This window comes from Erithacus rubecula (assembly GCF_903797595.1).
Source record: "Erithacus rubecula genome assembly, chromosome: 12".
Classification (NCBI taxonomy): Eukaryota; Metazoa; Chordata; class Aves; order Passeriformes; family Muscicapidae; genus Erithacus; species Erithacus rubecula.
The window spans coordinates 18,846,724-18,990,219 of NC_136664.1; the positions used below are offsets into that span (position 1 = coordinate 18,846,724).

The 143,496-nt window shown below is 43.6% G+C and overlaps 5 protein-coding genes across 12 annotated transcripts in view; 3 read left to right on the forward strand and 2 right to left on the reverse strand.

Moving 5' to 3' along the window:
• Positions 1-16,482: 16,482 nt before the first annotated feature.
• BEAN1 (brain expressed associated with NEDD4 1) lies at positions 16,483-66,567 on the forward strand. Of its 3 annotated transcripts, none has more exons than XM_079315920.1 (5): positions 16,483-16,610; positions 18,482-18,556; positions 53,158-53,367; positions 55,519-55,660; positions 65,831-66,567. In XM_079315920.1, the coding sequence occupies exons 1-5, from the start codon at positions 16,580-16,582 to the stop codon at positions 66,090-66,092; spliced, it is 720 nt and encodes a 239-aa protein (XP_079172046.1). In that variant the 5' UTR covers positions 16,483-16,579; the 3' UTR covers positions 66,093-66,567. The 3 variants fall into 3 exon arrangements, with proteins under 3 accessions (XP_079172046.1, XP_079172048.1, XP_079172047.1); XM_079315922.1 differs by having other exon boundaries at positions 53,158-53,358; XM_079315921.1 differs by having other exon boundaries at positions 53,161-53,367.
• A 3,905-nt stretch (positions 66,568-70,472) lies between these two features.
• Positions 70,473-74,357, forward strand: LOC306807134 (uncharacterized protein). Its single transcript, XM_079316436.1, has 2 exons — positions 70,473-70,797; positions 72,871-74,357. Exons 1-2 carry the CDS (start codon positions 70,513-70,515, stop codon positions 74,353-74,355), a joined length of 1,770 nt encoding a protein of 589 aa, XP_079172562.1. The 5' UTR covers positions 70,473-70,512; the 3' UTR covers positions 74,356-74,357.
• Positions 74,358-79,392: 5,035 nt separating this feature from the next.
• On the reverse strand, positions 79,393-90,507 carry TK2 (thymidine kinase 2). 5 transcript variants are annotated; one of them, XM_079316411.1, is made up of 10 exons: positions 90,120-90,304; positions 89,267-89,304; positions 88,460-88,534; positions 87,160-87,213; positions 85,881-85,970; positions 84,465-84,538; positions 81,890-81,978; positions 81,513-81,592; positions 80,192-80,272; positions 79,393-79,838 (listed from the first exon to the last, which is right to left on the reverse strand). In XM_079316411.1, exons 1-10 carry the CDS (start codon positions 90,220-90,222, stop codon positions 79,740-79,742), a joined length of 783 nt encoding a protein of 260 aa, XP_079172537.1. In that variant the 5' UTR covers positions 90,223-90,304; the 3' UTR covers positions 79,393-79,739. The 5 variants fall into 5 exon arrangements, 4 of the variants coding, with proteins under 4 accessions (XP_079172537.1, XP_079172535.1, XP_079172534.1 ...); XM_079316409.1 differs by lacking the exon at positions 90,120-90,304 and adding an exon at positions 89,924-90,084; XM_079316408.1 differs by lacking the exon at positions 89,267-89,304 and having other exon boundaries at positions 90,120-90,507.
• Positions 90,508-93,841: 3,334 nt separating this feature from the next.
• On the forward strand, positions 93,842-108,845 carry CMTM3 (CKLF like MARVEL transmembrane domain containing 3). The gene is made up of 5 exons (XM_079316574.1): positions 93,842-94,120; positions 102,477-102,632; positions 104,281-104,376; positions 105,548-105,665; positions 107,063-108,845. The coding sequence occupies exons 1-5, from the start codon at positions 94,010-94,012 to the stop codon at positions 107,089-107,091; spliced, it is 510 nt and encodes a 169-aa protein (XP_079172700.1). The 5' UTR covers positions 93,842-94,009; the 3' UTR covers positions 107,092-108,845.
• Positions 108,846-120,049: 11,204 nt separating this feature from the next.
• Positions 120,050-143,496, reverse strand: part of CMTM4 (CKLF like MARVEL transmembrane domain containing 4) — a 28,080-nt gene continuing 4,633 nt past the window's right edge. Inside the window, exons 2-5 of one of the 2 annotated variants that reach the window (XR_013775587.1) lie at positions 130,893-131,069; positions 121,662-121,760; positions 120,485-120,809; positions 120,050-120,446 (exon numbers count right to left, since the gene is read on the reverse strand). Coding sequence is in view for 1 of the 2 variants with exons in the window: in XM_079315923.1 (XP_079172049.1) it covers positions 120,636-120,809; positions 121,662-121,760; positions 130,893-131,069 (450 nt within the window). In the remaining variant the exon portion in view is untranslated. Of the gene's footprint in view, positions 120,810-121,661; positions 121,761-130,892; positions 131,070-143,496 lie in introns of both variants that reach the window. The other variant, XM_079315923.1, reaches the window with a different exon arrangement.

The window sequence follows — 143,496 nt, forward strand, 5'->3', positions numbered from 1 at the left end:
AACACAATAGATGTGCTAATTATGTTATAATGAAATGCATTTTTCCATAAAAAGAATTTGATTAAACAGCTACTTGCAACTTGTGGGAGAGAATCTCACAAAGGTTTTCATTATTCATTTAATTAATATGCACTTTAATCTCTTATCCCTAAAAATATATTATAAATTATTATTTTATTACATTCAGATCCAGAAGTTCATGCCATTTAATAAAGCTCTTTTTTACTCCCACTCCATTAGAACTTTTTGTGAAGCAGTGGCTTGTGATGAGAATCCTTGATATGTATCAAAGCAGCAATGAAAAGCTGTTTGAATGTGAACACCTGGCACACAGTGGCACATCCCAGGTGGGGCAGGTGAGCTAAGGTCCCCTGATCAAGGCAGATTTACACAGTCAGTGAAATAAAGAACAATTCTGATTTATTATCCTATTGCAGTCCAGTGCTACTGCAACAGCAAACCCAGTGAAAACAGAAGGTTTGGTTAATAAAGGAAAATCAAATAATAAGTTCTGAGCTCTGTTGCATCCTTCCCTTTCCTTGTTTCAGCTGCTAGGGTTTGGAACAGCCCCAGGAGGGCCCAGCCAGCCTGGCAGTGACACCTGCCCTGCCCTGGAATTGTCACCCTGCCAGGACTGACTTGCAGGGGAAGCCTGCAAAGCCTCACTGGTTTTTGGAGCTCAGAGTTCAGGCTATAGATGCACCTCTATACATTTATTTTACATCTTTTCACTCCCAAGCATATGTCACATGCAGGGGAAATGCTCTGGTGGCAGTGAATATGGTGATATACTTTCTTATTGGGCTAGAAATAATAGTTACACTTATTTTCATTACATTTCAGTTGGTGTTGGGACAAAAATAAATAACTACCATCTTTTCTGACCTATTCTCCCTTTTTTTTCCTTAATAAATGTTTCAAGTTTGAGAGAGTAAGAAATAAAACTCTGTTCTCTTTACTTCACAATCTTTCTGGAATTAAATACATCACCAAAGTGATATTTTCCCATTGAAATCTTCCTAATCTCAGTGCTCCACAAGTCATCAAGTCCTACCAGGAAATTAATGTCTGATCAGATCCCAGTGAAAGATTTAGGCTGAATCTTGTCCATAGAAAACACATGACAGAAAACAAAACAGCAAAGACACTTTCAGGCTGCATCAGAAAAAAGGAAAAGAAAACAATACCAGAAAAGTGCTTTTATGAGCAATGAACGTGCACGGATCTTTGCTGACCTCTCTCATCTTCCTGACTTTGTTGCTGCCTGACCTAAAGGAAAAGGGAAAAACAGCATTTCCTTCCACTTCCCCTCAGTGAGGAGCTGTCCCACCTGTTTCCCCTCAAGATTCTCTTAATTCATCCAGTTAACCCCTTCAGCAATGCCACAAGCACTCAGAAATCCCTGCAAGTCTTAAATTCCTCATTTTAAAGAAGCCAGTGCTCTGGGTGAAGTGACCAGAACAATGCAGGACAGAGCTCCCCAGGCAAACACATCCAGCAAACACAACCCCAGCAAGCTTTGCCAAAAAGTCAGAGCCTCAGGAGCCCAAAGCCTGGCCTGCAATGCTGCTCCAAACCACAGCATTCCCAAATGGGGAGGGTCAAAGACAGCCCAGGCACCCCCTCTGCTCTGACCCTGCACACCCCAGGGCAGATGGAGCCCAGGGACAGCACCACAAACTGAGCTGGGCCAGTGCAAAGAGCCTGGAATGCAGTCCCAGCTCCAGCACTGAAAAATGGCTTTTCTGAACAGCTGTCAGGCTTCCCTCTTCCCCCTGAAAAACCTGGAAATGCCAAAGGCCTGAGTTGCACTTGGCACTGATGTGTGGAATGCAGCTGGTGCCCTGGCACTGCAGGGAACTTGAGCTTTGTCCCTGCTCTCAGCAGGACACTGCCCTGCATCCCTGACCCTGGAACAGTGCTCTTTATCCTGAGATCCTCACCTCAACCCCAGGACACTGCCCTGTGTCCCTGACCCTGGAACACTGCTCTTAATCCTGAGATACTCACCTTGGCCCCAGGACACTGCCCTGCATCCCTGCTCCTGGAACACTGCTCTTTATCTTGAGATCCTCACCTTGGCCCCAGGACACTGCCCTGCATCCCAGCTCCTGGAACACTGCTCTTTATCCTGAGATACTCACCGCGGCCCCAGGACACTGCCCGTACCCCATGTCTCAGCTCTCACCATCAGGACACTGCCTTCTATCCCGTGTCCTTACCCTTGGACCCGGGACGCTACTCTTTATCCCATACCTCTGCTCCCCGGACACTGCCCTCTATTCTTTATCCCTGCTCCCCGGACGCTTCCCTTATCCCGTATCTCCGTTCCCAGGACACTGCCCTCTGTTCTTTATTCCTTTATCCCTTTATCCCGACTCAATTGGCGGAGGCGCAGCCGCGCGGGCTGCAATGACCGCTGGTGGCCGCCAGGTGGTGCCCGATGGCAGCGCTGGGCACGGCCGCGCCCGGCGCTTCGCGATGGATCCGCGATGGATCCCACTGCATTCCCTATGGATCCCCACTGTATCACTGATGGATCCCCGATTGACCCCGATTGATTCCAAATGGATCTCCGCTGCATTTCCTCTGGATCCCCACTACATCCGTGATGGATCCCCGATTGATCCCTGATTGATTCCAAATGGATCCCCAGTGGATCCCTGCTGGATTTCCTCTGGATCCCCGGTGGATCCCCACTATATCCCTGATGGATCCCCAATTGACTCCTAACTGATTCCGAATGGATCCCCGATGGATCCCTGCTGCATTCCTGCTCTATCCCCGCTGGATCTCTGATTGATCCTCAGTTGATCCTCAGCATTCTCGCTGGATCCCCACTGCCTTCCCGATGGATCCTCACTATCTCTCTGATGGATCCCCAATGGCTCCCTGATGGATCCACCCTGCATTCCCACTGGATGTCCAATGGATCCCCGATGGATCCTCGCTATATCCCTAATGGATCCCCAATGGATCCCCACTGCGTTCCCGCTGGATCTCCACTGCATTCCTGCTGGATGCCCAATGGATACCCACTGGATGCCCAATGGATCCCTGTTCAATCCCTCATGGGTCCCCGCTGAAACCCCACTGCACTCTCACTGTATCCCTGCTGGATACCTGATGGATCTCCAATGAATACCTGATAGATCCCCACTGGTACATTCCCACTGCTGCCTGCTGGATGCCCACTCTGCCACCCTGTGTGTCACCTCACACAACCATGGTCAGTGACATTAACAACGCTCCAAGGGTCATTCCATCCGCTTCATTCTTTAGCGCTGATTCCACAAAAATTCTCAGGCATTTGTGGAAGTCAGGGAGGCTGCAAGGCTTGGATTTCTGAAGGAAAGGCAGTGATTCGTTCAGGCAGCAGCTCTGAAAGGCATGGGAAGGGCTCTGGGGAAGGATGCAAGCTCCAGATGTTTCCTCTAATCAAACCTCCGTGCAGACCTTCCTCCCTGGGGCACGTTTGCCTGTTTGCCAGGAGGAGTCAGCACCAAATCTGCAACTTTGCCATATGACACTGCAACCTGGTTTTGGTGATGAAGATGTCCAACCCTACCTCTTTAGAGTACTCTCTTTCCAAACCAAACTACAATTACTAAATGGGATTTTCTGAAGCAACACCAAATATTTTTAATTTTTTAAATCTTTGGTGACTCTTGGTTTTGCTTTGGTTTTTGCCTTGAATAAGAACATTTGTTTGCAAGCACACATCTTATCCACTAGTTATAATTTGTTAATTATTTCTATGTTATAATCACGCAGCAAAACTTCCCCAAGTAGCCACAGAAACAAACTAGTAACAAAAAAAAATGTACCAGAAACCTTCCAGTGATCACCTAAAAGTTGGGAGTATTCACAGAAATCCTGTCACACATTTACAGATTAATAACTACCTGCAAGTCAAAGACTCCTTGCAAGTGGATCCAGTTCAGCAATTTCATCAGCCTCCATCCTCTCTCTTTCCCCTCCTCTTGACAGATTACTGCAACCCTGCTGATCCAGCAGTTCTGCCAAGCTCTGTGGAGAGAGCACAGTGGGAGAGGCAGGCTCTGCCTGTGGGATTCAGACCCACCTGCAGACCATCAGGACAAACTCCAGCTGGTCAGCCACAAAGAATAGCAGCAAACACCCAGGTCAGCTTAGGATCTGTTCATGACATTTCACTGGGCTAAGGTAATGACAAAGGTTACAAATTAAGTGATTGTGCACACTGACAATCTGTCCCAATCAGCCCTGGACAGCAAGCAAGATGAGAAAGGAAGAAAGAGAAACAGCAGCAGCTGAATTTGTAGTTCAAAAACAGGAGAGCAATTCCTGCTGGAACAGGAGGGAGGAGGGATAATGATGGATGATGTGAGTGTGGAACACAGGTGGGGAGGACAAGAAGCTCTCCTCTGTATCACTCAGCTGGGTAAGAGCCATCCACATGGGCACTGAAGCTTCCCAAATGTCACTGCTGGCTGCTCCAGCTCTGGTGGTCAGGTGAGTTTTACCACAGACACAGGGCAGGCACAAGCAGGGCCCTGCTCTCCATGGATTTCCAAGCCTGGGAATGATGTGAGCTCTGTAATTGGAGCCAGGTGAGGATCCAGAGCAGCAAAACCCAGAGCCTTTGTGATCAGTGCAGCCAGGACAAGGCTCAGATGTCTATGGCCAGTCCTGCTGCCTCCTAGAACTCACCAGCAGCTGCCAGCACAAGCAGAAGGCCAGTCCAGCAGGGATCCACCACAAAACTTAGCTGTGTGAAAGAGCTGGCACCAAGGAATACAGCCAAGGGATAGACACTGGGCTGTCAGAAATGCCAGGCAGCATGCTGGCAAAAAAAATCATTTTGTCACTCTTTACTTAGCAGTGCCCATTTGTCACCAGCCTGAGAAATCACATCTTGAACAGCCTCAGATCTGCCTCTCAGGGCCTGCCTGGATCTGGCAAAACTGCTGCTCAAGCCTTGGAGGAAGTACAAGCATTAAACTTTTCCTGAAAGGCCATTAAAGAACAGCCACCCCCTCTTCTTCCCATACTAGAAGAGCTTTGAGTGAGCTGGAAAAACCAGCAATTCTCTTCAATCCTGGTAAAACAAATCTCCACAATTAATTCTTTCCTATAAATAGGTGGTTTCATCACCACTTGTGGATTTTTATGCTCACTGATACAAGAACTTGGCCAAAAGACAAGGCAGCCTGTGGCAGCCCCTCTCAGGAGAGGCAGAACATTAAATGGTGACCAAACTGACTTTGCCAAGCTGGCTGGAGGAAATTAGGACCTATAAACACCATGCACTAAATTAAGCCTGTTTGCAGGAGCAGAACTCATGGCTCGTACCCTTGCTGGGACACAGGCTTCCTTTCCATCTCAGGTACATCATTTTGCTTTTTCACATCAAGTGTTCAAAGTGGGATTCCCTTCTGGAAGGCCCTTCCCCCTGCTGTGCCACAGGAGCCACACAGACACACTAGAAGGGTTAATTAACATGCACAAAAGCACCCTGAATAAGGAATATTCTCTTATGTTTACTCACTTTACAGATGAAAGTTTTAGTACCACTCATTTTAAAACAATTTCCAGGCACAAGAGAATTTTGCCAAAGAGAATCTACAAAAACTTTTAAGTAGGACACTCTACCATGGCCATATTTACAGCTCTGCATGGCATATACAGAGTGATTCCATTGCAATTAGCAGAGAACCTGTAGCACAACAAAGGAGGTGAACCTGCACCTCACAGGTCACTGAGGCCAAGGGTGAGGGGTAACAGTTCACATCAGGGAGTGTTAAAACAAGTCAGTCACACACCCATCTGGAAGTTAAAATTACTGCCTTAGGCATTTATAAACCATGGCATAGCCACAAAGAGTAGGAAAAAAAAAAAAAAGTGCAGAAAACACTGGTGAGAAATGAAGCTTGAGTGTTATTTTTATGAGATGCTAAACACGTGAACAACACACCTCATGTACTCTGTATGGGATGGAAAAAAATTTAATCCAGGGATTCAAGTTTTAGTGCCTTTTCACTGCTTGGATTCTGCCTCTAAGAATCATGTTTATCTTAGCCATTTGTACTACTCACATCTGACCCCTGGTGCAGCTGCCCAAATCACCCTTTTCAAACCACAGCAAATAATCAGCACTCACCTGTTTTTCTTGTATAATTTTCTTTCTTCTTTTTTTTTTTTTTTTCATTTCTGCACACTTCTTCAACCACCATGTTAAGATTCTATGATTTTCCTGCCTCCTCTGAGCACCACACAACTACATCATCCTGCAGGAAGAAGTCTCCTAGTGAACGCAAAAATATGAGTTTGCTATACTGCTTTCAGCTGCCCATTTGCCCACACAGGACAGTCAGCAAAGAGTCCATATGGCCATAGGCCTCTGGAGTAAATATAAATACATAAATATATAAACTCTAAAATACATAAATATGTATACTCAATACAAAAATATATAAATTCTACACAGCTCTGATCTGAGCAGGGCTCCACCACTAGGAGAGAAGTGTCACACATCATGATGTTTGGACAAATGTTAAATCCCAGCACATTGCAAGCACCAAATGAAGATTTGAAAGCTGAGTTACAGGGCCCTGAAGATGGGCTAGACCCAGAAATGCTGGTGGAAGCTGAATTACAGAGATCCTGCTGTATGCAGCTCTGCTGGGCAAGCTATACCAGCCTGAGCTGCAGTAGCAGGTTTGCATCATAGAGAACATTACAGCAGCTGATCTTATTGCTTCAAACAAATTCATTTTAAAAGATTTTTTTCCTGCTGATCCTCCTATCCCTTGCCCTTATCTCTAGAAATCACAATTGTCTTTTTTTTCTGCCATTTTCAGTTGGTTGTGATTTTCAGATTCAGCTTGGAAGAGCTTCATTCAATACCAAATAAGTGCATTTTTTTCACATATTTCACTTATTTGAGGAAACTGAAGGTTTCCTACTGAATGCTGTGCATGTGATTGCACTGCACCTAGGAAACTCTTGCTAAATAACAAAAAGCTGCAGCACTTATCCTACCAAGGAGTCTGAGAAAACAAAGCTCTCATCAGGTATTTCCACAGAAGCAGCCAAAGCAAAAAGTAACACAGAATGAATGGGGGGCATCAAGAGAAACACATTTCCCAGCCATGACACCAGGCAGTGAGAACCCAAAAAAGAATGAGAGTCCTCTCTTCTGGGAACAGTCAGGCTTGCTCAGATTTGTTATCCTTTCATTCCACCTTCCCAAACTGGGAGCTGCTCTCTCCACACAGGCCCCAGACCTTCCTCCTCCCTTTTCCAAACAAGAGCCCAAACCCCTCTTCTTGCTGCACTCCATCCATCCCAATGAACATCATGAAGTTCCTATCTGAATTAATTAAATCTGTTTGGTTTTTTTTACATTCTTTAGAAAGAGACATTCCCTACAGCTGAAAAGCTGCAGCAGAGATCCCTAAAGCCAGTGAGAGCAGCACCTGATCAGAGCCACCAGCACAGATTTGACCTGCAGAGAGCAGATTCTTTCAGTATCCATCAGCTTTAATGTTCCAATTGACTCACCTTCAAAGGCAAGACATGATCTAAGCCAATTTGTATACAAACCTGCATTTATCCTCAGCCTCTAAAGCCATGTTTCAGTATTAAGACATTTTATTTAATCCCATCTCTAGCTACAGTGTAGGATTCTGATTTTTCTCAAGTAATCCTGTTTTTCACTTAACAGCCTAGTGCTGTCAAAAAAAAAAGAAAAGAAAAGAAAAAAAAGATAGATTATCTGCTCAAATAATTGCTTATTTTTTTATAAAGCATTCCAAAACATAAGTGATGATTGTGGGGCTATATACACACATATATACCTAAGGAGTAAGTGAGGTCATATCACTTGAATATTTATTAACTTAGCAAAATACAGCAAAAATACATTATTCATATATTATGCAGCCTAGTGTCTTGATACACCTTTTTTTTTCATTAGCAATTAATTTCACTCAATGGCAGGAAGATAATTTTCATAAACTGATCACTTCAATGAGGATTTCTCAGTGAATTAATGGGGCTTAGCTGTCTTTATGTAATAAAACTTGAAAAATTGAATGTCAAACAGAAAGGTGTGTTTTTACTGTGCCTTGTATAAGCTTCTAAAACCATGTGCAATCCCACATAACTATACCTGGTTTCTCTCTCTCTCATGATCATTTCAAGCCCTCCCAAGAAATCACCATGCAATTTCCAAACCCCAATTCCCAAATTCATGTGCAGAGCCCCTTGAGGGGGTGGACTCTGTAAGCTGATCTCTTCACAGCAGCATTAATCCCTTTCCAGCAATATATTCCCCTTTTTTACTCCCAGCCTCCACAGGGCTGTGAGTCCACCATTTCAGTGCACACAAATTTTGGTCTCCAGCAAGGGTAAGATCTACACCCAGCCCCTCATGTGGGGCAACTAAAGGGAAGGGAAAGGGGAAAGGAAAGGGGAGGGAAAGGGAAAGGGAAAGAGAAAGGGAAAGAAAATGTACAGAAAGCCTTAAGTGGGTGGGACACGTTTTCATTTTGCTGTCAGTTCACATAGTCAGATACAAAGTGATTTTGAAAGCAATAGAAAAGCAGTGTAATAACAGCATCCTCAGTGTGGCTCCCAAATCCATTCCTGGCAGCCCCACGGGTTCTGCACATTGATCATTGCAGCCAAAGCTGCACTTAACTCCAGACTAAACACCATCAGGAGGCAGGGTGGTAAATAATGCATTTCCCTGGGGCTGTTGACTGAACATGTGATCATTTCATGCATTTCAGAAACAGCCACCCACACAGCAGACTGTCAGCTGCACTCTCCCTGCATCACCTGGGGCTTAGCTCAGCCCCAAAGAACCAGCATCAGTCAGGGAGCCAGGGCCTTGGTGCCCCAGCAGCAGCACAGTTTGAGCTTTCCCTGCTGGGCTCTGGCACTGCTGGTTCCCAGTCCTTGTGTTTATTTACCAGGAGATCCACAGCAGGGACCACGGTCACTCTGCTGTGGCACTGCAAGCAACATCAGCTCAACGTGTTCAACATAAATGAAGCCTTCTCACCTTTTAAAAGCATGCACCAACTCTCTTCATGCACCTCTTTTATCTCAGGGACAGTCTCCCTACATATTCACAGAGAGTTTTTAAATTTTGACTCGAATATCAAGGCCCAAGACTGAATTTTTGATGAGAATTTGCCAAGCCAGGTGCACGTGTGTGCCAGCTGGCTCATGCTGCCCAAAGAGCCACAGGCAGCAGTTACAGGGTGACATAAACTATTCCTGGACAGCTCTCGTGGGAATATGCCCCATTCAGTCTCACACTTCAGAGGGGACACATATACATTTTAAGGTGTGATCATTGGAAAATGGCTGGGAAAACTGACATTGCACTCCCTGCACTTATGTTATTAGTATTTGTTGTATTTATGAGAGAAAAAAAAGTATTTTCCTTACCAGGACAGCAAATACATCTGGAATTTACAAATCCACATGTTCTCTTTCCTTCTTAAAACTTGGGCATTTAAACGAAATATTTTTGGTGGTAAAATATGCTACAATTGCTCAATAGATATTTACATTATATTTCAAAATCTGTCAACAGAGATCATATCTATATGTCATGTAGACATAGTTATAGTTATAGTTGTGAATAAATAAAAAAATGTTTTCAATTCTAAGATTTAACATCTACATGGTTTTGATCTTGACCCTTACTGAGTACTAAAAGAAATGGCCACAGTTAGTTTGAAGATAGACCTGCAATGAATTTATTACATAGAAAATACCAAAGTCTAGCATTGTTTAAATAACTTCTTCATATCCAAACTGTTGCTGGTGGTATCAGCCATCAAAGTGTCCCAGAATAAGTAAGACTTGAGCCTCTTATTATATTCCAGTACCTGAACAATTGCATTGGATTTTTTCTTTGTTATTTTTTTAAGGCTCACAAGCTCATTCTCAGTGTCTCACACAGTATCTGGAAGCAGAAGGCAGCACAGGTTGAGCCCTTTTCCTCTGCAGTGAAGAGTGAGTAAAGAGGACTTTCACTAAAATAGTAAAATAAACTCTGAGTGTTTTATTGGCAGAAGCAGGGACTGCTGTGAGATAGTTTTAGATGAGCATGGAAATCTGCTGCTTATACTATATTAACAAGTCATAACATCAAGGTTCAATTCTGAAGCTTCTTAGAGTAAACTGAATACTTTAGTATTTAACAGGTGCTCATTTTAGGACTCTTTGGAGACCTTGGGAGAGGTTTATTTGTTAGAGATCTGAAGCAAAGTAGCATCAGAGCTCATGGATGAGAATCTGCATATTGTGTTCATGCTATACATTAATGACAGAAAGTTGATGAAAAGAACTTTTAACAACAAGAATAAAGGAGCCTCTAAAATATTAACCTATTCCAAATAAAGTACAAAGCATACACTGAAATTAAAATGAAATTTTAAAAAAATTAACTAAAGAAAACAAAAACAACTTCAAAACCAAACTTGGTCACTTTTCAAGCTAATAACCAACCAAATATATATATAAAAAAAAAATCTAGTTTCTCTTTAGTTTCCCTGTCCCCTGTTTGACACTCAGCACATTTTCAGTCAAACTTGGAGCAAATCTGGGTTAGTAAGAAGGACATGCTCCTCTGTTCACCTTGTGCTGTAAAGTAATGAAAGCAGGAGTGGCAGAGACACATTTCCAGTGTTTGTGTTTGTACCATTCAATTGTTTCTATTGGGTTTCTGATAAAAGTCAATTGTCCTTTTAAGTACTTGGGAACAAAAAAGTGGCTGTCCTAACTAAAAATCACTAACTCAGGAAGCCTGTGGCTTCCTTCTCCTTCAATTCCTTTCTCTTTTACAGCTATTCCATCATCATTTCCCCCTGCAGACAGTTCTGGCTCTGGCTCACTTCTGCTTTAGAGTGCTCAGTTCACAACTGTTCCTTTATCATTTTACCAGCAATTTTGGGAACATTGTGTCCTGTCCCAAGCACACACAAAGGCTGACCAGAAATTGTTGCAGTCTGAGGGCTGCAGCACCCCAGCCCCTCTGAGTTGCTTTTGGTTTTCCTTAATCAGTCTGTGTCACCCTGTTTGCTCTTCCCACTGCATTGAACACCCGCCCAGGCTGTCCAAGTTTTACCCCAAATCCCAGTACAATCTTTTTGTATTGCAAACCCTCAGGGTCTGCTCCTTCTCCTTTGTTTTGCTCTGTTTCTTTTGTCCCCAAGCCTGCCCCTCAAACCTCTGCAAAGGAATTGCACAAGGCACCTGACTGCCCTGGTTTCCCACCTCTCCACATCATTTATCACAGTGCTCCTCTCTCCCAGCACATGAACTTCTCTGCTCTTCAGGTTTTAAACTAATTGACTGCTTATCCTACTGCACATTTATTCCCACAGGGCAAAACTGTTAAACGAGAGGAGAGGTTACACCCTTACTTGAACCATTAATAGTTTATAAAAATACATGTCTCATTTTAGATGTGGTGTCAGTCCATCAGGAAACCTGGAGGATGCTGATTTTTTTTTTATTTTTTTCCATGTCTCATACAAAATCTGTCTGTATTTGAATAATTCCCTGTGCAAGTTCTTTTCTGTCACTGGTGTCTGCATCTCATGGCAATTCCATGCCAGGAGCCTTCCCGGGGCTTTATTCCACCCTCACTTTTGCCAGCCCAATGGCATTTAAACCAAGCTGGGGCTGCACAAGGGTTTAATGAGCTGTAAGGTGTCTCCTCAAGCATTTTGATCTCCAGTCTGCATCTCTTCCTTACTATCATGAAAAAGTTCACAGTTCCAGGGAGGAACTTTGCACCTCTGCTTATTTATAAATTTTTTACCACCTTCAGAGGCTCTGCAGATTCACAAACACTTCTTAAATAAACTGGTAATAAAATGAGAGATATGGATCTGTGCATTCATTGGTAAATCACAAACAATGAATTATGGGGTTTGTACTTCAAGGTGAATGAAGTATTTCTTGTTAATACACGAGTGTCAGAGAGATAAAATCAGTGCTGGGTCACAATTACATTTTGGGCTGTTGCCATGCTGCCTTTTCCTCATTTGTACTTTTGGTTTCAGTGAACAAAGGCATGGCTGGATTCTCATTCCTGCCTGCACTAACAGCACTGCAGGGCTGCCTTCCCTGCCCTCTGTCAAAAGCCTCTTTTAAAAACCTTCCTGAGAGTAAATGATGAACACTTCAGTGTGAAAAATAAGGACTAAATCATAAAACTTCTAACCTCTACAAGGGTTACACCAACCAGCAATCTTTTAAATAGTCAATAAACCACTCTGCAGTGTGGAGCTTCCTCTCATTTCCTTTTTCTTTGCTCCTTCCTGTGACATCTGATGCACACAGCAAGCTCTGTCAATACAGGAAGTGGATTCTGCACCATAAAACACATTTGGTACCCTACAGGGCCATGGGTACTCCTCACCTCAGATATATCCATGTTTCATGGGATGCAGGAGGATGTGATCATTCAAACTCAGAATTCCCAGCACCAAGTGCAACACCCATGTCAAAGAGCTGACCTACAACATATAAAACATTTTTAACTATTCTGACATGCAGATTTACTGTTATTGCTGGTGGTAGTGGTGTTACCTAATTTTAAATGCTGTGTATGACATAATTCAGTATTTATTTCTATATATTTTGGTATATTTATAGTTTTGTATCTCCAGGGATACATATGTTACTATTTGTCAGTAATCCATTGGCCATCCTTATTTCCAAAAGTGCCATTAACCTTTATAACAAATTCATTCAAGGATCCATGGAAATAAACACTGACACTCTACATACACTGTCAGATGCTCTAAGGACTTTGAAAGGTCAACACAAAATAAATTACATAATTAGCTATAAATTTAATCAAGGAGTCAGAGAATGAGTGGGAAAAGAACACTGAGATTAAATTTTCCATTCTACATCCTTTAAAATTGGCATCAGGAAGACTGAATGCATTCAGGGGAAATAATGGATTTTCAATAACAATCTTGGACCAAATTATTTCTTAGCATATATACAGATACTAAAAAAAATATACAGCAGGCACTGACAGAATAACTCACCATCTTCTTCAAAAGTCTGTAAGCAGGTGAATAAATAAGAAATTATTTATCTAAATCTGGCCCCAGAGCCCAAGAGCACCTTTTATTCCAGAGAATATGACAGTTGGCAAGCTAAAAATCAGAAAAATAGCCTCTGAGAATGTGGGCATACATAAAATTCCTACAGAATCCTTTCCTACCATGGCAGTTATAGAAAGATAACCTCTTTATTTCAGGTCTCATTCCTTTACATGGCAGATAAAACAACAGGACTTCTGCCTTTGGGTCTTCAGGCTGCTGTGAAATATTTGTTACTGGTATGCTTCATCTGTATCAATAATTTAAAATTATTTTTCCTCTTGACAGATTTTATGTCTAAAGAACAAAAACACTTGATTTAAAACTCTAGAAAATAATATTCAAAATAAACGTACCTGTCCTATAAATACCAGCTGAAACATGTTCTACAGTAAATGCATATATTTAAAATTCCATATTTTTCATTAAAATAGCTTTCAGCATGGAGGAAATTCCTTTGTTAGCAATTCTACAATAAGTCTAAACTCAGAAAATACTTTAAACCTAGAAAGCATCTGTTTGTCTGGGGGTTTTTTCAGAAAATTTGAAAACTTTTCCTTCAAAGGACTCTTTTTTATCACATTTCAGAACCCAGGCAGCTGTGAAAGCACAAGATGCTCCCCATCAAACTCCAGGGCCTCTTTTCCTGACCTCTTTTGCTCTCAGCAGCAGGCACAGTTTTACTCAGCTGGCTCCACCACACCATGGAGATTCCAGCAAGGAATTCCCTGAGCCCAGGGCCTGGTGTAATCAGCTTTTCCAGCAGTGCCAGAGCTCTGGGAATGCCCAGCACGGGGCAGGACGAGCTGCCCGAGGTGATGAGAGGGCAGGAAGCTCTGCAGACTCTACAGCAGTGATGACATCTCACTGCTCCCACATTTTCCATGCAGAAAAGACTCTCCTGTTCCCATCATCAATTTTGCTCATCCTGAGGGATTTTATCAATGACTCATTGTACAATCCAACTGACACTTATTCCATTACCACCTTTTCCATGAAGCAAAAGAAAGACGTGGTGAACAGTATCCCCCCAAACATCTCGCTGTGAGTATGTAAAAATTCTCAGTCAAAAGTAAACTTATTACAAGCAAGAAAATATATTTTGCCTTACAAAAATTGGCTACCAGACTGCAGCTTCCACTCACCTCCAAGAATCCCAAAGTAAACCCCAGGAGATGGGAATCTGAGCTGAGGTCTGTCACTGCACTGATGGCAGCTTTACAATGAAGTCCCACAACTGGAGAAAATGTAAAATCATCCAAGAATAGAATTATGTCTTCAGCAAGGCTTCCTGACTGTTTGTTTTTTGTTTTTTTTTTCTTATCAATAAATTGGGCAACAGCCACTGTGGACAGGAACTCTGTGCAGCTCCATCCATAAGCAATACCATTCCAAACCTTACCTAAATGTGCTTGGGCTCAGTCAGTCACACTCCCCACTTCTAGAGACTGGGAAAATATTCAGACTGGAACCACTTAGGTTCACACAGGCGATCCTTGGTCTCCCCTGCTCATTTGTGGTGAATTTTCTTTAATATAAATCTGTTTTACCAAAACAGAAAAGCAGATGCTACCAGAAGAGACAACTGAAGATGTAAACTACCCACAGTGTCATGACACAAGAAAACTCTGCTGTACTGGGTGTGCAAATACAAGTCTGCACTCGTCCCACTCCACAGTTAGGTTCCACTGAGCTGCACAAGGAGAAAAACAGGAAAGTCTAAAAGCTGAAAAACACATAGGAAAAAGGTAAAAAACCTAGACCATCTCCACATGCATATGATGCAGATTTGGAAAGCAGTGAGGTGAGCAAAGCCCACACCATTCCAGCCCGTTGCAGCTGGGCACAGTGAGTACTGCTGGTACCTAGAGGTTCCTGAAAACTGTGAGAATGTTCCAGTTCCTCAGGACTAAACTTCATACTGATACTGTATTTGTGAGGTGCCATTGAACAAAGATGTCATCACTAAAATTTGCAGAAGTACTAAACATTAGGAATTCCTGAACTTTAAAGAGGATAAAATATTTTGAAATCCTTAAGTGCGGTGTTACACACATATATGATTTTAGACAGGCAGAATGAGGCCAAGGGGCACATATCCAAAACCCAGCACAAATTTTCTGATGCATGTACAGATTTACACCTTCACACCATAACCAAATAACAAAGACCCCTAATAAAAGGAAGCCATGCAGTTTCCATTTATTGAAATTATAAATGAGGAGTCTTTCAAGGAGTCAAGCTAGGGGTTGGAGAAATTTATTACAAGGTAACTTCTGTAGCAGCATTCTAAGGGACTTCAGGGTACCAAGATACAGTTTTGGAAAAAGGTACAGGAAACAAACCTGTAAATTCCCATAAACCTTCATTTCAATTGCCTTAGACTCCCTTAATGCTTGCCTGGATTTAAAAAGAAAAGAAAATGAAGAAAAAGTGACAGCACATAACTTTTTACCAGGGAGTTCACATGTTTTACACTGACCCCAAACTTTATTATAGCCAGGCATCCATCACTGCTAAACCACGGAGAAGCTGAACAGCCTAAATACTGACAGCAAAGCTGTTGTGATTGAGAGGACTTGTTCTCCAGGCTACAAAACCACCCAGGGGCAGGGAAGTAAAGAAGGCTGCCTGCACACCGTGGAGCTCCAACTCCATGTCCCTACGAACAGGACCAGTGGGATCATTCTGCAGTGTCCTGCAGAACTAAGGAGTGCAGGGGTGACAGAATCTGCCAGTGGAACTTGGATGATAAAAAACCCCAAACTGCTGACAGGACATTCAGAAAAGGGGCCTCACTTCATACATTCTTTACCTAACAAGCTAATGATGTTTTTCTTAGAGGTGAACAACCAGTTATGAAAGCTCGTAGTCTTCAGTACCTGCTGCAGCCTGTTCCCACTGCATCCAGCGCTAGGGCATTTACCAAGCACAGTGAGAAACGTCCTCAGGATCCCTGGTAACAAGTAGATCTTACTACTGTGAGGTGGGTTTAGCTCTCGCTTGGACTACATGACTACATCCTCCGCCTAGCCCGCATACAGCCCGACGGAATTGTAGAATTACATCCTCCGCACTGCCGGATAATCCCGTCCGTCCCGGTGGGTTTACTCCAGGCAGTCCCTCCCTTTCAGCCGAAGCGCTGGGCTGGACCCGGCTTTCCGGAGCCGCTGTCCGCCTACAGCTCTCATGCAGGCAGCGAGCCCCCGCAGCAGCGCCGCTCACGCCGCTCGCCGCCGCAGGAGCGATGAGCGGCGGGCGCAGCCCCGGCATGTGCGGCCCCGGGCCCCCCCGCGCTGCCCCCGGCATGTGCGGCCCTGCCCGCGGGGCGGGGGTCACCCGCCCCCTGCCCCCAGCCCGGGGCCGCCGGCTGCGGCTCCGGCCCGGCCCCGCGCACGGCAGGAGGCGGCCCGGCCCCGCCGGCCCCCGGGGAGCCGCGGCGGGGGCGGATGGAGACAGCGGGCACGGCGGCGGGCTGGGGTAAGGCAGGGCAGGGCGGCATGGGGGAACGTACGGGCTGAGCCGGGGTGGGGAACGGCAGCAGCGGGGGAAGGTACGGGCTGAGCCGGGATGGGGAACGGCAGCGGCTGGGAGAAGGCAGGGGCTGAGCCCGGGTGGGAAAAGGCGGCAGCGGGGGAAGGTACGGGCTGAGCCGGGATGGGGGAAGGCAGCAGCTGAGCGGGATGGGAAAAGGCGGCAGCAGGGGAAAGGCAGGGTGTGAGATGGGACGGGGAAGGGCAGCGGCTGGGAGATGCAGGGGGAGGCAGGGACTGAGATGGGGTAGGGCAGAGGCTACAGAAAAGCAGAGCCTGAAGCGAGCCGGGATAAAACGGGCTGAACCCAGAGCTGAGCGGAATCGGGGTAAGGAAGAAACCAAGCTGGGGAAAGGCGTGAGCCGTGCTGGGGTAAAAGGCAGGGGCCGAACCGTGCCGGGTGCAGGTTGTCATGCGGGGTGGGGCAGGCTGTGAGGGGCCGTGCCGCGTAGGGCAGGCAGGTAGGTTGTGAGGGGCCGATCCCGGCCGGGTGAGGCTGTGAGGGACCGACCCCTGGTGGGGCACACTCTGAGGGGGTGATTGCAGCCGGCTGGGGCTGTCAGGGGCCGTGCCCGGTGGGACAGGTTCTGAGGGGCTGCGGGAGCCTGAGTGTTGCCGCCCTGCCGTGGGTGCGGGCATCGCCCAGCCCAAAGCACCCTGCCCGAAACTTTGTGTGGGCCGGGCCCCTTCTCGAACAGGGAGTGGCCTCTGCCCCACCGTGCCCGCGGTGGGAGCGCAGGGCAGAGCCGGGCAGGGCAATGCTGGGCAGGGCAGGGCGGTGCTGGGCAGAGACGGCAATGCTGGGCAGGGCAGAGCCAGGGCAGGCAATGCCGGGCAGGGCAGGGCAATGCTGGGCAGAGAGAGCAATGCTGGGCAGAGAGGGCAATGCTGGGCAGAGAGGGCAATGCTGTGCAGGGCAGGGCAATGCTGTGCAGGGCAGGGCAATGCTGGGCAGAGAGGGCAATGCTGTGCAGGGCAGGGCAATGCTGTGCAGGGCAGGGCAATGCTGGGCAGAGAGGGCAATGCTGGGCAGAGAGAGCAATGCTGTGCAGGGCAGGGCAATGCTGGGCAGGGCAGGGCAATGTGGGCAGAGAGGGCAATGCTGGGCAGGGCAGTGCTGGGCAGAGAGAGCAATGCTGAGCTGGGCAGGGCAGGGCAGTGCCCAGACCCCGAGCCGGAGTCTGTGACACAGCCAGCAACTCTCGGGAGTCAGGTTTAAATCCGTCTACAGTCGCAAACGGGCTCATCTTTTAAGAAATCTAAAGATTTGGTTATTTAGGACACGTTTTACTCGTGTGCATTTTGTTGCCTGTAAATATAAATCTTTGAAAAGCAAGTTATAAATATTAAAGCCTAAGTGCATAGGGGGAGTGTGTGTATCAAATTTTAGACTAAATTTATTCCAACCCAGTTTGGCACACACACACACACACGATGCATTCAAGCTGCACTCACACAAATCAGGGAAGTTACTTGGTTTTACAGTGGTAGGTGCCTGTTTCAGAGATTGGTGAATGACTTAACAACAATAATTAGCATATTTATATAACAGTTGTTGTTTATATGTGGGGCTTGGAATCTGAGAGGCATTAATATAATTTCCTGAACAGGAGGGATTCCTGGAAGCATGAAGCAATGGCTTGTTTGGCGTTCTCCCCCATCCAAGCTATATCTGTGAGTGCTCTCAGGGTCTGAGATGTGCAACCCTGCCCAGAGAGAGCAGGTGAACCTTAACTCAATGTGCCTTCAACTCACATCTGGTACCAAACAAAACCAAATTTCTGTTAAGGACCTTTCTCTTCATTTTTCCCTTTTTAGTTATTTTCTTCCATCTTCCTTTCATCTCTGGAAGCTCCATTAGTATTGGGATTGGCAGCAATTATTCCAATCTCCGTAAGTAATCTATTTTTTTTTTTATTGGCATGCTATGCAGTCATGTACAGCTGCAGGAATATAATATTTAAAGTTCTCTGGCAGATAAACATCAATCCAGTAAAAAGCAAATAGCTTCCTGACTGAGAAAAAACTGAGTTATCAGAAATGTCCTTTACCTTGTCATCTTTAGGCAGACCAAACTCACAGAAATGACAGAATTGTCTGAAATAAAGGACCATAAAATTCAATGTCAGGTACAAGTACTTAAATATTTTATTATTTCATTTAAATTTTAAAAAATCCTCCTTTCAGCATTTTCTCCCACAACAGCAAACTAGCAAATTGACAAATGGAGCACACTGACATCAGTCAAAATTTATATCAGTTTGGCACTCACTAGCAAAGCAAATGTGGCTAAAAATTACTTCCAGTCATTGAAACAAAACAATTCCTGACATTTGACTTCCTTCTGGTCTCCTTTTTATGACTGCCTTTTGTAGTCATTACATGAAGGTTTTTTGAAAAGGAAATACAGCATTATAGGAGCCAATTATTGTCGTGTCACTGGTCCTATTTTGGCAGAAAACCACGTGCATGCAGGGAAGCAGGGCAGCATGTCCAGTGTCTGGGAGAATGCATAATGAGAAAAATAAACACACACAACAATTAAACCCACACCTCAGAGCTCCCTTGGAGCAAGGGCTGCAGCTCAAGAAAATCTGTGCTGGAATGTTTTAATTAGATTGTGACTTTGTAACACTGTTCATTCCCATCATGGCTGAGAAATCATACAATTAAAGATGCAGTTCAAAGGAAGAGCAGACAAGAAGTTCCCTTAATTTACCTTGGAACCTACATGGAGGAGCACAAAGTCAGACAGCTACAGTCATAGACTAGAAATCATTCCCATTTTAATGTTTGCTGTCACAACCTATCATGACAGCAAACTGGAAGAAATTATTCATAGAGTCAGAACCAGCTTCTGGCTACAGTAGTGATTTTTAGGATCTATCCCTAAGATAACTGGCAATTGAGAGCAGTTTGGTTGATGAAGGTGAAGAGAGTACAAACCCAAGTAAATGCCAAGTGCTGTCTTTCAGATTTCCTGGTAATCCCTTAAACTCCTCCTAAAAACACATTAAAGCTGGGCTGAAAAGCAACTGCAAAATTAGTAGCTGCTGCCTAACAGATGCCCAACTGGCATCACCCAAGTCACAGGAAATATGTAATAGCAGTACAGAAATGTGGACATTGGTACAGCTGCATTGGCAGTCTCCTCATTTGTTAGTGAGCTGCCTGTGAGCTTGGCAAGAAAATCCCTGTGCTGGTGTTGTTACAGGTCAATATTGCAAAAACAATGCTGAGATTATTTCCCCCCAGAAATGTTGGGTTTACATAATGCACAAAGTGCTGCTTCCCAGCACTTCATTGCAGGACATTGGGTTTAGATAAGCAGAGTTTTGTAACTGAACAATTGCAGCAAACAGTGGAGTTCAGAGGAGTCTGAAGGTTGCTCTCATTTCCACACAGGTGCCTACAAAATTAAGTGGTTTAGACCATGGTTTTCTTTAGGCCTTAACTGAGTCCAGATCAGCCAAGCCTGAGACTCTGGCCCTCTCCACAAGGGCTCTCTGCTCTAATTCCTGTAATGCCCAGGCTCTGAAATGCTCCACTGACAGGAACAGATCATATTAACACAGTACTGGGTGGGCATAAATCAGAAACAAAACCGTGGCCCATGGGATGCTTTTACAGCAAATGTGGAGAGACCAGAGTTATCCCAGTCTGGGATAGGAGACTCCACAGTGGCCTCTACAGCTCTGTAGAGCTCGTGTAGGCCAGCTACTACACCTGTTTGCTCTCCAAACCCTGAATTTCCTAAGCAAGGGAAGAGGCCAGGAGCTGCACTGCAGCTCTGCCCATACAGAGTCAGCTGTGCCTGGAGAATCCTGCTCTAGTCCAGGACAAAGGGGAAAAGTCACCCAAACAAAGTCCAGACCAAAAAATACTCAGGGATGGAGCCCAGTAACTTCAGCCACACAAAGCCAAGTTAGGCTGACAGGGTCAGCATTTAACAGAACCTTCTAGTCAGAAATAGAATATGTTTTGACTTTCTTGTTTTAGATGTTTCTTTCTCAGAGAAACATTGGATTTTCTTAGCAAAGTGTTTCTAGGTTTTGGTCAGCTGTGTTTGGATGGTTGGCTGGTTTTCAGAATAAAAAGTCAGATTTATCTCTAGAAAATCATGAATATAAATTATTAATCAGCAGTCATGAACCTCAGTCAGTGTTTCAAATGCTTAAATAAAGGGGTCCAAAAACTGTCAGAGAAATAGAAAAGACAGAAAAATGTTTTTATGCAAACTGCTTCCCCTTTCTGCATGTGCCTGCCTCCTTCACCTCCTTCCCAGCACTTCTGAGATGTATCTCTGAGGAAATTGGTTGTAGACACAAGTAAAAGCAAACAAACCAACTGAATAATCAATTATGCAAACCACCAGTACATATTTGGTATTATAAAAAGATAGTTATTTCCAGCTGTTTAGTGACTCTATAGTTAGGTGTTCAAATATTAAGTATTTATGATAGACCTATTCAACTACATCCCTGCTTTTATATGTAAGGGCACAAGTAATGTCCAGAAATGAATGTAAAATGTTCATTTGCATGCATTCATGACAAAAAACAAAGTTTTAAAATATACAGACATCATTTTCAAATCCATCACTAAGATTCCTGTCTTAGAATCTTTACAGAGTCTACAAACTTATCCTAACTAAACAGAACTCTATCACCAAATCAAAAAGGAACAGAAGCATTCCTACTGTGGCTCTCTGCACATGAAAACCCACCTAAGACAGGTCCAGGGACACCTTTCACAAAGGAAAAGTGCAGGAAATTCTCATCTGGGAATCATTAGAGCCACCTTGGAGGCTGTCCCTCAGCATCTGGCTGGGGGACAGCAGAAAAGCACAGCTGGCTGCCAGCTGTGCTGCCACTGACTCCAGCACTGAGAGCTGCTGAGACCCCAGGATGACAGTGAACAGATGAATAAACTTCTACTCATAAACAAAGAAATCTTTCTGCACACACCAGAATAAAATGCTCTATCCACTGCTGAAGACTTGGGGCTCTGCAGCTCTTGATGGCAAATTCTGTCTTTTTCCCTCTCCAAACTCAGCCATTTTTGTGCAGTTGTCTGAGGCATGAACACAATTCCCAATGAAAGGGAGTACAACATCAGCAGGAACATAATTCCACATCCCCAGGCATGGGTGGAGCCCAGTGCCTCAGTCCAAACCAGGGAAGAGTGATCTGGGGTCTGTGCAAGCACCTTCAGGAGTTCTCCTGGCTGTCCCAGCTTTGAGACATGCAGAAAGACAGAAGATTGTTTCTAGCTTTGGTGGGAGCTGCTGGCCTGAGAGGTACAGGATGGCAGGAGTTTAAGAGAGAGCCTGACAGACCTGCAGCCAGACTTGTGCACAGCACAGGAAGACATCCCCTTGCACTGCTGGGATGCCCTGAGAAGTGACCAAAGCACCAACATGCACCACCATTATGAGTCTCTCTATCAAAAATGCCAGATACCCCACAGGTCTGTGGTGCCACACAGTGAGAGACATGCACTGCAGTTGCACCCTCTTCTCTTTAAGTGCACAGCAAGATTTAATGCCCAGAATAATCTGCTCTTTTCTTCCTTCACTCTATTTCCAAGTGTGGATATATTTCTGAAGATGCTGAAGAGGTTCCCCTCTCCTTTTCTTTAAGGGCATACCCCATATCTCCCTACAGTTTTCCACCTTGCACTTCATGTGTTAATGACTCCAGGAGGAAAGGATGCTCAAATACCTCCAGAACCACACCTTGGAATCCTTTGTTTCTCTCCCCTACTAAGTGATAGCCAGCACCTTTCTGCTATCAATTTATTTCATGATGGCTTGAAATCCTCTGTTACATGAAGAATAATTTCTTCACCTTTTAGTTTATTAGGCTGGAATCTGCACTGGGAAGGGATCCATTTCTCTCCAAGCCTGACAGTTGCTCATCCTCCTGTATGAGGATGTAGGCTGACAACTCCAAGTCATTAATTTCCATTGTACCTACTGACTTTATGCTTTCACTTCTCCCAGCTCACACTTCTCCACTTGAAATGATAGATGAGGAAATAATAGATGCATAGTGCCCATGCACCTGCATTGCAAACACACAGAATCTAGTCCAAACCTGCTCCCTAGCAAATAAATAAAAGGATGCTTGAGTTTTTGGAGGGGATCTCATCAAGCTGCTACAAGCAGTCCTATCAAGAAACCTCTCAGAGGGGAATAGGGGGAGGTTTGGTTTAGATCCTGTTTGAGCTGTGTGTTCAGGCACATGCCCAGCTACCTTTTTGCAGGGCATCTCTCCAGGAGAGGTGCACTCCTCTGGAAAGCTTCCTTAGTCTCTGTCCTCAGCTGCTTTGAAGACTTTGCCTCCAGCTCACAGCTAGCAGAAGCAATTCAGCTGGACTTGACGGCAATTATGCAAACAGGGATTTATTTTTTTTAGCTCCAAGACTTAATACATTTCTTGCTGGAACTTCCTGAAATACCTCTGATTTTTTTAAAATGACATTATATGACCTAGGGAAGCCTACAGTCTTCAAGAATCTGTGTGAAGATAATTCACTAAAGGACATTCCAGCCAAAGCCCCATGATCTCTGTCTGCTCTTAATGCAATTTATGACACTTTGTGAGCTCTTTAATTCTAAGTTTCTTATCTTTTAATTGCTCTTTTTAGTTGCAAACATGTTAATCCCTCTGTTTCCATCTTCAAAATGAGGATTTGTCTTTCAGCAATTGTTTTTTTTTCCTTCATTGACAAGTAATCTTTATTAGTTTGATGATTTAAGAAAAGCAGCTCTGTAAGTATCTATCTTCACATGTTTTCAGCATCCTAGCTTTATTTTGATTCAGCTGCAAAATTGCTACAAGATTACTTCTGCTTAAAAGCCCCAACTAAAACTGAAGCCTAATCACTCTAGGGTCTGCACAAAACAACTGGCCTTGTCCTTTCAGGTGACTGGTATCTAGAAAACACAAAAGGTGGGCAGAGGAAAAAAAGGCTGACAGAAAAGTTAATTGCTTTAAATTACACAGGAACTTAAGGAGAAAGCCTGGCTCTCCTGGCTGCTGGGTTGGTGTCTGTCCATTACCTGACACTGACTCTTGCTAGCAAGAGAGGAATTCTCTGAATTGACTTTGCACTTACTGAGGACCTGTAATGTTTTTTATGGTTAGATGACAAATGCAGGTGGGTCTCCATTCCACTGGGGAAGGGATTTCTACAGCAAGGCCTCAGGATTTAAAGAGATGAGCTTTACAAAATAGATCCTAGATCCTCTCAAGGACTGAGTAATTGTGAGTTGGAAGATCAGCTCTTACTAGGATCTCCTCATATTGAATTTTGCTTCTAATCCACACTTTAACATATCTTCTTATTAGCAGAAATCAGTATTTTGGTTATTTCCAAGCTAAACTGCTGAGGTACAAACTGTCTGTTTCCACTCTCCAAACACACCCAGCACACAAGTCCTTGGCCCAAACAATTGGCAAGAAGTACCAGGCTTTATTAAGAAGTTGGTCACAGTAAGCCCAGCACAGAAGACCAGTTTCTAGAAATTTGCAAATCAGGTTTCCTTGTTGTCACCTCAGTGTCTTTTCCTGAAATTTGCTTCAAGGGCAGCGGTTACACAGGGAACCACAGGATCCTCACTCCCTGAGTGAAAGGGTAAAGCCCTTCTGCCTTGACCAGACAATAAAAGCTCTGAGAGATGAATTAACTGGGGGTTATTTTATTTTATTGAAAGACAAATTACTGATTTATTGCAGCAGCCATATTGACAAGTAGCCCAGCAGTATCTAATCACTGGATATTGTAATTCCAACTCTGCCTCACAGACACATTCAGAGAGGAATGTGAATCCAAAGTGATACCTGGATTGGCCTGGACTTGGGGCTAAGGGACACACACTCTGCAATGAGGAACAAAAGGAGGGGTTATTTGGGGTGATTTTTGTGCATCATTTGAAGAGTACAGCAAACTGCACTAATGATCACTCTCCTCACAGTAAATACATTTGTGGAATCGGATGTTCCTTTCAAAAGAATGTGGGACATTCAATAGTAGACTGAAAGTTCCAATGCATCCTGCTGGGTGCTCTGGCTGTACAGCACATCTCTGAGCAGCAATCCCAACCAGAAATGCCCAGATGTTTTAGAGAAAGCACAAAATCAGAATATCAACAATACTTTTTGACTACATAGACAATTTTATAAAATACTTTCCTTTAAAACAGCACAATTCTAAATGGAAACATGAGTGGAAACTGCACTTGAATCAGAAAGGGCTTCTCTGAGAGAGGCTTCTTAGCTCCTTGTCAACTGTAGAAAAAATGGGTTTCAAATCAATTTTAGTTTTAAAACATGCTTTGAAGACAAAATATCTTGTGGCAGCATGTACTGGGAGAGAAGGATCACTTTGGGAAATAATGCATTTTTTCACCAGTGAAACAATCAGTCTCATAACAATTTTCATTACAAAGACCTGAAAGCTCATTATTGCTCAGTCAGTTTGTGCTGCCTCTGTCCCTGCTGTTGGCTGTGCCTCACTCTCTTCCTCAAAAGAACACTGACATATTTTCAGTCTTCATCGTTTTGGGGGTTATTTTACAGCTCTCTTTGAGAACAGATGGGAGATTTATATCATCTGGATTCACAAAACACATAATTTGCACTTGCTACAGCTGGGATAAGTTTGCACACACATTTTTTTAACCATCACTGCACCCCACTGCTTCTCAGTCCAAAGGAAATTGGATCTGCCCATGTAATGTTTTACAGTTTTCAATCTGAATGGTTCTCCCTGAGGCTAACAAAACATCACTGTGGGTTTCTGGTGTTCTCATAAAGGCCAGATCCCAAAGGACTTCTCCAGCTCCATGACAGCTGGCAGAACACACAGCACAGCATTACCTCATGGGACATGAGGTGTTTGGATTAATGACCTTCAAAGTGGAGCCAGTAAAGTGGTGAAAGTCAAAACAGAATTTTATGTCGCAGGAACTCTAGAGAATTTTCAGATGTCCAAAAAGTGCTGACATCACAGCCAGTGGTAGAAGAGAATTGTGTTCACCTGCTAAAAACAGGCACAGTGAACAAGATACAAAAGGATGTAAACTGGAGCAAGTTCATACAGGTTTAAAATAATTAGGGCAACTTTGAACTAGATTAGGAATTAAACACATCTATGGAAGATACGAGATATCACCAGGACCAATTACTCCAATAAATTTCCTAATTTTTTTTTTTCCCTTTGCATGTTTCACATTTGTCATGACTGTGCAACCAGTCCAACACCAATAAAAGTTGTTCCCATTTACACAAGGACTACTCTTGGCACCACAAAGTATTACTGCTTAGCTGCTGCTTCTATAATTTTTTAACTCTAAAAAAACCCCAAACCACAACAAAACACCTTCAAAAAACCCCACAAATAAACAAACAAAACAACCCTGTAATCCCATGCCATTTCACCTGAAATAGTCTGAGGTGCCTGCCAGAAAGGCAGAGGCTGTTTGGGGGGTGCACCATGATGTTCTGAAGGTGCACAGTGATCCTGGGAGGTGGCAGAGCTGCCAGGTGCAAGGGCCAGGCTGAGATTTGCTGTGGCAGCATGCTGTCAGTGCTGGTGATGTTTATGCATTGGGGACACTGCCATCTTCCCCTGGAGCAGCTGTGCAGGAGGGGAAATCAGGAGCAATCACCCAAACTGCAGGATTTTGCAGCTGTGAAGGGCGACAGAAGGTTCCAAATTAAAAATACTGAAGAGCTAACAAAGCCCATGCAGCAGCAGTGCCTGTGCTCTGCTGGTGCCAGCCTGCACCTCAGCCTGTGTGCTCCAGAGCTCGTGCCCACCAAGCTGGGGCCTGAACCCTGGTTTGCCTCTGGAATGTTTTAGATTGCTCACATGAAGTGGCCTGGATACAATCTGAATTCATGATACTCTGCTGATAATTAAAGCTGATTTCCAAAGAATCTTTCTGCACAAAGTTCTTCCATGCCAAACTTAAAAATATTTAATTTGGTCATTAATATACTATCTTCTGTCTGTTTTACTTCTCTTTCTCTTTATTCCATGGGGTATTTTGTATTGTGAAGTGTAAAACACACAAGAAGACCCCATATACTTCCTTTCACAGAGATGCCCCAATTCCTTTTTAAACTTTGTATCATGCAGCTGCTGTTTGAATGTTGATGGACATGAAAAGCCAAATTGCTGCTGCTGCAGGCAAACCCTCAGAGCATTGGGCCTGAGAAGGGGTGGTCCTGCTCAGATGTGACAAGTGACACCAGTCCCACCCATACTCCCATTTCTCGGGCAAATACATTTTGTACAGGTGAATATTAGCATGACCTGAAACTGCTTTAATGGTTGTTACCATCTCTCTTTTGAGAGGAGGAAATGTCTGTTTGTTGCTCTGTGTGCATAAGATAAAAGGAACACTAGTGCTCTATCAAAAGACAAGAGAAATTTACTTTTTTCCCCTTTCTAGGCAGAGAGAAGTGATTCAGTTTTCTACTCAGCCCCTCAAAATTAACAGTAGCCCTGGGACACATCTTCAGCCATTTAACTGAGGGGCCAGTAAAACATTTGGTTTCAGACAGAGCTTCAGACCCTACTGGATAGGATTTAATGTCTCTGCAAACCAAATCTGAGTTTATGTCTCCATAAATTCACCCAAGGCTTATGAAGAGTGTTGAAAAAATCCACCCCCATTCTATCAGACTCAGTTCCTACCCTTAACTGTCAAAGGGACCATGACAGAGTTATACTTACAGCTAAGGAAGTCTTAATCCAGTCCTTCAGGTTTATGCAAGATAACAGATTTTTTTTTTCCCATTTAACCATTTGTATGTCCAACTGGGGCAAAGATGCACAGTTTTGGTTTGGATGTTCAAGCATGTCAGGCAGCCAGAAGGCTCAGAGACACACACTTGTGATTTCTCTGGGGTGTGCTTCACCCAGACCTCACCTGGCTCAAGTACTTACTAAATGCCGGAACGACAGGACAGGAAGGATTTGTTTCAGTCCCACACCCTTGTCGGGTCTGACAAAGCAGAGTGCTTTCACCCAGCCGGCCTTTCAAAAGCAGCATGATTGACTTTCAGAAGGAATTGCCTGTTACACAATCATCTATTGTTTCTCCTCTTTTCAGATGAACTGAGCTTTCTGCTGAGTAAAAAAGAACCACACTGTGGTGGTGACAGACTGCCTCTTACCCTGGCTGTGCTGTCACTAGAAGGGGGACTGTGGCAGAGTCCACATGTCCTTGGAACTCTGCTGAAGTGAGTTATCCTTTCACTTTCCCGAATCATGGCTCCACATTCTGTGAATGTGAATCCATCTGCTCACCAGCTCTGCAGCAATAGGCTGCTCTGAACAATAGGTTTGATCTGGTTTTGCTGTTGCAAGGACATGGATATTTAGAGGCTTATTTATTCGTCTGTCTAAATCATTGTACTGAATGCTGAGTTCAAGGACAATGTGTGGTTCAGGCAGCAGTGGGAATGGAAGATGTGGTCAGGCTCAGAGTGCATTAAGCTAATGTATTATGAAAGCTATTGCTCTGAAATGCCAGTTGAGGAGGAAGAAGGGAGAAAAAAAAGCCTGAGAAAGGCAATTGCCATTGCCAGAAACAATTAGGCACTGGCAGCTCTGCAGAGCAGTGGCTGCTGGCTGGGCCTGTGCAGCTGGAAGTGGAATGAGTAACCAAACAACTTCACAAGTGATTCAGGTAGTGCTTGGCCAGGGGAGAGGGAAGAATTGCTGCCAGGTCAGAGATACCCAGTGTATTTAAGGGTGTCATGGGACACTTTTTATACAGGGTGCAGACAGTTTTAGCCATTTGTTTTGAAACCAGATTTGTTGCAAAGGAGTTGAAGGAGGTGTTGGAAGATCTCTGATGAACACGAGGTTGCTGCAGCTGCTGTTTACAAGCAAACTTGGAGATGTAACCGCCTCAGCTTCTTCAGTTTCTGCCTTGTTCTGTTTACACGATAATGTCAAGCTTCAGTTTTAACACTGAGCCCTTCCTTTTAGCATACCTACTTTGCAACTAGCAACATCTAAGAGACAAACTACTTTTAGACCACTGCTCTATACTCTACAAATAGCATTGATCACATGCTGTCACTAATTAGAAGTACTTGGAGACTTGTGGATTTCAGTTACCATGACATTTTACACAGGAGACCGTGGCCTCAGTTGTGCAGAAGGATCAGATATTACAGTGGCAGAGTGGACTGTAAAGACACTTCAGGTGAAAGTAACCCAATAAGTGAGTTTCAGGAGTGAGCCCAATACACCCCATCCCCAAATGGGTATGAGATACCTGGAGGAAAAATGGAAATTAAAACCCTCTGGACATGCAGAGTGGACAGCAGGGCCTCACCACCATCCCTGCTTAGCACCATCCACTCCCAGTTCCAGCCCCACACAACACTCTGACAATAGAGCAGCATCCACGGCAGAGCACAAAAGATTATGAATTTATATTGACAATTCCTAAGGGTTACAGTTAATGTGCATAGGAGGAACATAAGACCTGAATTTAGGCAAGATCTCTGGTTCTTACACTCTGAATTTATAAGCTAATCAGCAGAGATCACAGCTAGATATGGGGCTGTGGTTTTTCCTCTGAGAAAACATATTGGGTGTGGCTGTGGAAGGTTTAATGGGAGCACACCAGTTTGGATGATCTTGAATTTTGCCAGGGTCTTGTGATAACCTTTAATAAATTTACATTGCACATAAGAATGTGTTATTTTCTACCTTTCTATAAAGGTGTGCACAAGTAATGACTGATAACAATCTTCTTAAGATATGTCAATTTTTTTTTTTTTTTTTTGCAAAGCTGTCGCTTCAGTGCTAATAAAAAACTACACAAATGACAGCTGACAAAATGAGAGTCAAGTACTCAGAGGTTTTGCACATTACAGTCATTAAGAGCTCCAAACCAACAGAGCATTTGCAATAGTTCCAGGAGTGCACAGAACTCAGAAACTGCCTGGAGGAAAATTCATTATTTGTCAGTGCAAGGACTGATGATCTTCAGTTTTCACACTCAGACTCTTCCCAAGTGACCCTGGGAGCAGAGTGTCACCGCTGAGGCACCAGCTGCTGTCACCCCACAGGCACAGAAACACTGCAGACAGGCGGCCAGAGCAGCAGAGTTCCCAGGAGCCCTGAATTCCCCCTGGAGCAGCATTCCCTCAGTGCCAGCCTGCCCAGAGCAGCACTGCTGCCCTGCAGTGTGGGACAGAGCCACAGAATCCAGAGGCTGCCAGGCACATTTCCACAGGAGCTGTGTCCACATCAGGAAGTCATCAATGAACGTGAGGCTAAATCAGCACATGAAAAAATACTTGTGTATAAACACCCCCACTTTGTGACTGATGTATAGGTAACATTATGTAAGGTATATAATTATATAACTAATATGAGTACATATCAAAAATATAGCATATATATATCATATTTATTACTTTTTCTCCTGTGTGCAGGATAGATACACTCCACTTGAATCATTCACTGTTCTTATTTCTAACTTTCTGATTTTGTAATACTGACATCTAAACATTTAGCCCATAGGGTAGAAAACACCTTGGTTCCTTACGAATAGATTTGGTATTTGGTATATTTGATACACCTGTTTCATCCTAATACATTTTAGTACATTTATGACTTCTGGCAGGATCCAAACACCTTGTATGGCCCTCTGAAGGCAACAGTCATTTAAAGAACTACATCCTTGAGCCACAAAGCATGAGTGAAAATACCTGGCTTTTACATGTTAGTTATTATTATTCTTTCTCATCTTAGATTTGCTACATTTATTTTACAGCTAATGGTATCTCAATTCAGAAATGTAGGATTTATTTTTTTATTTAGGCCAACAAAAACTTCATCTACTTCATATGAAACTCATAAATATAAAAACCAGGCACCAAGAAGGAAGTGTATTTCCCTTATAGCATATTTTTCTGTTAAATCATTATTAATAGATACTTTAAAGCTTGTGTCAGTCATATCACTTACCCATTATTTGTGTGTCCTTGGACAATTTCTCATGCTGCTTAAGGATGCTGATTAAACATGCAAACAGATCTATCACCTAGGTTGATTATGTATTTTGAGGTTTTCAGAGACATTGGAATTGTCACCTCTTTTAATTGAAAATGATTTTATATAGATAAAAGCAGGGATGGATGGATGGATGGATGGATGGATGGATAGATAGATAGATAGATAGATAGATAGATAGATAGATAGATAGATAGATAGATAGATAGATAGATAGATAGATGAAATTTACTTTCATATTTTTACTTCAACAACCTAAAAATCTTTTGATAAATGGCTTTAAGTGACTTTAAACTTGTTTTTTAACAACAGGCAAGTGCAGCACTCTTAAAGTTACAGGTGTCAGACTGTCAGCACTAAAACCCTATGGCCATCATCTCCCCACACTTGTTTAGAGGCCACATTCTCCACACCCACATACAAATTCCCAGTGGAAACTGGAGCTTTGTGCTAAATAACCATTCCTTCAAAGACTAAAAGTGAGACAATATTTTCTGAATCCCAGTGCTGGCAGCTAGTGGTGCTCCCACTGCTCTGTGTGTTTCTGACTCACATTAGCAGGGTGCAGCAGGACCTCTTATTGACAGTAGTTATGATGAATTAACAGAAGGGAGGAGGAAAAAGACAGCTGTTGTTTAGGCTTTTTTAAACCCAAACAAAACCTGCAGTCCAAATCTTTGCCATGCAGGATGGTGTTCCTTGGCAGCAGGTGCCTCAATGGATGCTAAGCAGATGTTTTGAAATTAATTTCCGCTGGGCTGGAAGTTTGGAATTGTCATAATAAATCATAATGTAAAACTAGTGCACAGATAGGTTAACTTTTCCATTTTCAGAGTGTTACAAATAAATGATTTCTACACTATAAAAATCTATCAGAATAAAGCTGTGTTCCACCTTTGGAGCTATCTGTGAAAACAGCCATTGTCAAAGTTCTTCATTACTAGCCAGGAAGGACAGCTTTATATTTGAACAGGAGGCTGAATTAGCTCCTCAGATTTTCCCTTCAGCTTATCAGGAAGTTTTCTGTGAGCCTCAAGAATTCCAGGGACAGTCACCCCCAGCAAAAGGGGAATAAGTACCAGGTAGAAGATCTTCACTAGCATCTGTTCTTGCTGACAGCTTGACCCTGACTAAGTAGGTTTGAGATTACGTCCTCAGCCTAAAAATGTGTGAGCACAGGAAGCCCACAGAGAGGAATATGTACCTAAGTGCCATTGGGATCACAATCCCTGCTTCTCATGGAAGGACTGGACACACAAATACTGCACAACACTCACCAGGCCAGCACATGAACCCTCCCAGTACTACTACCAGACTGTGTTCCATCTAATTAGCAAAACGATTTTGTGATAGAATCAGTTAATTACAGTGCCAGGCAGATGGTGATAGAGCCATGTAGTGTGCAGAGCTCTGTCTCTTAAATTCATTATCTGGAGTATTTATCAAAGTCACCAAGCTTTTCAATGCTGATAACTTGCTTTACTGTGTTATTTTGGTCTGCTCTATTTCAATTTTGTTCCAATTCTTTCGTCTACCTCTGGCTTTCCAGAAACCAGAATATCTTCCAGCAAGGCTGAAACAGCACTTACCGAACTGTGTTATGAGCAGTAATGGCAACTGGTGGTTATGCAGCACCCTAAAGAACTCCTTTATCTTTTGGAATCCTGTTGCAAACTCTGTACAATCATTTGACTTTCAAACATACATGAAAGTGGAAAATTAGAACCATTTCAAGTGCTTCTAAAAAACAGTTCATCCCCCTCCAGAAAATGCCTACAAGTCAGACTTAGGTACCTTTTGTTCCTACTCACAAGCAAATCTGTCATTAGCTTTTGAAATCATGGAATTTTTGGTGGACTACAGCTGTACAGGGATTCCCAGAGAAGCTGACCATGTGCAACTTTATTTGGAAAAAAACCCAGCAATTCAATCTCAGCTATCAACTAACAGAACAGTCACCCAGGGAACTGGGATAAAATACAGCCACCAAAGTATCAGGAGGTATTTCCTATTGCCCCAAGAAAACTCCATCAGTCTGAAAATTGGTCAATCAATCATGTCAGTGCTGGAATTCTTAAAAATTAATCACAGAAGCATGGTGGGTTTTACTTTGGACTGGACTAGCTCCTCTCTAATGGTGCTTAGGTTTAAACTACAGCTGTGGTGTGATTATTCCGGTCCTTAAGCAAAAACCTAAATTCAGATTCTAGAATCCCAAAGCATGGAAGGTTGTGCTTTGTGAAGGTTTGAAAACAAAAGGCCTTCTTCCCACTGTATACCCATTAGAAGGTTATTAGTCCAGTTCCATTTTTGGTCTGAGAAAAGCTTTTTTCTTTAAAGAGAGAAATAAATGGCCAAACCTCAGTCTGTTACATGTGCCCATGGTGCAGTCACTGCAGGGGCTTCTGGACTGGCCTGTCACTGAGGAAATTCATGAGATCTGCTTCTGGCAGCTCATCAGCCATGGAAGCAGATTCATGACAGAGGGAAAGGGAAATGACTTTCAAAAGCCTCCTATGCCATTAGTGCCTAATCCAATATCCTGGATTCCTGTTCTTGGGTCTCGGAGGGAATCAAACCCTTTGTTCTAGCATTGATAAAATCAGATTCAGTGGTGTCTACAGCAGTGACCAGGAGGCCTCAGCACTCATTAGATAAGAGATTGCTTTGTATCTACCATGCAGGATCTCAGAAAGAGATGGGCAAAGCAAAAAGTGATGCTAAGGAAGGAGTTCAGAAATAAATACTGATGAAAGGGGAACCCCAAACTTGGCAGCTCTTTTTCAGCCATATCACACCAATTTTACTACCACAAAACTCATGGAAATCTAAGGCCACAGCTGTGAGAATTAAGCCATGGGGTGTGAGATCCAGCACTGCAGTGGGAGCCATGGGGTATGAGATCCAGCACTGCAGTGGGCAGGAATGAAGCCATGGGGTATGAGATCCAGCACTGCAGTGGGCAGGAATGAAGCCATGGGGTGTGAGATCCAGCACTGCAGTGGGCAGGAGTGAAGCCATGGGGTGTGTGAGATCCAGCACTGCAGTGGCAGGAATGAAGCCATGGGGTGTGTGAGATCCAGCACTGCAGTGTCAGGAATGAAGCCATGGGGTGTGTGAGATCCAGCACTGCAGTGGCAGGAATGAAGGCATGGGGTGTGTGAGATCCAGCACTGCAGTGTCAGGAATGAAGGCATGGGGTGTGTGAGATCCAGCACTGCAGTGTCAGGAATGAAGCCATGGGGTGTGTGAGATCCAGCACTGCAGTGGGCAGGAATGAAGCCATGGGGTGTGTGAGATCCAGCACTGCAGTGGCAGGAATGAAGGCATGGGGTGTGTGAGATCCAGCACTGCAGTGGGCAGGAATGAAGCCATGGGGTGTGTGAGATCCAGCACTGCAGTGTCAGGAATGAAGCCATGGGGTGTGAGATCAGCACTGCAGTGGGAGCCATGGGGTGTGAGATCCAGCAGTGCAGTGTCAGGAATGAAGCCATGGGGTGTGAAATCCAGCACTGCAGTGGGCAGTCTGGTCACACTGGGGCTCTTGGCAGTGCTGTTTGAACAATCATGAGCACATGGCACGGACATGGCATGTGTTCTTTTTGAGACAGGGAGAGGGATTCCCCAGGGCTTACAGGATTCACAGTATATTACACCTCCTTTCAGACTGAGGCATGTGCAGAGAAAGCTTTGTAGCCAGCCACTGTGAAGTGAATTTTCAGGGAAGGAACGGAGGAAAAACTCAAAAGCTACATTCATAAGATCTACTGAGAGTAAGAGTGCCCTTCCCAGGGAGGCTGTATTTCAGGATAGAGTTCCATCATATGTTCAGCATATTGCTGCAAGGTGGAAAACATCTGTTATTGCTACAAAGCAGGCTGGCAGGAAGAGCCTGAGCAAGTGGTGGATCAAACAAGAAGAATGTGGGAGAAGGGAATCTTTGTTCTTTTTGTAGCTTTCCTAGCCAGGGCTTCCTGGCATTATAGCTATGTAAGAATATCAGAGCCAGTGTGCTGAGCCATGGCTCCAAAATTCCAGAAAGGCTCTTTAGGGCATCACAGTAACCCACAACAGCCTGAGAAGCCACATGTGTGATTCATGGAGAGGATTCCAATGCTGCCCTCCCTGTGTGCTTCCCACAGCTGATGTGTGCACACTTCAGCACACACAGCTCTGCACAGGAGGGGCTTTGTGCAGAAAGGAAAAATCAAGTCTAACTTGATAGTTCCCATTTTATTAGTAATTAAACACTGCATAGAAAAACTTAAAATAATTCTGTAGTGAAGATTTTACTCAAAGCTGGCATTACCAGGAGGTTTCTGTTTGTTCCAAGAGCTGCATCTCCACAGCCAAGCCCCCAGATTGCCTCTGGGCAGCACCTCGGGCCTTTGGGATTCATAACCTCCATCCCTCTCCAGCAGCTCTAGAGAAAGTCATGTATATAAACCTGCCTATGGAAAATCGTCTAGGTGAAAAAGATAAAGGAAGGGGGAAAGGAAGAAAAAAAACCATCAGCATGTAATCTGGGGGCAACTTAGGAAATAAATCCTTACGATCATGCTGACTAATTAGAAAAGAAAAAGTAATGTCAAAATAATAAATAAAATTTTCATATAGCAGGATAAGTCCCCAGCATTTAGTTAAGTTTTGCCCACCATAGCTGTCCCAGCTTTCAGAAACAGAATCATTACTTAGCTTGCTCTGAGAGCTTAATTTTAGCTGTTGCATTTAATGTGCACCTACCATGAAATTCAGCCTAATGGGAAAGAACATGAACTGTTTCAAGTGTGTTGCAAGTATGAATACATTTGCCTATTCCTTTCTGGCTCAGTCAACCAGAATTCTCAGATGAAAAAATACACTCTTGTATTTTTCTTCCTCTCCCTTTCTGTTTCCTGTGCTCTCTTTTCTGATTGAGGGTGGGTTTTGCTGTTAAATCCTCTTGGATGGGAAGCAGAATCATTTCTAGGACTTAACAAGAGCATTATCCTGCATGCATTCAGGGGAAGCTGCCCTGAGAAGCAATGCATAGATTTGTTCCTGTTGAGAAAACAAGCTAAGATTTCCCTGTCTGGAAGAGGAAATCAGATGTATGACCTTTGTTCAAGGGTTACCCACACATTTCCCAGAAAATACTCTTGGAAAAGTGGTGCTGACCTGTAGCACTTAAGATGTTCTTGCCTTCATCTCCCCTTTGTCTCCTCCTCCACCACTCATTTAGCATGAAGCTAAAGCACACAAAGGTTTAAGCTGTCTTTCAGTTTGCCTATTTCTTTTTTTAGGTTGTATTTTCTATCTAGGGACTTTACTGAAACTGTGAGAAGGTAGATTGAAAGGTAAATTTCTGCTTCAGGTTTAAACATACATTTTCATGGGAGCCAAGGAATTCACCCCACTGAAGCCAAAGAGAGTCACAACCTGTGTAATCATTGCTCCCAGTCCCAAGGGTTACATGAGTGGAGGCCTTCATCTCAAAGAAATTTTATTTTAAGTAACTTGATACTTCTCATTTTATTAGCAGAGTAAATTAAACACTGCACAAAAGCTTAAAATTAATCTGTCATGAAGATTTTACTCAAAGTTCACATTTCTCAGGAGGTTTCTGTTTGTTCCAAGAGCTGCATCTCCACAGCCAAGCCCCCAGATTGCCTCTCAGGCCTTTGGGATTCATAATCTCCCTCCTCCATCCCTCTCCAGCAGCTCTAGAGAAAGTATGTATATAATCCTGCCCATGGAAAATCCTCTCTAGGTAATCCTGCCTGGACTCCACCAGGATGGTGAACAGAATCAGAAACAAAACAAGAGACTGTTGAGGAAAATATGTTTGAACACTGTCCAAACTTGGGTTTTGGACAGTTCTTGTCTGAAAAGCTGATTTCAAGAGAGGCACAGTGCTGTTATTTAAATATCTATTGCATAAACACAGCAGAACTTGAAATACTAAATACTGAAAACATTAAATGTTAACCTAATGACTGCATTCTTTGTTTCCATTCATTTCATTGCACACCCTTTTAGAGCTGGCCCAGATGAAGGAAAGGAATTTGCAATTTCATAGTTCTTTTGCAGATTTTTACCCAGGTTTCTACCAGTCCTTGCCAGCAGTTCCAGGGAAGGCACACAGACTTTGTCCAGACTGTCAGAGACAGGCAGGTACTCAGGAGGGGCATTTCAGAGAGGTTCAACCTCCCTCCAGGTACATCCAGGCTCTTCTTACAGTCCAGATGGGAGAGCAAGAAATTCCTGAAACAAACTCCAAAGTGAAGTTCCAAAAGTGGGGAAATATTTGCTCTTAATCTGTGGGATACTGTCACACACTACTGAAAGAGATGGGAAAACCTAGTTTTAAGGAACTAGAAGGATATACAAATGGGTTATCAGAGGCACTGACAGGAAAGAATCCCAGCTCAAGAGACCCAGACTGCCTCGTGCCTGCCAATTTCTTTCTGAGAAGTCATTTCAGCTTCCTCTAACTTCACTTCTCCACTCAGCAAATGAATGTAGCTTACTTGTCAGCTTGGCTAATTGCTGTATCATAGTAATTTAGCACTTCTGTGAAGCAAAATTATATTTCAGGAATACCTTTATTATACAATTTTTTCTGTTAGGAAAAATACTCAAACATCTCAAAGAAAAATAAAGGGATGGGGAAAGTAAAAAAATCCAATCAGCATTGTTTGGGGCAATTTAATAAATCAGTTCTTAGAAACACACTGACTAATTCAGGCTTCTTAAAGTATCAGATTGTTTGTTGTACTGATAGTTTAAGCACTCTATGTCAGGCAGTTAAGTTCTGAATTCACTGCTATTTGTAACTCTTAATTCTTCACTTGCATGGTTATAGGCTGTGACCTCCAGACAGTTTCAGTTCCTTGGAGCATTCACAACATTTACCAGTATTTAGTAGGAGAATTGAGATTGCTGGAAGTCACCATCTACTGTTTACATGCCACAACAAAATGCAGCCTGATGACTACAAAAATCCTGCTGCTGGGCTGGTTAGAAATTTCACAGATTACCTTAGTCTGGATTATCAACACTAATGACAACAATATCCTCTTCTTTTACAACTTTTATGTATCCTTTCTAAGGATTCATTTGGAAGACTGCTTCCTCCAGTAGTTATGTTTATTCAGCATATTCTTCCTCTTTTATTTGCTGGCACTAGGTTTTATTTATTGAGTATTTTACTGCCTGCTGAGGGTCAGTATTTGTTGATCTTGCCTGCCACAGAAAATCCCACCGACAAACTACCAACTTCTGTAAGCAGAAATGAGCAAGGGACATAATTGCAATGGCCCTTGAGTAACTGTTAATTAGAGCAGAACTTTTATCTGGTTTTGCATCTCTGATTTGATAGCTTATCTTTTCAGAGACTAAAAGGAACAGAGATCTTAGGAAATAACAACTGAGCAGAGAGTTCTGGCCCACAGGAAACAAGAGAGACAAATCTGCAGGGCTGTGGCCCCTTTGCCTTCCCCTGGAAGCTCTGACAATGGCTGAGGAAAACCAGGAGCCTTGACACAGGAGGAGGAGCAGGGACAAGCAAAGATTGCAGTGCCAGCTCCTCCTGAAATGGGACAGGCATGGTGATTATGATACCCCTTGTCCCGTGAATGTAGAAAATGCTCAGTTCTGCTAAATACAGCCATTTTCAAGATAGATATAAGAACAGTAAATTATCTGTTAGGATATAAAGAATAACCAGTTCTGCTTCATAGTGAGAAATGATCAGTAGTATTGTTGTATTTTGAAATATATTAGCATTCTCTGAAAGGCTGCCCCTTTTCAGGGGAAAAGCCAAGGTTTAAAAGTTTCTATCAAGGCAGCCTGTAAAGGCTGCTCCATAAACCCACAAACACAGTCACTTTTCTTGTTCTTGTTGAAGGAGTGTTATGCCTTTTCCTTCAGCTGTTATATTAATCTATGAATTTCAGCAAAAGTGCTTTCCAACATTCTGGTAATTTTGATTTTAACACTTCTATAATACAAACTCTGAAAACAAGGCAAGCCCATCAGCAAGGCAAAACCCTCTCCCACAATCTAAAGGGATGGAACAGTGACAGTTTCAGGACATGAATCGTGGTGCCTCCTCAAATGGAAAATTTTGTAGGAATAAAATCAAGGATGCATTTACAGAGCACAAACTATGCACATAAGTACCTTCCTGAACTGAGGCCCAGCTTCAGCATCTTGATAAAAAATAGCAGACTCCAGTTTTTGGGGCATTATCCTTAAGAAGTGTGAGTTAGTGGAAAATGCTGTATGTGGTAGAACTGAGAATAAGATGAAAAATACAGAGTGAACAGAGTGAATAGAAAACAGCCAGCAGGGCCAAGGGGCATGACACCTCCTTGAAATCCTAAATTCAAATCTGCCTTGAGTCATAACTGAAATAATGGGGCTAGTTTCATCTGAGTGGCTTCCAGAAGAGGCTTGCTCCTATCATTGCATTGCAAGAGAACTCTTTGTAGCTGCCAGGCTTTGTTTCCCAGAGGGGAGTGACAAATAAATGCATATTACATATAATAGTACACATTTATAATATGTGTATATTAATATATAAACAGGGCAGGAGAAAAGTGTATGGAGTGGTAGAACAAGAAAATATTCTGATGTCTCTTATTAAGCATCACTGGTGACTCCCATTAACAAGAGCAATTCACAGAACCTGTAAATTAGTTTATAAATGAAAGAACACTGAGGACACTCTCTCTGAGGAGGAAAGTGGAGTAACTGCCTCAATCCCTCTGCATGGGATAGCCAGGGAAATGCACAAAGCAGGGATATGGGAAAGGAAGACAAGGAGTTGAGGATCTAACTCAGATAATGCTCCTGGCACTGACTCCTTGCCCACCTTTTAGCACCCACTTGTTGTGAGTTAGAGTGGAAAGGGAAAGGGAAGGAAAGGCCTGTGCCCTGCCCGTGTCTGCTCCAGGAGGCAGATGCAGGCACTGATCGTGCCCCGGAGGAGAAGGGCTTTGGGAGAGGCTCCTGCTGGCAGCCGGCCGTGGCGGCTGCGGATGGGGCTCGGCGGCTGCAGGCGCAGCTGAGGCTGGCACTGCTCCCCGTGTGACTGCACGTCTGCCACCAGCAGCGCACAGAGCCGCGCTGGGGATTCTCCAGCACTGACAAATGTCACAGCTGACACAATGTTTGCGGTAATAAGCTGTGTTGGCAAAACTCTTGTAGATGTCACCCAAATGTAAATGAACCCCGGTGACTCAGGGAAGCAATCTTCCGAAGAAAGAGACACAGAACTTATTTGCATTTAGCACTGGATTTCAAATATCACCGTTCTCTCTGTTCCTCCCAGACTGAAACTGCTGGCTCAGTGAGGCATTTCTCCTTCTTGCTTTATAACTTGTTTAATAGCAAGAGGATAAAGTGTGGAGCCCTGAGCTTCTTTTGCACACACACTTTGCTGAAGGACTCCTGATTCTCAGTACTGGAAATATTTTATACAGCACAGCAGAAACACACAGAAGTGAAGAACTGCTGGAGAAACAGAGATCAGTCAAAATGTAAGACAGATAAATCACTTCAATAAGATACAGAGGTCAATCCACCAGCTTCTGTTGGGTTTTAAAAGGTTTCTTGCTCTAAATACCACACTGGAAACAGTAGGCAGCAGGGCTTTGCAAAGTTCTACAGAACCCCCACTCTGGAAATATTCTGTGGAACATGAGATAACAAGGACAGACAGTTCACCTGAAAAAAAATGCACAAATTAGATAGGCATAATGCAACATCTTAATTTTTGTTGCCCGGAGAAAGGAGACTTTCAGAATTTCAGAATAAGAACAAAATACCCAAAGATAGTACAGGAATGTCACTTACATTTCTCACTTTTTAAGGAATATAAAGAAAAGTATGAAAAATCTAACAGATATAACTGTCACATTTTCACCATAAAGAATAAATAGCACAGTAATCCCCAATGCAGAAGAGATGAAAGCATCAAAAAAGTGGAAAAAACCCCTGTTTCCATAGCAAGTCTCTATTCCTACTTTCTCTCTTCACATAACCCATGTAATATTCATTCCAAGTAATTGCCCAGCTTAAGGAAACAGTGTGCTGGTAATTCATTCTCTTCACAGGTCACAGCAAGGGCAGGAAAAATATGCAGAAATAGGATGTGACTGAACACAGAGCATTGCAGAGATCATACGCCACAGAAAGGGCCATTGGGGTTTATATTAAATCACAAGGAAATCCAGGGAAGGGCAGAGTTAAGTCACCAGCCAAAAGGACAGTCCCTCGGTGTAGTCCAGCAAGGGCCATCTCTGGCTGTGTGGGGAGCTGTTGGACAGGGGAGCTGACACAATGCAAAATAAACCCACAGATTTTCTCCTGGAACCCAGCAAAAGCCATTTGACTGGTTATACAGGAAACCACAGTGCTCTGCTCCCTGTTCCTCAGGAAAAGGGGCACTGCAGCCCCAGGGCTCTGTGGAGACACGTCTGCTCCCAGCACACTCCTCCAGGATGTTCTGTCCTGGCAGAGGGAAGGGCTGGGCCAGCAGCTCCCTCCCTCTCCCACAGGCAAACTGGCATCTGACAGATGGAAATTAAACAAGCCTTAAAGTCAGCATCTCTCTTACCATACTACTGAAACTTGATAATCCTGCTGCATTCTGCTAAGTCACAGTGGAAAACCCCTTAATTTTATCAGTAGAAATTGCCAACAAGAATTAGAAGAGCTCTTCATTGAAGGCAAAGTAAGGCTGACATTAGGTAAACTAATTTTGTTTTAATCTTTATTTGGGATCATAGCACAGCAACTGTTTGTGATAATATAGATCTATACACATTTGTAGGAGACAGAGATGGGTTTGATGTGCTCATATTGAATTATCTGGAGTGAACCCAAAGGAGAGTGTTTGTAGAGTAAATGAAACCTTTAAATTAGATTTCTCTGCTTAAAGTTGCTTTTAAATTTTATGGAAAAAATACTACTAGTACAAAAACAATATGGCAAAATTTCAAGAAAGATTAAAATTTCACTGAAAAAATGCAACCATAACCAAAAAAGTATGATTCAAATCTAATTAAATAATATGACAAATAATGATTAGAGATACGTTCCTAACTTACAGATGCATGCATGGATGAATAATTAATCTGGTCTCATACCATGATCACTCTGCACCTACACTGCCTGCCCCAGGACCAGCATTCCCCCCGCTCATCCTGGGGACATCCTGCTCCCTTGGAATCCTTCCTCAGTGTTGTGGCAGCTGCTTTGTAATTTAATTTCTGGCAGTAACTGAGACACGAGCAGATAACTGAGCCCATGCACCAGGTAATTTGATCAGACACTGTATTGATTCCTCCTGCAATGACTCAGGAGCTGCTGGTGAGGAGGACTTGCTTGGAGAGAGGAGTAATATTGCAAAAAATATTCCAGGGTACCTGTGCTTCATCAGGGATATCCACCTCGTGAGCAGGGAAAGAATAAAAGAAGGAATCTCATGCTAAATTAATCAAAGGAAGTAGAACCATAATTCAGTCAGTAATCACCTTGACAGATGTGAATTAATGCCTCAGTCGTTTTTCATTCCTTTTTTCTCAGTCACAGTGATTTTCTAGGGGTGACATGTACATGGTTCTCTTTGCAGAGTTTTTGGGTAATCAAACACTGATAAAGGGCAAAATGGGGAATAAACACACACCTAGCTGGGCTGGCTCCAGCCTCTCTCCAGGCAGGGTTTATCTCCAAGGGACACAGGAGGGTACCAGGAGCAATGAGTTTCTTTTCTGATCACAGAGTTCACTGAACACCCTCAGCACTCCCTGAATCACCAAGGCTGCCCACACCTTCCCAAGGCTGCAGGCTCAGGTACTGTTAGCTCATGTTGTGTCAACCAGGCATCTGTTTGTATCCTCAGCCCTGCCTTCCTTGGCCCAGCCTGAAAATCTGTGATTTCAGGAAACTGCAGCAGCTGCTACTTAGAAAAATCTGTGATCTCGTTCCCAGAAGGATTTAACAGGATTGTATTAACAAATGACACAATATGTATGAATCCATCAATTACTGCAGTAATCCCTACAGCAGGGTTTTCTTGTCTCAAGTGCTGTCAGCACAAGGGACATCACAGTGGAAGTCCCTGCTCTAGGTGCTATTCAGAATTGCAAATTGCAGCAGGTCAGCATGCACTGGCTGAACATTCTAAAGCAGTAATTGTAGCCCCATAAAACACAGTGATCACCCTTGTTAACATTTCTAGCACATTTCTCCAGTTAATACCAATGCAGGAGCCATCCAGAAGCTAGGAGTTCAAACAGGACTTTTTTGTTGGCAGAGTTCATACCTTTCTTGGCCAAGCATTGCAGTCTGTCCTTCATCTTCAGCAGCTAAAAGACATTTAAAACAAACCAACCCAAACAAACAGAAACCAAAAGCAGACACAAACAACCAAAAACTGACCCAGAGAAGCCATCCAACCATAAACACCTGACTCCAAATCACACTGCCTTCCCAGCTTGCAGCGGAAGGCAGGACCCTCCCTTGCCCAGGTCAGGAACCCACATCCCTGTAGCACAGTTTAAAGATACCCCACCCTCACTGGGACCCCTCAAAGAGCCTTATGCTGCACAAGTCAAGAATGAGGAGTTGAAGGGACTGCTTGATACATGCAGAGATTTGAAGCCTTTCCCATTCTCAGGGTTTTCCTCAAACTTCAGGACAATGGAAACTTAGGATTTTTAAAAAACATAAATAAATAACAATCAAAAAAGTATCCACTTCCCACTGCCATTCTAACAGGGCATTTTTCCAGTACAATTATATTAAGGATATACTGTGAAGTTCAGTTTCTTCACAAAAAAAAACCATTTTGTCTACTAATGCAAAGAGGAGAAAATTTCAGCTTGTTTTTTTAATCTGAATGTCTCTTAATCTGATTGTTCATGCACCAGAAACTGAAGAGGTTCATCCATTCTCACCAGAACTGAAGAGCAGCATATCCAGCAAATCCCCTAAGAGTTGGAGAATACAATTTACAAATCTAAGTTTATCAATCTCCTGATACAAAGTCTTTAGATTGCCTTCATATTGAAGGACATTCTTGTTCTCCTGTAATGCAAGGTTGCCTTCAGGTAGGGAAAGAAGAATGTTTAGGTAATTTGGATAGAATTCCTTCACTGGCTACACCATGTGGCTCCTCTTAGCCTCATTAAGCACCTGACAAGGTAACCCTGATCTGCAGCCTGGAGTTGAATAATTAACAGAGGTGAGAGGAAACTGAAGAAGGGGTTCCATTCTCTTGTGTCATTTTTTTCACATTTATAAATCCACAGTGTAAAAGCCCTTGCTGTTAGAAAGCATGTGGATTAAAATCCCTTTTCTATCATGTGTGTTCAGGACAACAGGGACAGAAATTTTTTCCTTTTCTATTGCAGAGTTGTTTCTTTCTGCATGTGTCTACCCATGTACTTGAAAAGGGATAGAAGATTACATCAGCCTAGATACCACTTTCTCTACCAGAAAGTCCATAGCTGTGTTCAAGAATTCTCTCTTGGTTTTTTTTTCCAGTGGGTAAATGGGAACAATTTAACAGACACATTTCCACTGTGAGTATTAACAGAAAGCAGCAGTAGTTAGTGACCTTTAGCAGAGACTGAACTTCAAGAAGGTGGGAGCTGGATGGTATCCCTGGGTATTTCCAGGCAGTATCCCTACAGGAGCTTTTCTTTAGATAGTTTTATTGGAACCAACCCTGCTGGGCACACATTTACTAGAACTGAAGCATTTTCTGGTCCCTTTTGTTCCAAAAGGTCACAAAACCCAGCCAGCCTTAAACCCAGCCAGTGTTCCAGGTGAAGGCATTGTTCAGGGTGCTCTGAGGGCTCACAGGGTTTCTCATCTATATGCAGCACCATCCATTACATAGGGATTTATAAATCCTTTGGATTCAAAATTTAATCAACTTTCCCATAACATATAATTATTTAAATTGAACATAATCTTCGGAACAGTGCTCACAGAAAAAGCCTAAGTTCTTGCTCCAGCCTGGCTCTGCATCCCTCAATTCTGACTCTCTCTCAGTCTCACTGGGTGGCAATGCAGAACAATGCACACTGCAATTCCTGTTCCTTTAGAAACATTCTCTTGTTTAAATCATCTTTGAAAGCAATAAACAGCTTCCCTTTAACTCCTTTGGAATACCCACAGCCTAGACTGTCACCTGGAGAGGAGATGGTGCAGCAAGCAAGCTGTGACTCTGTGTCTTTCTCTGCTTGCCTTCTGTGTGGGGACAGCTCAGAGCCCCTTGGAGCTCCCAGCACACAGGGAGCTGCTGGAGCTGCTGCAGATGTTCATGGTAGCTCTGCTGAAACAGGCCTGCAGTGGGAACTGCATCTTCTGTTGGCAATATTCACATATGCACACTGCAGTTTATATTGAAGGTGTCCTTTCCTAAAGGCTACACTTGGCTTAGGGGCAGTTTTGTGGTTGGTTTTAAGGTCTCTCCCCTGTCACCTCAAACAGAAAGCAGCCATCCTTACATTATTTAGAGGAAGGAACTGTGTGGAGCTGTTAGAGGAGCTGTGTGTGCAAGGCAGAAGAATGTTCTTCTGCCCCAGGAGAAACCCCAGAGCCTGCCAGCTTTCCCTGCCAGCTTTCCCAGCCCTTCAGGGTGAGTCTCCTGGGCTCTGCCAGCCTGGCTCAGCCCTGCTGACACACAGGGCACAGGGATTGGTGCATCAAACACCCCTGGTCACTGCAGAGATCCAGGGAATGGTCCCTGGCTGTGTGGCCAGCCCTGCACTCCCAGGGACCAATCCTTTCACCAAATGGGTGTTTCCAAAGGAGCAATAGGGATTTCCTCCCCAGGCTTTTGAATAACAATGTTTGAGTGTTTACTTTCCACAGATCTTTCAGTGTCCTTGTATTTCAGTGGGTCCTTTAGTGACAAAGAACCCAAGTGATTGAAATTGTTTCCAGAATCAATAGGTGGCTTGCCATTATTGACATCCCTGCATCTGTCTAAGCAGATTTTCCAGTCCTGTTCAGGCAAAATCTGAAGGAATTAAATAATTTCTTAATAGTATGAGAAAACTCCTTGATTTATGCAGGCAGATACTGCTGGAGCTTCCACAGATATAAATGATGATGTAAATCCCACTATAGGCTTTGTGTACTCTGGAACACCATCACTATAACTCATGTGGGAGTGCAAAACAGCACTGCAAACCATTTTAATTATTTTTAAAAATTCATTTCACCTTGAAAGAAAGGCTGAGATAGATCACATGTGATACCACTTCCTAAAGGAAGATCTGAGGATCTTAGCATTTGTTAACAGGTTTCTATCTCAGCACCCCATTCCTTACACAACTCCCTGGATCAGTACTTCAGTCATCATTATTTTCTAAGCAGTAAAAATCAGTCATTCCTCCATGTGCTTTTCTAGTAGATTAATCCTACTGAAGACTGGCAAGGAAGCTGGAAAAAGAAATTAGATTAATTTTGATAAGAAAAGCTCTAAATAAGAAGCAGCACAAGGGCACAAGCATTGCAGGAGGAGTGCTGGGGGGGAGGGGGGTAGAAGATGGATCTAGTTCCTGAAACTCAGTTCAGCTTCAAAATTTAGTTACAGGTGGATCTTCATTATAGAGCTTTGGATCCTGTGAGCAGGGTAAGGATTGCTAAAGATGATGACTGACAGAGCCAGTGGAACAATTCACTGAAATACAAGAAAAATACAAAATTCCATCATTTAAAAAGTCATAGATGTCAGCCAGTTTAATAGTGATCAGAAGTGCATAACTGATTTAGAGATTCATAAATGCATACAGTGCATAAGTCAGGTACTTACCAGTTGTGACTATTTGAGCTGGCAAGAATTTCATCATTCCTTCCAATTTTCTCTGTGGACGTTGAGAGAAAAGTTTGTAAGGAAAGGAACTTCTTTATGGAAGGGTTTGGATGTTTGGTTTGGGGTTGGTTTTTTGTTGCCTCAATACAGATTATGTTCCCTGCCTGGCCTCCATGTCCCATGAGCTGCTACCTGCCCTCTTTAGGCTGCATTTAATACAGTTCAGACAGAGCTCAATCTCCTAAAGACAAGATATGAGGCATCCAGATCACAGTTTAAGCAGACTGGTAAGGTAAAATATAAAATAATTTGCCTATTATATTTTTTCAAGCCTTAAGAAATATTACTATATTGCAACATTTTTCCAAAGTTTTATATGAGTAAATTGTGTGCCAAAAAACCCCAGAGCTTTCTCACAATAAAAATCCCCAAAATTATAGGGCTCTCCGTATTCAAGTCACTGCCAGGCTGGGTTGAATCTGAGCTTATGAAGGTAACTTTAATGGATAAAAGAGAATTCTCATCATACTTATTTCCAAGCCCTAATACAGTTTCTGAGAAAAGTAATAGCTTTGGGTCCTCCTTATAAAACTGTATTTGCTCCAAGTTGTTTGAATATGGGAAAATAGGGGGAAAATATTCCTTGTCCATCAGAAAGTGGGCTGTTATACTTGCAGGGTGATTTGTTTCCCTCCAGTGGTATTTATCATGTTAATAAAAGAGACCATAGATCTGAAAATTGGAAGATTTTTCCTGTTAATTTGAAACAGCACCTATACAAGCTGCTGTGACATCAACATAATACCCTAAAGCCACAGCAGCTGAAAAGATTTATTTCCTGAGCCCTTCTGCAGCAACATTCTCTTTGCTTCTGACATTCTCAATTTGCAGGCTGCTGGTGATCCAATCTTCCTCATTCTGGCTCTATAATAAGGATGTCAATGCAAGAAGAGAGAAAGTCATTATCTGATAGGCAGCAGACAGGATGAAAAGGCAGAGTTTGCTGTCTTGGGGGAAAGGCCACCCTTTCTGCCTTGGAGGAGCTCCTCAAGGTCAGGGCAGCTTTTGTACCTGGAAGGATGTTCCACTTTCAGCTGTGGGCATTAGATAAAACTGAGCCATGCCCTCCCTGCACACAGTCTTAGGTGTGTGAGTAAGGTTTTCATTTTTTACTATTAATCACTGAAAAAATTTAATTCTGATTAGAACATATATATGCAGTAAAAATGTTCAAAGAGTCTTTGAACTGCAGAGAGCTGCAGAGAAACTGAGTCTGAATTTACAGGTCCTGCTTGGTGAATGGCATTCATGTGGGTTTGGATTATGCTGAGTTATCTCCCACAGCAGCAATGAACAGGCAAGATTAGTTAACCATTTGTATAGGAAGATTTACCTCAAATTTAGAAATAATAATGAATATAATCTGGTTTGGAAACTGTTAAAATGTCACTGGTGCAACAACTGACAGGAAAAAATAATTTATTCATTGACTTTGTCAAATAAGTACTAAGTGCCAACTCTAGAAGGAAAGAAGATAAGAGGTAAAAGTTTGAAGCACACCCTGTAGAGTTATTATTGAACATCCATTGTAGCTTAAGAGGCAGTTTAATTTTCTTTTCTTCAAGCAGAAAAGCCTAAAGAATAGGAGAACTGTATTTGAGAGAAGAAACATGCTCCTGGGCCTCCTGAACTGCTATTTCCTTTTCCCATACTATTTTCCTGGGTGGTGTAAAAGTTCTTTATAGAGAGAGCATTTCCTAGACTGTTCTGGTCATCCACTCATTCATCAACTTTTCTACTAGAGAACAAGAGAAATACAAAAGGACAAATAGCCTGCCCTGTTCTGAGCATCCTCATTGCTTCCTTTTAGTCCTGTAAGCAGATGACACCCTGGTGTTTATCAAACCTAAGTGATAAGTCTTCCTCATTATCCAATGGAATAGCTTTGAATCCAACAGAGACATTTCTTTCTAGTTGATTTCAAGGTTCAGCTCCTGTGGCCCTTGTATTCAATGCCTGAGTAACATCCCTCTGCCCCTGGCTCCAGGGATGCTCCTGTGATCCAAACCAGGTTGTTTTTGTGCTACACCTCCCTTACTCCTGTGCTGTGCCACAGAAACAAGCAGTGCAATTTCTGCTGATTTCCAGAGATTGATTTCCCAGGGCAGCAGCAAGAGCAGGCTCCAAGTGGTCACTCTTGGCCAGGCTAAACCATCTTCAAACAGGAACTGTTCATAAAGGCAGAATCAACAAAATTTTGGATCATTCTACTGATTTAGTGTATCTGAGTGTATAAAGAGACTACATAATCCAAGGGACTACATAATCCAAGGAGAAGTAAGGATATCAGAAATGTGCTGTAAGATGATGAGGTGTTTGAGATGTTTTGTTGTAATTATTTGAAGACCAAAGTATTACAGAGGGTGCTGTGCATCATCCTAAACTGACCTCCCCACTGCTCCTTCCCAGTCCTGTGCCCTGTGTTAGTGCAGTGCATCTAAGGGTGCTGGGAGGTGCAGGATCTCCATCCCAAACAGTTTTACTGACCCAGGGGGTACAAGGAATGCTCTGTTCAGCCCATGTGCTTCAGCTCTAGTTCAGCAAGTCAGCACCAAGCCCACCCTGCCCTCAGAAAGGAGAATCCCAGGCTGGCAGGGATGAAGAGGTGGATAATTCTAGACACAAATTTTTTCCAGAACACCACATCAGCGTTCCTTCAGGAGCTAGTGATGCACTTTTCAGCCTGGGAAACAAAACCACTCCATGTCTCATCCTCTCCACCAGTCATAACATGAATTATCATCTTTATTAAGATGAGGGGAAGAGATTTGGTTATTTTAGCAGGATCCAGCTCTAAAATAATCTCAAAGCCCATCAGTTCCAGGGGCCATTGAAGCCTCACTAGAGCTGATGTGCCTTTAGGGCAAAAGGAAATAGAACAAGACCCCACCACCAAACTCAGTGTAGAAAGCAGAGACTCATTTATGTGTAGGTGTTCTCCTCTGAGGTACAAGCAGGTGAAAGGCACTGAGGAAGGGAGAAGCCACTCCTAATAAAGGGTGAGCCAAGTTCCCAGGACATGTCTGCACACCAGGACATTTCACCCTGCCAGGATCTGACCCAGCTGGAACTTCCCCATTACTTATGGTCAGGTTAGAAAGGGGTGACTGTCCCTTCAAAGACAGGTTAGCAGGAGTGAGAAAGAACAAGCACCCAAAAAGTCACTGTTCTATACCTCCTTCAGTTACTTTCCGACTGGTTTGTTGAGATGGGGGATCACTGAGTAAAATAATATATTGTAATATTTAAGAGACTTCAGAATGCTGATTTATTGTCTGACACTGAATGAACAATCTAGGCAATTTTGCACTGGTGCTCACTCTAAAGTCAGTGTTCTGCCAGCCCTGTGCCAGTTGTGCTGTTTCTTGTTACTTACACAGTTCCCATCATGGATAAAAGCTGTGCTGTGTACATCCAAAAAAATTCATATTTAGAGGATTAGCTATAAAATACTCATATTTATGTATGTGTTGTTTATAATTTGCAGTTTCATGGGAAAAGATACAATTTACCTCAAAACAAAAGCATTAACACTGTTAGTGGTGTTGGATTTATGGGCTTCACATACATTTGCAGATACTTCTATTCAGAAAGAAAAAAAAGTAGCATTTTTATATGGAGAAATGCACAGTTTATCAAAAGAAGATGGTTTTGGATAAGAGGAGAAAATTTACAATTTTTTTTTTTCCAAAAGTAATATAAACATCTCTGTTTTCCCCCACAAAATTCAAACCCAAAGAATTTATATCAACACAGCATCTCATTCTGCTGTTGTTTGTCACAGTAGTAAGTCAGTAGTAAAGTCTGGAGGATCAGATTCACAGTGTCAAACTGAAAATGCTGCCTCAGGAGAAGTTTATCAAGTAGACTTTGTGTTAGGAGCTGGGCTAAGGGGACTCATTCATTCCTTCTAATGAAAGCAATATTGCACTAGAACTTGTCCATATGAGGAACTGGGCTCAGATTAAAAGCATTAAAAAAGCAGAAAGATTCACACTGGTGAGAAATAATAGATAAAACAGACAAGTCTTGGGACAGCCAAGAAAACCCTGAGAATGTGATGGATAAATGGGGTGTCTTGAACTAAAGCACACCACCTCAATACCAGTTCAGGAGAGTATTTTCTGTGTGAAGTCACTTGAAGCTGTTAAACTTCTATAAAGCAAAACAGGTCCAGATATCAGTGCTCACACTGGGTGGCACCACAGGAACCTCCCAGACAGTCAGAGTGGGGATATTCCAGCTGGCTTCCACAACTGGAAAAAAAGAAAATATAAATATCCTTTGCCAGGCACTTTCTTGATTACGAATTTGTCCCAAGTTTTTAAGGATCTGAAAGCATTCCCTGCAGTCTCCTTCCTCCCCACTTGACAGCAGTTTGTCACCAATCCTAATTCAGTGCTATTTGGCATGAAATTGATGACCACAAACCTGACAGTGTGTGGGGCAGCCTCACACCCCAGGTTCTCATCATGCTGACAACAAAGTTGATTCTTCTTTTACCTTTGCAAGTCAGCCAAAATTACCAATAAATTACCTGCCCCTATTTCCAGCTCAGGTGTTAATCCCTGCAGCCAGGATTTAAACTGCCACTGCCATGATACTTGCATGTCTCAAAGGCAGAATTTGCAAAAATGTGAAAAAACAAGGCCATGGAAAGCCAGTGAGGGTGTGTTGGACACATTACCAACAGAGATAGCTAAAAAAAAAAATGTATAAATGAGAAACACAATTGAAATTTGGTAAAGTTTTGGGAATTTGAGTTCTTGCACAAGGGCCTTACCCCCCCCCCAACATATCCCATACCCAAAACTTCTTTGCACTAAGTAGGATACTTGCCCATAACCTTTGATTTAATGCTACAGCATCATTTTAATTCTCATAAAAGTCAGTCTTGGTTTTTGCACAAGATATTTGGTAAAAGCTCAGCACATTTCTTGGCTGGCTGTTCTAAATGCCTATAAAGATCCTCAGCCAACAGTCAGAAAATCAACAAAACTCCACTGCATGCTAATTCCCCATGTTTTGTGTGTATGTTTCTAGTTGGTTGTCTCAGTCTCAAGCACCAGGCAATGATAACATTCACTGGCTTGGAGCCACTGTCTTCTTTCTAAATTTATTGTGACTGCAAAACATCAACTGGGTGTCTCCCAAAGGAAAAGAGCAAACACTGCTGAGACCTCTCTGATAGCATCCATCCCTGTAACCAGCACTGCACTTCCTAAAACACATACTCCACAGAATACTCAAAAAGAAAAAAATTTGTTAGCCCTGATTTCAGCAGGAAGTAAATTCTGTTTGTTCAACTGGCACATAGCCAGATATAAAAAATATATCCAGGCCAGATCAGACAGCCAAACTTGGTATATGGCATCTCCAGCAATTTTTTTGCATCAATAAAATTTTGGTTTACTGATGCTGAGCAGCTAATGGGAAGTTTTGTTTTAATTTGGGGTGAGAGGGGGATTCTATCTGCTAGAGTCCTGAATCCTTTTTCCCATAATTTCTTCTATTTACCTTCCCTCCATTAGCAATGCAATCCCCCATAAATACATCTCTGGGAAATTAATTCCCATGTATAATCATGCTATCAGTTGATCCTCTAAGGGAATATTATTGTTTAACTTTTGATACTGTCTCTGTGGCTTGTCTCAAAAGGATATTCTACTTGGCAATTAATTACTGGAGTTATTCTCCTTTAAGAAGATTCACTATTTAACTCAAATAATGCATTTATAGATTTTTTTTTTTTTAACCAGAGTAAAGCAGTTGCAACCAAACAATCCCACTCTGGATGAGTCTCTTCCCATGCTACAAATCAGTTTCTTGGGATGCTGACTCTCCCCACAAACCAAAGCAAGCCCTGTGCCACAAAAGCAGGCTCCTGGGGTTCATTCTTGCCCAAAACTTTCTCTGCAAAACCTCGGAGCCTTCTTACATCCCTACCAACAGGCAATCCCTCTCTTCCTCTTCTTACACCCTAACAATTCCTCTGTTCCTTTTGGAATTTCCTCCTTGTGTGTTGGATGCTGCTGGGAACCAAGGAAAAGGCAGCCTTGAAGACTTGCCTTTCTCAGCCTTCACAAGGACAAGAATTCATAACAATGATTACACACCTGCAGGGTGTGTGACAGCTGTGTGAGTGTCTCATGATGTTTTGCACAAAGCATGTTTTCCAAGAGGTATTACCTTCTTGGACCAATGAGCCCTTTCTATTCTGTTTTTCACGTACTACCCTATAAAGTGTAGTGTTTCTTTAAATAACTCTCCCTTTTTCTTCTCCATACACGAGGAGCTGTGTTGCGTTGTCCTTTTCACCTCTCTCCTATAGCCTAAAATGCAGCACTTGTGCACTTCAGTTCTCTCAGCATCAGTCAGTTGATGGTACAAAGACTCAAAGAATTATGGATCATGCAGCCCTGGCTCCAGCAGGATATTGCCCATAACCAGGGAAGCTGCCAGTGTCCCCCCGGAGTGAGTCCCAAGGGCAGGAGGTGCAGTGGCTGTGTCTGAGGCTCTGTGACAAGTGACACATTTCTCTCTCTCTCTCTTGGCACAGCAGCTGCCTCGAACCAGAGCAGCGCATCCAGCGCCTTCCCCAGCCCCGGCGAGCACGGCGGCGACACCAACCTGCTGGTGTCCCCGCTGCTGGTGGCAGGGGTGGTCATCGGGCTGGTGCTCTTCCTGTCCTGTGCCACCATCGTGGTGGGCAGCCTGCGCAAGGACAGCAGGCTCGGCCGGCCCCGGCTGCCCAGGGACGGTAAGGACGGTAAGGGAGAGGGACCGGGGAATGCCCGGCCGGGAATACGGCAGCAAAAGCACTGCAAGGGGTGGAAACATGGAATTAAATAACGGGAGCAGCTTGGCAGTGTAGTGGCATCTTTGTGCTGGGACTGGGTTGTCACAGCACAGCCCACAATGGCTGACAGAACCCAGCCAGTGCTGACAGCAGCAACTGAACAGCCTGTTTCCCTTGGTATGGCATAACATTTATTCTCTGTTGCATTTTTCACCCGTTTCACCTATTCCCCTATAGCCTTGGTGCAGCATTTGCTGTAATTTCTATTTCTTGGAGAGGCAGAGCTGTTCTCATTTCAGCCAAGTGCATCAGTCTACAACAGTCACTGGGCAAATGCAATTTCTCTGAGTGCAGAAGTGAACATCTGCCTGGAAACAGAACAGCAGGGCATCCAAAAGTCATTAAACTGTCACCATCATTAACAATGTCATTGATGATATTGGTGTCATTACAACAGTCATCATCATTAGAGAGTCAAAAAGGTGCCAGTTCCTACTCCCTAACCAACATAAAACACAATCAACACATAAAAAAAGACCTTAAAGGTAATTTGGGAATATCAAGGAGATATTGGTAGTTGATATTTGGAAATATCAATTTTAGAGTAGTGTTTTCATTCCTTTTGGGCTTTGACAACAAGAAGTCACTTTGTCAAGGAGATGACAGAAGATTATTTCTATTTAAGGAAAAAAAAAAAAAGTTTTAAAAATTACTGTGTAATTCTTCAGACAGTAAAAAATCAAATTATAAATGGTGGAGCATCAATAACCACATTCTCCATGAGCAGGCTCCTCTACCTGCAGTTTGTTATGGGTGCAGTTCTGTGCATATAATTGGGGGGGGGGGTATATAGAAAAGCCCATAATAGTGAGCCACATAAAAATGCATTGGCTTAAATCTTGTTTTCGCTGAGGTAAATTTAGTATCCATTGAAGTCAATTGAACTTCATTTAGTTATTTGGACCAGGAAGTTTCCTGTCTAAATTAAACTAATCTCCTAGCATCAGTTTGTCTCCTTGGAGCAAGGAATAATTTCTTTTTGGCTTTTCCAAAAATATTTATCAAGATAAGTTAATAACATCTATATTTTGGGAACAAAATTTAGAGTCCAAAATAATTGATAAACAAACTCCCATGCCAACCTACAGAGGGAAAATAAAAACAAAATCCAGAAAACTAAAATCTGCTATTACAGTAATACAATTTTCCTAATTTTCAGAAGCTACATTGAAGATTAAATAGTTAAACAAACCCAAGTTTAACTTGGGTTTAACTTGAAGTTACTGTTTGACCCAATATTTTGGCATGATAAAATACTGACCATTAAGCTTTAATCACTGTGTTTAAATCTACTACTCTGGTAATTTAATCTCCTTGAAAAAGCCTAGAGACAGGCAAAAACAGGAAGGAAAATTTTCAAATTTCTTGTTAGAAATAACAATGTTAGAAAAATGGAAAAGAAAAGAATATTTTGGGATATATTCAAAAGAATAATTCTAAACTAAATTGTGCTGCACTGCATTACACAGACACAAACACTAATTATCCTCTAACACAGAAAACAGCTCTAACCTCTCAGTGCTTGTGGAGCTGGGAAGCTCTTGCATAGAAGCATTAAGAAATCCCTGGAGCAGGCAGCAGGATGATTTTTCGTTGCTGTTTTCCAGCTTTTCCCATTTTTGTCAGTGTTTATTGAGAACAGCATTTTCTCAGCAATCAAACACTTGCCCCTCCTTTTACACCTCTCCCAGAACAGACAGACTTTCTACAGATGCAGCTGCTGGGAATTCAGTTACCCCACAAACATCTGAAGCTGTGGTAGAATCCATTCTCCTTTTGAGCCTTTGAGGCACAAGAAAAGCTTTAGAGCTCCCATCTGCCTTGTAGGGCAGCACTAAAGCTGCAGTCCCTGTGCCACAGCCTGAAACACCACAGTTCATCTACACATGGTGTTACTCTTAAAGAAATAAGAATATCCTGGGAAACCTGATTGTTCCAGAATATCTGCAACTCCTCTGCCTCAGAAGGGGTTTGTTTTCTGGTTTATGGCAGTGTTATAAAGAGTGGCAGAGAATCCAGCACAGAGGGGAAGAGCAGCCAATATTAATTCTTGTTTTGCAGCTCCAGATGGTTTCTCTCACGGTGGCTCCTCTGCAGAGCTGAGATCTACCTGCACTGAGGAGTTTTCCCCAGCCTGTGATTTTGACTCCTATCTGGATATTCTTTCTCAGGGGAACATCATGTATCCTGATCCACCTCCATGGTAAGCACTTGCCTGAGATTCTCAGGCTTGCAGTCCTGCACTGGCAAAGCCCACTACAAAAATTCAGCTCACTCGAACTCTGGACACAGACAGACCTTGTTTAGCTTGAGTGTAAGTTCAAGTTTTCCTTAGCAGAACACATTTTTACTAAATAAAGATGTGGACAGGAATTCTCACTCAGTGATACTCACATTAAAATTCATCATAGTGATGACATACTAATGAAAGACACAAGTAGAATTACAATCAACTTTTTTCAAAAGAAATGCATTTACAAGTCAAAGTTTCAAAATCAAAAATACATACTTCTTTCAAAACTTCCAAGTTACATTTATTACCAACCTTGATAGTGTTCAGATCAGAGGAAACAGAGAAACAAAATTCCAGAAATTATGCAGCAGCTCCTAGATTGTGTGCCCACCTTCACAGGGTACAGGAACAACCTCATGAGCCACAGGAGCTGCCCTTTGGGCCATGGGCATCCCCTCCATGTGCCTCAGGCCCTTGAGGTCCAGAAATGCAGGAATTCAGTTACTCCCTGCAATGAACTGACAGAAATCACTTGAAGCAGAACATCACTTCAAGCTTGCTGTAGTGCTGTGTCTTGCAAACAGAAAACAGAGGTTAAACAGCCATGCTCCCCCTTTCTTTTTCCTTTTTTTCTTCTTCCTTTTAAGCAGACTTTGAGTTAAACCACTCTAAGACCAGCCCTTTTCTGACTGTGATATAGAGCAGCTCAGCACTATGAGCACACCAGACAGGGATCTTTGCTTTGTTCATTCTGTGCATGTTCTACAAGCAGCACATTATGATATATAACAAATGGGCTTTTAGGGATTGTGTAAATATTTTAGCAAAAGCTCACATGTGAAAAATTAGTCTGAGCCTGGCATCTAAATGTGTAGAACTTCATATAAATGCACTTAGGAATTTAGAGTGGATTTGGGCCCACACCCACGAGTCTTTACTAATAAAAGACAGCCAGCTGACACCCAAGCAAGACTCTGAGTGGGCAGCTCAGATTCCTGAGAACAAATTGACAATATATTTCTTTAGCAGACAGAACATCAAAGATTATACCAAAGGATGCTTCCATTTCCAGTCAGAAACAGGCACAGAGAAAATGTTTCCATCTCTATGGAGTTCTGTTTGAAGGAGATAGGAGTGACACAGGATTGCACAGATTATCCATGTTTTGCAGTAAATTCTACAGTGACCTCTGCAACAAGCCTGGCAAGAGTTAATTATCTTGTGTCCTACCTGTTCTCAGAATACTCTGGGATACACAGAGGTGTCCAGCCACTGCCTCCTCCAGGTTCCCTGCTGGGCTGAGTGGACTGTGTCCCTGAGGACTCTGCACACACTGGAAAACACTGCTCATCCCAGTAATTACAGCTCTGCATCACAGGTCCAAAGTAGAGATGATTGTCAATGGTTTGGTTGTTTTCTCACTGCTACTGCAGTTAAATATTTTAGGAAAGCAGCTTTGGCAAATCATCAAATTTATAAATTTTATATCTTAGCAAGACAGCTTGGGAACTTCAGGGAAAGCAGATAGCTGAAAGCAAAGCTAAATGGAGACTTTGAAACTTGCTATTAATGCATTCTCCACACCATTGTAACTATTCAGAAAAGCACTGGGTGAGAGGCACTGTCTGAATTACTGCATTATGTAAAGTCTGAAAAACTCCTGTACATCTCTCTTTATCTTCTCCTGCATGGCATAACACTGCAGTGTCTATTTTTAATTAGTAGAGAATGGAGATTATTTGAAAGCTGACTGTCAGACATGGCCTGGAAGCAGAAACAAGACATGCCCAACCTTAATATTTAAAATCTTAACTCACTGGGATCAATCTCATTGCATATGATAATATTTTGAAGAGTAGGTTTACTGACACATAGCACTGCCTAAATGAATTTAATTCCTCCTCCTAATTCCTGGAGGGCAAGATGTAATTTAAAACTAAACTAGCATGGCCAAAAGCTAATAATGGAGCTGTGGCATCAGCAGAACAGAAATGAAGAGCAGCAAGGAAAGCAGCTGCACTGGTAAATAACTCTTAAAAGTCTTAAGTGAGAGAGTTCAGTGAGTTAAAAGCAGTGGGTGCTGGCAGGATAATTTCCTTTATCCACTGGTGCTGGCAGAGCCTGCAAGGCCACCTGCATCCCAGCACCCAGACAGGAGTGTTCTGCCTCACACCATTCCTGTCAGACCACACCAGAAATGGTTTCAGTAGAAAGCACAATACCTTTATTTGGCCAAGGGGTGGTTAGTCTAGAATGTTTTAGTTAGATTTTATAGCTGAGCTTTAAACCACAAAACGAGTGGAAAAGAGATTTAAGGCAAAGGCTGATGAGACAGAGTCAGTCCCCATGTCTGTGCTGAAGGAGAGCTCCCTGTTCAGCCCTGCCCATTCCTAACTCTCCTGCTGGAAGTTCAATAACACTGTTTATATAAAACACTATTTATAGAAAAAAATGTTACTGGTAAATTAATCTATGAAAAATGCCTTGGGATATTAATATTTGCTCTGATCTCTAAATCAAGTTTTATTTGAGACTTAATCTGATTATCCCCACAGACACTTCCACTAACCTCTTTCCTGCATAAGGTTTAGAGGGATGCCAGGAATGGAATTTTGTCATTAGCCTGCCTTAGTTGCAGTGTGGTTACAGACAAGCCATTTGGTCAATTTGTTTTGACAGCCCAAAATATACAGTGCTGCTATCTATAGACATCCCTTTAGGACAATTAATGGCTTTTTAATGAATCTCAGATCTGTGCTAGCATCTGTCACATTGATTTTACATGAGGTGTAGATGGGAAATAGAAAAACAAAATACAGGAGGTATGAACCAAACTGTTTCAGAATATGAGGGGTTTGTATTTCAGAGCATATTTCTGATAAGTACAGACACTTGCAGCAGGGCTGGAAGTTAATGTTTCATAATCTGTGTCACCAGACATGGCAAAGCCTTTGTTTCTAAGAAGCTCAGTCTCAGAAAGATCATCCAAGTGATCTCCCAACAATTCTAAACCACAGAATTCTAATCCCTCCAAATGGGCAAACTGAACACATCCAACCAGGACAGATTAGAAGCACAATTTCCCTGCCACATCTTACCTATCATCATGGTCAATATGACTTGGAAAGAAACACTGGAGAGCCTGTAAATCCAATATTTGCCATTTTATTCAACATTCACTATGCTGGTGTGAGTAAAATCACACTGTTGACACTGTGGGGATGAAATTTTTATAAAATTTTATAAAATCATAAGCTCATGTTCACTGTGCTGAGTTCTTTGTAACACTTTTAGTGAGCATTGCTAATTATCTTCTTACTAATAGGTAGTAAGAAAGCTAGTTCAAAATAAGTTGAGCTCACATGTTTGTAATTGAATGGGATTGAAATTGATTGAATCAACCAAAGTCCAAGTAAATTAAAAAGTATTACATTTTCCTTAGGAGAGTGCATAAAGTCAAAACAATGAGGAGATTTCACAGCAGGAAAGGAATTTGGAAAGGGAAAATGCATCTCACCCCACTGCAGAAGTGCTTTTTCACCCCTTAGTGATTGGTATTAATGATTTGTACAGAGCTTTAGGAAACCAAGATGAGTTGAGTGTCTAACCAAGACTCATGAGTGTCTAACACAGAACACCTCTGAGGAATGACTGCTCAGCAGGAGGCAGGGATTTACCTTCAGGTATGGTTTTAATGGGAGCCACAGAAGTCTTCTCCATGCTTCACACTGAATGTTCCACAGGGCACACAAGATAAAAAACATTCAGCCCCCCTCTATCCCAGCATTCATTTAAATCACATTGTGTGAGGGTTTGTTTGTGGGCTCACCCTTCCTCAGCTGCTCACCCTGCCTAATCTACACAAGATCTGTTCCAGAGAAAATTGTCTTGTTTAGGCTTGATAAATCCCAGTATTCTCAATAACTATGTTCAGCCAGCATTGTTTAAATGGGCAAATCAATTTAAAAATTACTTTTAAATGGCAAAAGGAAATATTCTTGTCTTAAAGTCAGACACTAATTTCCCTTTAAATTATTTTTAAAAGCCTACTTAAGGGACTTTCTTTTTTAAAATGCTCTTTTCCATCCTCCACTTCTGAAGATGCAAGTTAGCCATGCCAGCCTTCTGGATTTCTTTGAAAAGCAGAATTAGGCTTGACATAAAATCTTGCTATCTTGTACTGTATTCCTTTGCCAAGGCTGTTTTCCTGAGAGCAAACCAGGTGAGGAGCTTTTGCCACATTACAGTGACAGCTGGAAAAGCATGAGATGGACATTTGGGGTTAAGTTCAGCTTTTACTTCAATACCCCCACTGAGATTTTCAGTTAGTAAGGTAAAAAATGCCACTGGAAAAACGATAGGTTTTAAGTCTATTAGATATGACATGAGCTAAAAGTCTGAATTCCTTTAACTCCAAATTCCAAACTCTCTAAAGCCCCTCCTTTCACATCCCAGTGCTATTCCTCATCAGTATTAGGGATAGAAACAAATAAATTCCTAATTGTTTCAAGCTTAATTTTATTTACAGCTGTTTTATGAGACTTTCTTTCTGTGGCACTTCCTCTTAATTATCCACACCTTTCTCTTTTTCTTGTCTTTGTAGTCAAAAAATGCTCTCACACATCACCCTGTGTGTTGGGAGGCTGAAGCACAAAATTCCCTTTGCTTTCTGTCATCCATAATACCTGTGGGAAGGCTGCACCTTCTAACCAGGCTCTCTTTACACCTGCCCCAGTTCCACTCTGGAGGTGCAAATTATTGCTGCATAAAATCCACCCTGCAGCAGTGAAAGCAGCAACACCTGATGGAAGGGAAGCACCAAGGATTTCTAAGCAGAAATCTACAGTGCCATGCAGAGCAACCACAACTTAAAGCTGCCAAATCTTTTGATGACTGTACTTCAAAAACAAAGAGTATTTTTCCAGCTGTCAGACTTGATGATGCATATTGCAGCCAGTATTTCCTTCACCTGCTCAGAATTCATTCCTGGAATAATTAAAGCAAAGCCTTTTCTAGAAATATGATCCTAAAACTTGTCAAATGGAAAGCTTCCTCAAACATCAGCAGGTTCTGGTGACATGCAGGAATAGGTGGTGTTGTTTAGAATCCTGTTTGTGGATTAACTCCATGGCTTGGGAAGCTACAAATTTTTATTTATCTTAACTGCTTCTTGTTACTTAATCAGTGCCCAGCATCCTTTACTGTATAATGGTTACAGAAATCCAGAGACCAAACTCTGCTGATGATCAAGTAGTTCTTACTATGTATAAAGTTAATGCCAGGCTGAATTGTATCATATGAAATCTTCATCCTAGGATGATTTGTTTTATTTAAAACATTTCTATCAATTGTTTAAATCTGCACAATTATGATGAAACTGCATTATATTGGTTCAAATGTTATCTGATACATGTTCTCATGGAAACAGTTTACACTGAATTGCATTTTTCCTCTGGAATATTTATCCATCAAAGTCATAACTTCCTCAATATTATCTTGGCACAGAGTGCAGAATGAAGATGCAGCCTTTTAGTGCTCACTAACACAAAAAATCCTATTGTAATTCTGAGGAACTGGAAATTCCAGAAATAACTATGAACAGAAAGAAAGAAAAAACCTAAATTCCCCCTTTCCTGTCTCTACAATGGTTAAGTTACTTAAGCCCTAGGTGTTTTCTTGAACAATACCTTGGGATACATTTTTTTTACTATTTAAAAACAGTGAAATAAGTATGTATACAAATATGTATATAATTAGGATCTCAAATGAAAGTGTCAGTATCAAAAATAAACCTACAAAAATATCCTGGCTCATGATATATGTCATTAGAGGAGCAGTACTGTCAAAACTGATACATTTCATCATGGTAATAATAATCACCAAAGAAAATACGTATTCTATTCACTTCAAAGGAAACACAGACAGATTTCCAGGCTGCTCTCCTACAAACCTGTGAGCAAATTGTGCCATCACAGAAGGCAGAGTTCAGCATCAGCTCAGCTGCCTTCATGGGCATCAAACACATCCCTTTTTTTTTTATCTGAACCTCCTTGTAGAGTTACAGCACAATTGTTCTAGTTTCAGCTTTTCTGTTAGGTAACAACATCATCTAAACATCCTTTGTGCTGTGTCATCCCAGCTCCAGCCTGTCAGCACATGTTCCAGATTCAGGGGTTCTGTTTGCCATTATCAAAACACAGCAGGTCACCAGCAAAATGGAAACAACAGGAGCAATATTGGCAGAGTCAGAACAAATGAACCATGAGACATCTATTGCACAAAGAATTCTTCATTCCCACCTGTGCCTTTTTTACTTCTTTTTTGCATCTTAGAAAGTTCTGTCAGCAGAACCCTCTTCGTGCTCCAGAGAGGGGTTCCTGATTGATGAATGATAGCCACTTAAAGAAGCTCTTTGGGTTTTTCCTGGCAACAAGCCCATCCTAATACTTACTGCAACAAATTCACAGTTTTTGTCCTTCCTGTCATGCTCTGAGTCAACAAGGACATCTTGGAGAGCTGCTACCATTTCTGAGCAGCATTCCCCTCTCTGCAGATCACATTTACCTGCAGTAGGATGCTCACAGACACCAGCCTTCCTTGCTTTTCCCAGGAAATTATTCCTTAAAAACTCTATCGTGTGCCTACAACAGCAGTGCAGGTATTATAATAAAAAACAAGGCCCAAACCCGTGCAGACAGCAGCACATTTCATGGTCAGTAACCCTTTCCTTCTCACCACTGCCTGCTGATACTGAACCTCCAGATAATAAAAGTTTTAGGAAGCAGTGGATTAAAGTGGATTCACAATTGCAGCCAAGGATTTTGTCAGGGCTGGTATCCACAAGATGCAGAGTGTAATGAGTTCCTGTGCTCCATTACTTATGTTATGGTAACACAACACTTTCCAAAAGCATTTTCTTTCCTGTCTAAAAGGATTTTCCTGTGACTGCTGTAGTGAACTTCAAGCCTGAGCTACTTTTTATATATCCAATATCTCCACAGAAGTGAATCTGATGGATAAAATACAACTCTTGTTGCAAAACATCTTTTTGCAAAAGATGTTCCTGCATTGTCAGATGCAAAACATATATATATGTACATATATATATACAAACATATGAATATACCTTTACACACATATATATGTACACACACACATTACCTCTCTGTGGGTATCAGTCCCCTAGCAGTTCCTGAGGTTGCAATTTGATTTGATTTGATTGTTGTGGCAGCTTCTGACTGAGGCAGCCAAACCTGGAGAAAACTAGCCCAGAAAAAAACTCATATATAAAATATTAAATAAAAAAAAACCAAAACAAACATCCCAACCTCCCCCCACCATCACCTTCAAATCTTTTTGCCTATTTAGCTCTTTTAAAATGACAGTGAGGTTTTAGTCCAGCATCATTCACATCAATACTTGCTAATCACCTGCAAGCAATAATTGCTATTGCATTTTTTTCTAAGTAATCCTTCAGATCTTTTTGAGGAATGGTTTTCCAACCACTACCATACATGGGCAATGGATGCCTGTCCAACTAGGTATTATTTCTTATAATACTTGCTTAGATTCTCTAATAAAAAAGTTCTTGTAAAGTCATATAATTTTACATATTAAAGGCTCCTTGAAGTAGACACTGCAAAATAAAATTCATGCTTGTAGAGTTGATAATGCATTATTTATCCTACAGGAATGCCTCCAGAATAGCAGTCAGAAAGCACAACCAAAGTGGGGTGGAATCACACTACAAAACAAAGAAAAACAAACCCCCCCCCCAAAAAACAAAACAAAACAAAAATTTAAAAGCCCACAAAACACTTGGAAATGAAGGAAAAAATACAAAGTCAAAGTCTCTTTTATGACCTTAATTCATGTTCATCTGCCCTCACCAGAGAATGCTAGGAGCCTTATCTGGAGAAACAGAGCAGGAGCTGTTTGCAATGTCAGCTCTACAAGCAAAGAACCCATGCATAGAAAAGAACACAGGAAATAAACATCAAAATCATAAACTGATAATTAAATACAAAAAGTTATTTAAAAAAATACAACTATTTGAATTATTTGTAATTCTCTCCAAGGCCACAACAATCTGTAGGCACAGCTGTGAAGCTGCAAAAAAGCTGTTTAATTGAAAATCTGGCATGTGTTTTTTACCACCTTACCCAATTTTTAAAAGGCGATCTTAATGGCCAAAAATGAGGGGGAAGAACATTACTTGCTTTTGGAGAAAAAGAGATATTTACTTTTATCTATCATATGTATGAAGGATAAAATGCCCTAACAGAAATATCTTGATATTTGGAACTAAATACTAAAATGCCATAATTCACACCTATTTATTCGACCCTTAAAAGTCTCCTTCCCAAGGGATCATTTCCCTGTTTATCCCAGCCAGCAGTTCAGTTCTTACAAAGCAGAGCTGTGATCCAGAAAAGGCATTAAATTAAAGCCAAGGCAGAGGAATCATCTGCAGATGATCAGGTAACAGCACAAGGAACAGTTCCCACTGTGCCCATTTCTGCTTTAGGTCAGTGGCAGATTTCCCAGAAGCAGCAGACAGAGAAGCTTCTTCCCTTTTGTGTCTTGGCAGAAGGATTCTGAATTTTCCACCTTGAAACTCCCATTACTGTGGCCTTTTCTGAATGGACACTTTTCCCCTGTGCTAACAGCCTCAGTAAGTGCTCCCTGTTAGCCTGATTAAGTCAGTCAAAACCTGAGGAGAGATTCTAAATAAATTCACTGGGCTTTGGGTCAGCAAAATGTAAATTAAGTAAAGATGCAGCTCATAGGAATCCTGCAAGAAGTGGCTGTTCCTTTACCCTCAAGGAGCTCAAGGAGAGCTGAGGACATCAGGTCCTCATTCTCTGACTGAGATCTAAGAACTTCTCAAAGACTACCATGGATGTTTGAAAGCTTCAGTGTGTTGAATAAAGGTTGGAGTGACATGTTTTCCACATGCTGGAAAAGAAAAATTCTCCTTGCTAACATGCTGGGACTTTTCTGAAATATCTAGCAGCCCTATTCAGGGTTTTCAGAACAGACTTGGGTTCTTAAGTATTATTTTCTGATGGGGAAATTGAACTTTCCTAGTCTGAATTTAAAGCCATTGTCCTGATGAATGGAAAAGTAAGATAAAATGAAGGTAGAAATAAACACACCTGTGGATATTTGAGTTTAGTTATGTAGCACTCTGATTTTGCTTTCTTACCTCTCCCTTCCCCAAGAATCATTTCCATCACCCACACTGGGGTTTGGGAGCTTGGTTCAGCCTGGCAGTAACACAGGTACAGGGGCACAGTGTGTGCCTGCAGTCTGCTGAGAAGACACATGCTATTATCCCAATTTTCAGGAAATATCCCAGATCTTAATGGCTCTGCAGTTAGTATGGCTGAGGAAAGAGGTTCTTAATTTGTCTGGCTCCAGCAGAAACGTTTTCAGGTTAACTCAGCAGAGAAAGGCTGGCTTGTTTTTTTATAAACAGGAAGCATTCCCTTCTTCAGCATTGGATTTGAAATGATCCTGGAATGGTTAAACAGCAGCCACAATGAAGGTGTAACATTTAATGATGTTGTGAATCTCTTGAATGTAGCCATGGAGCAGCACAAGGAGGGAGCAGTTTCCCTGGCACAGAGTCACAAAGCCTGGGTGCCCCTGGGCTGGCTCCAGGGGATCCACCAATGCCCCTGCCCTGCCTTCCTGCTCACAGTGACAGCCCTGTGCCCAGTCCCAGTGACCAGCACGAGTCTGCCCGGGTCAGCCAGCACAGCCCAGCTGGAATCCTGCTGCCCCTGGAGCACGCTCCTCACCCAGACTGGCCCTGAGCTCATTTCACAGTGAGACACCAACACCACTTCCCTCCCCCCAGCTTTCTCTAACCTGGCTCCTGGAGGCAGGTGAGAGCAGGAATGAGCCCTGGCTGCACTGCACTTATGGTGACTGTGCACCTCTGGGATTATCTCTGGGTGGTTTTAAGGGCTAAATTCTTGAGCACCTGACATGGCAGGGTCAGCAAGGATGTGGGCTGAGGAACGAAACACCAGACACTCATTTTCTTCTCACTTCACTTGCCTCTGTTATGCTGAAATGTACTGTAGCATTTTTCCCAGGAATCTAATGAATATTTCTGGTTTTTTCTTTCAGCTACGACGAATGTGTGGGGCCAGGAGCAACACAAATCTATATTCCCACAGATGATCCCCCCCCATATTCCCTTACGGACCCTTGCCAAAGAAACGAAATCCCTTTAAATACGTGTGTGAGGCAGGAAGAGGAAGCAGCAGGGACTGCAGGAGGGGCTGCACACCGGGCAGGGAGGCTGCGGGACTGGCAGCAGCCCAGCTCAGGCATCTCGGTGATCTCCCAGTGCGGAGGCGGCTCCCCCGTGCGGGACAGCGGCGTGTGAGCACAGCCTGCTCCAGCAGGAACTGGAACATTCGCCCACTGCCCAGCAGACCCCAGGGCTGCCCGTGAAGGGGCTCTTGCCTTCAATTCTTCTCAAGAACTCAGACCAATGGAGGAATAAAACCTCTGGAAGTTTTACCAATTTTATATCTTCAAACAGGGATACAATGGGATTTTTTTACAGTGAATTTTGCAAGTTTACTTAAATTTCCCTGTTTGTGCTTCAAAGTGTTCCATGGCATCACCTAGCATAAAAGAGCAGCAGAGACAAACAGTGCATCTGGCCTTTAAGAAGCATTGCAAAACCCATTGAAATCAGCCACTCATAATGAAGATAAATGTTATCCAGTCAAGCCTACTTGTTGATTTTATGACACTTTGCATGTTTTAGAACAGAAGGAAAAGGAAGAGCATTTTGTTGTCATTGTAGGTGTCACTAATACATCTCATTCACTGTATTGACAACAAAGCATTTTGTTGTCTATGTGTTTCAGTAAGCAAAGCACTGCCTAAAAAAAAAAAGATTATTATCAGTACCACGTAGAAGCAAAAGAAAAACAGAATAATAATATTTTAATATTCACATCATTCCTTGGGCACCAGACTTCCCAGGCCATTGCAAAGTCTGCTGCAAGTCTTCCTGGGAAGAAACCATGCCCCAGGGGCAGCCCTGCTCCTTTTCCCCTCCTGGAAGCTGCTGGCCAAGCCCCAGGCTGGGCACAGCTCCCAGGGCTGGGAAGGTGTTCTACAGAACATCCCCTGAGCTCCTGTCTGCATCCCTAGCTGGGCAACATCCACCTGTGGGACAGGAAGATCTGCTTCCCCCACATCCTTTTTAAGGCCCAGCAAAACAACAAAAAAATAAAAAGTTGCAAGATTCAGACTAGAGGCCAACCCTGAAATCCAACAGCAGGTGGACAAGGAGGTTTCTATCTAATGCCTTAAACAAAACAAAGTTTGGATCCTGTTGTTCACTTCTGCCTGGAAAGTCCCATTCCTCATCTGAAACAGACCTATTCCTCATGTGAAATAGTCCCATTCCTCATCTGAAAGCTTCTGAGGACACACAACCCACAAGAGACCAAGGAGAGCGCAACTCTGAGCTTTCCTTGGGACTTCCCTTTGGAAAACTTCTTTGCTGTGTTGTTTTCAAATGTGTTGCTGCAGGAAAGTTTGCACTCTACATTTTTAAGTAAGTTTTAAGTTCTGTGTCTAATGGAAAACCCCAGGGTGAGTGTGGGTGTTAGCAGGAAGCAGAACTGACTGCCAGCACACCACCAGCAGGGATGGAGCTCCAGCCTTGGGGCACTCACAAGCCTGGGCTCCCTCTGGGACCAGGGCCAGGAGCCAAGGAGCTGTGGCAGAGGAGCAGAGTTATCACAAGCTCATCTCCAGGAAATTTCTTAGAGACATTTTCACTAAAATACAAAAAAAAAAAAAAAAAAAAAAAAAAAAAAAAAAAAAGGTTTTTACACTGAGAAAATGGACTCCATTTTCTATCCCCACAAAAGGGTATGTAAACCTAGTATAGTAAATATATAGTGGTGTTTGAAAGGAAGCAGCATCCAAATTATTAAAATTGCACTTGGTTTTTCTGTAAATACTGAATAATTTTTAACTGTAATCATCATTCAACACTCCAAAGATTGATACAATTATAATTAATACTTAGATGGGAAGTAATTATATGGTTCTTACTGCTATATAAATTATACCATTACTGAGTCATAGGCACATGATAAGATACAAGGTAAGCATGCATTTTTTGCTAAGTAGATGACATTAAATATGTATTTTGCTAAAATGAGACAATTCTTTTGCTGTTCAGCAAGATTTTCAATATTCTCTGTATACTATACCCTAAAGAACAAAAATTCACCATTTTACATTGCAGAACTGCTGGCAGGAATTGCTAGAAGGTAGGCTCTGTTTCACATTTGTGTTTCTAACACAGAGAACTGCTCTTCTCCATAAAGTATCTGTTTAAGCAGTTTTGTGGTATGCAAAGTACCCTGCAATGAGAGAAACAAAACTCTACCCCACCTCTGAGGTGCCAGAGATGCACAGAGTGCCCAGTCAGATTTGCTGGCAGAGAATCAGAAGAGAGGGGGAGCACAGGGTGGTTTTGCAGAGTGGGATTTGCTTTCAGGGCTGTGAAAGCTCCTGCAGAGCTGCCTGGAACAGGGCAGGACTCTGGGACCTGCTTCCCTTGGGCTGCTGCTGGGGAGGGCCAGGGGGAATCTAATGAACCCAGATTAGAAGTGAAATAGGATTTTTTTTCCCCTGCAAGTGAGGCTCTCCCAAGTACCATGACCCAGCTGAAGTCTCTGCTGCAGACAGGCACAGAGGGCTTTTCACACAGGGCACACAAGTTCCTACTCTGTTCCTGATGCTCAGTTTCTCTGCACAGTGGAAAACCCTTTAGTTTGGCTTTTAACCTTTCAGACAGGGATTTCCCAACCAGCTCTGTATCTGTGGTTTACAAAACAATCTGACTTTGAGTAAATTTCTTATGAAATTGGGAGATTTACATATTACCTTGTGTTAGCAATGCATTGTTAAAATTGTAGAAAACTAATCCAAGTCTTTCTTCCTTCAGTAACAGTGAAGTGTCCCTGGCACTGTGCTCTGGGTTTGGCAGCATTTCTTAACACATCTGCCTGCTCCCTCTTGTGGCATGGAGCACTCCATAAAATCCTGTTATCACAGAATAATCCAAATAATCCCAGCTGCTCTGTCAACACAGATATGGGAGCCAACCAAAACATCCACATCCACACTGCAGCATTTCTCTAAGTTACCACTGAATACCTGGGTTATGTGATTCATTACAAACATACACAATTAAAAAACAAACTGAACTGAAGGCAGTGTGCTGCCTTCAGTGATACCAACATCACTTGCAGGAGTGGTTTAGCATTTTCTGCTCTTGTTAATATTTTTAATTGACTGATATCCAACAAAGCTTGTGGGGGATGGGGGGAGCTTATAAATCCTGACAGCACTAGAAAGAAAACAATTAGCTGTAAAACATTACAGAGAGAAATTTGCAGCTTTGAAGTTGCTCCAACAGCTTCCAATGCTACTACTGCAAGTGTTGAAATTCCTTATAATGATGCAATAAGTACATGCTTTTATTTCTTGAAAATATTGTAGATCATGGATAAATCTCAGCAAAGTTGGCAGAGTGATGCTGCTCTTGAGAAATTAATCTCCTGCTATCAAATACTATCCTAATCCTTGCATAATTCTAATAGCAATGCTAAAACCCAGGCTTAACACAGGCCTTTGCTTTATTATATGAATAAAATCAGAAAGAAAACTGGAAATGCTATTTCTTGCTACATGATAACAACCCTGTATTTCTGTAGTCTCTTCTGCTTCAATTTTTAGTATACTGATCTTATACAGAACTTTTAGTAAAGAACACACACCTATTTGGTTTTGCTTCTGTTCTTTTTATTTTACACCTCTGGGACCACCCACAACTCAGCAGCTGCTGAGGAAGCAACTCTATGCCTCAGTCACTTCGATTTGGATTTAACCTTTGTCAGGAGCAAGCACTGGAGCAGTCAAGTCCCTCCTGCTCCGGGGGACAAGGCAGTGTCCAAGCTCAGAGTCATATTACTGAAGTCAGGACACTGAAAATGACAATGTATCACCAAGGGAAGAGATGAAAAGCCAGGAAATAATAGGCCAATCATCCCAGAAATACTCAAACAGATCATTTTTTAGCACAGCAAGGTGAGCAAAGATGTATTTCCTAAATGGAAACCACATCCAACTGATCTGAGTAGTCTTGGTACAGCCTGACAAATTATTCCCCTCCTTAAACTACAAAAATAATTTCTAGACTTTTGAATTAAAATAATAATAATATGAGAGAATATTTATCAATTTGTGAAATCACACAGGTACACAACATCATGGTGGCCACAGGTGGTGACTTGAAAATTCAAATTCCAAAAATCTGAAGGGCCGATCAGCATAAGAGACACAACCAGCAGAGGGGTCTGAGCACTCACCAACACAAAAGCTGCACAATTTGTGACCGATGAATGCTGATACCTCTGTTAGAAGGTACAAACGGTGCAAACTGTGGACGATCGGGGAGCTTTAGGTGGGTTACCAGCAGCCCCTCCTTTGCGCAAACCAGGTTAAAGTGCAGAAGTGGCGCAGCGACAGCCGCGGTGTCCGCAGGCAGGCGGGAGCAGCCCTCACCTCAGCGCTGCTATCGCGACAAGCCCCGCCCCGCCGCGCCACGCGCAGCCCGAGCCCGCACCGCCCTCCCGCCTTTCACTTTCGGTTCGCGGGGCTCCGCCCCCGCCCTGACTGACAGGCGAGAGCACCAATGGCCGCTCAGCACGCGGGTAGCGCAGGCCAATGGCGGCGCGGGGCGGGTCCCGGGCGGGCCCGGCGCGATGGCGGAGCCGGCTCTGCTGCGGGAGTATGTGTCGCAGCTGGCGGCCCGCGCGGCACAGGGACAGCTCTCGGCCTGCGCCGACCCCGCGCTCAAGGCGCGGGCGCGGCGGCTGCTGGGCCCGGGGCGCCGCGGGGCCCTGGACGTGCGCGGCGTGGCCGAGCGCTGCCGGCGGGCGCGGGGCGGCCGCGCCCTGCGCGACCTGCTCAGGGCGCTGGAGCTGCTGGAGCTGCTCTGCGTCAACCTCCTGCTGTGCCCCTGGCGCCGGGAGATCCGCTCCCTCAAGGTACTGCACGGCCGCGCTGCGGGGCGCCTCCCGGGCCGGGGCTTGGAGCGGCACCGGGACGGGGAGGGGGGCCGTGGGCACATCCTGCTCTGGACAGGGAGCGGGGTCAGGGCACATCCTGCTGGGGATATGGAGCGGGGTCAGGGCACATCCTGCTCCGCTCAGGGTGCCCAGCAGGTGCAGCACTGCTCAGAGGTTCTCAGTGGCCTGTACAGGCCTTGTCCTCGCTGGGGCCAGGAGTGCTGAGCAGCTCCAGGGTTGGGAAGGGAGCCCCTCGTTGTGTGAGACAGCAGAGAAGGTAAAAGCTACTCTAAAAGGCTTTGGCTTTCATCACACTAAGCTCCTGCCAAAATCTGCCTATAAGTAGGGATGTTTTTAGCAGTGGCCATCACCAGTGGCTTGGTGCCAAAGGCCAGTGCCTCTGGTCCCTGATCCCAGCCTGCAGCTGGCAGAGTGGGAAGGACAGCTCCCTGGAAAGAGGAAACGCTGCTGTTTCTTGCAGCAGGGTGGTCACGGTTACCCCACTTCCCCAGCACACTGAACTCATCTGATAGCCCAGAAGGCACAGCCATCTTCACACCAAATGTAAGCAGACTCCCCAAACACCCAAATGCAAACTCGGTGCCCTTGCTTTGGCAACAGGCACTGGTCAGGAAAAGCCATTTCTTTCCTTCTTCCTGCACGTAGGTCTCACCTGTGCATTCTCAAACAACTGTAGATTCCTGTTCTTCTCTTTCATCTCCCTAAAAAAGGGCAAAGCATAAGATAGTCAGGTCTACACTTTGTGGGTTCAGCTTTTCCTAACACAAGAATTCTAGGCTGCATTAAAATTCAACTTTGAAGACCACAGTGGGTAACCCAAAGTATAAGACAGCCTGCTGCAGACCTGAAATGATTCTACTGCAAGGGACAAGTTGGAAAACAACCAGTACCTTGTGCAAGTACAGATTTGATTAAAAGCTACTGAAATACATGGAATAGTATTTCACATGTCCTGCCACTCTCCTGCTCTGATGTCCCTGCAGCTGCCCCCCCCTCCAGAAGGAATTGAAGGTGAGGAGTGCAGGGTACTGCTGACAGATTTATCTGAAAATTATATTGTGGCCATTCTGGGGGTCAGTTTTGTTCTCCTGAACCACCTGTTTGTGACACTGGTGCTCAGGCATCAGCCTTGGTCTGTCCCAAGCTGGGCAGCCTGAAAACTAGGTACCCCATCCCTGCAAATCCTGACTGTGCATTCCCACCTCTGTCCTTCTGACACCTTCTGACTTGCCAGGAGTTGGTCATGCCCAGCTCTGAAAAGTCTCTCCTGTCACAGGGTTTCACACAAAACCAAAAACCACTTCCAGGTTACAAACTAGGCCTCATGCCTTTGGTAACTCTAAAACCAAGCAAACATGGAACAGTTTTTTTTTAAGTTATTGCATAGCAGCAGCATTTTATTGGTATTTTGCAGACAGCTTGTGCAAAGAGAGGTGTTTGGACAAGATTTCTGTTATAATAGTCTCTCTTCAGAAAGGTACTTTCAAAAATGGCAGTTTAATTCAAGGGTAGTAAAGGTCACAACAGGAGTCTGAACCATGGAAAAGGAAAATGTTAGACTTGTCACCAGTTGAGAAATGTGATTCACAGTGAGTGCATCATATCAGTTTCTTTAGAGAAGATCTCAGTGATTCATTCCATGAACCTCTGTTTGTTTAAAAAGCTTAGGTTCAGTGGAACACAAAAGGTTTATTTCTAAGTTTCTCTAGTTTGACTAAAATTATTTCTTTATTCTCTTTCTTTTTGAATACTGGTACTTTTAGCCAAAACCCCAGCAGGTTTAAACTGGAACAACTTCACTGAAACTGATGTGCTGTAGCAAAACTACAGTGCTTAAGAGGCTGCCAAAATAGTGCTGATAGAAAAGCCTCACTCACTGCAATTCAAAACTCAGACTTCTAGGAAAGAGTTTTTTGAAAGCTCTAAGGAAGTTTTGAAGTAGTTTTGATCTTTAGGAAATCAACTCTTTCACATTTCCCTGCACCACTCCCCCAGTGCTCACCAGCTTTTCCATGTTGTGTTCTGTTCCAGACCTTCACTGGGAATTTTGTGTACTACATCCAGCCAGTGCTCCCAGAGGATGTTGTGAAAGCAGTCCTGGAGAAAATAGGCTATGTTGCAACTACAGCCACTGAGTTTTCACTTGTCAAAAAGAGAAACAATGAGGAAACGAAGCAGACTGCATTTGAGATATTCCTGGCAAGAATTGAGTGTGAAGCCATCCTCGAGATGACAAATGAAGAAAAACAAGGCACTTTAGAGCAGAGCCTGCAGCAGGGAGCACAAACACAGCAGCATCAAGGAGAGGAGGGTGAGGAAGATCAGACACCCCAGAGAGGAGACACTGAAAGGCTGGGAAATGAAGGGGACAGTGAGACACCTTTGTGCCTTGCTCCCCAGCAGAAGTGTTCAGCTGCCTGTGCTGCATCCTTTGAAGCTGCTGGGAATCTGAGGATCAGTGTGGCTCAGTCAGTAGCTGCTGCATCCCCCAGCAGCCTCCAGGAGCACCAGAGGCAAGGCAGTGACAGCACACAGCTCCCAGGCAAGTGCTCAGACAGCGAGGACTTCCTGACCACATACAGTGACATTGTCATTGCACAGACACCCATCTTCAGCGAGGCTCTCTCTCCAAAGGCTCTGGAGAAGGAGCCAGGAGGCAGGCTGAGTGAGGAGCCTGCCCTGGCAGGGGCTGCAGAGGCTGCACGAGTGCTGGGGCCTGCACCTCTGTCCCCAGGAGCCAGCGGCCCCCCAGCCTTTGCCCTGTTTGCTGACAGCTCCTGTCACAGCAAAACCACCTTGCAGTTTGAAGCTTCAGGAGTCCCAGAAAAATCCATTGAAGCAGAAATTAATGATGCCATAAATTGCATAGACCCAGCCCCTGGTGATGAGCCCACTGAGCTGAAGTCTCTGCCCTACAAAGACTTTGCCCAAAACTGCAGCGTCCCCAGGGAAGAGGATGTTTGTGAGCTGTCTTTAACCTTCACAGAACTACAAATCAGGGATGCTCAGGAAGAACTTACATATCCAGTAGAGGAAACTGGCCAGCCTGAGGCAGTGGCCTATGCAGGAACAAGTGACAGGCACGTTAGAGAATTTCATCGTTCCCAAATAAAACATACATACCTGACTAATGCTGAGCTGCACAACAGAGCAGCATCACACACTGAGCCAGCTTCACCTCTGTGCTGTACTGCTGGGCACTTGGAGGATTCCACTACTGACAGCAAGAGACTGTTCATGGATCCTGCCAAGGCACATCCAGCTTCTGAGTGCTTCAGGCACGTCAGAGAGCCCCCCAACCTCACCTACATCCCCCCCCAAAGCATTGATGTGCGGCCCTCACACGGGGGCAGGAGCAGCACTCAGGGCAGGAGGAGCCTGCTGCAGCCTGCAGGGGACTCTGCTGGAGGCAGGGAAGGGAAGCTGGAGAGCTGTAATTCCCAAGAGTCTGACACCCAGGAGCCTTATGTCATCATCGACAGAACCGAGCAGGCAGTGCTGTGCCATCACACCTGAGTCTGCAGTGCTTTATTTGTAATGACCTGGGGCGACTGTCCTCTCACCTGTGGCCTTGATCCTGTTTGGGAGATGATTAGCTTTGTCAAAACTGTTCAAAAAACCCAAAGCACGTCACTGCTCTGGGACAGTAAATAGCAGGAGTTACACAAATTCTCAATGGTTCCTTTGATGCAAAACCCTGAATGGTCACCTTTAACTTCTATAAATTTCAATCCATTTAATTCATGAGTCACATTCCTTCTGGCTGTTCTTAATGCCAGACAGGTTTCTTCAGCTGGATATCCTACTTTTCTTTTTTTCTTTACCAGACCTATTCCTGGAATACTCTTCCAGTACAAGGTAAATTCTTCTAAGCTGGAAGATCCAGCTTTAGAAATGCCATGCTGGAGTGTACTCCTGTTAACTCTCTGCATTCCTTTGAAGCTGTGTCTGAGCTAATCTTCCTCCTGACTTCAGCTGAAAACAGGTTTAGAAAGTTTGATAACATTCCTTCAGCTGTAAAGAGGGAAACAGCTCTTTGAACCCTTGGTTCTCTAGAGGCATTAATTAACTTGTGTTACAGGTTTTATATCTGCCTCCATTTGTTACCAAAGTATTTTGTGGCCACCACCACAATTTCCAAGTGAAGCCTTGAGCATTGCAACTGTTCACTGCTACCAGGGAGAGAGGTCCAGCTACACCTGCCATTTCTCTTTCCCCTGCTTCTGACTTTAATTCTATGCCAGAAGTTCACAGAATTTTTTCTGCAGGCCAGTTCATCTCACTAAAATGAAGAGGAGGAAAAAAATCTCATTCTCCACCATTTTAGTGGCAGGAAAAAAATTGTTCAGAGAAGGATCCCAGTGAGCAGCAGAGGCAGGATCAGGGATATCCTGCAGGTGGGAGTGCTGTGTGGAAAACTCAGGAGTGTTGGATCAGCTGGAAACTGAGTCCCAGCACTGAGAGCCTGTGTCACACACAGCTCTGAAATCTTTTAGGAAAGCACACTGCTGCTGTGCTTAGGCACAGCTCCAGTGCTTCTTTACACAAATATCTCCAAGGGGTGTCAGAGGGTAATGCCCAGCAGCAGGACAAGGAGCAGTGGCCATAAACTAAAACACAGTAAGTTTCATCTCCACATGAGGAAGAACTTGTTTTCCTGGAGGGGGCAGAGCCCTGGAGGAGATGCCCAGGGAGACTCTCTGGGACATTCCAAACCTACCTGAACAAGCTCCTGTGTCACCTGTTCCAGGTCACCCTGCCTGGGCAGGGCTTGGACTGGGTGACCTCCAGAGGTCCCTTCCAACCCTAAAAATTCTGTTGTTACCTAGAAAGACACTTTAATACCACTTCAAGTAGCTTTTCAATAGCACTGAAATATGTGCTGGGTTGGGCTGGGGTAGAGTTAATTTTCTTCATAGTGGCCAGTATGGAGCTCAGTTTTGAATACTAAAAAATGTCTTTCATGTACAGTTAAAATATTAGCTGAATCTAATTATAATTAATTTTCATCCCTGAAAAAATTCAGAGGAGCACACTTGGATTAGACTAGAAAAACCTCATGAACTAAAATATAAAGATTTGCTTTTTGGACAACTAATGGTTGAAATTCTGTCATCCCCTGATTCCAGCAGTGTAAGAGAAACAGAACCTTGCCCAAGGTAACAGCAGGGGACAGGACTGCCTTCAGCTCTGGGTGGGGTTGTGAGAAATGGGTGTTAGGATCAGAAAGTTCCTAGGAACAGAAAGCCCTAACAGGGCTGTGTCCTGGCATCCTTTGGCTGCAGGATTCTCTGTACTAAACCATTAAATGACATTTTCTGTGCTGTACAAAATGTATGTCCACAGTGAAATTAAAATTAAGAAGAAATTGCAGATGACTGAGCTTCAAATTAATAGAACCATTTCCAAAGAAATAATTCTTTTGGACTCTTAGAAAAGAAAAGGTTTTGAAAGTTTAACAGAAGGTATCAAGAATACCTGGAATGCTCCTGCAATCAGGTAATAACTTAGCAGACAAAAGTCTTACTTTTAAGCTCAGTTTCTAAAGATTACAACAGAGCAGTAGAATGGCATTCCTGGGATCACATGCTTTAGGACCAGCTTAGTACTTCACTAGCAAATGCTCTCTCTGTGCACTTACCCTTACCAAGTTGCAGTGATTTAGAAAAGAAACAGCTCATCAGATGGGAGTAACAGGACAGGAGCTGCAGTGCCTGACTGGGTGTGGTTCTTTCCATGCAATGGGTTTTAGGCAAACCACAACCCTGCAAAAGCAGCACCATCAGATATTGTTGAAAAGCCACATGAGTGTTTCTATCCTGCACAAGTGCCTGACAAATGTCTGTATAGTGATCAAAGTGCTAATGAAGCCTTGCTTGTTCCAGCTGAACTAACCAAATCCAGTAGGAGAAAAATACATTCTGTACTTCTGGGATCATTCCCCTAAAATTAGCCAGAAAATCAATGTGAGAGCAGTCCAAGTGCTGCATTGAAAGGATTCCCTTGAAGGCAAAACCCAAAGGGTAAAGCACAAGTGCAGGGCAACTCAGCATTTCCTGAAACCCACTGTTTTTCTCTATTCTCCAAGTACTTACAGGTCATAATAAACTGGTCGTTATATAAACCCAAAAAAAAACCTGTGTTTTTCTTTATAAAAAGAAGTAAAATCAAAGGATGCAAACCAGTTAAGAAATTAATTAATTCTAGGATTTTTTTAGAAACATTAGAAAAGAATAACAAACATAGTCCCATGCACTATGTATTTTCACTGCTCCTCAGCTCAGCCAGAGCAAGGCTGGGGATCTCATGAACACAAATAAAATAAGCTCTCAAAAAAAAACCTAGCTGAAAAAACCATCAGGGCCATTCTGCAATCACTTAGGAAAACTGTTTTGAGGGGTTTTAAAATTTTTTTGAACTGAATTCAGTGGGAACTACCAGTGCACAGTTCTCTTCAGAACTAAGCTATATTGTGATGTCCTGTAGAGCAGAAAGAAGTTCTGAAATCAATAAAGTTGCATTAATGTGGGCAGGATTAGAGCAAAACACCATTTCAAACTGGTAAGATCTGTTTAACAAAGCTACTTTAACTCAATGCACTTCATTGGTTTCCTCCAATAATAAAATAACAAACATCCCCCCTCTGGTATGAAGTGTGCTGGGCCTGGGCAGGAAGGGTCAATGCCTTGCTGTGCCTCAGGCAGCTCAGGCCACTCAGGATGTGCCTGGAAAGGGGAACAAGGGAGCAGAGGGTAGGGCAGCACCTTCCTGGAGCCAGTTCCTGCCCAGCTCCAAGGTGCCCACACAGCACAGGAGCACCAGTGGGCAAGAGGCAGAGGCCAGCCAGACCTCAGAACACCCTGGCTCCTGCCAGGGGGCTCTGCAGGGCCCTCAGTGTTACAGCTGGAAGGAGCAATCAGTTCCCTGTTCCCATGCTGAACTGAATGTCTGCAGCCCTCTGAACCTCTGTGTGGTGGTACCACCCCAAGGGATCAAGATGAACGTTAATCTGGCCATGGATATCAAAATGCCAACAATGCTCATTGCTGTGAGTTCTTTCCACTACCTACTCTTGTCCTTGCCTTCCATGCTTTGTGGTGGTTTTGTACTTGAATAGAAAAGACCCCAAAGAGATGCACCCCTCCTTCTACTGCAATTGAATAGTTTGAAAATCACAGAATCACTGAGGTTGGAAAATACCTTGGAGGTTACTGAGTCCAGGCTGTGACCAACCACTCTGTCACCCAGCCCAGAGCACTGAGTGCCACACCCAGGTTCCCCCTAGAGCTGCAGTGCAGCACCTGGCCCTTGACCCCTGGGACCTCATGGCTTTGGCACACCCACCCAGCCTGGCCAGGGCCCTCAGCAGATCCCACTCCCACCCCATTTAGCTGAGGGTCAACTCAGTGCTCTCCTCCAGACCATCCATGAAGGTGTTAGAAAGGACTGGTCCCAGCATGGATCCCAGGGGAATCCCATTCACAGCTGTCTTAGGCTGCAATACAGGATGTGCCCAAAAGTGTGTATTCTATCACCATCTGCTGAAACCAGGTGGGGCAGTGACCCTTATCTCTGTGGGAGATATCCTCTGCTAATGGGCCATGTTTAAAACCAAGTGGGGCAGTCTTTATCTTTTCTACAACCCATCCTCCCTCCAGGAACATATCTTCTGTTAATGGACCATTGAGTCCCATTTGTATGACTGATATAATTACATCATCCCACTGGGAGATGCTCCAGCCAGGGGGAGGAGCCAAGCCTTTCCTACCCAGATAAAAACTGAGATTTGGAACATCAGAGCAGCCTTTTTCCACTGGATTCCAGAGGAAAACCAACCCTTCTACATCTCTGGACCTTTGGAGGAAAACTGCACCTTCTCCAGGAGCACTGCTCCAGCTGAACCACATCTGCCACTGAAGGAGGATGCAGCCACGATTGAATGGGACTGCTGCCAACACCCTGACTGACTGATGGGTGTCAGCTTGGATTCTGACTCTGGCAGTGTTTTGGGATTGTTCTTTGTAATACTGTATTTCTATTTTAATTTTCCTAGCCAAGAACTGTTATTCCTGTTCTTTGGCTGAGAGCCCCTTAATTTCAAAATTTTAGTAATTTGGAGGGAGGGGGTTTACATTCTCCATTTCAAGAAAGGCTCCTGCCTTTCCTAGCAGGCACCTGTCCTTCAAACCAGGACACCACCACTCTGGGCCAAGGATGGCCCTGGCCAAGCTGGCAGCTGCAGCTTCTCCAGGAGCTGCCATGGGATAGGGGATCAAAGGCTCTCCTGAATTCCAGGGAGATACATCCACAGCTTTTCCCTTACCCACCAGGAGGGGCACCTGGCCATGGAAGATCAGGCAGGACGTGCCCCTCCTAAAGCCAGACTGGCTGGGGCTGATCCTGTGGTTATCCTGTGTGCTCACACTCAGGATGATCTGCTGGGCACAGGACCAGGCTGACAGCTCTGTAATAATCAAACCTCCCTTGTACACACACTGGCCATTTGCTGTTGTTTCACCCCAATTCACCTTAAGGAGGTTATTAAGAGAAACCTCAGGTACCCTTCCCCTCAGAGGGGCATTGTAATCAACTGTTTATTTTAAGTTACAAAAAGAGGGTTGTCTTTGGGGAAAAAAAAAAAAAAGACACTAAAGTTACTTCTAGGAAGCAGCAGTGAAGTGGGAAATGAGGGAAACAGCCATATTTTAGCTGAACGGAACTGTCACAGTAAAGCTGATGGAAAACCTAAAAACACAAAGGGAATTGGCTCATACTCTCTTCCTGATCAATATACAACATTCTACAAAGCATAGTGCAAAAACAATACCCATTATATTTAAATATCAAAGATACCCAATCAGACTTCAATAGATTATTTTTGATACAACAGTCACAGGCTTCTACAAATGGTGTTGTCTGTTAGGTGGGTTCAGTATTTGGTCCCGGTTTTCTTCATATTTCTCTATCATTTTCTGCATGTCATGGTCAGCTCCAATAACCTTGGAAAGAAGAAGATGAACACTGGAAATAAGTGTCTTTGAGCAGAAATAGAACAAGACCACCAGTGCAGCCAAACTGAGATACTCCTAGGGATCTGCCCAAGCTGCTTTCTGCTGGGAATTTGGCATTCCCTGAAAAGCTACACAGCTGATCCTGCAAGCAATCCCAGTGAACAGCCCCTCAAACTCCCCTGCAGAGGTGGCAGACCCCATTTTTATGCCATACACTAACAGCCATCTCATTTGTCAGAGGCTGTCCTTCTCTAAAGGTTATCAGAAAAGCAGATTTATTTACTTTTACCACTACACAATGCCCCCATTTGGGAAGCACAATTGGTTAAAACAATACTCACAAGTACTGGGCAGGAAACTTCAAACAGTGCACGTTTAATGAGCCACTCTTCATAGAGCTCGTGAATAGCTTCTAAATATTCCTAGAAAAGAGGCACTGGAATAACACAAATGCCTAGGGATAACACACACATTGCAATCTTTATCCATCTGGGAAGTAGGTAAGAGACACATATGAAAGCCTGCAACACATATCTTCCACTAACAAAAAAATAAAAAGCATCAAAAGGTTTTTGAGAAAAATTAATTCCCAGTACAAAATTTAACTCCAGGAAGATGTCAAAGACACAGCTTTCAGGAGCACAGGGCTCTCAGCTCCTTTTAAGATCAAGCAACCATGATTCTCTCCCACAGGTACAATGTGGTCCAAGGTTTCACAAAGAAAAATACAATAAAGTCAGGACAAAAAGGGCAAGGCTGCAAAATGCATATATGGGAGGCACTTTCACTGTCAATACATTTCCCTAAAATTCCCAGTTCACTTTCTCATAACTCAATTTCCTCTAAAACCTCTTCTGCCTGTCATCAACTGGTCTTTTTTTTCTTCATGGAGACCACTTCACATTGCTCATTCATAACTGCTCCCCTCCTCTTCAGCAGAGCTGCAAAATAACACAAGGGCTCTTCAAATCCATTACAGGAGGATTTATTCTCAAGCTAAAATTTCACATGGCCCAAAATTCAGCTCTTTGCACAGATCTTCAGGTGACAATTGCTTCTGCTGAGCCACTCACCCAGAGCTGCAGAAGGAAGTGCATTTATGTCTGGTCAGGATTCTTTAGAAGCCTTGTGGCATGAAGGGCCATGCTGTAAATTGGCACAGAAAGTGACTTTCCATCACCACAGTTTGTTTTAAAGCAGATTCCCAAGCTCACACTTTTCAAGGAGTTGCTTCTTTTCAGCCACAGCAGAGACACTTTCCATGCACAAACATCCTGGTGAGAGCAGCCAACAAAGTGCCCCCACAAATCCCAGCACCTGCAAGCCCAGGTATCCATGCTCCACCTGGGGGCTTTTGTGCCATTTGATGGTACCAAGGCAATTGACTTTTACATCCTAGAGAAGATTAGTAGTTCATTAATACTGCACCTAAATTCAGCTACAGTGCACTGATTACTGCAGCAGAACACCTGTGAGAGTCAGCATGCATAACAGAGCGTTTTTTAAAAATAAATGAAAATTCAATATTCAGGCTTTACTTTGCAGTGGAAACAGCTGCACCACATTTTAGCATTATACTCAGGATATAATTTTAGTATTTAGATTGGAATAATTCCATTTTCAAAGCTTCTTGTAAGCACATATATCAGAAGAACTCCTTACCAGAGGAATGACTTTTTCCTCTTCCCTGCATCGTGTCTTTAACCTCTCATAACAAACTTTAGGAGATGTCTGCAAATAAACTGCAGGAACAAAAGTTTTAATAGTTATGTTCAAGGATCAGGTTTAAAAGCAAAGAAGAAACTCCCTTCACAAACTATAAAAGAGAAGGATCCTGGCTTGGGTACCACCATTAGTCCTCCCCTTTGGCACTGCCACAAATCAACCCATGAACCACCCACAAAGCCAAGCTGTCTGATGGTGCTCACTTTTATACTGAATCATGTGATTATTTATGAGCCAAGAAACAAGAATCATTTTTTCTCCCAGAAAAGGCACCCATCCACAAACACAGCCCTCCAGACCCACGAAGTCGTTACCTATCAAATCAACTGAAACATCAGTGTTGTTCTGGATCCAGTCAAACCATTCACTCAGGACAGCATAATCCACCTCTGGCATTTTTCCACTGCACAAACACAAGAGGCATCACTCACTAAGCATGTAGAGATCAACTCCAAACTTTCATTTTGCTCACCTGACCAGAATCCTTCCCCATTTACTCCAACATTATGTCCACCCAAACTGAAGGCCACAAAAACCATTGTTTATAAAATAGAAAGACCAGATATTTTCCTTTTTTTTTTTTAAGTTCTCAATGGTAGTTATTGCTCAGATTCTCTCTCTATCAGCATCAGTTCAAATCTGTCCCAGGACATGTCACCAGAAGGGCTGGATTTACTGAGCAGCACCAACAATTCCTTACAGAAGCCACGGTAAAAGGCAGCAAAAATATAATGTCACTGTGTCAATAAATTTACTCCCACTCTAAGAAGTATTTGTGGAAAGAGTAGTGAAATATCCAATATGCTGGAACTCTGAACTCAGAGCACAGAATGTTGGAGATAAATGTCTCAAAGTTATCTCAGCAACAATACTAAAGTATCAGACAACTCCAGTAAAAGGGAGTTACTGAGGGCATGTTTAGAATCACATACTATGTTTTTGTAAGTGGATCAATTCTCACTTATAACCATATTCCTGATTGTCAAATATTACTAATTTTACAGTATCCTCTCTTCAAAACTGGTGATAATAACACATACTCCATAGTATCTCCTAAATGCTTCTACAATAGAAAACATTTTTAAAAGATGGAGTTAGGAGGCTCCTGTGATCTCCAGCTGAATGATTAAGACCAGTTAAGCCATTTTAAATGGGACTGAAGAAAATTACCTAAACCAGTTCCCTGGCAACTTGCTTTGATCACTTGCAAAACTAAGCAAAAGTAATAAAGATATTGCCCTAATTATGGAAATCCCTGTCCCTGTTTGTACCAGCTGCCCTCTTGATCTGCTATCCAGAAAAGGGTAACACTGGTCACTGCTGCTCTTCTACCCATCAGTTCTGGATAGCAGGGAACTACATCAGCCAAACTCTGACTGTGCTACTTTTCTCCAGGATAGATGGGGGAAGCAGGAAGGTTGAAAGGAATTGGACAAAGAAAAAATAAAAAGCTCCACTGCTCTTACCCTAAAAGACAAACACATCCAAGTCAATTCTGCATTGACCTGCCCTGCAGACAACACACCTTTGCTTTCCCTGGGTAATCCTGGGAATCTGGCTCAAGATACATAAAGATCCAGGGCATATAAAAGGCACAAAATGGTGTTTAAATTTCCTAAGTTTGCTGACATTTGACTCCTACCAAGTCATGTTTTTACTGCCTAAGTCTGACATGAATAGAGCAAGTTTTCCATCATAACTAGTGATGGATTCAGAGGAACAGTGAACTGCAGTGCTCACCTACAGCACACCCTGCACACCCACGTGCACACATTTAAAACTCACCCAACACAGCCAGATTGACTCATTTTTTATGTGCCAAAAAATAGCTACTTCCATACATTCCTCAGTTATTCCTTGTTTCATTTAAAATTCTTTTACTTATTCTTTTCTTTTGGCTTGCTGCTGGTACTATCAGCTGCCTTCTAGCTTGCTGTAACAAAAGAAAGCAAATGCCTTTTTTCCAGCATTTAAAAAGTGCTGAAGCCACAGAACATCTCAGGAGCCCTTAAAATTTTTGTTATTATCACATTAATTCACAGAGGTGACACAAGCAGATTTAGCCTCATAGCCAACCAAGTCTTTGGGAAAAAAGCACTTTGTCTACAATGAAAAAAAGAAGTCAGTAACTAAAAATGAGGATATTCCAGGCTGTTTGCACTGTGTGGACTGGGATGAATACAGTGTCCCTCCCCACTTCCAAAGCCATTTCCATGGCAGAGAGGTGCTTATGCAGCATGGATGACACCTTGTGGCACAAACTGGGTTTGTCCCTCAAGGCTACTGAAAAACCCACTAAAACCCATCTGCCACATACACTCCTCAACAGAAGGAGCATTCCAAAAAAAGAAACCCCTGACTCCTGCACTATTTCAGTTAGTTTGAGACAGGTGAGTTGTACCTAGGGCAGGTGATAGGTGATTCTTTTTTCTTTACTCACAGCCTACCAAGGCTTGCAGTCTATTGTGATCCTGGCAATCCTGATTCTGAGCAAGAGCACAGGATTTGAGTCCCTGCTTGCAAGAAATGCCAATCCTGGATGTCAGGCTGGATAACACTGCTCAGTTCTCTCCTTCCTATAGTCTTATTCTTTATATCCTTGTGGGTTTTTACCTGTCCAGCATGTGCTTGATTCAAGCAAGATTTGGGCATTCAGCTGGAGAGCAGATAATTTTAATAGATGGTCCCTAAATAGTACTGTATGATAAATATTCAGGAGCACTGCTGAAAAAGGTTTTCCAGAGTCCTACAGGAAGTGGGCAGCACACCCCATACCAAACACACTGCCACTGCTCTTAAATGCACATTACCAAAGAAATTATCATTTGATTAGATATATATTTAAAATAATAAATCCAAGAAAGTAAAGTAGAAAACCACATGCCATACCTTCGATACAAGTTTTCCACAAAAACGTGTTTTGCACTGTGAATCGATCGCTCCATCATCCTTATGGGGGAAATCTGCAACACAAAACTTTACTCTGTGTATTCTCATGCTTGCTCCTTTTCACACTCACATGGCACATATGAAACAGATTTTCAGATCTTGTGAGAAACAAACTTACTGGGAGGGTGGGAGCCACAAAACAAACAAGGACTCCTGTTCTTGCTCTAATTTGTTATTCAGACACCAGTTCAAAGCCAAGTGCTCAGCATTCAGCTGAGCAGTGCAAGAAAACTCAGGGTACTAAAAATCAGCAATCCACTTGGCATCTGCAGGACAATGGGAACTACTGCTCCCTAAATTGCTGCCCATCCCATGCATTGCTGGGTCACAGCACAGGGCTGACATCAGACACATTCAAGAAAGGAAATAAGACTTTTAAAAGAAATAACTGCAGCTGACAGATCCAGCCCTGCATGTGTTCCACCAGCACTTCATGTTGGAGCAGGGAGATCCTCTGGCACTCTTGGGCCTGGCAGAGCAACTTCTCACCCAGGTTTCTGCACATTAACAAAGCAAAAATGGCTCCAACAAGGATCAAATAACAAAAAAGCTCTGATTGAATTACAGGGAAATCCTCAGCAATTCTTGAATTAGCTTCTTCTCCAACAAAACAGGATTTCTAATGCTTTGGAAAAACACCTCTTCCAAAAAACCTAATGATTATATATGCCAATTTCAGATTTGACACTGCTAAAAGTTTGCCCTGGCACAAACTCAGAAAACAGAACGTAAGAACAATCAGTAAAATATAAGTATGGCATCTAAGACTAGGTCTTGCAATCAGGGAATGGAATCCAGCACAGAATGTAACAAGAGGTCTTTCAAGGAGGAAATAATGAAGAAGTCTTGATGAAAAGGTAGGATGTGAAATTTAATATTAAAAAAAGAAAAAATTACAAGAAAAAAAAAGGATGTAAGCCACCTGAAAAAAACAATAGAAAATGAAAGTATTTTGCATAAACAGAAGCAGCAATGGCTAAATTTGTACTAGAGAGCACAAAGCAGTACTATGAATTCTAACACGAGATTACTTGGTGTTTGCCAAAGATTTGAAATCATGAAATTACAGACAAGTGACTGGCATGAAATGAGGAGATTTGTGTAAGCCTAGCTCTGGAGGGCGTGCCCAAACAGCAGGATCAGTTTGGGGAAGCTGTGAGCAGGCAGGAGGCAGAGGTTTTATCCCCAGAGCACACACTGGGCATATCAATATCTGCACCACAGAAATTCCTGCTCACTGCAAGAACAAAGAATGAACACACACAGCATCTTAACTCTTGAATACAAGGTTAAAAGGATTTAGCACTCATAACCATATCTAATTACTCTTAAAATTAAAAGAAGAAGTTTCCTCACCATGGGCCTGGTGTGCTGCTCCAGCATGGTCAGCTGGACATAGGTCTGCAGAGTTATCCCCCACCTTGAAGCATCCTGGTACATTAAGCCCTGGGGTCAGAGAATGGAAGCAGGACAGATGGACATTTGTTAGGACAAACGGCACAACAGGAAGGTGGATATTTAGGAAGCTTTTGCCCAAAGCATTGCTCTAAGTGCACTGAGACAGCTGACATCAGGTTTGACAAGAATTAAGTGATCCCACCCCTTCACTAACAATCAGAAAGGCAGCAGCAACCCCCAGGAAGTCAATTTACTGTGCCAGAGGGTCTGTGCCAACACTTATGGTATTTGACACATGGTAGGGCAAGTATGGTTTGGGGTGTGGCCACCCCACAGACTGCAGAGCTGAGCACAGATCCCTCAGGCACCTGGGGCTTGTGCAGAGGGGCTGAGCCCCAAGCACAGCACTGACAGCAGGGACCACTTCCAGCAGCCCAGCAAGGCTTCCTGCTCCCTGGGGGAACAGCTCCAAGAATCCTCAGCCACCCGAAAGACAACAGAAGCCCTCAACACCTCACTGGGCTGAATTCTCCTTATCTGCAGCAGCCACAGGATCACAGATTCATACAGTGTTAAGGGGCTGGAATGGACCTTAAATCCACCTAGTGCCCCCTGCCATGGCAGGGACCCCTCCCAGTGTCCCAGGCTGCTCCAGCCCCAGTGTCCAGCCTGGCCTTGGGCACTGCCAGGGATCCAGGGGCAGCCACAGCTGCTCTGGGCACCCTGTGCCAGCCCTGCCCACCCAGCCAGAAGAGTTTCCCAGGCTCCAGGGCAAGTACTCCAGTCCCCCTCAGTACCTCTATGGCCTTCTCTGGACTCACTCCAACAGTTCCATGTCCTTTTTGTGTTGGGGGCACCAGAGCTGTTCACACAACTCCAGTCAAACAACATTAACTGATGGGATCCAGCCCCCACCTCGAGTGACATCCTTCCCTCCTTTGAAACAGGCACAAGCACATTTAGGAACAACTGCCACACTCAGGGCTTACCTTCCTGGGAATTGCTTTAACTCACACCCCACTGGACACCCAGTCCTTGACAAAAACACATTTTATACACAATGTTCATATTACACGCATGTGTTAATCACAGCAGATCTTTTGCTTCATGGAACTTTAGGTTTTGCTGTGTGAGATTTGGATCACACCTTTTGCAGCAGTTTTGTTGGCTGATAAACACCATCACACATGTCTTGCTAAAAGTCACTGTAACTGCAGAAATAATTTCTGCCACTCACCAGGATATTATGACCTCGAACATTCCTCCACTTGCTCAAGGGTTCCTTCAAAACCTGGTTAAAAATAATTACTCAATGTTAAGCACATCCTAGATTCAAAATACTTAATGTGACCTTACAAGTGTACAACTATTTTCAAGGAATACTTGTGCAGTAAATCAGAGTATTCAGGACTTGTATTAGAAAGCTCATCCTTAAAAAATAGCACTAAATTCTGTAACACAAAAGATAATAATGAACACTGCTAAAAATAGAGAAATGTCAATACCCAATGTCTTCTCAGCATTTTTAAACACTGATTAGATTAGCCCATCTCCTCACAAATTAATTTTTCAGTAAGTAACACTTGCCAGCAAAGGAAGAGGATCAGACTACTACCACATTCGTGTTCATTTTGTTTTTGTGTTCTAACAAAATGTATTCAAATATTTCACAAAATGAATCAGAAAAGCTTCCACACTGAATAGATAAAATCACAAGAGACCTGGTCTGGTTCAAACAGGGTCTAAATCTGCAATAATACTGTAGAGTCAGGCCTAGGAGGATCTCATCAGCCTGGGAACTGAAGTAGCTACTTAAAAATGCTGCACTGCATGCAAATTGAAGTCTGTTATCCTTTAGATTAACAGTTAATTACTTCATAAGGACAATTCCTGTTAAATTCTCAAATAACATCTGGCAGCCCAGCATTTCTAGGAGGACGCCTAAAACTTATTACCAATTGTGTCACCATATCTGCTGGGGAAAGCACTAATATCTGTTGTACAAAATCAATTGCTCACTGAGGTTTAACCTTGATTTTGTTTAAAATACAAGCCTGACCTTCCCCTAACCTGGTTCTAAGCAACACGAAATCAAATACCAGATCAGTCTAAGAAATCTCCTGAAACAGTTCTAACAGGTTTTCCTTCTTTTAGAAGAGCCATCTATTCACTGAGATCCCTGTTACATGGCATAGGTGTTTTTACACAATAATCCTTTCCTTTGCTTTCACCAGACTCATCTAAGATTTCAGTGGCATGAAATGGCAGAGACAAGTCCAAGCATGCCCATGCTCTGTGGGTTGCTGTTATTTTATAAAGGTACAAACTCTGATTCACAGGTTTTACTGGTATCTTGGCATCCAGTACATACCATATGTGATCTACATTCCTCTGCTGCAATTTAACAATAAAAGGTTGGGGTGGTGCCCCAGCTCAGCCCCTGCTTATCCCTCCTAACACACCCAAGGATATGCTGGATCCAAGACAAGCAGCTGCTCAGTGAGGGAAATAAGGACAAAGAAATGTGCACCCAGTACCTCAATGCTGGTAGTTTGTGCAAAATAATCCAGGCATGTTGTTTTTCCACTGGCAATGTTGCCCTCGATACAGATCTGGTGAAAAACAGAGTCACTTTGAGACCCACAGCAGGCAGAGCAGTGAACAGTGTGGCAGAAATGCACCCTCCCCATTCTAACATGCCAGCTCCCTCCACTGGGAAGAGATTATTTCATGGGAAGGCACTGGGGATCCATTTGGCTGTTGTCATTGTCCCACACTACCCCTTTTGCCCTCCCTGCCACCCCCTGCCCTGTTTCCAGCTTCCTTCCCCTTCCCAGGACTTCAGGGGTTCCAGAGGGTCACCTGCTGCTCCCCACTCTGCCACAACCCACCCCACAGACCTGACTCCCAACTTAAAATAAGTGCCAGCTGAAGTAATAATTCCAGCATCCATTATATAGATAGCTTAAACCTTAAGAGGGATCACACTTTTATTTGCAGAAAACTGAACTAAAATAAACTAAGAGAATTTTTTTCCAACTGTCTTAAAATAACTTATAGCCCAGAGGGGTTATATAAAGCAAGGCTACACGTGCAACACTGAACCGAAACTGCCACTGTCCTGACAGAAGCTCTCATAATTTTTGCACAGATCTCTCACAATTTTATTACAGTTTTTCAGTGTAGCCTTGCACAGAGTATGACCCAGTGACAGACCCAACACTACACAATGACACAGCTATGGCCTAAGGCTGCCAATACACACACACTCAAATTATAATGGAATTCTAATGAAAGAGGCTGCACTTTTTACTTTGCTTTCTGAACAAAATGCAAATACTTACAATTCTCTTTCTAGCATCCTTTTTTATCAGATGCTTATCTAGAATGGAAATAAACAGCAGTTAAAATCAAAGCCATCATAACTTGGTTATACTGAGCCTCTTAAGATGAGACCCTCCAGCACATTTTTAGGTTCCTATGGCTTAATATGACTATTTTCTAAATTATCAACCTTCAAGGTTTTAGGTAATTACTGGGTCATGTAACAGACACATTGCGGCACTGACTGACACAAGATTTAGCTGAAGTTTTCCACTGTCCCTGACGCTGCTGAGAGCCCAGCAGTGAGCATTCACACTTTCACCAGATTTCTGCTACATCTGCTGCTCCTCAGCGGGTTTGTGCAGAGGAAAAATGAATTTTGGAAAGAGCAGCTGGAGCAGCACTCCCAGCCTGGCGAGGTAAGGGTGAGGATTACAGAGCAGTTCCAAAACAACTCAAAATTGCGGTATAAAACCTGTCCAAGCCCAAACTGAGTTTATGAGCCCCTTCACCCAGCCAAGCACGGCAGGAAGGCAGGGCCACCCGGTCAGAGCTGCAGTCTGACCCTGCTCCTGCTCTCCCGGAGCCTCTCCCGGGTCTGATCCAGGGTCTGACCCTGCGTCTGATCCCGCTCCCGGGTCTGATCCCGCTCCCCCAAAGCCACTCCCGGGTCTGACCTAGCTCCAGAGTCTGACCCCGCTCCAGGGTCTGATCCCGCTCCTGCTCCCCCGGAGCCGCTCTCGGGTCCGCCCCCGCTCCTGCTCCCCCGGAGCCGCTCCAGTGCATCCCGCGGGCCCGCCCGGAGCCGAGCCGGGCCAGGGGCGGCCGCCCGGCCCATCCCATCCCGTGCCCGCGGTTCCGCCCCGCACTTACGGCCGGCAGCGGCAGCGGCGCGGGGCGGGCCCGCTGAGGGGCCGTGGCCGGCAATGCCCGCGGCCCGCCGGGCCCGCGCCCAGGCCGCGCCCCGCCGCCACATGGCCCATCCCCGCCGCCGCCCGGAGCCACCCCGGCCCGTCCCGGCCCTTCCGCCGCCGCGCCAGCACTTCCTGCCCCGGCGCTCTGAGGCGGGGCTGCTGCAGCGCCGGCCATGGCCGCGGCGTCACCTGCGTCGTCGGCCCCGGCATCTCCGCGGCTCCCGGGGCCCTCCCGGCGAGCCGCTCCCGCCGCGAGCCGCCAGGGCCGCGGGCGCTCCATGGGGCGGCTGGACGTGGACCGGACCTTCCTGCGCTCGCCGCGGGGCTCGCTGAAGATCTCCCGCACGGTACGGCCGGGGTTGGCCCCGGGGCCCGCGGGCACGGCTCGGCCCGGGCCGGCGCTCACCCCCGTCCCCTCCTGTCCCGCAGCTGGTGGCGCTGGCCGCCCTCATCTGCTTCATGGCCTCGGGCTCGCACGAAGCCTACGCGGCGCTGGCCGGCATGGAGACGGGGATCACCCTCCTGTTCCTGCTGCTCTACCTGCTGAGGCTCGACGCGCAGATTCGGTGCTTCTACTGGCCGCTGGCTGTGAGTACCGTGAGCCCCGAGTACCGGGGTGCTCTGGCTGTGAGTACTGATGGCCGTGAGTATTGAGATGTCCCCTGGCCGTGAATATTGAGATGTCCCCTGGCTGTCGCAGCTGCTGGGTGAACGGTAAGAATCACCTGCCCCAGGGGACATTGGCAGCTGGCTCAGTGATTGTTTCGGTACAGGTGAGGCAGGCCCCAGTGTTCTGTGCAGGTTGAAGTAGTTTTTCCTAACGGAGCGTTCTGTTTCATCACTTCCTGGATACCTGTGCTGGATCCGATAACAGTCCCTCCCAGCACCGTTTGCCTTGCTGTGTAACACCTTCACATCACAAATTACTCACACACTTTCGCTCAAATACTAACAAGTTCTCCTCTTACCTCCCTTTTGTACGTGTAGTGTAGCCAAGTTGCAAAAATTTGAGACAAAACCAACAGAAGATAGTTAAAATGAGGAAGTTTTACTATAAACGCTGTTTTTACCATCATACCACTGGGTGTCAGTGTCCTCTCACATGGATATTGCTGTAACTGTTTTCATGGCAATCCAGCCGTTTTTAACCATCCCTTCTGTGTTGGGAACTCTCCACATTCTCCTTCAGGCCTGTATTTCAGAATAAATATCTTGCTTCCACTGGCTGTTTCAGGATGTTTTGAACTCGGTGATTGCAGCGTTGTTCCTCCTCGTTGTGTCCTTGTTTGCAATAGTAATCAAGACCAACAAAGGGACATTGGCTGGAGGAGTAAGTAGGAACATTATTAATGAATTTCAGTTCTTACAGTGCAGTGGTTTGAACCTCTTGGTACTCGAATTGTGGCAGGACCATGCAAACTGTCTTGGAAGAACACTCTCAGCAGTAGCAAACGAGATACATTCAGTGTATCTCACTAAAAGAAAATAATCCTCGCATCACTGGTCATTTAAAGATGTTACAAGACTTGGGAATTACTGCAGAGAAGTACTGAAACACTGAAAATTTTTAGAGTTTTTAAGTAACCTACATTTGCTACCATAGCTTGAAATCCTTGCTGGGAGAAACCCTAGCTCTTTTAGGACTGTACAGTTTGGTTACACTACTTGAGGAAAAATGCCAACAGTCCTGCTAAAAAGAATTGAAACTTTAACAGACACGCTGGTAACCTCCCTCCTGGCGTGTACATTGTTTTTTCTGACACAAACTGAGGAATTATGTCAGTTGAAAAGAAGTTTTGTTCATACTATGATTGTAAGAATTTCATGTTCTGAAGATCAAAACAGTTTACTAGTTTGAATAACTGATATTTTTAATTCAAATGGCAACTAATGTAATTAACCTTAATAAACAATAAGGAGGGGAAGAAAACCCCTCAGTTTTGAAAGACTCTAGAAGTACAAGATAAGCTGAAATGTGACAAACAAAAGAAACCTAAAACTTGCCACAGAGGTCTTTCAAACTAAGCTTAGGAGATGATGAGGGGAAACATGATGGCTTCACTGTCAATGGCATCCTAAGCAAAAAGGAGACTTTCTGATAGAGTGACTGTGTCGGAATAGAATTTATATTCTGAGCTGTGAAGTTCACAGAAATTAAAGGTGGGAACAGGAGACTGAGCAGGTAGCTGAGAACACAAGTTTGGGTCACCCTCAGCCTGTTTTCCTGAGGCACAAACTGCCTTGAGCCGTGCTCTCCCAAGAGCTCTCCTGAGAATAACTCCCCTGATCAGATAATTCAGGGCTCACTTAAAAAACCCCTGTGTGCATGTGGGGCTGGAGCTGAGTGAGTTAACTCACTGGCTCTTCTGCAAACACATTTTTCTATTTACCTGCCTGAGGTTGTCTGTTTTTAAAATATATTAGTACATTTTCTTCAAATTTGAATATGTTTCCCATTCAGAGCTTCAGAGGAAAAGAGAATTTTCCTGCTGGGCTTATTTCTACGAATACTCACTTTTCCCCTTGACTTTTTTCAGGGCCAGTCCCATTAATTAAGCAACGCTTAAAGGGACAGAAGGGCTTTCATTTAGGATAAAAGCATTGTCTGGCATAATCCAGCATTAGTTTAGCTTTCAAGGAGAGCACCAAGGCCTGACACAAACATCAAACAGAGCAGGCTGCAGACAGCTCTCTGAAAAGCTGATGGGATGTAAATATGGGTGTTATTTAATTTATCAGCTGCCTCAAATCACACACATTTTCAAGGCTAGAACTAAGTTAGGAAGATGTGTTTACTGCTATCTTGATAAGTCACTACAGGAAAAGCTTGAGATTGATTGGAAGAACTAATTTTATGGTAATTTTTATAGGTGTTGGGTCTTGTATTGCTTGTTCTCTGCCTTGTCGACGTCATTCTTCTTTGCAAGAAGATTAGCCTTGATAAAGCAAGAGGAAGGAGTGCTCCTGCCAAATAAGATTGACATGGTAGTGAAAGAATGAGTTCTCCATTCTGTTTCCTCATTCTCTTTTAAAGAATTTGTATTTTTGCGTACTCACTTTTGAATTTCTTGTGCACTGATGTTTCTGCAAGTTACATTCATAAGGTTTCGTACTGTTCCAAATGCAGTTTCAGCATTGCAATTTCACCAGTTAAAGCTTCAGGGAAAATTGTCATGTTTTCTCTAAACTACGTTTTTACTGTATGAAAATTATTTTCATGGTTGTCTTTTTCTCTAATAAAAGAAAATACAAACGGGCTTAAGTGCATTATTTAATCTTATTTATTTACTAAGTGTAAAAAAGTACATTACAGCAAACGTACATTTTAAAGTTAACTAAAAATGTAATGACCCAGTAAACCATCTTTCGGAAAGATTTTCTCGTGCCACGTGAATTGCGTGTTGCAGCACTGTGGAGTTTCAGCCGTGAGCGGGGTTTGGCCTGGGTGCCCCGCAGCAGCCGCTCCAGCCCCGGCGGTTCTGTGCTGTGTTCAGGGTGCCCCTGGCTCCCCGCTATCGATACACACGGCACGGGACGGGCGGAGGAGCCAGCCCGGCTCCTTTGTCCCAGGGCTGGGGGCGGGCGCTGGAGCCGTCCCCCACAGCTGGGGATGCTGAAACTTTTTTTTTCACGTTTCCGCAGTGTCACGATTTCCGCTTCCCTCCTTCAGAGAAAAAAAAAAAAAAAAATCCACGGCCAACCCCCCAGCCCGAGCCTAAGCCCGCGCCCTGCCCGAGCCAGGCTCGAGCTCAGCCCGAGCCCAACCCAAGCTCAGCCCAGCCCCAGCTTAGTTTAGCCCAGCCCCAGCTCAGCCCAGCCCCAGCTCAGCCCACCCCGCCCGCCGCAGCCATGGAGGACCCCGAGGCCGAGGGGGCCGCGCCGCCGCCCGGGCTGAGCTCCGTGCTCCCCTCCCGGGAGTTCCTGCTCTCCCGCAAGGGACAGCTGCTGCTCGCAGAGTCGGTAAGGACGGGACACCGGGGCCGGGGGATGCGGGAGCCACCCCGGGGACAGCCGGGACCCGGGCGGGCTCCGCCGGACCCACTGCCCCGGACCCACTGCCCCGCTCCGTGTGCGGCTGAGGGGAGAGGGGGAGCAGCCGAGGGAAAACAACCGAGGGGAAAACTCGGGAGCAACAACTGGGGGGAAAACTGGGGGAAAACAACCGAGGGGAAAACTGGGAATCAACAGCCCAGGGGAAAACTGGGGAACAACAGCAGAGGGGAAAACAGGACGGCAGCTGAGGAAAGACTGGGGAACAAAAACTGAGGGGAGACGGGGGGCGACAACTCAGGAGAAAACTGAGGGAAAACAACCGAGGGGAAAACTCGGGAGCAACAGCTGGGGGGGAAACAGGAGCAACTGAGGGGAAAAAACTGGGGAACGGCAATCTGGGGGAAAATTGGAGAACAGCCATGGGGAGACGAGGGGCGGGGGGCGCAACAACTGAGGGGAAAACAACCGAGGGGAAAACTCGGGAGCAGCAACTGGGGGGAAGCAACCGCGGGGAAAACGGGGAAACAGCCACAGCGAGTGGGGGAACTGTAGGGCTGAGAGTGTAATGGATTTAGTGTGATTTAGGCAGAGCACCCTAGAGACCAGAACTTGTCACCTTAGACTTCAGTGCCTAAAGTGTGTTTCGCTATCGGCGACTCCGTTTCAGTAAAACAGTGCTTTGATTTCGTTTTAAGCTATTCTCAGTGTGAATCCTTCCCACTACTGCTGCAGTTTGCATTATCGGCTGGTGCCGGCTTAGGGGGCAGCCTGTATGAGTGTGCCGGGAAATACTTTACTCATGAATTTAGGATGTGTGGCATCAGGCTGTGCATCATGGTCACTCCGCTGCTTGTCCCGAGCCCTGCTTGTCCCTGACCCTCAGAGGGATGCTGTGGAGCCCTTGGCTGGAGAGCTGCCCACAGAGAAAGGCCCTGGGGCGCTGAGACAGCAGCTGGGCACCAGCCCAGGTGGGCACAAGGCCAGGGATACCTGGCCTGGATCAGCAGTAGTGTGGCAGCAGGACCAGGGCAGGGACTGCGGTCTGAGACTTCCTGGAATTTTATGTCTCAAGGCTGAAACGGTGCCCGTGTGATGGGGAAGGAGATGGCTCACCCCATGGGGAGTGGGTATTGTACATCAAAATGTAGCTTCTGAATAGGAAGCTTGTTGATTGAATTTAGGTGTTCAACATCATTTTTTCTAGAAATGATGATAAATTCAGATACTAAGTTTGCTGGAGTTTTGGCATCAGATAGTCAAATATCAGGACAGCCCAAACTAGCAGTCAGGTCCATGGAGCACTGTTCAGGTGTGCGAGGTGTCTCAGGGAAGGAAACAAGGATATTGCAGCAAAAGAAAGATAAGGAACAGGCAGAAGGAGGCAGAATTGCCTGTGACCTGCTGGTGGGGACCAGCTCTGAGAGTTTGTGAGGCTGAGGGCACTGCCCTGTTGCAGAGAGATGGAACAGCCAGATGTGAGGCTGGCTTTGAGAGGGAAGGCATTCACTCAGGAGGTCAGGATGGCTTCTGTGGTGGGGAAAGCCTCGGGCTGGGTAGCAGCAGGCCACAGGCTTTATGAGCTTCACCAAAAAAATGCCAGCTACCCCATTCCTTCTCCAGGCACCCCATCACTCACACAGCTTCTGTAGTTTACAAAACCACACATTTAGAGGATACCAGAGCCCAGCTAACCTGGCTCCTTTGGCATGTATTTTTGTTACATACTGTACCACACTGTAATTTCCTTTACAGCTTACAGCCACTAAATGATGGCTTTCAGACAGCCTGGCTTTTTAACATCTCAGAATGATGACATATTGGAGGAATATGTTCTGGTCATGGGATCAGACTCACCCTTTTGTTGTCATAGAGAAGTACTGATGATGCCTCCTTGGAGTAATAAAAACTGCTGTGTCTTGACAAAACAGGGATTTATCCTTTGTAAGGCCACTGGGGGCTTCTCAAGGGCTTGGCTGGCTGAAAGCAGCTCTGAAATCTCATCTGCAGAGAGCTTTCCTTGTGCTCCTTGCAGGCCAAGCCACGTGCTCAGGACATGGTTTCCTGGCAGACAAGAGGCAGCAGTAGTTTCTCTCCAGTTGTCTCAGCTTTGCCAGAAGAAACCCCTGAAGATAACACAGGCCCCAGAGTAAATGCAGCCTCTATACAGTTAGAGAAATGCAGTGCCAAATAATTGAAGATGAGTCCAAGTTAAATCTGTCATGGTTTAAATCTGTGTTTCATCTTTGGCTTTGTATTTCTCGTCTTGAATGTTTAATTTTTCCTCTGACAGTGCTAATGTGGGGTGGGGTTGAGTTCTGCATAAATGTATGGAAATTATATTCATGGATACACATTTTGAACAGTGCCTTTTGTTGAGAAGCTGAGTGGGGTCCTCATTACTGTTACAAATGTCACATTATTCAGCAGCTTGGCAGTTCCCCAGAAATGCACTTTATTTCTGCAGCTCTCGAGCCATTTTTGAAAATAACATTTCCATACAGAGGATCTTTAGGATGTGCAGGTGTCATTTGCTCTGGTGCAGTACCCATGTAAACTGGGCAGCCTGGTGCTTCCCCTAGAACAGGTCAGGCTGGTGGTGGAGCTTATTACTGCTAGAGGTTTAATTATAATTTCAGATTTTATTCAGATAAGGAAATTACCCTCCTGCCATCCTCTACTCTTTTTTCTTTTGATCTGCACAGAACCATAGAATGTTGGGTTGTATGGGACCTCTGGGGAGCATCCAGTCCACCACCTCACTAACCTGCCTGATTAGTTTTTTATTCCACCTGAGGCAGCTGTAAAGCCAGAAAGAAGCAATAGCATTAAATACATTTATAAGCTTCACTATCTCTCCTAATCCTGTTTATTCTCACTATCTTGCTCCCTCCATTTTCAATCTTATAAGTTTATCTTTTTTCCTCTTTATTGTCTCCCACCATGCCATTGTTTCTTCCACACATTTTAACCCTCTTCTTAAGCTACTCATTTTTCATGTCTACTCAAGTTGCTGTGTTGAAGGTCACCATCTCATCCTTGCTCTTTTCCACCCTTCAGATGAGTTCTCAGTTCCCTGTGTCCTGTGTTGGAACCATTTAACAGCCACTCTCACACTGCCACCAGAGCTTGTCCAGGATCCTGAGCTGTGGATTCTGCTGCTCACCTGGCTGCTCCACTCAGGCTTTTGTGGCTTCTTTAATTGACATCTCCTCAGTCTCCTGAAGCCTGCATGCAGTGGCACTGCATTTTATTTCATTTTTATAAAAATGCAGTGTGATAGGTGAAGTATTGCCATCTTTGTGGTGACATAAAAAGATGTAGAAATCATTGTGCCTGTTTCCTCTTTTCCTGTCTTTCTCCTGTCTTTTCAGTCTCCTCTGAACTGACCTTCGTAACTGAAACTCCAGCTGCTGGTGTAAAGTCTCCTTTGAAGAGGCCCCTGTGCCTTTCTCAGGGTCTGTAGCCAGAAGGCCTCTCCTGCAGCCAGTTCTGGAGGAAGCAGGAATTTCACCTCCACAAGTGCAGCAGAGGAGTAGTAAATGAACAGCAGAGACCACTGGGTGATGCACTTTGTCTGTCTGACAAGAATACAGGAACAAAACACACCCTTGTCCAAAGGATGATGCTGCTACCCACTCGTAAAGCCTTAGCAGAGCTGTTCTTCCCTGGAGAGAGAGCTGGGAGCTGGAGAGGAGGGGCAGAAGGTTGGGAGCAGGAGATGAGGAGCTGGTGCAGTGGTGGCAGCAGCTTCCCAGCATCCCCATATTCCCAGTGAGTTCCAGCAGGTCTGTTCTCCCTCCCTTCAGGGACACTGTGCTCTCTCTAACCACTGTCAGGATTATTTTTTAGACCTTTAGAACTGCAAGCCAGTTGCACAATAAAGTATAACTTTGTAATGCCTGGCTACTTTAAGAAGCCCAGCAGCACAATATTAAGTAATAATTGCATGGGTTTAAATGAGAAAGTTACTTTCTGAAACATAATACCCAAGAAGGGCTTTGTATGAATGGGAGTGTCCATAAAAGGTTCTCAGTGAATAGTCAGGCTGCTTTTTTGCCAGGATGTTTTATAGCCATACAACTGCCAAGCTGTGAAAGGTTCCTGTCCTGCTTTTTGCTGCATTAGAGCTTCCTGCATGCAGATAGTGCTTCACAGTGAGGCTGGCAGCAGTAACACCAACCTGTGATCAGCAGCTCAGGAAGAGCTCAGACCCAGCTGCTCCCAGTGCTGAGGGTGCAGTCCCCAGTGAGGGGAGAAGAAATACCCTGTGTAAATACACATTGACAGAACTGATAAAACACTGCTGCTTTTTCTCCCAGAAGCTGCAGTGCTTTCTGAAAGTGCTAGAAATGGATTTGCAACTGCATGGCGCCTCACAAACTTCCTCTCTAGCTGCCTTTTTTTTTTTTTTTTTTTTTTTTTTTTTAAGCACAGATACAGAGCTGTTAGAAAAAACAAGGTCCCACTGCTTGACCTTTCTCTGAAGTAACCCTGAAACACACAGCTCCAGAAAAAGAGGTGCAGATCAAGTGTGATGTGCAGTGGAACATTTGACAGTCCTTGGAGGGGTTAGGGTGTATTCTGAAAGGTGCTTTTGAGTTTTCAGAGCACCTTTCAGTTTGCAAGATGTTTGTTGTCAAGACTTGAAGTCTGGAAAAGTATGTAGGTAGGTGTCAGCATTTCTGGGTACAGACTGGCACTGCAGTGTTTGTGTTGTGGGAGGTGTATTTTTGAAATCTGAAGATAACATCAACTACCTGAGTTGGTGGCAGTGCACTTAAATGTTTAGAAAAGGGTCCTGCTCTCTTCTGTAATTCTGAAAGGGCAGTTACAGGTAATATACAAAATTGCTCAAGGAGTTTGTGCATTCCACCTGTCAGAAGAGGAAATGAGCTCTACACAAGGAGAAATATCATCAAAACCCTTCAATTTGTGGGCTCTTTGGTTGTATAGGGTTGTTCCCAAGCTACCAAAGAAGTTTGGCATTAAAATCACAGGGCTGTGGCTGGAGACAGAAAATAAAAAAACCAAAGAACGAGGTGCAGTACCAAGGGGCAGTGCCATGATCATCACCTGAGAGAGCCCTGGGGCACCTCCTTCCTGTTGTTCCTCTGCTCCTTTCCAAGGTCTGCCTCCCCCCCCTTCCTGTGCCTTCCAGCCTTCCCCCAGTGAAGGTATCAAAAAATACCATCTTTCAAATCTTCATTCTCAAAACCTGGTCCATTATTTTATAGATGTTTATTTCACATAAAAGCTTCCTGGGCCCCTTCAGTCTCAGAGTGCCTCCAGAATGAGGAATGATGTTTAATCATTAATGATGTCTTTCCCCTTTACTAATATCATCAATAATCTACTGAAATCAAGTGGCTTCTTGTGAATCTAAAGGTGTTTTTTTTTTTCAGTGTGTCTAAAGGTGCAGTTCTCCTCACAAGGAGATGCTGACAAGTGGGGAGCAGGACAGGCTGGACTCAAGCCCAGCACTGAGGTGGGGAATGTGGGAATACAGTTACTGACCTTCAGGGCAGCAGGACACTGCTGTCATCTGACAGTCATGCAGGGCTTGGTTTGAACCAGTAACTGGCCTGGTAACCAGATTTTAAAATAAACAACTGGAATTTCCCCAGCTTCTCTGGGTCAGACCCAATTGGGAAGTTGAAATGCTCAGACTGATCTGTCTCTTCAGCAACTTCCCTGGCACAGAAGCAGGGATCCCCTGGCAGCCTGGGATCAGGGGCTCCTTGGTGGGTTCTGTCACACAACAGCTCCTGTTTCACCTCGAGTCAGCTCATGTCTGAGCCTCACACCTGCCCAGGGCTGGGAGGAGACAGCAGGAGCCTTCCCTGGCACAAATTGCTATAAAGCTGATAAGAACAGACCACAAAGGCTGTTTCTTTCACTTTACATTTTGACAGGAAAGCTTTTTTCCCAGTGCAAAAGCAGTCAGAGCACAGGAATTACTGACTCAAACAGAATGGAGATCAAAGGGATCTCTGCAGTGCAGCATCACCTTGCATATCTGAAATTTGCCTCTCTACCTCCCCTCACTGCTCCAGTAAGATGTATTATTTAACACTGCATTTAATCCTTTCCTAAGAGATCACCAGGTCTAGTTCAAGTCTAAGGATCTGCCATTGGAAGGGTTGTGGTCAGTGGGACCTGTCCTGAACCCAGCTCCCTGCTGCTGTTACCCCTGCAGCTCAGGCATCACACACCTGCCTTTAGCCACAAAAAGGAAGATATTTTTTCAACTCCAGAACAAAAAGAAAATGTCCTATATAAATGGTAATTTCTTTTTAATCCAAGAAAACACAGAACTGTGTCTACATTATGTTCCAGAAATGCAAGTGAAGCAGATTCACAAAGCAAGTGCAATCTTTGTTCTTTGGGGTGGGAAGGGAATAGCTGCTGTGATAGGAAGAAGGAAGTCCTCTCTCCTCCAAGAGTTGTCAAGCTCTGATCAATCCACTTCCCTTCAAAGAGTTCTTATCACTTTTAGCTCAAAAAGAAAATTGCATACTGAGGATGAGATACAGGGAATGAACTGCCTCCACTTTGTGAAATTGAGAAAAACCTGCAGAGAGGCTCTGTGGGCAATGAACAAATCAGAATGGGGTAAAGAACAATGGGCTGATATTACCAGCTAGCAGGCCTGTGCAGAAGTGAGCTCTGTAAACTATGCCTGCTCTGTTTTTTAGTACACAGTGAAATAAGAACAATGCATAGGCATTTAAGACAAATATAGTCTCTTGCTAAAAATGTCACATCCTCTGTAACCTCAGCAGCCAGTCCTAATGAATGAAAACAGTTTACTCTGGCTGTTAGCATCCTGCTCAGGCACTGACTGCTTTCCCCAAAAGACAGGCTGAGAATAAAGACTTGGTAGTTAATCATACTAAGAAATTATTTCTGTGGCATTGAACTGCTTGGTTGCTCCCTAAACATAAAAAGTTTTTTTGATACACATATTTGAGGGTTGACTGACCTCTCATAGGAGTAATTACCAATTAATAATTGTAGGAGCCTTATCACTCAAGTGTAATCATGGTTTTTCTGAGATACAGGTGGTCCCCAGGAACCCATGGTAGCAGCAAAGAAATCCACAGAGCTGTAATTTAACGAGGCAGATGCATTGATTACATTTGCAGGAAGCTACATCTGCCTTCAAATGTGCCATCTGGGGGAAAGTAATCCATTTATTTTCAGTGCAGGGTGAGTGGGTATGTCAGTGTCCCAATTTGGAATTAGAAGTTTAAAAAATCTTTGCAATCTAATGCTGTCTGGGCTGACCAAAAGGATCCTTGAGCTTTGGGAAGGCAAAGATTTGTGTCCAGGAGAAAAGGGTGGACAAAGCATCCCAGGTGTAAACTGGCACATAATAATGTGTAATTCAGCATCCTGGCTATTTTTGCTACTTCATGCTAGTTTGATTGAAACAGCAGCCAGTTCCCATCCAAGGCAGTAGAACAGGAGGACTGGAGCCACTTTTTGGAGGTGACCAACCCCTAGTACAGCAACTGAAAGTGGTGTTGAGCTTCTCCATGGTTCCCTCACCTTCCACTTTTACAAACACAATCCAGGAGTGTAGGACAGCACTTTGGTACTGCCTGGTTTGGGTGAAAATGCATTTTCTTCAGTTGTTTTCCCATTGTGAAACTTTGTATTTTGAGCCATATACTAAAGGTATTCCAATTGATTGGAAAAAATGATGTTTTTTACTAGAGTTAAGCAAAATTATGGAGATAAAACAAATCTATGGGAGTTATCTGTCCTGTTACTCTCTAAAACAGCTGCCACACTGGAAAACTGGAACCAGCCGCTTCCAGAAATCACAGAACAATTAATTCTTGGCCCTTTTCTATCCATCATCAGCAGACTTTATTCTTTCAACTCCAAGATTATAAATGCTGAGTTACTTCAGGCTGTCTGAGCACTGATTTGGGTTTCAGATGAGAGCTGTCATGGCTGAAAGCTTAGAGCTGTGCTTGCTTGGCACACCCCACTCTATTTTCAGAATTATGTTGTCAGAGCTGTTTACAATCCAGAGCAAATGACTGACTGAGAGGTGCAAATCCACCCAGCACACCGGAAAAGCCATTTCACACACATGAAAATAAACACCATTACTTCAGATTTATTCTGTGCTGAACAAGGAAAATCATTTGGCCCAATGAAAAAAAAAAAAAAAAAAAAAAAGCAGGATGCTGAAGCTATGCCAGCAGCAGCACTGACAGAAGTGCACAGGGAAAATAACACTTCAAAGCTGCTCACTGCCTGCAACTCTGCTATTCCATGCGAATAACTACGAGTTTTCCCTTTACTTTAGGTGCTGTCATTTATCATCTTTATCTGCTATATTGCATCTCTAGCAGCTTCTTTCATGATGGCACCACTCCTAGAGTTTCTGCTGGCACTGTTTCTTTTTTTTGCCTACGCCTCCAAGCTTAATGAGAAGTTTAAAGGAGTCCACTGGCCTTTGACGGTAAGTGAGATGTGCAAACAGAAACCTTCAGATTTAATTGTGCAGTGTGAGGGGAGCTCAGGGTGGCTGTAACAACTGTGCCCTGTTAGAAACTTGTCCCTGCTGCCTCTGCTCCAGGTGGTCCTGGAGCACTCTAAACTATGCTCTGCTCTGCACTGCAGCTTTTTGGGTGCTGACACAAAGCATGGCTTTGTCAAAGCACAGAATGTGTGCCCAGTTCCAGGCAAATGGCTTGGGGCTAGCATCAGACCAAGTCTGACTGCTGGGGCCTCCTTACTGCCACCCTTGCAGAGGGGGAAACAGGGGTGTTGTTGGTAATGGGCAGATTTGTCAGGCTGTGATTAAATTATTGGGTAGAGTTACACTCACAGACAAACTGAGCTGCTCTGGGCAGGGGCAACTCTCACCAGTTGATGCCCATACAGGAGCTCAGTGGCTGCTGGGGCAGTGCTGGGGCTGCAGGAGAGCCCTGGCCACTGGATGTCCCTGCAGCCTCAGATATCACTGCAAAGGGAGCAGCTGCCTTGCAGTACAAATACTTCTAAAAACCCAGCTGATCTTATCAATCTGGATTCTCTTTTGGTACCATCAGTGCTTCATGCAGTGAGGTTTGAATTAGAGCTCTCTGTATAAAAATAACTTCAGCAAGGCCACTGATAGATAAAACAGTATCAGTGACTTTGGCTATGACTGTGCACAGCTTTTAGCTGGTAATCTCAGTTCCATCATTTTCCCATTTTCTACATGCATCTGGTTCCAGAACTGAGACAAAAAAGGCACTTGTGTGTTTCTCATGGCCATTACCATAACATACTGCAGGCACAGAATGTAGATAACTGACCTTGTCCTGACTTCAGAGGAGTCAGGTTTCTTGCAGGATTTGTGCTTCGAGACAGGATCTTACTCCTCCATTTGTTCTGGAAGGGCAGAAGAGCTAATTGTGAGCAGAGCTGAGGGTACCATTATTGCAGCCCCCATGATTTGCACGTGCCCTGGGAAGCACAGCTCTGTGTTTAAAGCTCACTGCAGAGCCATCCATCCATCCATCCATCCATCCATCCCTGCTGGCGTGACAGGGCACAGCTCAGCAGGATCACACCAGGCAGTGCTCCTGGGGCAGGCTGCTGGAGCTGGCAGTGCACATAGGAAGTGTAAATCATCCAACATGACACCAGGTGTTTGGTTCCTGAATGAGGAGTTGCACAGCCAGGTCTCCCTGGAGATCTCCACACAGCCCGGTATCCACAGAGGATGCCAGGGGAGCTGGCACCTCCTGAGCCGGGAGTTCTGCTCCAACAGAGGGGTTTTAAGGCATTTTCATCATTTTTCCTTTAAAGCTCTTTCTGTGCTCTAAGGCAAATGTCCCACACAGCCCTTTCCAGGCTGAAGGAAAGTGTGCCTGACCCAGGCAGGGTAGAAGCAGGATTTATCCCAGCATCTTTAAGAGAAGTTTGCGCCAAGGTTCAGGTCTTCTCTTGTTTAGAAATATTTCACAGATGAGCAGTTCCTCCTCTGCAGCAAACCAGGCTGTGGTCACACACCAGCAAGGCCATTGATGCAACAACAGAGGGGCTGAATGTTCATTTCCATAATGGTTTTTAGAGGAAATCCTCCACCAGTCTGAGAATGCACCTTGCTTCTTCCACAGGATTTCTTGCGCTGCGTCACCGCTGCCATTATTTACTTTGCCATTTCAATTGCTGCTGTCTCAAAATACAGCGATGGAGCATCTAAAGCAGCAGGGGTGAGTAGGCAGGAGCTTTCCACCTAGGTGTTGTGGTGAATGAGTATGGATGTACTTAAGAAGCAGTTCAAATATGACCTCCCTGCAAGTCACAGAAGTTTCTTCAATTAACTGAGAATTAATTTGCCTAAAGTGAAGAATAAATGGTCAGTTACTCAGAAAAACTTATCTTGAACGAATTAACAGCTGCTCAGTGTTAACTGTACCCCTAGGGAAGGTACCTATGCTGCTTTTTAATTTTACTACCTGCTCCTGCAAGGAGTGTCAAGATCCTTGAATGGAGGGAATAATGATGATGATAATGATGATAAACAGAACTCAAACCTGTAACTGCTAAGACCAGTCTAAATGAAGTAATTTCAACCTTCTGTCTCTCCTGCTTAGTTTTACTTGGATGAATTGAAACAAGAGCAGTGTCATTTTACCCTCCAGTAAAAGGACTGCCCAGGAGAGAGCCTTCACCCATCAGCAATTTGTGGTCAGAAATACAATACAGCTCCTGCCTCTGCAACTTGACTCTAATCATCAATAATGTATGCAACATAAATAAAATTTGCATAACAGTTTTTGAAGCTTGGGAAGAGCAGTGCCCAGTGGTGCTGGCCAGCAGCACTTCCCAAGCCATCCCACAATAAAAACCCAAACCTTGTTTAACCTTTACCCTGCAGTCAGACATGGAGCAATGGAGTGTGTTCAGCCCAGGCTATAAACTCCCAGACCATCACTCAGCCAGTGCTGGGCACAGCTCCACTGCTCTGACATTGGAGAGGGAACTCCAGAATCATTTTAGTCTGTCTAGTTCACTCAGCAGTAGGCAACATCTCTTTGCAAACAAGTGGAAAATGATTTCCCCAGGAATGAGGTGATTTCTTGGTGGCAGAGGTGCCCTGGGAGAGTGGAGGTGCAGGAGGTGCTGGTGCCCAGAATGTGCCTAAAGCCCAGGAGGGGCTACAGCGTGGGGGAGGGATGAGGACATGTCTGGTCACTTCTCAGGCTCCCAAATCAGCTGCCACTCAGTTGATACCAATGTGCCACAAGCCATTTCGCTTCCCTGCCTTTTTGGAAAGGCACAGGACAAAGCAACCATGGAGTTGTTCTGTGTGGGTTTGGTTGGGATTGGTTTGTCCCTGACAGACAGGAGCTGTTGTTGAGTGTTATTTTTTCCTTTCAGGTGTTTGGGTTTGCAGCCACCATCGCGTTTGCCTTTGATTTCTACATAACCTTCAATGACCTGGTCACTTTCCTCAAGCAGGGCAGCTCGGATTCCCACGAGGGGTGCAAAACACAAGGTGGGTAAAATTCCCTGGGTAAAATTACACGAGCTACAGTGTGAGCCTTTGCTCAGTAAGAGCAGTTTCTGTGCTGGGTTTGTTTCTATTGGGGTTTGTCTGCCACAGCTCCTCTCACTTAAGAAGCTGCACATGGAATTTATGAAGATAACCTGCAGGCCAGGAATGTGAAGTTTCTCAGAGTTTCACATCTAACTTTGAAAAGCTCCAATTCAGTTATAGAAATCACCATGCAACACAGATTTTCTTTCCCTATTAAAATGTCTTGCTGTAAAACCAAGCATACTTATACCTTTTTTATTTTTTTGGCAACTTATAATTAACATCCATTAAGCCACAGCCTTTTATGTCCAAATAGTGCTTTTCTCTTTATCATTTCCTTATCATGATTGACTCTTATGATCAGCTTTGACCATCTGTGGGCAAATGGCCTTGAAATCCAAGGGTCAAACAGCATAAAATTAACAAGGTTGTTAACAATTTTTTCTATTACAGTCTACTTCAGATCAGACAGATCCACTTAGAAAAAGATAAAAAGGAGGTGTTGAGTGTTCAAAGCCAGTTCAAGTCAGAACAGGGGTAGTTGTTCTTCAGTTTCCAGGAGCCCAAATCAGGCATCATGTCCCTGTGACTCCTTATTGCACCCACATGGATTAAAAAGGCTGTTCCACACTTAAACAAAAAACATCCCACCCCCACCAAACACCCAAGGTGTGTATAGAATCCTAGGAGGTGAGCAGCAGCACTCACAGTATCTTCTGGAGATTTTAGTAGACTCTTAAGTGTTTTTCAAGCTTTAGGCTGAAAAGAGAGACAAAGGAAAACAAGAATTAAAGGACCAGGAAACAGACTGTAAAAGCTAAAAACTGAGCTGCCCTCAGAAGATGATCAGGTGGCAAAGGTGCAGAATTAGGATGCAGATTAGATCTAATTCCAATGGAGACACAAATACACAAACTCACAGAATGCAGTCACACAGCTTCTAGTTGGTGTTTGTGACCATGCAAGGAGTGCTCAGCCCTGCAGCCCAGACTTGTGTTCACAGAGGGACTCTCAGGTGCTGAGGCCAGAAGGATGGAGCTGTATGGGCCTGGTGGGATTTCTCAGCATCTCAGAGCTTCTGGCTTTCAGAGGCATTGAGCTGCAGAGCACACAGCAGTGTGCAGAGCAGCAGGGGTGCAGGGCCTCTCAGCAGCACCTCCCAACTCCTCCAAACCCCACTCCAGGTCCCATCCTCTCTGCAAGAGCTGTCATTTCACACAAGTGTTCACTCCCAGCCCCCCTGTGTCCTTTGAAGCACACCCTACCAGAGCAGCCTCTCTCTCCCAGCCAGAGCCACAGCTGAGGGGGGATTTCCAGTCTGCATTTTCACTGTTGTTCCTTGTTTCACCCCTCAGATGAGGACTACGACTCTGACTCAGACTGAAGAACCAAACACCAACCAAGCGTGAAGGGAAGATGATCAAGCACTTTCCTCTTTGCTGAATGCACTGCCAATTGAAACATCCCCTCATTTCAGCCCCTTTCCACCTCACAGTTTATGGAATCACCAGAGCACAGACAGGGCAGTGATGTGGAAAAGGAGACTATTCCCAGTGCCATTAAACACTCCCTGACAGCTACAGATCCTACAGTAGATCTGGCCAAACAACACAGCTCAATTCCCTGTTGCCCCTCAGCACTCAGCACATCCATGTCCTGAGTAAATTGGAACAGCATTTTTAACATTTACAGCTTTGAATGTGCTTTCCTAATTCCAAACCTGTAACACTTAGAGCTTTTATACTTCTTGATGTGCCAAAGGAGAGAGGTTTGGATCCCTCTGTTTGTATTTTTCTTGATTAACTAACAGTATTTCTTTATCTGAAGTCTGAGTGCTCCAAGCACTGAAGTAATGGATTACAGTTAACATGTTGGTTTCATTACCTTTATATCCCCTGTCTATCTGTGACAAGGAAAAGTGACAACTGGAAATCTGCAGCAAGAGCAAACCTCAAAGTGTAATGGTGCTGCAGGGCAGCTGGCTCATCAAACATTCAGTGTCCCTTGTTTTAAGGTACTTGGATGGAGTCACATCCCCTCTGCTGCAGTTTCACCACAGGCTGGGGTGGAACAGGTGAGGCAGCTCTGGGCAGCCCTGTCCTGTTTGTGGAAGCCCCTGTGAGTGTTTGCAGAGCCAGGGAAGGCAGGCGTGGCAAATGACCTCCCAGCAGGACCTGCCTGGTGAAACCTGCAGTTGTTTGTGGCTCTGTGCTGAGGCCACTGGTTCTTTGTGACACCAATGCTGGGCTTGTGCCACTGGTGCTGCCACACTGAGAGTGCCCAGACTCCAGGAGGGCAGGGCCTCCTCCCCACTGTGAAAAGGCCAAGAAACCATCCTCAAACTACAGAGTGTCTGCAATGAATTCATCTCCCCAGCTCCCTTTTTTCAGTGTGGGTTGGGTTGGTTTTTTGCCCCTGGAAGGATGTGATTTATCTTGCAGTTTTGTATTCCAGCGGAAAAGCCCTCTGAATTTACAAGCTGTTTTCACAGGTAGCACAACCTCCCTTGGAATATTTGTGTCCATTTATAAATACTTGGGAATGCTTGGGAAGAGCATGGCGTGCTCCTCACAGATGGCATCAGACAGGTCTGTGGCAAAGAAACCTGTATGGATTTTTAAAAAGTGAATACAGTACCAGAACAGGTGTGATTAAAATGAGAGCAGATGGTACTAACAGAGTAAGTGAAAAAAACCAGAGATAAAATAATAAAGGCAGATTTCCTGTGGAATAAAATCAGCACCTGGGTTCCAGTTCCCTGTGGCAGCTGCAGGGAACAGGGGAGCTGGCAGGGAGCAGGCAGTGCTGCTTAGGCACAGAGTTGTCCAGCAGGCAGCTCTTGCTTCCTGACCACTGACAGACTAAATGTAAAACAAGTGATTGCATCTAAATGTGACAGATAATCTTTGGTTTATGAGAAAGATCTCTGTGGACCTTTTCCTTTACAAAAGCCTGTGTTTCTTTCCCTTCTTTTGTCATGTTTTACTGGCACACACTGTGATGTTCAGGGGACCTAGGCTCATTTTTATACTCGTTTTGTATTTCTCTTTTTTTAAAGTAAAAAATGTACTGCATGTCACAGCTGGAAACATGGTTAATATTTAGAAACCATGCTGGATTAAACCTCTTTTAATAGAAGTGTTGGTGTCTTTACTTACTTGAAGACCTGATTTTGCTGCTTGGCCTCTGCCCAGCACAAGGGACAGTGATTTAAGGAATCCTAAATCTGTGCTGGGGAGAGGGCACAACTCAGAGCAGCCCTGGGAACCAGCCACAGGACAAACTTCTTCCTTGGGGCACAAGATGAAAAAATTAAGCAAGAATTAGTTCTAAATATTGTGTGGACATTGGGGATTCGGTGCTTTCTCTTGGCAGCCAATAACCCTGTAAACATCAAATTCCCCTTCGGGTTCACCCTTCACACAGCCAAAATACACTGAGGCTTCCTGGTCATTTTTCCATGTTAGATTTAAGTGAACAGGCAGCAAACAAAATGTTCATTAGTTGCTTCAGGACTGCTTTAACAGCTTGCAGTGAGGTGCCTGCCCAGAGAATTTCCTTGCTGGCTTTTCAGTACTTGGTGACTCTGATTATTTCAAAGCAGTCTGCTCCCAGGGTCAAGCACTTCTGTAAGATCCCAGCCTTTTATGAGGAAAGATCCGTTCCAATGACTGAAAGAAAACACAGTTCTGTGATTTAGGAATATAATATCAGAAAATTAGATTTAAAATAATTGCTTCAAAGCCAGTTTGGATTGGGGTGGAGGGGGCTGGCTCAGTCTTCTGCCCATATTCTGCCACAAATACTGCACCAAACTCAGGGTCTGGGGCACGTGGAGGAAAAGTCAGCTTGGCTTTTTGGGTTTTTTATTTGCTTGGTTTTCCTCTACTGACAACATCAAAGAGGTGCTGGCAATGCTGGTTTCTCTGCAATTCAGGTTTCAGGAGACAAACACAACACTTCCCTGCAGTGTGGAGCCCTTAATTAAGTTCTGATTTCAGTGGCTCGTCAGACACCTCTTTCCAATCACAACCACTCGTGTCCCTTGGAGGAGCTGCTTCCAGTCCCTGCCCTCATTGCAGCTCCAGCACAGCCACTGCCACCTGCAGTTCCTGGGCCTGCCTCAGAAGGACTTTCCAACCCCAGGTGTGGATAAATCCGTGTAGAAACAATGCCAGAAGTTCAAAACCACTGACAGGAAGGGGAAGTGGCACCTCAGGTGAGTTCACACAGCTCTCACCTGCCTGAAGGGCTCTCTCCCTCTTACCAAGCTTTTATATTTATCTGTGGGCTTGTTCAGACTTGTGCAGTGATTTTTGGACAGGTGATGCTAAGAAATTCAAAAGACCTTTGCAAGGAATTCCAAGCAGCTTTTTTAGATTCTGACTGAAGAGGTTCTGTTGTCCTTTGAACACTGTCCATTACTCCACCTTGCTCTGCTTTCACTTGATACTGTTGGAAGTTGCTCAAGTGTTCCATTTCCATCTGACAGAGTCACTTCCAGGATACCAAGGAAGAGCAGCTGCTGTGGTGGTGAACAGCCTGGGGTGCTGGAAATCAGAACACAACTGGATGCTCTGCTCAGCAAGCACCTGGTTCCACTCACTGTCCTGCTAAGGATATTCCCTGGGCACAGTTCTGATCAGAAATTCTATCATTGTGTGGCTTCACTCCAGATTTGTACCAGGATACAAACCACAATCCACCTGGCCATCCTTCAATCCTCTGAGAGGGTGTGTCAAGGAAGCAGAAGAAATTTAGGTAAGCACTGGAAATGTGAATCTTGTTACAGATGCTTGGGTCACCTTTGCTCATGCACTTTGCTTGAAAGTCAGGGTCTCTAAAAAGCCAGGAACAAATAAACAGGAGTGCATCAGAAAATTTACACTGTGACACAGATAGTCACCTAAGACACTCCTTTACTGGAGGAATTCAATGTTCAGTGTTTTGTAAAGCTTCCAGGTCAGACAGTAAAACAGTGCTACCCAGAAAATTTAAGTGTGGTTTTGTCTGGGGCTTTGGGGAGGAGGTTTTTGGTTTGGAGTTGTTAGCGATTTTTTTGTTGTTGTTTGGTTGGGGTTTATTTGTTTGGTTTGGTTTTCTGTTGCTATTGTTTTTGTGTGCTTTTGTTGGTTGGTTAGCTTTGGTTGGTTTTGAAAATAAGTCAATTTTTAAATCTATTTCCGTGAAGAGGAAAATATCAATTCCAACGTTAATTTTTGCCAGGAAAAGATGTCCTTTACTTTTATGGATTTTGGACACAGCCCATCACATTTTGTTAGCCTGATCCATGAATAAATTAATTACAGTCTTCCCAAGAGATTGAAGGAAGATCCAGTATCTACAAGTTAGACAAAATAATTTTTTTTTTTTTTAATTTGACAGCTGGTGAAGCTTCTCCTGACCCAGAGCACCAAGGATCCCACCCTGGGTAATGCTCAGTGCTGCTGACATCCCCACAGGCAAAAGGAGCTGGTCCCTTGCAAGAGCCCCAGGCTCCCTCAGGGAATCCTTCCCTTGTGCTAGCACCTGGGCCCCCGTTCCCTGCCCAGTGTTCTGAGTGCAGCATCCACATTCCCAAATCCCAAATAGCTCCACAAACTCACCTATCCCTCCTGCCTTTCCACACTTCTCACCTAGATTGACTCAGTGCTTCACCTGAAATCAAAAATCCCATCAGCATCACTTGCAATCCCCAGCCCATGAGGCAGCAGAGTATTCCCCCACTTGCTGGGGCACTGCAGCCCCCAAATCTCTTTCCAGTCCCAAAAGGGCAGCTGCAGATCCCAGGATGGAGCACTGCAGCCCATGGCAGAGCACCAGAACCACTCCAAGAACAGCTCCACGTTCTCTCTGCTCCACTGCACTCTCCCCAGGGCCCTCACCAGGTTTCCCTTTGACTCCTGCACCCAGGAGTGTCCCAGGGACAGCCCAGGGTGCCCTGGTGGGGGGTTCAAATCCCACACACCAAGTGCATTTGGGTTATGAACTAGGGACCCCCAGTGCTGCACTGAGGGGTTCTGCTGCCTCCAGGGCTGGTTCCACCCCAGCAGCCCCAGCCCCACACAGGACTTGCTCTCTCAGGGAGATGAGGCACAGAATGGGGAGGGGAAAAGTGAGAAAACTCCTGGGTTAAGATAAGGACAGTTTAATAGGGAAAGTGAAAGCTGTGTACACAAGCAAAGCAAAACAAGGAATTAATTTCCATGGTCAGCAGGGATTCAACACCTCCAGGAGAGCAGGGCCACATCCCCTGGAACTGTGACTTGGGAAGACAATCACCATCACTCCAAACTCCTTCCCCCTCCTTCCCATTCTGATGTCATAAGGTGTGGGATACCCCTGTGGTCAGCTGGGGTCCCCTGTCCTGGCTGTGTCCCCCCAGCCTCCCAGGCACCCCCAGCCCCTCCCCAGCAGGGCAGCACAAGGGGCAGGAAAGGCCTTGGCTCTGGGTGAGCTCAGCAGTAACAAAACCAGCTCTGAATTATCAACACATCCAAACCAGCCCCACACCAGCCACGGGGAAGAAAATTACCCCAGCCCAGCCCACTTTTACAGATGAAAACACTGTTTTAGTACTTTAATATGTCCATTTATTAAACAGGAAGTCTTTCACAAATGATTCCATACTATATTGATTGGGCTAAGTGTTAGAAAACTACCATTTCTCCTACATACAAAAATACAGACTTTTACCACTATGAAGAATGATCAGAAGAGTACCATGAAAACCCAGAGAGCTCAAATCTTCCAATACCAGAAAGAAAAGACAGAAAGACAACTAAATTTAAAAAAAAATATACAAAAAGTGTTGTGCCCATATACAAAAGACTGGAAAAGCAATGACATTTAAATGACATTTAAAACTGATAAATATACCATTTAAATTATGCTGCAACAGCATGGATTTTAAAACCAAGCCTGCTTTGTGTATTGCAAGACTTTACAGTTCTTCAGCTTGTGTTTTTTGATTAGCACAGACACCAACAGAAAGAATACAACTGAAAGATGACTACTGGTGTAGAAACAAGCTGGAGGTTGTGTTTTCTTGTAGAGTACCTTGCCTTTGAGCTTGGTCAGGCATTCCCAGGGCACCTTTCCCACCCACAGCTGGCAGGTGCTGCTGTGCCAGCAACGTTCCAGCTGTGTGCACAGCAGGAAGGTGCTCCCAGCTGGAGGCACCACCTTGGAGCAGCTGCTGCAGCTCCAGAGCTCAGCAGAACAATGGGAAATCCTCCAGGGCTGTGAACTGAATCCAGGGGAAGGTGCTGCCTGCTGAAACTCTCCAGTCCTGCAGCAGGATCTGGTGATCAGGGGAGCCCTGGCCTGCAGCCCCTGGGGTGAGGGGGCAGTGCCAGGGCAGGACAGAGCTGGGTGCTGCCCTCACACCTCACACAGGATGCACCCAGGGTTCTCCAGGACAGAACATTGCAGCTTTTACTCCAAAAGCAACGTACCAAGGGCACTGCACAGCAGATTTGTGCTCATGATAAAAGGAAAATTGCATCCCCTTTGCTCAGCCTGAATGAAATTCTAACCTGGTGTTTCCATAGTACCTCTGAGCTGTTTGCAATTACAAATTTGTCAATAGAGCACCTGTAACCCAGAGGGATAGAGTCTTTTGGTCAGGCCTGGATGCTCCCTCCTCAGATGCTGTAAATGATGAATTATGAGCTTGAATTGGAATGTTTGGGTCGGGCTGCGGAGTCTGTCCAGAGGAGCCAGAGTCAGCCCTGAGGATACAGACACCCCACACTGAGCATCCCTCCACAGGGCCCAGGGATGGGTGAGGCAATTCCCTTTCCTTTCAGATGGGAATCTGGAGCACCAGGAATGTGCTGAGGGCAGAGCAAAGGAGACACAAGCTGTGATTCCCCAGGGTCACACTCAGTGCTCACAGGGAGGGAAGGCAGAGCACAGCAGCCTAAACCTGGTGTTGAGAGAACAAAGCACAACGAGGCCAGAGCTGTGTTAGTGACTCACATTACAAAAATAGTGTTTACTGGATTCATAAATTTACATCTCTATTCCTGTGAATGACAAGTGTTTGTACCACACATGGAAGGCACCCTAGGTGAAGCAGTTTTTCGGTATTTGTTTACAATTCTGTGAGAAGACATACAAAGTGTCAACTTCCAAATCAATTTTGAGCATTATAATGAGAAATAAATACATACTTTACTATTTGTGGGTTCCTGAACCCTTACAAACTTCAACATATACAAATAGTTTCAAAATGACACTAACACAGAAGAGAGGAAGTCTAGACAGATATAATGATTAGCTAAGTCATTCATCCTATTATGTCATAAATGTTGTGTCTAAAGTATATAAATCATTTTAAAATGCAATAAATTGGCCACAATATATAATTCAAAATACTTTCTTCCTCCAGGACTGTGATGTATGAGTTAAAGCTGGATGAGCTGTAGTGCTAAGACACTCTCCCTCCACAAGATCCAACAATAGAAACTGGTAAACATTCAAGATTAAAGTAGAAACAGTAGAAAAATGAAGGTAGCAATTGTTGTAATAAAAGGGTGCTAGCCAGGACCACTTTAACCTGCAGACATCAGGACAGCTGCAACATCACTAAAAATACTTAGACAACACTACTTTTTGGGATTAAAAGGGTACCAAAAGTGATAAATCAGCCTAGTTAAGAGAGGATGTTTTCTTTCAGACACATGAAGGTTTTAATTAAATATGTCTATTGAGACATTTGTCCGAAGCAAAACAATACAATACCCTGAAATTTCCTGTGCTCTAGACAATAGCCTGTGACAGTCAGAAGAGGCAGATGCTCATATTCCATTCTGTTACTCACATCCAGATGTTATTAAAATAGCTGCAGGGACCAGCCCCAATCAAAAAATAAGAACCCCCCAGATACTCTGTAAAACAATCTGGCTATTGCCTTTTAAATGCTCCTATGTCCTCATTCTGAAGCCATGAAAAAGTTCCCATATCCTTTCATAAATGCTAACTGGCTTTTTAAAGTTTTACCCATGAAGTCCATGGGATACAGATAAAACCTTCATAGTAAACACAAAGCTCTATGTTATAAATATGTCAATCAAGGTAACTATGTATACTGCATATAAAATTAAATATCTTCTGTTTGCCAAGTATAATTTAAAAAGGAATATCTGTGGCTAGTTATAAAAAAATATTTATTAACCCATAGAGATTAAAAGGCAATTTAATTTCACTAACTCGTCCAGCCAGCACATATGAAAGAGTTGCACTGGGATTCTGGATAGGTTCCTTTATCTAATCACATTCCTATGATAAATAGACAACTTTCATTTCTGGGCATATAAGAACACTTCTTGAAAGCTGCATATCCCAAAAGAAAATTAGATTATGTTGTATACTCTAAATTAAAGGCTACCAGAAATCACAGTGTAGGCAGATTTTTTTAAAGATTATTTTTAGCATACAAATGGTTAAATCACAGACAGATTTTTAAAATACAACACAAAAAAAAAAAATCAAAACAAGGGAACCCTTTCAGGTTGGACAGCACCACTCTGATTTGGTCTAGCAGATCTATCAAGGTGGCCAAGTGGCTGACAGGGAATATAATACACCAGGAAAACCCTCTAAAATGTCATTCAGAGAATTCCTGAGTGTTTGTATAAATTTATTTTAACCAACTCCCTCTGTCAAAATAGAGCAACATGACATCATTTCTACCAAGTATTTTCACACATTTCATGCATTTTTGTACTGATTTCAGGATCACTTTAAAATGCTGTTGTTGCCATTAGAACTCACACACAGGACACCTCTATGTGCACAGTGATTCTGAGCTCTGCTGGCCCTGCAGACAATGAACAATCCATTATTTCATGCTACAAGTAACACAAGTGCCTGAGGTTGGCTTTGCTCCTTCCCCTGGGGCTGAGCAGGGAGCAGCCTGGATCCCCCTCTAAGCTGAGCCTGGACAATCCCAGCCCCTTCCCAGCCCCTGAGATCACCACACCTGCTGGGGGCTCTCACTGTTCAAGTATCACTGTGAAAGCACTGCATTGCCAAGTGTCCTCACAGCTCCAGTTCCTTATCAGACTGTGCCTTTTTATTACCCTGAATGCCTGCTGAAGACTTTTGGCTCCAGAGCTTTCAGGACAGGAACTGTTCTTCGTGCTCCTCCATGGACAAAGCTGTTCAGTATCTCAGCTGAGTAGGAGAGAGGATATAACTTCCTACACTAACTGCTCTTAAGTTTGGTTTCATTTTTTAATTATGCCCTAAAACCATTATGCTTGCTTATTTTAGATTTTTGGTGAGTTTTTTTCCCCTCACAAAAGAAAAGAAGTACAAATGATTACAAGAAAATAACAGATACAGAAAGAGGCCTAAGGAAGAGGGAGGAAGAAAGGATTGCATTAATAAAGCCACAGATTAGGTAAGCATTTGCTGTGCCTGCACACCCCTAAAACAGCAGAGAGGTGACAAATACCAAATTCTTTTAGGGACCTTAAAGCTCACAAAAAGCTGGTGGTGACTCAGAAGAGTCCAGTGCAGCCTGCAGCAGATCCACTGTGCTGCTGTGTCCTCAGCACTTCATGAATTACTGACTGCAGGGAGGGCAAAACAACCTACTATAAACTACCATAAACTACTGCCTTAGGGAAGAGTGGGAGCCTTCCCCTCCTCTTTCTAGAAGCAGCAATGAAATGCAGAGGTGAGTCAATACCATGAGAGCAGAGTGACAAACACTAGCAAGTGTCTGTCACAGCATGTGACAAAGCCAGTGGAAGAGCAACACACACTGCTCCTGTAGTGAAATCCCATGGAAAAGACACCTTCTACCTGAAAGGTGAGGAGCTGCTGCCAAGGCACACATCTTTGCTGATGCTGTGCTCCTGAATCCAGTGAGCAGCACAGACTCAGATCTCTGGAGCCAGTGCCTGTCTCTCAGAAGGCACAGGGAGATTTTACCCCTTTACCTTCCCAAGATCCAAGCACGTGGCTCCTACCAGGAATCTCACACCAGCACCAGCTTTCCACAGTTCCAGAGGAAAGAATATCCATCAGCAAAGGGAAGAGCACCACAGCTGAAATAAAGGGATGTTGGACACATCCTGACCTTCCTGGCACTGCAGCCGACACTACACAGACCAACAAACAAGGCTTAGCAAGAATTAAATATTAAAGCATTTGATCCATGAGGCACAAATATTCCAAATGAAAAGGTGGAGAGGAAGAAGGAACTGGCTTTACTGAGACACATGAGTGAGTTTCTCTGTGGCTGTAGCAGCTCCTGCTGGGGCTGTTTGCACAGCACAAGGACGTGGCACGAAGCTCAGCTGAGGCTGAGGAGCCTGAGCAGGGAGAGGCAAAGCTGTGCCAGCACTAACAGCTCCCAGGCTGCTGCTCCAGCACAGCTTGCTGTCTGACATTGTGCTGTCTGGGCACAGGCTGCAGAATTCAGCCATTTCTACACCCAGAAATACGCAAAGATTCCAGGTCCAAGGGCTCTCCTTCACCAAAGGAGGCTCATCCAAACTGTTGCTGTTCCAAGCACCCTGTTCTTACCAAGCTCAACTGTTTGCTTTAATTTACAGTGAGGTTTGAGACCCTTTATGGAGCTAAACAGCACCCTTAAGGACTAAAAGAAATTATCCCTATGTGCTAGCAATTACAAGCAAGACTAACTGGCTGAGAGAAGCAATTTAATGTCACTTTTCTAAGCAAGTTGTAAAAAAATTTAAACTTTCTACTGTCTTTTCTCCCTTAAGGGTTTTTTTAGTGTGACTGCAGTTTAGATAACAGTTATTAAAAAAGTACCTCTCCAACACACTGTGTAAAATTAACTGAGGGGGAATGAACCATGTATGCATCAAATTATCTTAATATTTCAAATGTAGTTATCTCTCACGGCTATTTTATTTCCCTTCCATATAATCCAAATAGCAAACAATGTCTCTGCAGAGCAGTAAGTGCTTAAGATTTTTTTGAAAGTATATACTGTACAATACTAAAATCATCTTTGGTCCAAAAATTGAGGAAATTACACATTTACATTTGCTTTTGTTTCACAAAGTGAATCAGTGTTTTTTAAATTACTGTTCTCTTGTGGATTCTACCCCTGAGAGCTGTGCTAGGCTCAGGGCATAATGTGAGTAATAAATCCTGGCATTCCCAGCTGCAGGAAGCTCACCCCTCCTGCAGCACCAGTGCCCAAGGATCCCAGGGGAGGTGTGACTGCCCCACTCTGCTCCTCAGCAGGGGCTGGGACCTCACTGCAGAGAAAACCCCCAAGTAACCCTTTTTCTAGGCCAGGAAAAGTACCAAATTCATAAACCTGGGGAGGCCCAAGAGCTCCCAGAGCTCTGCCCCAATGAGCTCAGGGAGCACAGAAGAGGATCTGGGAATGTTCCTTCAACCCTGGCAGGGATAAAACCTGATAAAACCTGTGTGACACCATCCTGAGCCTGACTTCAGATGGCAGCTCCAGTCTGAAAGCCTGAATCTTCTGGAGAACTGCATTTTGTATTTCAGTAGGTGGGTTTGGCTTGATTTTGGTGTGGGATGTTTGAGGGGCTTTTTTGGTTTTGTCTGGTTTGGATTTGCTTGGTGTTCTTTACAATCTTTGTCCAAACTGTTTTGATGGCAGTTTACAATTACAGACTGGGTATGCTTGTGCTACTTCTAAAAAGTCTTTTAATTATTGACTTTGCAAACTCTGCCAGTCCTGGGCAGTGCTGGCAAACAGCAGGGCTGTCATAGCAGTTCTGGCACTAACAAATTGTTATTTCTTACCACACTGGCCATGGAACTGCCCTGCAGTGCTCAGGGAATGCACCCAGGTGAGACAGCCCTCTGTGGAATGTCTCTGGTTCTAAACCAACAAGAGTTGGTTCAATCTTCTTTTAAACTGGTGCTCCCTTTGGCATTACATCCAATAAAGCACACTAAAATATTACTGTAGGAACTGGTAAACCATCAATCACTAAGAAAATGCAGATTTTCCTTAACCTCATCAGTAAATCTGAATTTTAATCTCCATCTTAGCCACTAAGGTGAAATGCACTGCAGATGTCAACAGACTGAAAATTAAAAAGGCCTTTGTCACCTTTTTTTCACTCATCAAAATAATTCTCTGCTGCTCAATTTGAATATTGCAGCATTAGGGTCACACTTCCACTGTCCCAGCTCCCTCCAGTATTTTAACAGCCCAGGCTCTTCTCCTGATCTCCTGTTTGGTGTAACTTGGTTTTCATGGTTAAATAAGTCACATCACACTGCCTGTTGTTCTTAAGGCTCCAGGTGCTGCACTCACCCTGAGTACTGCAGCTCCTGCAGGACACAGTCTCAGGCAGACATGGCAAACAGTTCCAGGTTTGCATTTTCCTCACACCACAAAGGAGTTCAGCTCTAGAGATCTCCTCCCACACACACTGACTCCTCACAGGCACACAAATGCCATATAATGTACTACAGAGAGAAAAACACCAAAGAAAGAGAAAAAGAGACATCTTCCTAATAATATTGTGACATTGTCTAGCCAATTACTGCTGAATTTGAGTTCTGAGTAGAGAAAATGTAATTCATTCACTGGAAGTACAAGGAAAATAAAAAAAGCCTTCAGCTAAGTAAAACTATTTCTAAACAAATCAATACAACCATATTATTTTCCAATTAGCTAAACCAATTTTCCAAAGAAATATAAGGGGAATAAATCTGCAGAAAGACACAGTTAAAAGAAAAATCATGTTTACCTACTACCAATTTAGGTTTAATTTTAGAACAACCATCCTTCCAAAAAGACATATTTACCTTACATGAATCACAACATTGCAACCTTAGGAACACTTTAAAAGCACATAATTTTTTGCTAGTTCTTGCTTACCCTGGGCTAAGAGGGAAAGCAAGTTCTAGCAAAAACTTCTAGAAATGTTGAACCTTTAAAAAAAAGAAAAAAGGAAAAAAAAAAGAAGAAGAAAGCCATGGCTGGAATGTAAATCTATAGGATGACAACCCCTTCATTCTCTACCGTGCCCTTCAAGCCCCTCTTCTCCACCCCATCTCCTAAACATGTGTATTTCCCACTTTGCAAAGAGAACTGGAATGTGTCCCAACAGGAGCAGACAATCTCCTACAGCCACTGAGTGCATCCCATGGGCAGCAGTGAGCAGAGCAGAGCAGCCCAGCTGTGCCCAGCTGTGCCCGGCCCGGCCCAGCCCAGCCCAGCCCAGCCCCGCCCAGCCGTGCCCAGCCCAGCCCAGCCCAGCCCAGCCCAGCCCAGCCCAGCCCCGCCCAGCCGTGCCCAGCCCAGCCCAGCCCAGCCCAGCCCAGCCCAGCCCAGCCCAGCCCAGCCCAGCCCGGCCCTTTGGCAGCAGTGCAGCCAGGACTCGAGGCAGGGCTCCCCGGCAGCCGTGCAGAGGCTCAGGGCAGAGGGAGCAGGACACACAGACAGTTGGGGAGGGACAGGCCCCTGGCTGGGTTACTGCTGAGTGGCCCTGGCTCCTTGGCACGAGTGGGGCTCCATCTGCTCCCCCGGGTGTCCCACCCTCCCAGCCAGGGCAGGGCTGCTCCGTCCCTGGGCAGAAGGAACAGCGGATCTTCAGAGAGGGAAGGCAACTGCTGTGCAGTTAATCCAAAACAATGACACACTGCAGAGCAGACATATATTACACATCCTAGGAGCTATATAATATATGCAGGTGTCTGTGTGGAGGTCTGAGGTGATCTTCCTTTTGAAGGGCCAACGCTTTGTGCTGAGGGGATCTTCCTTTTGAGGGGCCAATGCTTTGTGCCTCCGCGACAGCAGCTTCTGGCTCAAGGCATCTCTGCGCGCGGGCGGGGCTGGGCATCCTCCCCAGCCCCGGATCTGCCTTCTCCTCCTCCAAAGAAGCCAAAACCCTCATTCCACGGGGGAGCCGAGTGCTGTTCCCGCCGAGTCCGCTGGGGGAGCTGTCACGCGTCCAGGCGCTGGATCTCGGGCCGCGGCACCACCTCCCGGGACTCGCTGCGGGCGCGGATGTAGTCGCTGCCCTGGCGGCCGCTCTGCTGCCTGCTGCTCTGCCGCCACTTGCCGCCCGCCACCAGCGCGTTCAGCGCGTACACCGCCGCGGCCAGGAAACCGAACACCTGCCGGAGCACACACCGCCGTCACACGGGAAACAGCAGCCTCGCAGAAAAGGAGTTCGCTTTCCTACGTTATTTGCACTGATAAAGCATCGTGGCCTAGGAAATTACGTTTTTCTTCTCAGCGAATTTGAGAATCTGCAAAAGTGGCTGAGATCAATGATCCCAGAAAACTGAGTTCTCTGACTACCGACATGACAATTAAATCCTGCAATGCAGCCCAGTGAAAGATTCTCTTGTAAAGATACCAGCTCCACATCCAAAAGCTCATTCATTCACACAAAAAGTGACAGAGCATTGGCCTGGAGAAGCAGCTGCTTTGCAGTTCTTCCTCCATGCTTCTGCAGAACTCATGGAATTTTTAAAACCAGGTTAAAAAGAAAAAAAAAATAATAATAAGAAGTCACCAATTCACATACAAAATTAATTTTCTTGAATTGACTGTTGTAGATTTAAAACCCTGAAGTGCTACTACACTCACTCCACAGAACAAAAAAATCATCTGTACTGAGCAAGAACTCAGCAAATTTTGTGCAAGCAGCTTCAATCTCTTCTGTCTTTTTGGCTCTATCCTTTCCATAGGCTTGCATCATAGAGCAGGATCATGTAAGGCACCAAAGAGAAAGGCAAGTTCAACTGTAAAGTGTTCTCAACAAGTAATTTTTCTGTTGGTCTTGCCTCAAGCCTTCAGACAAAGCTCCAAGGATGTTAACTTAAAATAAGGATTATCTCACAGCAAATTGTGAAAATAGAAGTAAATTGTGATGGCAAAGGCAACAGGTGTATTCAATCAATGAGAAAAAGTTAATAGTAATACAAAGTAAGAGTCAGATATAAACAAGTTTAAATTCTTACCACAGCAGCAATTTCTGCTCCAGTTTTATGGTTTAAAGCAGCCAGTACTACAGAGGCAATGAAAAAGAAGAAAGTGCTGAGTCCAGTGTTGACCAGATCCTAAAAAAATAAATTCAGAAGCATTACTAAATGATGATTGTTTGCTTTCTTAGGAGTGATGACACAGAAGGTTGGGACAAGAAGTGCAGCAGCCCTTTGCCAGCTGCTGTGCAGCTGCCCAGGTGTCCCACAGGAGCAGCAGGAGTGTGAGCTGCAGTCCCAGGGCAGCCAGAGCATCCTGAAGCTCTGGAACATCCCCTGAGCTCAGGCAGAGCTGGCAGCACAGGGATGGGCTCACCCTGCTCAGCCCAGCTACTGCTGAAGTGCAGAACATGAGGGATGATGCTCACATCCCATAGAGCTCCTGCCCTGCTCACACAGCAGCCAGGAGCCTTCCTGCCCATTCCCTGAGGCTGCACTGAACAGAGCTGCATGTCCTGGGCCACCTCTGTGACAGCTGCAGCAGTGCAATCACTGAGATTTGTACCTATTTATTGCATAAAGCTGGTGCTTCAAACAGGCATTTTAGAACATACACACAGAACTGCCTTGCTCCAAGCAAAGCACACAATCCCTGTCAGGTGTGCTGCACATGTCACTGCTGCTCAGAAGGTGATGCTGCCATGCTCACCTCAAACAGGGTCATTAAGATGTCACTGCAAGCAAAGGAAGAATTCTGAAAGGCAGGTACTTGCACAAAAATAATTACATCAATACAAGACTAAGTGATCAGGCAATACCCAAGGGTGTAAATAATAGAGGAAACAAAGTCTAGATTCATTCAGGACAAGGTGTTCAGTGTTACCACGACTTTCACATCTGATGTGTATGGACACTGCACAGTTTGCATGCTACCACTACATTGGGAAACACCATTCCCAAAGCACAAAACCACCATGAATGAACAGGAGCTCAGAGTGAGAGAGGTCCCAAGAAAGGACAATTCAGCACAGACATCAAATCATTGAGAAGTGGATACTGCCACAGACAGAAGGGATGGAAAGACAACCTGCATTCAAGATTGCAGGCTTGAGGTAAAGAAAAAAAACCCAAAAAACCCACACAAAACAAAACCACAGTAACATGACAACTCCCACCATATAAAAACAATCCCAGTAATTAGAATTCAAGGACAATTTGTTCTACTTGGCTCTATTCTCCCACATGCAAGGCAGGCTCACTTCCTGTTACAGCTCATTCACTTTTTCCATTTTTAAAATAATTATTTTATTTTTTCCCCAAAGTGCATCTTGTGAAGTCAGGTTTAGAAGACTTCAGACATAACTCTAAACTTACTCTGCTGTGTTCCAGTTGCACAGCACAGGGACTCTGAAGGGCGCAGGGCCATCCAGGCAGCCCCAAATATCTTTTCCCAGCCACGATTACAGAGTGCTGCACAAAGTAACTGCAGAAATGGAGGTTCTGGCACTGTGTTATTCACAGAAAAAAATCTATTTTGAGGGTACTGACTCAGCAACAGCTGGTCATCAACACTGAGTGTCCAGACTGCATGAGGCATCACTGTGGCCTGATCCTCATCTCAAACAAGAACTTCCCCAAGGAATCAGAGAGGTTCCCATGTCTCATGGCCACTTCCACTCTCATGTCACAAGCCCAGTAAGACCTCAAAAAACAACCAACCAAACAAAAGCAAATTGTGGCTCTAACAATTTCCTACCAATTTCTCACCTGTCTGTGTACACAGATTTTTTTTTCATCCAGCTCACTGAGATAGGTGCTACCTGGCACTTAGAACATCAAACAAATCCAAATTCTATTAACTAGCTATTGCAGTTTTAATTATGTAACTTTTGCTTTGCAGAGATAAAGTTTAAACTTTATATTAGAAAATAAATGGCATTACACAACTTCTCCAAGCATGCCCCTCTGCAGCTCTGGATTTACAGCTCTACCTGTGCTCCTGCAGTTGCCAAGACAAGCTGTGGTTCTCACAGCACAAACCCTTTTCCCACTAGAGGGGAAGTCTCACTATATCTGCAACAGATCCAGCTTCAACACTTCCACCAAGTCTCTATGTAAATATATGTGTGTCAACAAGAATGGGGAAACTAAATATTGAGGAGAGGGCAGCTCTTGGATAAGTTAAAAATCATAAATTAATTCAACTCAAGGTCAGGTTGTGTATTTTACTAGCAGAGTACATCTGGCATCTACAGGAAGGACCTGCAGAACAGAGACAAAATCCTAGAAGAAAGAATTCAGACGAACTCAGTAATTACTGTAGGCAAGCATCTCAAGAGGCACTGCCATGACCAAAAAAAGGGAGAAAAATCACTTTTGCACTCCTTTGGACATATGGACACAACAGGTGGTAATCTTACCTTTGCAAGGGGCTCTGGAATGCTGTGTCCTGTTCCAGTATCCACATTTTAAAAGAATGTGAAGAAATTGGACAGGGTACAGAGAAGAACCACAGAAGTTATTGACAAGAGGAGAAAATTTCTCACAGTATGAATCAAAAGATCCTAAGCTGCTTTGAATATTAAAAAGATTGAGCTTTGTACATGAAGACTCCAGTGTTCAAACAATTAAAAATACTGGTTGCTTTGAAAGCTTAACATCAGAAAGCCAATAAAATTAACAGGAAAACAAAATCAACAGTTGTGAATTTAAGGCAGAAGTCATATCCAAAATGAAGCTAATTTTGGTTGTAGGAGACATAACCATCAGAACAAGCAGACAAAGATATATTTAATATTCTACTCTTTCAGTGCTTATAACCCAGGTTATGCTTTTTCACACACACACACACATTTTGTACTTAGCACCATGCTTAAAGACTACACAGGTGGCACATGTTGATCTAAGATTTATGGGGTCAGATGTGCTCATTAATTATTCCTGCTGACCTCTGATGGTTAAAATCAACCCTGGGATGTTTCCAGAGGAGAACAGTGTAAAGCAAGAGGGCCAGGCCTGCCCACAACATGACACATTTACCACCCAGCTCCACACTACAAAGGGACCTGAAGGCTTCTTTCAAACTGCAAAATATAAAATCCTCCTGGAATTAAACAGCCAGTGCCTTTTCTAATGTACTTTAAGTATATCAGAAACTTGTCATCATCACTGGCATTTTATTTTAGTTTATTCTAGTTTTATTCCGGTTTACTTTTTACAAAAAGTATCAAACTCCATACAGAGAATTCAACAATTTAAATCTAAAAAATTTATTATATCTTGAGGCTCCAATTATTCATCTCTGCAACTCCTTTTTCCCTGTTTAGGTCAAACCTTTCTAATGCAATTAAATGCACATTCATATAATAATGCTGGTTTTTGAAAAAGCTAAGATGAAAATGGTTTTATACCCCCAGAGCAGACTGGTTGGAGCGTAAGGAGCAATGACAGCAGTAACACTGTCATGCACACATGGAATGGTAACATACAGGTGCAAACAGCAGTGGAGGTCCTCAATCCTAATTGTGGGAGCTACTACTTGGAGCAGAAAAGTAAGAAAAGAAAAGAAAAAACAAACAAAAAAAAACCCAAAAAAACCCCAACGGTTTTGGTTGAAATAAGAGGAGAAATAAACTACAGCAAGAAGCAGAGGACACTCCCTAAAACACTGCAAGTTTTCTCCACGTAAGAGAAAATGAATAATCGTGACAGTAAGAAGAATAAACTAATTGGAAAAAGATGAGCTGCTTCAAATCTGGCCATGATAGAACTGAAGTTCTTGCTATTATATTTATAGACAAAGTAAAACCACATCACAGAGGTAGAAGAATTTCTGCTGAAATCACAGCAACCTCATGAGACAGTATGCTGTGCCATAAAATACTGTACAGAGCTGCCATTCATAACAGAATCAAACCTTTGAGCTGAATCAAACCCACTCCAGGCTGCTGCCGCTCCCTTTCTCCTTTCCAAAATTATCCCAAATGAACAAATGACTTTTGGTCATTTGCAAGTCATTCTGTTCAGTCCCCAGTGATGCTGTCAGTCCAACAGGGAGCATCCAAGGCCATGGTCTGGCTCTTTGTCCCACTCAGGAGGAGGACAAGGCAGAGGAGATGCTGTGGATTAAGATGGGCTCATGCCAAGTATTTTATGCTAGAAGAAGGCAATGCTTCTGTTCTGCAGATTCTGCTGTGAAGGTGGGAAGCACAATTCCATGACTGTGTGACCACCCCAGAGTCTTTGTTTTTAAGGGTCCAGGCAGGTGTAGCTTCTGGATTAATGAGGATGGAAAAGCTGAAGTGGTGCCACAAATGAGAGCTCTGTTACCAGAGCTGCAGCTGCCAAGTCCCTGCAGAGATCTCCAGTGCTGCTCAGCCCCTCAGGCAGGGACAGCACAGGAGCTGCCCCATGCTCAGAGCCCTCAGTAACTCTCCTGTGCCACAGCTGTACACCAGCTTCCAGGAACCATTCAACCAAAATTCCTGCCCTGCTTTTGTATCCTGTGCACCATCCTGCACAGGGGACCAGGCTCTCTCTAAAAGGCACACAGTGCCATATTGCAGTTGAAACTCATGTAAACAGAGACATGACATTTGAACTGCTGGTTCTCTTGTCATTTGCTTTCTGAAATCCAAGAGTTTACATCCAGATGGAGATTAAAGTGGCTGAACTAATGGACTCTGGTAGAGAAGCCATTTCAACAGCTTGACTTTGCCACAAGAGGTGACAGGAGTCAGTGGCCTGGTGTCTGATTTATCTTCACAGGAGACAGAGCTCAAAGTAACATTTCTTTTTGGTTTTGGGAAGGGAGGGGAAGTGTGGTTATTAATATTTTTAATTTTTTTTTTTTTTTTGTACAATGACCTTAATTATTCCCCCACCCAGTACTTTATTTGCAAGGTTTGGCAACATCTTCCCTTGCTTTTAAATGAAGCTATCAAGAAACATACCAGTCAGTCTTCTAAACCAAGTACCTCTGGTCAAACTCACAGAATTTTGTACTATTATGAAACACTATTTGAGTATTTTTCACTACAATTAAAAAAAAAACATGGTACATCAAGCAAAAGTAAGTGAGAGAAAGAACCAAATTAACCATATGAGCATTAATTGCCATCTCTTTTTTCCCTTTTTTCCCATATTTAAAGTTACCTGGTAAACACAAGATACACATAAGCACTGCCTCCCCAATAGAAGAGTCCATGAACATAAATTTCAGAAAGTTACTGTCACAAAGCAACAGTTCATACCTGCAATAACTACCACAATACATGGTGATTCTTGTATTTAAAACTTGACACTGCATTTATTACAGAGTAACATTTACATCCTGCACCAAATGAGAACAGTCCATGAGGAACCCAGGGGAAATTCTAATAATTGTTTTTAAAGTTTTAAAATGTTCATTTTTACCCTTAAGAGGTACTGCTATTTTGAGAGTAATAAACATAAAGGTCAAGGATGACTGACTTAATTTTTCAATTGACAGCTAAGGAAAGCAAGGTGCTTTTTCAAAACAGAAGGGGGAAAATAAATTAAAAATAGAAATAAAAATCAAGATTGCCCTGTGAAGGCCTTTGAACTTTGTAATCACACTCTGCAGAGGCAAGACTGGCACAGGATAGTGACATTTTCTGCCAACTCCTTCAAGTGTCAATTGCTTTGCACACAAATTTTCACTGCTCCAACAATGAAAAAACTCAACAGAGCTGATGAAATCAATGCTCAGGCAGCACAGAGCTCCCCAGCTGGTGTGTGTGCTCTAACACACACCTGGGTCCCTGTTTGCCCCCTGATGCTTCCCTGGGACTGAGTCCAGCACAGTGCAACTTGGATTTTGTGCTGTGCTCAGCTCTGTGCCCCACTTCTGAGCTGCTCTAAGCTGAAAAACTGCAACCAGAACTGGACTCCCAAAAACATATGCCATAACTTCAGTGAGTGCTTCAAGAAAATAATTTAAAACAAAAAAATCAATGGTCAAAATGCCTTGGAAGGTTGTTTTTTTTTTTCCATACACACAGACAAACAACTCATTCTACTGGCTGATCATGCAGAGATTTACATTGGTCCTCAGATGATCTGGTGTCCCACCCAAGGAACACTGCCAAATTCCAGTGACCCCAGTTCCTGAGCACCACTGAGGTGTCTCCCTGAGCAGGAGAGAGGATGCCAGTGCAGGATCCCAGTGCAGGATCCCAGTCACAGCACAGCCCTGTGCAGGATCCCAGTGCAGGATCCCAGTCACAGCACAGCCCTGTGCAGATCCCAGTGCAGGATCCCAGTCACAGCACAGCCCTGTGCAGGATCCCAGTGCAGGATCCCAGTCACAGCACAGCCCTGTGCAGATCCCAGTGCAGGATCCCAGTCACAGCACAGCCCTGTGCAGGATCCCAGTCACACTCCCAGATTCCAGCACCTTTCCTGCCCAGCCCTGCTCCTGCAGAGCCAGCTCACACTCACCCCTTGGGTACCAGACCTTCAGCTCTACCTGCACATCACATGAGATGCAAATCATGAATTTTAGAAATAAAAAGAAGGATAATATAGGCAAAGACAAAACTATAGCAAAATTCAGCTGTCTGTGAAAGCAAATGTGCCCGGGCTCCTGTGGAGCAGGAGCTGCTGTGCTCCCCATTCCCCTGGGCCACTCCTGCATCTCCCTGCAGAATGGGCTCCCCTGGAGCTCTGAGGCATAAAGGAAATGGAAATTTCCACTGACAGGTTCCCCAGCTTTTGCATTTTTGCATAATATTGATAGTGGTGCACAGCACAGACAAGGGACTGTTTCTTTCATCTTGCTGGAACACACCAGCCTCTCTCCAACACATCCAGACAAGGCTCTTTTCTGCCCTCACCAGCTCCATGCTTCTTGCATGTTTACCTCAAGAAAATATGAAAATGACTGGCAAGTCTCTAATTAGGATCAAAACAAATCTCTTTTCCCCAAATGGCTAAAAATATGTATTTTTAAAAAATTTAGCAACTTTGCATATTTGTTAGATTCTAGTCTATACTGATCCACGTTTTCATTCCAGCCAGGGAAAGGGGACATCTGCCAATATACACAGCACATTGGAAAAAATTCTACTTTCAATAAACTTTTAAAGGAAACAATCCCATGTTGGACAATAGCAGCTGATGGCCAGGTACTTCCTAATGCACAGGATCATTTGAAAGTAAATGTTTTCAACAGTTCCTAGGAAGAAGTGCTATTTTTAAAGAAAGATTTCTTCCTAAATTTAAGTAGATTAAATTCCTTCAAACACAGCAACAGCCTCTTCTTCTCATACAGCTTCTAAAAGCAATGTTTGAGACTTTCCATAAGGAAAATATGCATTATAAAGTCATATGTATTTTTAAAAGCATGTATCCTGATGAATTTATACATAAGCAGGAGTGACTTCCTCCTAAAGCACTCAGGGATGTGAAAGATTTTTGTTTAGAAAGCAACTCCTGCCGTAACTGTGTCATATACAGAGGCTGCAAAAGTATAAAAATAAACATCAAAACACAGGGAAGTAATAAATACTGAAAGAGGCAAATAATCTAGGAACATACATTTAAATTGTAAAGAATAAAATGCCAAAATAAGCTAAAGAAAAACAAATCAGCCAGAGCCCTACATCCTTACATTTCCTTCTAACTTGGCCAAAGTAATGTCCCACAGGTGTTTGATCAGCAGCCTTTGAGCTCACACTCTGTACTTGAAGGAGCAGAAACAGCTGTAGAATCACAGAATGGTTCCAAGCACTCTGAAAATTGAAGGTATTCCCTCACTCCTGTCAGAGGAACAGTCCCAACTGTTTGTTAAAATCAAATGATCATAAATGCAAATCAAATTGCTGAAATCTGTAAGGATGGTCTCATCAGTTCATGGAAGACACAAATGCCAGCTCCCTTCTCACTTCTGGACAACTCTGGTACAAGGATGGGAGAAGCATTTCATCTTCAGTACACAACTAGCAGAATGAGGCTTGGGAGATTATGGCAAATTCCTCCTGCCCCTGGCAATGTGAACTAGAGCCAAGCACTGCAGTGTATTCCATGTGCCCTTTGCCTCATCTCCAACCTGCCCAGTGCTGCTTAGGCAGGGGGTGCAGAGCGTGACCACTGCTCAAAAACATAAATATCTTTATAAAACAAAAACAAAGCAATCCCAAAGCACAACTGGCTGGATTTTTAACTCCCCCCCTTCCCCAAAATATCTCCTAACAGGTGCTATGCAGACACAATTGATGCCACCACAAAGGGATAATTCCTGCTCAGTTCAGCCCCAGCTGGCAGAACACCTCATCTATCTACCAAGCACTCCTAGAAGGAGTTCATCAATTAACTATGCAGCCTCAGGGTAGAAAAGATCATCTAATTCCATGTTCCAGTCTCAATTTAAATGAGTCATTAAGGCTGAGAAACGAAACTAAGCAAACTGCAACATTAATAAATTACAGTTTAATTTATTATTTTTAAAATCACACAGAAGCCTAAAAACTTCTGGGACTTCTACAGCACTTACAAAATTACTGTTATAACATAAAACAGAACACCAGCACAATTGGATCTGGACTGTCCAAAGAAATTGGTATAAATATTGTCCTTGAAGGTGACAGATCTTTTGCTAGAGTGACTTAATATGTTGATTTTGTAACCTGTGTTTATGCAACCCAGTCTGAAAGTTTAACTCAGAATACAGCATGAAAATAGAGACTTGTACAAAAGGAATGTGCACTGCCAGCAGTTCCCTTCCCAAAGCTCCTCATATCTGAGAGCACATTAAGCATTGGCAGTCAATGTTTAATAATTAGGTGCATAGGCAATACAAAACATCCCATTTTCACAGAAAGCACCTGGTTTTCTACAATGATTGTATTAGTCTATGTAAGAAAATATATGTAGCAAATATAAAATCCCCCAGGTTAAGAGAGAACAACAGGATGCTGTGAGTACAGAATCTGTCAAAGTTAAATAACTACAGGCTGCATTTTTATCCACTTCATCCACAAAGTGAAATTGCTGGCATTAGCAGGAAGTTTGTCCTCCCAAAGACAATCTTACCAGAAGACAATTTTAGTTCTATTTAGTGTAGTTTAATCTTCCTACATTTCACAGCTCATTCTGCTGTTGGCATTCAAAATAAATGCAAGTAAAATGTATGCTTTACTCAGCAGAAAGAACACAACATTAAACAACAGGAGAAAGCAAAGCCCAAACACCAAACTTAAACCAGATTTGCATCTATTTTTAACAGAGCGAGAATCCAAATGAACTTACAGTAAGATTCCAGTTGATCTGGGGTATTCTTGTGTGAAGGTTCAGACTGAACAGAAGCAGGAGAGCTCCAGTAACCACCAGTGCACTGCAGCTCACAAACTCAAAGAAATAAAGGCCCTCACAAGGGGAGCATTCCATGATGGTCTCAATGCAGATGAACGCCGTCAGCGCCAAAAGCTGGGAAGAAAAACAAGTAGAAAAAAAAAAAAATAGATTTCCACATTTTGAAAGTAGCCACAAGTATTCATGAAATTTCCATTGGGAACATGATGGGTTTACACTCAGGAATGTGTGATTTTAGTTTACAACAGGGCACTGTCCAGGGAGCAAAAACAAAAGCAAAGAAATGTAAGATTTTCTGGATTTGTGCCATTCAACAAAGAAGACTTGAGCAAAATTAAAAGGATTCTAACATCAAAATGATCAAGACACCCCAAAAAGCATGAAAACCCTTCAGGCCACTGGCTTAACATGCAAACAGCACTTCAAACTTTTTATTTCATTTTTTACTGATGATATACTATTCCAAAACTAGACAATGGAATGCATTTGTCAACTCAAACACAATTACAGAGTATTAATGTGTAATTGTGAAAGACATGTCAATAAAGATTATTAATTAAAATTCACTACCAATTGAGATCTAAATCAATTCAAAATAGAATTGATCAGGATTTCTACAGTTTCCAAAAGTGCCTGCCTTTTTCACATTTATCATCATCACTACACTGTATTTAATATAAAAAATGTATTTTACCATTCCCTTACAGCACAATAAAACAAGGAGCTAAGAGATGAAGGAAAATCCCCTGGGGCTGCAAACACAAACATTGTATTGGAGTAGTCAATTAACAAGAGTTGAGGTCACCATTTAGGATAACACTTGCTGTACTTGAAAATAAAGTTGGCCCAGGGGACAAAACCAAATCTCTCCCCCCCAGAGCCCAGACCAGGCACAGGGACAGCTGGCACCACACGGGTGCCATGGCCAGCCTGACACCCCAGGGGTGATTGCTCCTCAAACACCACTGACACCAACAAGCAGATGCAGGCATGGTTTGGGTGGTTTTTGTTGTTTTCTTGGGGTTTTTGCATTTTTCAGGACAAGCAAGGAAAGCCTTTAGAGTGTTTTGCTTTGGTTTTCAGGACAACCACCCCCATCTACCCACTGACATTTTTTAGGAAGAATTCTCATCTTGCTATGCCACAAAATTCTATTGAGGCTGCAGTAAGCACTTCAATCTGAGGATGAGAAACTAAGAGAGAGACTTTCCTCAGAGCCAAATATTCAACAATCTAAATACTTTGTACAAACATATGTTTAGAAGATTGACAGAAGCCAGGATAAAAAACAATTTCTGCTCAATCCTTCTTTGCCAATCTCATTGTTTTGCAGACACACTTCCTCCAAGCACTTTTTATGCTTCATCCATTGGTTTGTCTTTGCCTCCCACAACAACACTTGCAAAATGAAGAAAAAGGATTTTGAAAGAAATCACCAAGAAAGGATTTTTGCCACTAACATGACAGCAATTCTAAGAAAAGGAAAATACCCCCCATGTTCATTTGTCACATACTTCAGAATACAGCAGAAAATGTACATTTAAAACTAGATTAAAACTCAGCAAAACTACTTCAGTAAAAAACCTCACACTTGGTTGGAAAGCCTCTCATAGCTCATTTAGCACATGTTCATTAAAGCCAGCAGATGCCACAGGAATTTTTGTCAGCTAACAGAGCAGGCCAATTCACATCAAACAAACTCTCAATGGATACTCAGTAATTAAACACTTCAGATTTCATCTCTGGCATTGAATCGCTTCAGAAAGAAAGATCATGTGTGAAATGGAATATTCAGAATCAAAGCAGAACCAAAGTCAAGCTAGGATTTCAGCAATGACACACATGACCAAAAAAAGCTACTGTCCACACATAGCCTCATTTTATAGCACTAGTATGTAATGAAGTTCATCTTCTCTGTAAACATAAGCATCAAAACTGAAGATGACACTGAATGCAATTTTAAAATAGCTTTAAAAAACAATCTTTGCTCTTTCAAGAAGGATCAACATCACATATTAATGTTAAATGTTAGCCAGTGAAATTTCTACTTCTGGATTTTCCAATATAATAAAGTTTCTATTTTTCTTGCCATTATTTTTACTATATTATGACACTTGTAATTTTTTTTTTTCTTTTAAAAGATATGGTGCTGCAATATTCTCTAGAAATACAGTAGTACAAGCCCCAAATAAAAGGTTCATTTCCTCAAAACATGAACAGCTCTGAATTGTGCCACAAACATTAGGCTGAAGGAACCAAAATCTCTGGCACATCAGTTGCTATGCTGGTGTTTTGCTGATAAACTTTTACACTGACTCTTCTCCACACCAGGTAGCATTGCTTCTTCAAAGCCAACACATCCATCTTGACTGGCAGAGCTCAAAAGGAACCAAAGAGTTCCCTGCAAACAGCATTAGAAATTAATTATGTACTGCAGAGGCACTTGGAGCAATGAACTCAAATAATCCTGTGTTATTTACATATTCCCAGGCCCAGAATTAATAAACTCCAGAGCAAGTCTATATTTGGATTTCATTTTATCCCTTTAGAAACTATAAAATACTTTTACCTGTGACACACTCTTGTAAGAAAAAAGCATTAGTTGTGTACACTTAGGCCTGACTTAACCCAAAGCATTTCCAATGCAAGTAGAGATGTGCCATCAGTTTAGGACGTGCAGCAGCAGCAGTGTGCAGTGGCCTGGGGTGGCAGCCCAAGTCTCCTGATAAATCCATCAGGGAGCCTGGAGAAAACCTCAATTGCTTCCTTGTCTGTCCCATATACACAATTTATTTCTAACTCCTTGGTACTCCAAATAAGATCACAGCTAAATCTGATACTACTTATCTTGCAATAAAAATACATGTCCCCCTTCTCCAAGACTGTCCCTGCTGCCAGTGCTGCTCCTGCCACTCCTGTCTCACAGCAAAGCCATGGCAAAAAAATGAAATCCAAACAATCACTACATCAGAAAAAAAGAAGCTGTCCTCCTACAGAAACTTCCCTTTTCCTAATCACAATAGAAATCTCAGTCCTCAGTATCAAACATATTCTCTTTAAAACACCAGGATAATCTTGTCCTTCTACACACTAATAAACCTGCCAAGAGCATCCTTCCAACTTGTAGTCACAAGCTAGATGAAACTTCTATAAAACATACTTAGTATCACTTTCACTGGCCATTCACTCAGAGAGGAATCTAACTTAGCTTTCAACAAAAATACAAACTACTCAGAACACATGAAATGGAAGTGAAATACATGGAGTTGATTCCACAGCCCCATGACTTACTCAGAGAGCCTCAAAGTGTTGTGCAAATGCTGCCACATGAACCAAAGCTGCTTCTCAAAGGCTCATCCAGTGATAGGATTCATTTAAAAAAACCCAACCATGTGTTAACAATCTCGATCTTTGTGTTTTGAAATTTATGAAATACATTACTGATGAGGCAGGGTACATGATGGGGCAGTGAATTAACACAGAGCAGTGAGTGGCTCACTGCAAATTGCAGGAAAATCCTTTCTCCAGAGCTTCCCTGGCTCTTCCCCCTGCCACAGCTAACTAAAACTGCTGCCTTGCCTTTCCATCCTGACTACACACACTCCCCTGGGAAGAGAAAACAAGGATCAAACCATCCATCCCTCCTGGGAAGGCTCCATGCTCCATCCAGGTTTGCACTGCTCCAGGAGACTGAGACACAAAAACACACAGAAAAAACCCAACTCTCCAGCTGCTAAAGCTTTTTAACACTCAAAAACCAGGATCCTGCTTCTGCCTCCCACAACTGCAGTTCCAAGACTAGCTGAAAAAAAAAAAAAACCAACAAAAAACCAGAGGAACAGCATCCTATCAGAGCACAGGACTTGGCCAACAAAATACACCATGACATTTGTCCAACACAGGAGGCAACCCCCACCCTCAAATCACACATCTTCTCATAGTTTAGCGCGATGAGATTTGACAAGTTTTTCCACAAGCAGAAGTTTTAAGGCTGGTTTACCAAGGAAAAATGAGAAGTTGAATGTGGTGGAAATCTCCTCTTACATGAATTACTGCTCTCTCCCACAAATAACACAGCTACAGCTTCCTTGGGCTGAGGCAAGAAAGTTTTCTCTGATGGACAAAGCAAACCTTTTCATCTGTTTTTCTCAGCACCAAGTACTTTAGAGTTTTCTATTCCACTCCAATTCCTCCAACACCCTAAAATTTGTATAGCCCTCTTCTACTACAAATCTTTATCTTTTATAGATGTTGCTTTTGCTTTCTCTTCTACTTCCCCTCTTCTTAAAATAAGTACAAAATTAAAATGCAACTTTGCCATGATGGAAATATTTGCTAATTCTGGATGCTCAGGTGCATGCAGAGTTATATCCCAGACCACCTGCAGTAACACTCCTGTTATTCTCTTGTAAGAATCTGGTGAAAAAGCTGAGAAGGAATGAGGTGTGCCCAGGAAAGGTCTGGCTCTGCCAGGTGTGCAGTGCAGCTCCAGGGCTGTGACAGAGCATCCCCTGGTCTTCATCCCCCATCTCCCACCACCACACCTCACAGGCAGCAGGAAAAAGCCCCAAGCAGAGGGTTCAACCTGAAATGTTCCTCCCAATGATGGCAAGTTGTGCTTTTAGCCCTGAATAAACTGGCAAGAGTCACTGCCTGGGGTGTGATTCCTGCTCTCAGCCCCCAGAGCAGCTCCATGCAGCCACCTCAATTCAGGGCCATGGAATTCCTGAGAGGCATCTTCTGCTCCAGGATCCAATGTCCTTGGAGTCAGCCACATCAGCCCTACCACTGCTGCATCCATCTCAACTTTCCTGCAAATTCCCCTGGAGAAGGGACCTTAATGAAGAAATCATCTGCCTCAGGGCTATGTAAATGGCTCATATTTACATCACTTTCTTGGAACACGGGCACATCAGACATAAAACACTGTATTTCCCCAAAATGGAAAAACATGCTGTGACAGGTACCAACGCTGTAAAGGAACTTTTAGGAGGTGAATTTTTCCAGTCATAATACATTGTGTTATATTTTTGAAGAAAATAATCTAAGAGCTTTACACTAAAATTTTTTTAAAAAGACAGTTCTGCAATGAAAACAAAGTAAAAAAAAAGAGTTTTCCTGTTTATCTAAAAGACTACCAGAGAAAGCCTTATTGTGTGGTTAAATGACATAATTACACATGATTTCCAAAAAACCACAAAATGGTCAGCATTTTTTCTGCCTGAAAAATACCCACAGAATTTTAGTAAGAATGTCACACTAGCAAGACATTTTTACATCCAGACTGTTTAAATTAATGGTACAGTAGAATATACATGCTCAAAACAGGGAAGAATATATTGCTTTTACACCAGTTAAAGTATCTGAAGACTGAACTTTCTTGAATTAAAATCTAGATTTATTGTTCTCATTTCCTTGGCCCAGCAGTCCCCACTTTATGCATGAAATGAAGTGGGTCTCATTCCTTGCAAAGCACATGCACTTCCCACATCTAAAACAGCTGGCACAGATATGAATATTTGGGATCATATGGTTCAAACACAGTCCTGCTCCTCCAGCAGGAAACCATCTTTTACCCTAAGCAAAAAATGACTGATTTCCTTGCTCCTAGTCTGCATCCTCAAGACTGCATGAAAAGTGTTATTAACTCTCTAAAAGGCTGCAAGGGGCCTTGAATCACAAAGGAGCATTAAACTTTCCCTGGAAGATAGAAAGTTTAGGAAAACAACACTTACCAGAAAGGGAGGCTTAAGCACCACCAGTGATTCAGCACCCTGGATAAATTAAATTTTGCTCTAATGGCACAAACATCATCAAACAAACCCAAAGAAATTCAATCAAGCCTCCCAATGCACCTCTGATCTGGTTTTGGTGGTGATGGTAGAAATAAAACCAGAAAATATGAGTTTCAGATCATTAGTGCACCTCTAGTGTTTTACATGGAGCTGCAAAGTTTTCATTATTTCTTAGTTCACTTTTAGCTGTAATATGGCAACACTTCAGTGCATTAAATATTGTGGAATCTTTACTAAATCAGCTGATCGTTTGCCACCTCCAGCAGCTTTCTATAACCCTCAGATCCAGCTACTGCTGACTTCCCCTCTCAATTTAGGCAAAAGACCAATTCTAAATACAGAACATACTGCTGAGGCCTGAAACATTTTGATGGTGTTTTAGGAGAAAGGGTTATATTTAAGAGTGAGGGTAATAAAAAAAAAGATATTTGTTTTGAAACATAAATGACAGAAAAACTAATGCTTATTCTACAAAAAAATGAACTGAACTACAGTGACAAGAAGAAATTCTCAACTGGCTAAACCAGAAATACATCAATTTTTAAAGTGAACTTAACCATAGAATCTAGAAGGAAAAAAGCTGCAGACGTGATGTGGTGGCTTATTTCCTACTAACTGCATCAGTACAGAGTTTTGTTATTGCTTGGACACACTTATACAAAAACATTCTTATCTGCTAGATAAATGCAAAACCAATTCCAGTTCAAGTATTATTAAACACATAGTAGGTTTTGACAGATAAATAATTTTATCGTTCTTCCTAAGAAAACAAAAACAACGAACCTCCCCCTAATATAGTCTGATTCAGATGTACTTTAGGTTTTATCCAACAAGCAGATGACCAAAAGAACCTCTGAACAGCATCTGAAGCCAAGGCACATTGCAAGGAGGTTTTTATTTTAGGCACATGACATTTCCCCACCAAAATCTGAATCAGAGTCAAACAAACCTTCCAGATGAGACAAAAATTCACGTAGTGTGCCACCTGTCCCATAAACAAAAGTCCATCAACGGCTTTTTAGCAACCCCACCCTACAGGAAGGTTCATTTGAAGTCCATACAGAGCCATGTTTAAACAAAGGCAAACAAAACATGCAAAACATAACTGGTTTCTCCCACCAATTCCACTCCACAAGAACCTGTGCCTCCAGTCCCCAGAAACTAAAATTCTTGTGTAGCACAAATCAAAATATTTTCATAAGCAACAGGTCCTTCAAGACAATAAGGAATAAAATCCCAGCACAGAGTCTCACATTTCTAACTTTCCTATTCATATTCTGCATTAATCACTTCATTCCTGAACAAGTCTTAAATGGAGAGGTTTATTGTGCATCTACAGTACATTGATTGTGCCAATGGTCAATCAAACAGAACTACTAAGGGAGGTAGATGGTTCTTCACCCCTTTTTCACCATTTCCTGATACTTAATTTTCCCATTCATTGTCGGGTGCTCGTTCTGGCAGTGTCTGCAAGCAGAGTTTGTGCAGCCATCTCTAATTGCCAAGCACCACAAGCTGCCCTGTAAACGATGCTCACTGGGCAGGTTCCTCAGAGGCAGCTCAGCTCACCAAGGTCAGCAGGAAAATCCCCTCAGGAAATCTCAGTGTCCCCCATGGGACAGAGAAGGACAGGCCACCAGCCCAGGGAACTGTGCACACAAACACTGCAGTGCAGCCAGAGCTCAGAACAGGCTCCAGGCTGCTGACAAAAACCACAGTTAAAGCACTCACACAACACTGAGTGGAAATTCTTAAACAGCAGCACTACCCAGTCAGGTTTCTTCAAGTCCAATTTTATCACAATCTGACCAGCATTTGCATATCATGTTCTTCAACAAGACAGGCAAAAATAGGTCAAAGAAACCATCATGCATTTCTTTGGTGCCACTGAAGGTAATTTTGTATGCATTGAGTCATCTGCATCTTCCTCAGCCACTGCCAGCTGCAAGGAGTGGGGGCAGACGGGAGAATAAAATAATTGCCCATTAGTCTCATTTGCTGCTATAGTCCTACCCATGCAGGCTTTACCACAACAGTAACTCAGAGTAAAAACTGGCTACAGGTAACAAAATGGAGAATAAATCCAGCTTAACTGCTCTGTTAGCAAGCCTCACTTTCAGGCACCAAAGCAGGTAAATAAAACCTTCCTTAAAACTCACTGCCAAATCCTGTCAGTCTTACAGACTAATTTAATAGTGGCACTGAAGTCAGCAGAGTCACCAGTTTTGCATCAGCATTTTTGAGTTGTTTTGTATCCCCATTTAGGAGCAGTAACACCTTTGTGGGTGCTCAGGAGGTACCTCCAGTACAGCACCCACCTTTCCCTCCCCAGCCTCCCAGCAAGGGTGAAGTGTCCTCTCCACTCCACTTCCTGGCATTTTCCCTTGAGTCAAGCTGCAAGAACGCAGAGCTTATCATATCTTTGCTATTTAAACAAAATGGGCAGATACAACTGCCCTGTTCTTGTCTTGGGGCTGCACACATACACACACTCTCTGCTGGAATACAGCACATTACTGAACTCATATTTGCATGGTTTTTAAATGAAGTACAAAAAGTCCCTATTGCTTCACTTACAAGAACTCTCTATTAAGCTTTTAGAAAAGAGAAAAATCAACACTTCTGAACCAGCTTCATGTTCCCATCCATGCTTACAGGCCAACCTGTGTGGGAAACCTGGCTAAGCCAAACAATATTAAAACACAGTACTTCAAATCTGGTAATAGATAAATTAAGTAATTTATTAGTTTTAAGAAGTAAAGGTATGATCATAAAATTTGTCAAGTATTTAGCCTGCACACACTCTAGCTTAACTAGCCCATCTGGCTATTTTAAAAAGTGACAGCTCTATTTTATCACTATCAGAATCAGCCTGTATCCTTTAAAACCCCATTTATAATCCCAATTTGAGTAAACATCAAACATCCCACAAATACTAAAACAAGAAAAGAATTTTAATGAGAAAACAGTCAAGAACTTAAAGCAGTCCTACAAAATCCATTGAAGTTTTTTGGGTTTATTTTTGTTTAAAGGAAATAGTGCAAAATGTCCTGGCCATCCCAATGCTCCCAAGACTGTAACCCCAAGGCCCCTTAGATGCCATGCCTTAAAAGGCAAAAAGAGTGCAGCCATGCTGGTGAAAGAGAGCATGAAACCAGAGATGTGGCCAGGACACGCAGAGCCCTGCCAATTGCACTGGAGCCTCCCTGCTGCCGGGGCTGGCTGACACCAGGGATGCAGCAGGAACCCACCAAAGCAGCACAGATGCCACTGCACAACTGCAAACCCGGGGGGTTTAAGCCTGCAGGCTGGAAAAAGCTGTGAGCAGCACAGAGTCTCACCCTGCACCGCTCCCACTGCAATTCCAAATGTCACTAATTACAGCAGCACCTCTGCTTTAAATACCACTGTGTTTAACAAAAGGTTTCCTCTACATTAGATAAAGTTTCTAAGCACTAAATGCAACAATTAGTTTCTTTTAGAAGGGGTGTGATCAAACTGCTAATTAATCTCTTACGACATTCAAACAGCAGTATCAGTTTCTACATTAAAATAATTTCCTGAGACAGAAATCACTACAGATTGTTACAGACTTGGAGAACTTAAGCATTTCATAATATTCACAACCATGCTCATTGCTTTCTTGCCACAAGCATTTCAGTTTAAAAATGTACAAAAGTACAGAAATTCCTAATATGGAAATGGTTGCAGTCGATTCATAAAATAATTTGGAAAAAAAACCTGCCAGACCTGTTTTGAGTAGGGCTGTATCACTGGCAGATTTACAGCATCAGAAAACACCCTGGGATAGCTACAGTGAAAGTCACAGCAGCAGCAGCACTTTGTGCAGCTCAGACACAGCACAGACATGTTCCTACTGCAGCACTGCTGGGCTTCAGGCTCTCCTGAATGAAGCTAAAATCCCAACCAGGGCAGCTCACTTCAACCTGAACACTTTGGCAAAGTACATATGAGCTAAAGGAAATGTAAAGATGTGCAAGCATCACCACCTGAACATCAAGTTACATATTAACAGAAGTTTAACTGGATGCTGGAACACTTGTCTGGGTAAAAATACATTCTATTCTTCCACAAGCTAAGGCATTACACAGCAGAGCTTTAATTACAGCTCATGAAACACCACAGCAGGAATGTGATATCTGAGTTATAGCTCCCAGTTTCACTTGCACACAGTGAGATTCAAACATCAGAGGATCCCTGCTCACCTGAACTCCCACTGTGCACTGTGAGTGGCCCTCTCACTCTGGGTGAGAGCTACACCAGCTCTACACCTCCCTGCCCATTGTCAGAAATATTTCTGATATCTTTTCTCTACTCATGGTTGGATATTCTTGAACCCATTCTAATCCAGGTTGGTGTTATCCAGCTTTTGCTTCCCTCTTCCCATATTCTGGAGTTGATGGCACAAGTTCTAGGGAAACCTAAACATTACTTCCATGTTTTAAAAGCAACTACACAAGTTATCTGAGAATTAGGTGACTTTTCCTTTCTTTTTTTTTTTTTTTTTTAAATAAGAATGTATTTTTAATTGCAGATCTAATCTTCAGCACTACAGAACAATAGCAGTTGACACAGGGTTAAGATGATGCCTTGGAGTGGCTACCCAGAACAGAGGCTAGACAAGGTTAAAAAAGTAAAGTAGATATTTATTAAAAACCTTCAGTAGATAGACCTTGGGCAGTAAAAAGCCTCTGAGAGGGGCCACTCCCAAGATGGACAATGGTCACAAGTTTTTCAGACAATTATAAGTTTGGTCTATTTACATATCAGGGGTCATCCTCCAATTACAGCTTCAGATAATTAAGTCATATTCCCCCAGTTTTCTCCCCACAGTTCACTTTTGTTTATACTTTTCAGGCATGATGTTGTAGAGTGTCCTGGAGTTTCAGGCCTAGAGGAATTGTTTTGTCTGATCAAAATGTGAAGAGAGTTAACACCCTACATGGAGTTTATACACAATATAGTACAGGATTTCAAAAGTATAAAAGCTAAAATCCTAAAACATCAAGATGTCTCTTAATCGTGCATTTAGTTTTTTTTGAATGCAAATTCTCAGTACAAAATTACTTGCTGAGGTCCTGAAGCAAGAGACATTTTGATGAAATGCAATTTTGAGCACAGGATGATGATGATGGCTACTGAAAAGTGTGCAAGTTGATTAGACAAAACAACACACTGACTCTCACCAGAAGTAACAGATTCCTCCAACACTGATTATGTTAAAACACAACCTCTTAAATTTCTAGCCCTTGTCTTCTTATCTCAAGATGATAATTAAATTACTAGGGAGCCTCAACAACAAAAGGCACTACCAGGAACATTACAAGAAGTAAAGGCAGCTTTCCAATTATTAATACCATGAGAGCTAGATTAGTGTAGTACATCTATGACTATTGCACTGGTTCAAAATGAAACAGGAAAAAATACAGCATACTTGGTACAGACATTGTAGGAATTTCTTCTGAAATCAGAATTCAAAATCCACCATCTTAAGAGGGACATTATTTACAGGAACTTGGTGTTTACTGGCAGGAGGATATAATCCCATAGCCAGATGGTGGTCAAGAGACATCATGAAAGAAACCAAAACCTATTCACCTTTCTGTGGGAAGACAGCCACAGTCATTTCTTTAGTTATTCACAGAAACAATAAAAGGCAAAGCTAAACAGAGTTATTATTCTTCCACAGTAAATGTTAGGATAAAAATATCACCACACAGAAATGCAGAACCACAACCTTTAAAGAGAAACCTTTTTGAAGAAAACTCAAGTTTCAGAGGTACTGAAGAGACACTTGAAGAGGATTTCTAAGCATATTTGTGCATTACAAATTTGATCCTCACAATATGATATAACATCCTTTTTCTAAGACCAAATACCAGAGATCACCAGTATCCACTGTGATACTCAACATCTTCTGAACAAGCAGCTACAATGCCACCAAAAAATCAAAGACACAAAAACATCACAATCATTTCTTACAGTAACAAATATTTGTTGTTTGGAGGGTATAAGAGAATAAAAAAGTGGAGGATGCAGGCTCCCTCTGAGGCTCAAGTATCTCCTGTAGAGCTCTGCTTTCCACCTAGTGCTTCCCACCAGGACTGGAGCCTGACTGCTGTGACCCTGCTCAGAACATCAGCCCTGCCCTCATTAACTGCCTGACAGAATCCCAAATTCACAGCAACCAATGCAAAAGCAATCTGCCTTTACTCCCACTGACCCAGTGGTGCCCTGCTAACTGCCCTGACTCACAGATGGAGGCTGCCTGGGAAGCACCCTGCTCCAGCCACCCATTCCCAGCTGGGACCACAGCCAGAGCACTGCAGGGCCAAAGCAGCAGGATAGTGGGACAGGCCCTCACATGGGGATCCATCCAATCCTCCCCTCCAGCTGAGATGCTGAGCTCAAGACACAAGAAGGCAGCAATAACTAAATATGGGATTACTGAACACCTCAGAATAGCTTTCAACCAGATTCTAATAGCCAGCAATTAACTTATTGATTGGAACATAAATGCTATTACTCTTATTTTCTAATATAATTAACAATGAGAGTTCTCAATAATCTTATTATTACTCATTTAGGCATGTATTCCTGGCTTTTGAATTTTGTTTTCTTCATTGCAACAGATCCTGACAGCCAAGAGTTTCACTGCAGTCCTGGCCCGGGCAACCCATTTCTGAATCTGGCAATGTACAATGACAGTAAGCCACAAAACAACT

What these genes read in the sequence shown, in the direction of transcription:
- BEAN1 (XM_079315920.1), top strand. Translation starts at nt 16,580, where the DNA reads ATGGAGACAGCGGGCACGGCGGCGGGCTGGG. An exon ending in GCCCAGGGACGGTAAGGACG is followed by an intron (nt 53,368 to 55,518) that starts GTAAGGGAGAGG and finishes CTTGTTTTGCAG; the next exon opens with CTCCAGATGGTTTCTCTCAC. An exon ending in TATCCTGATCCACCTCCATG is followed by an intron (nt 55,661 to 65,830) that starts GTAAGCACTTGC and finishes TTTTTCTTTCAG; the next exon opens with CTACGACGAATGTGTGGGGC.
- LOC306807134 (XM_079316436.1), top strand. Translation starts at nt 70,513, where the DNA reads ATGGCGGAGCCGGCTCTGCTGCGGGAGTATGTGTCGCAGCTGGCGGCC. An exon ending in GGGAGATCCGCTCCCTCAAG is followed by an intron (nt 70,798 to 72,870) that starts GTACTGCACGGC and finishes GTTCTGTTCCAG; the next exon opens with ACCTTCACTGGGAATTTTGT.
- TK2 (XM_079316408.1), bottom strand. Translation starts at nt 90,440, where the DNA reads ATGGAGCGCCCGCGGCCCTGGCGGCTCGCGGCGGGAGCGGCTCGCCGG. An exon ending in CACAAACTACCAGCATTGAG is followed by an intron (nt 87,214 to 88,459) that starts GTACTGGGTGCA and finishes ATTTTTAACCAG; the next exon opens with GTTTTGAAGGAACCCTTGAG. An exon ending in TGTTTCAGTTGATTTGATAG is followed by an intron (nt 81,593 to 81,889) that starts GTAACGACTTCG and finishes TTGTTCCTGCAG; the next exon opens with TTTATTTGCAGACATCTCCT.
- CMTM3 (XM_079316574.1), top strand. Translation starts at nt 94,010, where the DNA reads ATGGAGGACCCCGAGGCCGAGGGGGCCGCGCCGCCGCCCGGGCTGAGC. An exon ending in AGCTGCTGCTCGCAGAGTCG is followed by an intron (nt 94,121 to 102,476) that starts GTAAGGACGGGA and finishes CCTTTACTTTAG; the next exon opens with GTGCTGTCATTTATCATCTT. An exon ending in GAGTCCACTGGCCTTTGACG is followed by an intron (nt 102,633 to 104,280) that starts GTAAGTGAGATG and finishes CTTCTTCCACAG; the next exon opens with GATTTCTTGCGCTGCGTCAC.